The 144,179-nt window shown below is 43.3% G+C and overlaps 2 protein-coding genes across 4 annotated transcripts in view; one reads left to right on the forward strand and one right to left on the reverse strand.

The window, feature by feature from the left end:
• ACTR2 (actin related protein 2) overlaps positions 1 to 5,145 on the forward strand; it is a 23,581-nt gene extending 18,436 nt beyond the window's left edge. For all 3 annotated transcript variants that reach the window (XM_041404218.1, XM_041404219.1, XM_041404221.1), the window contains 3 exons: positions 336 to 481; positions 871 to 1,003; positions 2,107 to 5,145. In XM_041404218.1, the coding sequence (XP_041260152.1) occupies positions 336 to 481; positions 871 to 1,003; positions 2,107 to 2,277 (450 nt within the window). In that variant the 3' untranslated portion in view covers positions 2,278 to 5,145. The remainder of the gene's footprint in view (positions 1 to 335; positions 482 to 870; positions 1,004 to 2,106) is intronic.
• Positions 5,146 to 26,581: 21,436 nt separating this feature from the next.
• On the reverse strand, positions 26,582 to 86,171 carry SPRED2 (sprouty related EVH1 domain containing 2). Its single transcript, XM_041404411.1, has 6 exons — positions 86,043 to 86,171; positions 53,084 to 53,261; positions 51,473 to 51,641; positions 48,632 to 48,696; positions 30,461 to 30,610; positions 26,582 to 30,048 (listed from the first exon to the last, which is right to left on the reverse strand). Exons 1-6 carry the CDS (start codon positions 86,087 to 86,089, stop codon positions 29,398 to 29,400), a joined length of 1,260 nt encoding a protein of 419 aa, XP_041260345.1. The 5' UTR covers positions 86,090 to 86,171; the 3' UTR covers positions 26,582 to 29,397.
• Positions 86,172 to 144,179: the final 58,008 nt, after the last annotated feature.

Here is a 144,179-nt window from a genome sequence, read left to right on the forward strand (position 1 = left end):
GAAACTTTGTGATCACAGTTGAAAAAATTTGCAGAAAAGCACAATTCTTACTGTAAGATAATTTTTTAAATTGGTATTAGGAATTGGTATTGCAAGGAAATACTTGGTAGCTCAGTATCGATGTGTCTGGTCCCTGATGTCTCCAAGTGAATTGCAGTGATTAAAGAATTTGTATATTCTTTCAGTACTACTGAATGACTTCTTGCAATGCTGACAATTATCAACAATTTCCTGTGTTAAAACATTTGGGAGCAATGTAGGTCATTTCCTCTTGCTTTTTTTTAGCATTCAAGTGGCTAAAAGTAGTCTTTTCGATGGTGTTGTTTCTTCCCTAGCTCCCAGATGGCAGGATTATCAAAGTTGGTGGAGAACGGTTTGAGGCACCGGAAGCTCTCTTCCAGCCTCACTTAATCAATGTCGAAGGGGTTGGTGTGGCTGAATTGCTGTTCAACACCATCCAGGCTGCTGACATTGACACCAGGTACGAGCAGAACATTTAAAATCCTTGGTCTGGGTGCAGGGGTGATGCAGGAGCTGTCTTCAAAGTAACAACTTTTGCTTTAGACACTAATGTGTGCTCCTGGGAGAAGGGTGTATGCTGGGAATGGGGGTCAGGCTAAACTTTTGGAGCTTAACCAGTTGTCTGGAAACTATTTCAGAAGAATGAGCAAAGATAAAATCTTGAAAGCACAATTTTTTTTTTTATTTCTGCTTTCTGGGAGAGCGTGAGCAAGTCTGCTGAAATTGTGGAGTCTGTCTTTGTGTAGTGACTGCTTTTTGGATTTGTATTTACTCCCCTGTCTGTACAGGTACCTTTACGGGTACAGAGTAAACTGTGCAACACTACAAAGACTATTTTTTTTGGGTCAGGTCTGAATTCTACAAGCACATTGTGCTGTCTGGAGGCTCCACCATGTACCCTGGGCTGCCTTCACGACTGGAGCGGGAACTGAAACAGCTCTACCTGGAACGAGTTCTGAAAGGAGACGTGGAGAAACTCTCGGTGGGTCTGGGGTGGCTGCTGCAGCCGGGGGGCGCAGAGGCTTCCCCCGAGTCCCCGCTAGAGGGAGCCAGGGGGTCAGAAATGGCCGAGGCTGCGGGTGGCGCTCCCCGCGGCCTGCCCCTCCTTCCTCGCACCCTGCCTTTGCTTTGTACATACTTGCCATGAAGTTACCTTCTAGACCCTGCTAGTAGCAGGTAATTCCCGAAGTCTTGGGTAAAATAGGCTGATAAGTACCAGGACACAAATTGTAATGTTGGTTAAAGAAAGCTAAGGCGTTTCTGTGCTTTCAAGTTGTCATTGAGTAAATTTTTTTTTTTTTAAATCTGTGAAAATTATGGTTCATATTACAAGTGAAATACTCAAAAGTGAGAGAGGCTAGAGCTCTAACACACTTTCAGGTGGAGTAAGTTTCCCTTTTCCATTTGTTACTGTGATAAGCAGGCAACAGCCACACGTTACAGAGGTAACAGTGTGTTGTACTGAAAATTCCTTTGAGTGGGGTTTCTAATGGTGAACTGAATTGAACTTCCCTGGTTCTTAATACAGTGTTCTCTGAAGGTCTTCTGTGGAATGACTCAATTGTACAGAATGTTTTACATCTGAGGCAGTATTTCAGTCATAGCTCCATACTCTCTTTGTAGCTCTTAAAGTTAGAGCTTTAGCACTGATGAAGTTAAGGGAATATTAGTCAGTTAAGCTGGTTTAGATTGTGTAAATTGGTATAATTCTAAAATATTTGTGATTTGGTGATCTGGTAACTTCTGATAATTTCAGCCATCAAAGATTAGGAATTATTTCACTTTTAATAGTGTTCCTGAAATGCAAAAATTGGGTCTCTAATTTTCTGTCAGTATTCTGAATCCTGGGTATTTGTTGAAAATACAGTTCTTGGGCAAGTATCAGTAGCTGACTTCCAATGCAGAGTCATTATTCTACTTCAGTTGTGTAAGCTGGAAGCTCACACCCTGTGCTAACACTTCAGTTTTTTAGTTGCATTTTTGTCACTAGACAGTTTCCACTTCATTGTCTGGTGGAAAGCCCAATTTTATTTTGCAAGGCTTTGTTTCAAGAATCCTAGTAACAATTTCTTTTCGTCTTCTCAGAAATTTAAGATCCGAATCGAAGATCCTCCTCGTCGGAAGCACATGGTGTTTCTGGGGGGTGCTGTTCTAGCAGACATCATGAAAGACAAAGACAACTTCTGGATGACCCGACAAGAATACCAAGAAAAGGGAGTGCGTGTGCTGGAGAAGCTTGGTGTGACTGTTCGATAAATCCCAAAGCTTGTTCCCATCACATGTCTAAAGCTTTTTTCTTTCATTGCCAATCTCTGAACTCACTCAGCTACATGCTTTGGAAGGGCCTGTCTGTGGCCTTTTGACCCAAACGTCAGGTTTTGTTCTAGTTTCTTGGGGTAGCTTTTGTTAAATGTTTCTTAATGTGGCTAAATTTGACTATTAAATTTGACCACTTCCCTGCAAACAAAACGGAGCAAGAGCAGCCTGTCTACTTCATTGTTCCCTCCCAGTAGGCAATTGGGTAATTCTGGTAGGCTTTTTCTTCTGGGTTTATTGCTGTAGTCCTGCTAGCTTTTGTCTCTAGTTCACAAAGGGTTGTGTGCCTTTTTTAGCATAAGAAAACCTTTACACAAGAGTTTTTGCTATTGGATCATTGTGGTGGTTATCTTTGCATCTTTATGCCTCTCTCTACATTAAGTTTGGGGTTTCTTTTCTTTCCTGCAACTAGGAATTTTGATTAAACATTGTTAAAAACTAGTTGAAGTAGCTGGAATGACTTTAACACACTGTTTTGATGTAATGTGGTTTCATATGCACTGCTGCCTAAACTGGCTTCTGAGATGGTTCATCCTTCAAGGTGGTGATGGGGCCTTCAGACGGTATTTCTCTAGGTGGGAATGTACAGTTGCCACAAATAGAGAAACACCTGATGTCCTGGCAAGTGTACATTTGTGGCCTTAGGTGTCTTTTTTCTGGAGAGAGGAGACAGGTTTGAGCTGTGTTTCTTTTTTGTTAAGGGACAGATGGGGGGGGGTCAGCCTGACCAAAAAAGCCTCTTTTTATAACTAAATTTTGGTACTGTGTTGTCTCAGCATAGGAACCAAGAATGTTAAATTAGCTACTCTGTAATTGTTGAAGAAACTTAAGATATGCTGAGACAGGAGCCTCTGAACTTATTGAACAGATTTAATACTTTCAGAAGTGCTTGTGAAAATTGTAACTATAAATATTTAAAGCCCCAGAACTAAGTTTTAAAAAGTCTGATGTTTTAAGTGCTTGTATGTACATCAGAAGCACTTCCATTAAACTTTACAAGTATATTAACTTAGTGCCAAGTAGTTACTGCAAATGAATATTTCAATGACCAATGTTTATTGCAGCAAGCAGATATTTATAAACAACCAGTGGCAGTAGGTTATAAAGAATGACTTCTGTTTGTTCCAGTTAAGAATAATATTGGAATACAAGATATTGGTTGGTAAATAGCCACAATTCATTTTATCCAGTCTTGATTTTTGATACTTAACATGGGATGGGGAAGGAAGTGAAAATCAGTGATGAAAATGCTGTTTCCAGAAAGTACATTAAAGCTGTGTTGTTCTAAAAAATAGAAGTTGTCACTAGTAATTATCAGCCACCTTCTTTGAGTATAGTGTTTTTTTTCCTATAGCAGACTGGTAACTATTGTTGCAATAAAATCTGCCTTACATTAAGCATAGCAAAAACTGCTTGCATACAAATGCTAGCTAGACTTAGTTCTCCTTTGCTTTCTGTAGAAATATTATATTACTTCTTACTGGTTTTTGAAGCCTACCATAGCATTTAAGGATAAGGAAGTCAAGATCTGCTCTTGACTTCCAAACCTTGGAATGTATGAGAGATGCTTTCATATACTTGCCATTTGTCTACATCTTTACATTAATAATTGACCCCAGAAACATGGAAATATTAAACTCCCTTGGACTCCTAAAATGTGCTTCCTTTCTAAATTGAGCAGACCGCTTCCTTTGGCTGAGCGAGCCGAAGGGGCAGAAACCATGTCTGCATTTCTTTAATAACAAGACAGTCACTATAGCATTGCTAGTAATGACCATTTAATTATAGGTGGGTGGGGTTTTTTGCAGCTATATTTACTCTTAACTTGAACAATACGAATTTACAGGCATGCCGGTCGTGCCTCAGTGCATGCACTTAAGCAGTTACTAGATTTTTGGGGACATGAATGTAAGGGGTACTCTGAATTCCTGTAGTCTTCTAAACATTTAATACACAAGACTTAAAAATGCTGTGGGCTTGCTTTAGAGCTATGATTTCTCATGTGACTGTCTCTGGGCTTTTCAGACAGTGTTGGGAATCATGGAAATAAACCAAAGAATGACTTAAAAACTTTTTTTAAATGACAATCTGTCATGTGGTTTTTCAAATCTAGACCTTGACCCTGCAACCCCTTTTCTAAACCATCTTCTCCCCTGTCCACTGGCTTCAGTGAGGTATGTGCATGTTTGAGTAAAGGTTTTGGAATTCGGCCCCTTCACTAGAGAACTTCACAGCACCATGAGTAATAAATGTCAGTTGATTGTGCAGAATCTTGGGTTTCCATGGAAACCATGTATATATTAAAAAAAGAAACTAGCATTTTAAATTAACTGTGATCATGGATTCAGAGGAACACATTTGTAATCCAAATACTGAATGGGGTGTTCCAGTTGTGCTCAGTGTGGTTCTCCATGTATGCGTTTGCACACACAAGAGTGTTGTGTGTGTGTTCTCTCAGCTGACAGCTTCAATACTGCTATGAAAGCAATCTGGTTTTAAAGTTTTTTTGAAGACCAAATAACTTGAATTGTATTTGCAAAATGCTTTAGCTCCTTTAAAATTAGAATAGAAGATGCTGCATCAGTTGTAAGTTTTTTGAGAACATCCTATTTTTAATGTTAAGCTGCTTCAAACCCTCCCCTCCCCCAGTGTTCTAGGATGTTAACCAATGTAACACAGATGGCTTTTTATACAGTTCTGAATAATGTTAACACACAACACTGGTTGAGACCATGAATGGAAATAAACATCTATTTAAATTGACAGGTCTTTTCAATACAAAAATAAAATCAGATTTTTTTCAAAGTAGATTATGTTTGCTTTGTTTCCTTTGGGAAATCACAGTTCTGTCAGTTTTTCTCTAACTTAACTTCCATCACAAAACCATCATGAGCTGCTTTTGCTGAGGAAATCTGACATGACAAAATAACACATTGTCTACTGATTACTGTCATACTCCATCCTTTAGCTGATACTCCACTCCCTCCATCCTTTTCTTTAAAAAGAAAAAAAAATCCTTATCCTTGGAGAGGAATCTTTTTCTAGTTCAACCTCCATACTGCAAAATGGGGAGGGCCCTCAACTTGTATTGACCATCAGCCTAGAAGCCATATAATGATGCCCTGTTTAGGAAAAGCCTCCTTGGCATTGTGACTTCATGTGCTATTTCACCTGCATCCCTGATTTTAACTGATAGAAAAAGTGCATGTGGCGTTGACCTTTTGTGTTTAGAAGGACTGGGGTGGATTAGTAACTGGTCCCCCACTCACGGTGCATTTATTTGGCTTTTGAAAAGAACTCAACCAGCTTCTTCCCCCAGCTCATTGCACATGCTGGGCTGGAGGAATGTTCCCCAGGCATCTTGTTCCTGGTAGGATAATGGCTTTGCTTTTCTTAGATGGAGCCACTGTGTGCAGTTTGGCTCTGGATGCATCTGCCTCAGTGGCTGGGTCAAACACTTGTCATCTTAGGGACAGATGCAGATAGACAGGATTTTAATAGGAAAAAAAAAGTAAGGCCACCCTTAACCCTAAATTTGTGTTTCATCACTGTGCATACTTGGGAAAAAATAAATACATCTGGCTGTACCTCTGCTCAGTACTAGTTCATGGTCCCTGCTCCTCCCCTTGCGCTTGTTTTGCCTGACATGGCTTTTGTGTGGAAAGGACTAAATACGGCTCAGTCGACATTTGCTAGTCAACTTTTTCAATAGTGAATTCCTCCCTGTGGGCACTTCAGCTATTTTCCACAAACAAGTGCCATTAGCTGTTCCAAAACTGTGGAAGATCTACTTTCTAGATCTAGTTTGTTGTTTGAAGTGGGGGTTTGGTTTGGTGTGGAGTTTTGAGGGCTTTTTTTTGGGGTTTTTTTTGTCTTTTGTTTTTTTAATCCAAGTATATCTGCTTCTACATTCTAACTAAGAATGGTATTAGAGAAAATGGATTTGGATTTTTTGAGCAAGTATTTCGGCTAAAATTTTGCTTTATTTGAGCCCTGCTATGTCATGCTTGTTCCTTCCTGTTGGGTTGGTTAGTTGTCCTGGTGCTGTAAGCCACTGCAACTTTGCCATTATAGGCCTCAAGAAAAAAAACCCTTCCATGCAGAACAGGCTGCTGATTTTGCTTCTTACCTTCACTGCATTACAACATGAAAATATCTCTTTAATAACATCCTCCATTTAACTTGCTTACCTTCCTGTAAGCTGGTGCTGCAGCCCACTGAACCAACTAACAGCTGCACGAAACAAGATTTCTGTGCACATCTGCTTATTGCCCAAACAGCTGGAGAAGAGCTTCTTGCCTTCTTTGTGCCCCATGCAGAATTCTGTTGTGCTGCTGCTGGAAAAAGGAGAAGTTCAGAGAGGAGAGGCAGCATGGGGCTTTGTTTCTCAATTGGTTTATTTGGTTTTCTTTTAATTTTTTTTTTTTCCTTTTTTTTTTTCCTTTTGAAAGCAGCCTTAACATTGAAGATTAGGGAAACAGTTTCTGTTCTGGGTCATGAGTAGAGCATATTAAGAGTCTTAGCAGATACTTGGGATGGTACTAAGGGCCATCTTCAGCTGCAGAACTCATGTTCCTTCACATATGTTTTTTAAAAAGTTATTATTAAAAAAAACCTCTGTTCCCAAAGCCTAGGAGTAGTAATTAAACTGTAGCTGGAGGAATAATGACAGATATGGGCCCCTTGCCTACATCTTTTAATCTTTGCACCCATCTCCCATCTGGTTTTTGTTTGCCCTAAAGCCTAAGTGGTTTCAAGATCTTCCTCTTGCATGCATGTTCTCACCACGTGCCCATTTTACATCTCGCCAGGCATTTTAACGAATTAATTAATTGCCAGTTGTTGGCCTCAGTGCAAGTAGATCCTGTAAGTCCTGACTACCATCAGGCACTTAGCACAGCAGCACTTCTGGGGGCTACTCCAAATTGAAACCTTTGGGTTGGCCTGGAGCTTTCTGTTCTAAACCACTCTGTGTAACCCTGATTTTGGCTTTGCCTGCCAAAGCAGGAAAAGCAAGGGTGGCATTAAGGACATGAAAGGCGGTATTTCGGGAAGGACCCAACCACATAATATCCCTGGAATATTTTAGGGTTTTCCTGTTGTAGTGGGTATTGGCCTAAATCATGTGGGACAAGCCCAGTTAAGAGCAGGTGGGATTTATGTTAGCACCTGTAATAACTGGTAGATTTGTCCCCTCTAAAGTCTTCTTGTAAGAGACGTATTAGGGCTTCTAATAGCATTACTAGGTAATAACCTGGAACATGAGCCTTTGAAATGTGGTCACTGCTGGAATCCACGTAGTGCCATGTGAGAACAAAGTGCAGTAATGATAATTGCTCATTATCTAATTATACAAGAACTTAGAGCCCCAGAGGGTGAAAACTAATTAAATGGTTATCCACTCTTAAAATGGCAACAAAAAAATGAGGAAAATTCGTTCTTCTGGCTCTTATTCCATTGTTGTCAGCAAAGTCACGTGTTCCTTGAGAAGTGAATGAGACTGTCCAGGATGGACAGAGTTCTCTCCATCCTGCTGCAGGGATTGAGGCAAGAAGCTTAGTTTCAAGACTGTCTGCTTAGTCAAAACTAAGCACCTCAACTTTTAAGCTACAGCTCAAAATGAAGGAGGATTCATTGACCAAGGTTATCCAGGAAGGCAGCTGGTGCTGGCCTTCAGAGCAGTATGGGTCACCTTTTATGTTTGCTTGTGCAGAATTTTAAAGATAAAATAACCAGACCACTTGGTCCCTTGGTGTGGATGTTGTTTTAGGGGCAGGCCTTGGTTTTATCCTATACTGAAGCATGCTTCTTCCCTTCTTCCACCGAGGAAAAGTAGCTGCCTGCCAAAAAAAGTGGTGGCATTTTCCTGTGATTCAAGACCCTGCAGTTTTTGCTCCAGCAGTAGTAGACCTCTGTAAAAACCCTTATCCTGCCAAATACAACAATGATTCGCACTTTAGGCTCTAATTTAACTTTTTCAAGAAGTACCAGACAGCCCCTACCTCACCTTGAGCCTTGTGCCTTCCTTTGGAGCCCTCCTTCCTGCCTCTCAGCATTCATATGCTACTGCTGCCCTGGCAAAACACCAAGCCCCTCACTGCTTAAACCACGGTCCCCCAAATACAAGGGACATGCCAGCCTTTCCAGGGCCAACAGTGCTGACCTGCTGTTCTTGAGGTGCTGGAGTGAGAGGAAGGCAGACAGCAGGCAGGGCTCAGCAGGACCACACACTTCAGCTTCTATCGCAGCGGTGCTCCAGCAAGCAACAGGTGCTGAGCTTCTGTGGGATTTGGAAACGCAGCGTTCCCCTGCCTGTCCTGCCTGTGTAACCCAATACCGTAGGCATTCTCAAAGCACAGTCTGCAGGCTGTAAAACACACCTGCGTGGTCATGGTGCTCCCTGGTAGCTCGCAGCTCACACCTGGGACACAGAGGCAGACACTGGTTTAGAGCTTTGCAGCGAGCTACAAAGCCCAAATATGTACCCCACCAGAAAAGCCCTCTTTAGTGTAACCACCAAACATGAGAAGCAGAATTCTGCCCTTTCCAGAGCCTAGTACTAAAGATTTTAATCTGAAAAGCATAATTTGGATTAGGAATGAAGTTTCAGTGAGTGCAGCAACACCCAGGCAGTTTCTGGGGAGCAGCTGATGCACTCTTGTCCACATTCTCGCAGTTAAAGGGGTGTGTATGTTTTTGGGTTGCCATAGATTGCAGAGCTGTTAGCTGGATGTCTTACATATTCAAACTATCTTTTTCCCTGCTTTCCCAAAAAGCATAGTGCAAGATTCTGCTGTTCAATGCGGGGGGTACTAACTTGGGAGGTAGGTTGGTCCCTTGTAAATCAGAATGCTTGCTATTTCTGGAGGTTTTCTTAAGAAGTAGAGTGGGTCAGAAGGAAGTGACTCCTTATTTTTTTAATTACCCATCCCCCCGACATTGTAACACAGTTGCTGCTTTCAAGAATATGCATGGTCTGTTTTCTTCAGACTATTGGCTCATCTGGTAAAATAATTAGCTGTTAGGCAGACAGAGGGAAAGGATCACATCTGCACAAGACAGGAAGACTGGGACAGTAGAAAGGGGAAAAAAATTCCCTGCTTGAATCACAGCTGCCCACCGTGCATAGTAACAGAGCTTGCCAAGAATATTCAAATTGATTTAGGAAGAAAAGCTGAGGAAACCGTTTAACCCCAGCCTGCTTGGATCTGTGACAGTATCTCCATGGGCTGCTCTGCTTCCAGTTTGGGCTGAAAGAAGGGTTTTCAAGCTGCCTGTTTCCCCAACAAGCCTTCCTGTGTCCCCCTTCCTCTTCTGCAACAGGAACACAAAACACAGGCTCGTTGCTGGGCATGAGGCTGTGAGCTGATTTCCACACCAAGAAAATAACCAAAGGTGGGAACATTTATTTCATATTGATAGGCTTAAGTTGTAACTGGATCATGTGTTTAAAACCTAGAGTAAGGCAAGTTATTTGTGACTAATCTGGGGCAATGGGAGCCTTTTTGCTGCCTGCTGTATACTCTGAATTAGGCTTCTCAACAGAAGTGGTCAGCATGTGCATCATCTGCAAACAACCTCTTCAAGTGTTCGAAGCCAAAATCACTTGCTCAAGAGTTTCTGAGCACAGGACTCCTTTGTAGCTCATTTACAAGCAGTTGAGAGGGTTTTACATCAAAAAATGAGTAGCAATACTTCAGACGTGTGAGTCATACAAATCCCTTTCCCTACTTAAATCAATCTACATCTGTAAGGATATACTCATTTAATGATTAAAAAATGGGGCATTTGGAGAATTTCTTCTCAGAACCTGTTATCTCTGGGATCATCTTTTTCTGCAGGAATCCCAGGTTCACTCCCAGCACTATCTTTGGGATAAATCCACAAAAACCCAATAAAAGTAGAACTTCACAGAATTGTATCCAAATAAAATAAAAGGGCTATAATGCAGGTGTTTCAATACTTGATTTCAGGTGCTGGTACCACCTAAGCTGTGGGTGGGCTTTCCTTGCCAGCTGGAGCAGCCAACTCCAGCATTAAGCCCCTCCAAACCTCTGCTCAGCTGCAACCTCCCCTCTCACAGGAGGCCTTTGGCACATAAGCTTTTTTCCAGTTAAAATACAAGTTCCCTTGGTACCTAAATGTCTGCTGTGAGGTGAATGCAGATCTGTTGAGACCCTGACAGCACTGAGCAGCTATGTGCTGCGTCCGTGCCTAAACCACAACCAGCAAAGCATTCTCCATCTAGCTCGCCTGCGGAGGAGCCAGGCTGGAAGATGTGTGCACAAGATGTTTTTGCATCAGGTCTCTCACAAAAACAGCTGTGGGAGGAAATGGGCCCAGTAGTCAGACCACATTCACCATTAATATTCATTTATGCACAAATACTAACACAATCATAGATGACTTCTAAAGGAATGAGCCTAAATATTTCCAGGAAGAGACAGCTCTCTGTTCTGGACAAATGATTTAGAGGCCACTGAAAGGAAACCCAAACCCCTCTTCCTCTATTTCGTGAGAAGGGCCTCTCTTGCAGAGTTCCTGCCTGTGCATCCTGATGAGGAGGAGACATCTCCTTGTAACAGAGGATGAAGCACCTGGCTGGCTTCAAGGGCCCACAGCTGTGTAACTGTGTCTTCACAGCTCTGATTTGCAGGGCTTGGCAGCTCCTTGCCCATAGCTGACCAGCTCCTAGGGATCCATTACACACACTCCCAAATGCACCAGCATGGAAGTGGTACCTGAGAGCCCCTAGAACTGGAAGCTCCCCCAGGCTTGCATACATTCCCATCTCCAATTGCTCTGCAGCTCCTGCTGGAGAGAGATGATCCTCCCCTCCTGCAGCTCCAAAGCGCTAAGCAGGGGTTGGATATAAATGTGTGTTTCAGGAAGGCTCAGATACAGAAGCGAATCAGGCTGTACCTGTACTCTGGTGGATGTTTTTGAGGGGACACCTTTGCTATAAAAGGAGCAAAGATGAGTAAAACAGAAGAAGGACAAGAGATGACCAGGAACAGAGGGAAGGAAGGTGATGAGATAGATACCACTGGCTTTCTAACCATAATAACACAGTCAAGACCTATGTGACAGAGACACTTGCTGTCCCTTGCTGGTGACCACACATTAATCAAGCACAGCCCAAGGATGCACTACAGAGGATGTAGTTTGTCATCCCTTGTTTTGTGTCGTGTGACAACAGACAATATGCAAATGTGTGGCACTTCTCCCAAGGTTTAGAGTGCAGTGGATCTCATCCCTGGTCAGATCCTCCTGAAGTCGATGAAATAAACCCTGAATGGGATCAGAGGCATTGAACAGAGTTCTAGGGGTACGAGGAAAATTTCCACTTGTTCAGCAGTGCATTTTTTAGCTAAAGTTCTTGATACTTCAGTTACTCCCTGTTGGAACCAGCTATGTCCCAAGGAACACAGTAAAGATGGAAGTTTGGGTTTTCCTCAAGGATGCTGCTCCATTCTGAAGGACAAAGCCTAGAAAACTGCACAAGAGGGAGGAGACACAGAAACGTTCCTCTTCAAGATTTGCTTAAGTTCCCTGCACATACAGAGAAGTTATCAAAGAGTAGGAAGTGTAAACACAGTAACACCAGAAATACAATTTCTTGCAAACCAAATTCCACTGTAAATCAATGTGAAGGAGCAAACACACAAGACCAAATCCAAACCCATGTCATTGCCTCATATAGACAGTTAAGCATCACCTTACACTGATGGTCCATCTGATTTTCAAGATTTGCAAGCACAGAGCGATGCCTGCCAACTTCAAGGGAGATGTTCATGTGCACAACAGGCAGGATGAAGCTTTAAAACCACTGGTAGTTACACTTTTACTGCCAGAAGCAACATTTTAATCTAAGTATTGGCTCCTGACAAAGGCTGTATTCTGAAGCACTCCAACATCTTTGCTCCATCTGAGTAATTGCAAATGCCTGTCTTTAATCTATTTTCAAGAATTGTTGGTGTTTTTTTTTTTTTTTTAAGTACAAAAGAAAATGTTTCTGTGTGTACATTCATGGCAACAGAGCTACACAGAGACATAAACTAGTGGAAGGTCCATATGTTTAGAGAATATCATACGTAATGAGAACTGCTGCATTTTTGTAAAATGTAATGGGACAGATACGCAGCAGCTGTGGGTTACTCAAGAAGCAGCTAATTTAGCAAGCTGAATTCAAGGATATTTCCCAGATCTCTCAAACAATGAATAGCAGTGTTGTTTAAGATTACCATTATGCCTTACATCCTCCTTTGACTGGAAGCAGGGGGAGGAAGGCCCTATCTGTGCTTCTGGGGCAGAAGTACATGATTAGTGCCTAGCTATCATACAAAGTCCCCGGGGAGCAAGGGGGTCTGGACTTGAAGGAAGGAAGGAAATTGTGCAGGATAAACAAAAAAGAGCCTCAGGAAAGCAGTTGAGATGGGCAAGACTTGGTGAAAAATAGAAAAGAGAAATCAAAAAGGAAATATTGAAGGGATTGACTTGAGTTCTAACTAATATTGAATTTTAAACACACTGACTTTAGAAACAGCATTAGAAATTTAGCAGGTTTGTGTTTTTATATGTCTAGGTTTGCTCTAGGGCAAGGTATTACTTATTTCAAGTATACAAATGGAAGTTTTAAAGCTTGATTTCCTCTAGATTTCACTTTCCCAGGGATTTTACTTACCCTTCCCCGTATAAAAAAAGGAAGATACAGACAACCTGGATGGAGTCACAGCTCCATTTCTCTGTTCACTGGGGAGGTGAGGCTGGTATGCTCTGTTCTCCTAAGGTGGCCAGTTTGCCAGCAGCCCAGGTACCCTGCAGCCACCCCAGAGAGTCACAAAGAGGCCCACAGCACAGTCCACTAACCCAGCTGCCCTAAATTCTCACCACAGCTGGAGCCAAGTGCCTCATATTGAAGAGGGGATGCACCAGTGGACCCACTGCAGGTTCTGCTTATTCACATTTTAAAACAGGTTATACACACTGCTTAAAAAAAAAAAAAAAAAGGAAAAATTAAAAATTCTGGCTCCCTACAAGATCTTTATTTTTGTGAGGAAAGTCTCTGCAGTGACAGTGTCAATGGCAATTTGTGGCCACCCTTCTTCAGCTGGGAGACAGAGAGGGAGGATAGGGACTTGCTAATCTGGAATAATTTGTGGGAGGATTTACACATATAAATAAAAGGGACCAGGTCTTCCCCAAATTAAGAGATTACCTAAGTGAATAGACTTTCTAAAGGATTTTCAGATATACTAACTTGGTACTAGTAAACTGCAAAGGACATTGTTGCATTAGATACATTGCATTTATCTGTTCCCTGAATCTGATATCAGAATTATCTCTTGCTGTACTATTGAGATAACCAAAACCTCTGCCTCTCTATAAAAGAAAAATGCTTGATTTCCAAACAAATGGGATGAGCTTACACAACAGAAGTACAAGGAAAATCCACTTCTCCTGGCCAAGCTCATCTCTCTGCTCCACTGGTGGAAAACCTAAGTAAATGCCTAAAGCTCCAAAACTTGATATGAACTCCTGGGGGTAGAGCAGAGGCAGAGGCTCATGCTTAACTAATGGAGTCATTCCCACAAGCCCAGCTTTAGAAATTCATTATAGCAACAGGCTCAAGCCAAACCTTTTGCTTAGTTACACAGAGAAGGAATTGCTCCTGGTGAAATTAATGTTAAAACCACTGAGTGGCATGTAACGTAGCACTGGGCCTCCAAAGTGTTTTATGTCAGAGGAGCACATCTGGAGTCAGCAAAAGGCTATCTTGGGCTAAGGACTTTGCTCTTTGCCATATAAGAGCTACATGTGCAAGTCTGGGTGTAATTCTACTACTAAAACCACAGCTGAAGTAAGATAACACAGCTAAAAGTTTGGGAACTACCTGAAATAAATACATTATTAAGTAGACATATTTTTCTTCTTAAAAGTTTTTGAGCAGACCCTTTATACTTAGTGATACACAAACACCACTGCTCTCCTATCAGAATGCAATTCCCAGAGCAGTTCATTCCTTTGCACAACGACATAAGCCCAGCCCATCAGCAAGAGGAGCTGGAGTTTATTCAGGAGTCCATAGGAAACAGCTGTTGCTTTCAACCCAGCCTCTCCTTTATCTCCTTTATTGTTTATTCATGTCTCAGCTCATACTAGCCACTGTGAGCAGGTCAGGACTCTGCACTCCAAAAAGCTCCTCAGAAGCTGATGGAACTCAGCCCAGTGCCAGTAGGACAGAGGAGCTAGGTTTTGTATTATTCAATTCCCAGGTGGTGACAGAGGTAAATTCCTGACTTCATTAGTTAATAGTGCAGACAACAGTCAGGCCTTTGCCCTGGATTTTTGCAGAGGGGGCAAACGTTCAGTGAGTAGCATGAAAGAAACCAAAGGCAGCAAGCCAAAAATAGACAGTGCCTTTGAATATTTCTCCCCTTCTCTCTGAGTTTGTTGACAATTCCTTTGTACTGCAAAGGATGTTTACTCCCCCTCTCTGCTGTAATGATGTAGCGAGTAGGACTGTGCTTACAACCTGCAAATGTTTATCTGTAAAGACTGTGCTGTGGTGTAATGGCATGCAGAAGTGGTCTAGAGCCCAAATAGACCAGAGTTATTTTCTACAGAGAAACAGGGAGTGGTGACCCCAATACATTTGCCGGAAAATTTGCTACCAGGCAGGGGGAAAGATGGCAGTAATGAGCTCAGTGTGAAGAACTGGAAAATATAAGGCATGGCTCCCACGTCCTCCTTCTAACTGCCTTCATCTGTCTCTGTTTCCCAGTCAAAACGTGGGTGTAATTGTTCAGGCATAGCATGAAGCTTCAAAGACTCACAGTGGATACGGCATAGCGGGAGGACAGCATGATGTCAGCAAGAAGTGAGTTATTCTCCTCAGCAGTGAAAGAATTAGTGAGCTAGAAATCCAGGGATGTCAGGACTTTAGTCCAAACTAGAAAGAACATTTCAGCTCACCAGACTGGCAAGAGACAGAGGAACTACCCTACGTCTCCCCTTGCAGAACAGCTTTCTTGATCACAAACCATCCAGAACTGTATGTATCATTCACTCTTGAAAGCTCTGTAAAACCCAAAACAGTGTCCCCATGGTGAGAGAAATGAGAGTTTGCCACTTGGAAGAGGACAGGAGAGGTGAATGCCTGCTCATGAGCAGACCTCTTTCCATTTAACAGCAGATGACAGTGTCACTTATTTTCACAAACAGCTATTTAACATAAGGAAGCATCATGAACAGAGAACAGCAGATAAGGCATAAATTATACATCTGACTCAAGAATATGGCCCCTACTCGACTTTAAAAGGCAGGCCAGATGTCTTCAGATACTGTCGGCTGTGAGTCGGTGTCGCAAAACCCTTTCAAGCTCAGCTAACTCAAGTCACAATGTGCACTTGATTTGCTTGGCTGAACGGGGAACTTCCCGAGCTGTAAGCAGGATCTACGCACAGCTGAAAATACGGTGGGAATGAGTCAGTTCCTTGGAGCTTGCGTGGGAGGCAAAGACAGAACTGTGGGTGGCTTCAAAGTGTTAAACAGCCTTTTAAATTCAGGCCCAGTTTCTCAGAGGAATAAGGAAACAGAGATATTCACCCAGTTTGGGTTTAGTTCCATGTCTTGGGTCAGCCTTGAGAAAATTGCTCTCTGATAGTAGCAGCCACTTCCCAGGCATGCAGATCCACTTGCTCCCAAAGCCAGTTCAGCTTCAGATGTAATTCTGTGGAGTTTAAGAGCAACCCACTTAGTCCCTCACCCATAGCAAGGCAGCAGCAGCTGACCATTGTCTCTTAGCATCTGCAAGCTGGCTCCAAGGCAAGGCAGAGCCCCACCAACTCCAGATGAGGTGTTTCTCTGTCCCCCTCTGCTCCCTGCATTTCACCCCTTTTGCTTGAGCTGCCTGGGATGATAACTCTTCCAACACAGGCATCTCAGGTACGCAGTCCCTGTGATGACAGAGAGCTACTTCAATCTTTCCAGTTCTGTATTGGCAGGGAGTTTCCCCATCCTGCAGTCTATCATTCCACCTTTGGCGCCAAGAACTTTGGGACGTGGTCCTACCCACAGCTGGTTTGCGCATATAAGGGCAAGGGGATGCTGTGGGTTAAATTGTCTGGTGCATTGGAAATTCAGGCCCCATCCAGTTACCCCTGCCAACTGTTTGCCATTCAGCCTGGTTCTCCTAGAGTGCAACTGGAGTCTGGTCAGCTCTAAAGAGGATTTATTGCTTTTACTGGATCAGGCTCACCCTTCCATTTAAGTGGATTAATGTGGGTTAGCTCCACACAGCATTAGCCAAGTCAACAGAAAGTTCCCTACTACTGGCAATGTTGTTGTTTTTTCTCTGTCACGATGAATTTTTAATGGTCTTTTTGTGCAAGAGCAGCTTTGCAAAATCTTAGACTCCTGCTTTCCAATTTAGATGATTTGGCATGTGAAGAATGCAATGAATATTTAAACCTGTAGTTTGGCGTAGCCTCCACAGAGCAGCTAGAAACCTAGTCCTGGTCTTTTGGGGACTAGCCAGCAAGGATGTAAAACCCCAAGCCTGGAGGAACAGCACAGGGAGCTTGTGAGGTTACATCAATCTTTGGCACTCAACCAAAATCACTCTAACCCTACCATTCTTTAGATTCTTTAAATTAACCTCAGGATTGATATGGAGGAGTTGTACGTGGGTGGAGCTGGGGGTTATTTGATAGATTACTCACACCACTCAGCTGGTCATATTTTATTCACATGAGAGTAGCTGGTGAGGGCTGTTATATACCACTGGAACCAGGGTCCCTAGCGCAGCAGACAATGTGCAACCATGCGGTAACGATCTCTGCCTGGAAGATCTTACAATCAAACCAGATTAGACAGAAGGGTCAAAAAGGAAGGCACCCCTATTTTGCCCTCCCTGTACACATGGGTGAACTAGGGGCTCGCACACACATTCAAGCAGCCACCAATTAAGAGTTTACTGTAACCCCTTTGTACCCAACTTAGCCCACGGCAAAATCAAGGCAAATAAACTCAGCTTTATTGGCTGTAAAAGGGCGCCCGGTTCAGGAGCCACCACCAGAAATCCTCCATCATCCGCTCGAACACACAAGGATAGATGCTGGAATTCAGCCAAGACAATGTGGCTTTCATCTTCTACATGAAAGGGGGCTCCCTCTGACATTTTGAGGTCCACTTTCTTAAGAGCTGTTATGCAAACTTCTGCTCACATGAGCTCAAACAATACGGCAGTGCATACGACCGAAACTTTCAAGGCAAGCAAAGTTTCTGTGTGCTCTGCAATGATGTACGTGGGAACAACCCCATTGGCTGAACAACTCCAGCAGATATCAATTTGCAACCATCAGCCATAAAGGATGGCAGTGGAAATAAATTTCTGATCTCAGTGTCCCCTAAGCTGTGCTTTCAGAAGAGATATTAGCATGGAAATATGCACATTTCTTCAGAAGTCGCTGTTGCTCTCTGACTCTGTGTGGCCTTCTGGAAATCCCTGATCTAAATATTGGCAGTTCTGTACTAATTAACTTGTGAAGCTGTCCTGTAGCCAGTGGCCTTCTTCACACAAAATTATATTTAGAAGGCTCCATAGGCTGGTATGTCATTATCTCAGTGTGTTAATTGATTAAGTCTGGCCTACATACAGTCAGCTGGACTACTCCCTTTTGGGTTGTTATTATTAGCAAGACCCAGACATTTTAAGCCTTTTGGAGCACAGGAATCTCTCTCACACAAGCAGAAGCCCAAAGAAATCTCTTGGAATCACTGGCTTTGCAGTTACAATAATTTAGTTTCATAGATGGAAAAATACTGATATTGATGCACAAGAAAATAGTAAAAAAAGGTGAAAGCAGACTTCAATCTGACAACAAATAAAAATCAGCCACCTACAGTCCTTCAAAGATGCAGCCAACACTCACAGCTGAATTAACAAATTGTGAAGCAGACCTTCTAGCAGCTAGAGTCAAACTGAAAAAACCCAGGGCATTACTTGACACATATCTTTGCTCTGATTGGGAAAACATGTCACTTCCCTCCTAGATATCACTGGTATATGTTAAAACAAGTATTCCACAAGCGATGAAATAAACAGGGCTTGGTTTCTAAAGGACGTGTCTGAGCACGACTGGCTGTTTAAGTGAGAGGTATGGTGTGAAAGCAAAGCTGCTCTTGTGGGGTGGCTGTTTAGTGTCCATCAGGGCATGACTGCCAGCTGAGTTTGTCCACAGGTAAGGCACTCGTAACAAGGGTTTTCCCACACTGTTTGCCCAGTGTCTAATCAGGGACGAGCTCAGCAAGAGTACTAAGCACTCTCTGTTTTGCCCAGATGCCTATTTTTATGAAGCCTGTTGGAAATTAATGTCTTTGAGACCTCAGTTTGGTTTTCCTTGGACATGTGGCTCAAGAAGCATTACTGGAGCAATGGGCAGGACGAGCAGAAGATTAATGGTGCAAATACAAATCTGTAAGAAACCAAGCCAAAGACGAATTTGTGTGTGTCTTTTTACTCCAAGCTGTAATTAAATTCAATGAGACGCAGAGCCTTAGGACCACATCTTAGAGAGCCCTGTACCTACTATTTTCAGTGATCTGTGGCATGGTTTCCAGAGATGCTGCTTCTTGTTGAAGCAATTAAAGTTTATTAAATGACCAAATTAGAAGTCTCACATTGGGATCCAAACACCAACCGGTGAATTTCTGCAGCAGAACAACCAAGTCACTACTATTTGGCTGAACTGCTCAACTGGCCAAGCCTTGTATTAAGCAAAGCAGGTCTTTGTGCTGTTTGTGACTAAGACCAAATAAATGACCCTTAAATGGGTTGTGATGGCAACTTAGGCTGCATAATTTTTCTGTATTTCTTTATAGGTTTTGGGCAAATGCACAGATCTTTGGACGAAGAAATAAAACCCACAGAGTCATTCTGGTATTGTTCTGTGCATTAGCCAGACTCTCAGAAAAATAGCTGCCAATAATTAGTGTCCTAACCCTGTATTTTGGGGGTGATTATACTTTACTAAAGTCAGTGGGAAGTTTGCCATTGACCTCAGTGGGGGTCAATGTTTTACACCTATCAAGCTCATGGGTTTCAGAAAAAATTAAAACATTCAACACCTCTCAGTGCAAAGCCCATTGAGCCTAAATACAGACTTTGCACCTTCCTGTCAGACGCCCCGTTCATCCTAGTTTATGTCCACAGCTACAGCACAGCTGTACTTTGGAAAGTATCTGAGCTCTAGAAAACAAATATAAATCCAATGTCAGCAATCTGACAAACAAACCAACCAATAAATTTCTGTGTTTTCACTACCTGCCTCATACCCTCAATCTGTTTTCGGTCTTTGACATACAGGAGGCTCCAGAGAAACTGTACAACAATAAGAACATAGTATCATCCCAACAATCAGGAAATGATGGTTAGAGGATCCATAAAAGAGGATTAAATCTCTTGCCAGGAGAAGGATTTGGAGGAGAAGACATTGCCATTTGCAAAATAGCTGCCATAGAGCTGCAGGTCCTGAACATTGTCATATTTCAAGGGCAAGCTGTATAAAAAGGTGGCTGGAAAAGACCCTCAAACTGTCATTTTGGCACTAGGAAAACCACCAGAGAAAATATAGAAGAGTTGTTATTTTAGAGAAATCAAATATATTTCAAATAAAAATTTGTTAGGATTAATGAATAAACTTCACATCACTGCTAACATTCAACTGGATTTTTTTTTAAGAGGCACATAAACTCTCCTGATTGAGGGGATAAATTAATGACAAATTGCCTGATGTTGGGAAGAAATTTCCTCTGCTAGCAGATGATTCCAATACAGAGTTTCTTGTATTCTTTCCCTTTGAAGTATCTGGTACAAGCTGTGGTTAGAGACAGGATATCAGCCTGATGAACCCCAAAGACATTTTCTTGTAGCTCAAAGTTCAGATGGTCACAAACAGCAGTTGTTCTGGTTAGAAAAAAGTATCACGCATTTGCTCTAAGTTCAAAAGCTCTCTGCTCAGCACCTGGATTTGCTGCTCTTCATGCCACATCTTTACAACCACTTCCTTCAGGAACTGGCCATAAAAAGTGTTCTGATGGTGACAGCTCTTAAAATGTTATGTATGTGAGTGGGCTTGAAAACACAGTCCCTTCAGAGGTACTTCTTTGTTGCAGGACCTTTTGGTCATGAATGTTAGTACACAGGCATCCATTCAGCCTTTAAAAAAATCTTTGATTGGAATTTCAACCTAATATCAGAAATAATTGCTGCCAGCTGGAAACCCTGCAAGCTGCCAAAAACCGGTGAAAGGTGGCTGAGGGAACCTCCCTGACAATTTGTCACTTTTTAAATAAAAACTGTTTACTCCTCCTACCTATATTTCTTTCATTTTCAACTAAATGTAATGTCCTGGTAATTTGGCATAGGAAAAAAAACCCAGGTGACAAGCTAAGTTTAAAATCAGTGATCCTAGGGTCCCACAAAACCCTTAGCTGTCACTAGGACACTTGTCCCTTTGCAGCAGCAGAAAGTGGTTCCCATTTAAACAACCCTTTTAAGACAGAAGCGGGGAACTGGTGCATAGTGTAGTAGAAGAAATCCCCTTTTACAGATGTAGACTGTCATTGTATCCAGTATCTCTGAGGAGGATGGGGGAAGGAGAATGACGGAATATCCTCAGCTGGAAGGGACCCACAGGGATCACCAAAGTCCAACTCCTGGCCCAACTCCTGTACAGGACACCCCAACAATCACACTATGTGCCTGAGGGTGTTGACCAAATGCTTCTTGAACTGTCAGTCTTTGTGCTGGGATCACTTTCCTGAGGAGCCTGTTCCAGTGCCAAACCACCCTCTGGATGAAGAAACTTTTCTTAATATCCAACCTTCCCTGACACAGCTTCAGGCTGTTCCCTTGGGTCCTGTCCCTGGTCACCAGAGAGAAGAGATCACTGTCTGCCCCTCTTCCCCCCCTGAGGAAGTTGTAACTGCAGTGAGGTCTCCCCTCAGTCTTCTCCAGGTTGATCAAGAAGAGCATGGGAAGTTCACCTCAGAGAGCTGCCAGCGGAGGAGGAGTTTTGGGTGCTGAACCTTAAGATACTGGCATCCAAACCCTTCAAATCCCAGGAGAGAAATCCTGGCTTCACTTTAGTGTATGGGTCTTTGGCCACCAAGTTAAGTGGAATTAGGATTTTACCTCAGGGAACTGGAGAACAGTCTCCAGTTGTCTCCTACCTGTTGCTGGAAGGAGCCCATTTATTCAAAGTCTAGAGAAGCACAAATGCAGAAAATAGCATTGCACTGGGGATGGCTGCTAGAGTTTTGAAATTAAATGGATGTGGTATTTTTGTTACCTCTCTGGCACATTGCAGTGCTTCAAATCTCTCGGCAGAGATCTCTCTGCAAAGACAGGGGTAAGTGTGAGGACTCTGCTCACCCTGCAGCCTGCTCCAGGCCTGTGGCATTTCTGGCCACATGTGGGAAGTACAACTATGTCTCAGCCTTGTGGCAGAAACTGTATTTAAACAGTGGAACTGGCACTGTTGCAAAGGCTGCCTTGCTCTGGCCAAATGGCTTACCACAAACCTCTCCATTTCAGACAGATGAATGAATGCACAGGCTTTCCTGCTTGCCAAAATGCCCCTGGTTTCCCCAGAGCCCAGTCAATGTCCCCTGAGAAATAGCATCACTGACCATCCAGCACGTGACACTTAAGCCACAGCAAAGCAGAAAACTCCTCTGAGCAGAATATATCTCTCTGCTTCATCCTATTGCTATTTTGCTTGCTATTTGGAAGCCTTCTCATTTCTATGGCTGGCTCAACCACTTAATAAGGTTCTGGGGTTTTGCTCTAGATGAGGATGTTCACTGAGATCTATTCATTAAGCAAACAGAGAAATCCTACAGCTATCCCCAAGATATGGGGTCACTGCACAGAAAACCCCATTCATTGTTGCCAAGCCACCAGGGTCAGCCATACAACTGGAGTTTTAGCTGTTTATTTAGTTATTTAAAGGGTGGCTATCACTTAGGCCTTTAGATCATGTTGGTAATTTCAGACTTCTGTTCCAAAAGGATATGTATATACATATACATATATACATTCCCAGTTTGACAGCCTGAGCCATGGTGCTGGTCTGAACGCTCCTCTTGGAGGCACAGACCATCCGCCCTTCCTGGCAGGAATAGATGGAAACTGCTGGGGGCACTCCAGCTTGAACATCAGGCCCCATACCCATACATTACTGTGACAATGGGAGCTCCTTTTAGGTATCTCTCCAAAGAAAAGAAATAAAAAAAGAAGATCGTATTTCTTATGTTTCATATCTAGGATGAACCATATTTCCTGCATCTGCATTCAGTCCTAACTACTATTTCCTTTTTTGTTTTAGCTGTTCAGAGTTTCTGATACAAATTTATTGGGATTTAAATTTTGCAATGTTCAGACTCCTGAACTAAACCAGCAGACTGCTTCTTTTGGCTGCCCACACCAAGATACTCTCTGCTGTAAGTTGTGGCCGGCACTTTTGCAGAATGTGGTTGAAAGTTATACTTTGTAACCTGGCTTTTATCATTGTTCTCAGGAAGTTGTAAAGAGTAAGCACTTTTAAAGTGAAATCACTTGTGTTCAGTTGTTCTGGAATTGGGCTTTTAAAGTTGGAAATTACTCTCTGGGGCACAAGGATGATAATGCTTCAAACTTTAGAAGTGCCTGAGCTTTTAGTTTCTGAATGAGGTCGGAGCTAAATGTAATTTGCATACTGGAAATCTCTGATTTGAAGATAGGGTACATTTGGAAACACACCAGACTTGATACTTCCACGGTCTCACTGTATTGACAAGTTCCCTATCCCAAGGGATAGGGAGTTCTGACAAGTTCTTTTTTACGATGGAAATGTCACATCAAGAGCTCTATCAGTTAATAAGATAACACGGGCACAACACTGAAGTGGGGAAATTAAAATTGTGAAAATCAGCAAAGTGCTTGCTCAAAGCAGTAAGCCTGATAGTAGTCCTGTCAGTTGCCTTAAAACAGATGCCGGCCAATTCAGTAGCTCATCGTGACATAAGCTCAGAAAATGCAAAGAAAGGAATTCCAGTTTATGTGACATTTTCTATATAATTAATAATAATTAAGTAATCTAGATAAGAATTAAGTTTAAGGCTGTGTATGACTTGGCAATGTCTTATCCATCCCGAAGTATGCATTAATTCTCGCTCCCCGAGGCAATGATACTTACTCCTAACATCAGCGACTCCTTGGGCGATTACATGAATTACATTAAGTCTGAAAATCACTTTGTACTTTCCTTGCTACCTCGGAGCATGGAGCTCTGATGGCTCAGGCAGAGAGATGGGATGTGCTACAGTCCTCACAAACCTTTCTCCTTACAACCACCCAGAGCACTGCCGTGAGATCCCGTCTCACATGATGTTAGGCAACAGGCTTAGAATCTAACAGAAGCCAAACCAAAGTCTATCAGCTCTTCCTAAATGAATTTACAAGCAGGGAATGAGATGAATGGCATGGGATGGTTGTGCATTACTGCAGGAAAGCAACTAAAAATATTTGCGGGGATCTAAGTATACGACCCCAAAAATACACACATACTTTCCACCATTTAAATATCTTGTCTCTGGGTGGAAGCCAAACATTTTTCTATTTATTTCCACATATGTCATCAAGATTCTAAGGAATTTAATTGCCTAAATACATCCTGGAAAAGGGCAAGGTGTTAGGAGGATGTTAACTCACCTAACATCGTGTGCTAAAGAAAGGAAAGCATCTCCTTGTTGCTCTCACAGAAAAAGGCTGCCTTTTATTACAAGAAGAAAAGTTCTGTCTGCAGTAACTACTGAGAACACATGCAACGATACCCCTTGTTTCCAAGCATCCTGACAACTACTTCAAATTTGCATTTTTAAGTGGAATTAGCAGAGAAAGAAGATTTACACACCCCTTGCTGGCAGCCTGGTTTGTCCTCCATGCCGCGAGGCTCCTGACAAAGCCCCAACTTCCTGATCAATCTCCAGGATGATAGGAGAAATGACCTTTGGTTGGTCATGAACTTGTGGTCAGGATACTCCACGCCAGACTGTGTCACAAACCCCCCAAATGACTTTATGGAGGTCATTCAAACTCTTGTACTTGTTTTCACAACAGGGTAAGTCTGTTTTGCACACTTAAATTACAAGCTGTCCAAGCAGAGTGAGAAAAGCCTCCTCCCCAGCGATTAAAGGAGGCCGGGTGAACTCCCCTCATGCCCCTGAAAACAATGCCAAACATCTGCACTACTGAGAAATGCTTGTTACCTTTGTCCCTTAAAGAACAGAGCTGCAGGGACCCACACTGGTAGTTACCCCTTGCAGTTACCCTCCACTCACTCTGCCATTCCTGACCTGATGCTGCTTCCATGAGGAGAGGCTTTAGAAGCATTTGTAGGCATCCTGAGGGAGCAGTCAAGAATATCCTCTCCATACCCTCTGACTCCTTAGTTTCATAGGCTACGAGGAGAACAATTCACACAGGTGGAACTGTGTTTGGCTGAAAGCAAGGATGCCTCCCCACGGGAAAAGCCAGGGTGTGAGCTGGGTCAGCACAGCTGCTGCTTAAAAGAGATGCCTGGAGAGCCACTCTGGCCCAGGCAATGGTAGCTGCACACTTGGTGTCAAGTCCCTGCTAGAAAATGCCAAACTGCATTTGTCAGACCCTAAAACTCAGCCTGGGTGAAGATATTATTCTATTTTGTGTTACATTTCCTAGTGAACTAGATTTTTTTTTAAACCATAAAATATTCACCATGTGGTTTCATATGGCAGCAAACTTACAGTATCAGTGTCCTCTCCAATCTCAGTCTCTGATTGCATCCTACCTAAAGGACAATACCTGTCCCAAACAGACAACAAGAGTAAATTTTGCTGCAGAAAGTTAGTTGACATTCATGGTGCCTCCTATCTTGATGACATTTGTGTTTTCCACAGATTCAATGCCCAGATGTAACGTTTTCTTGTTCAGTTTAGAAATCGCCAGGCATAAGCAACACCTTGGATTCATGGATGAAAGCAAGGCTGCAAGAAACATGGTTTTATCCAGGCATTTTGTGGGATAAGCTAAATCCAAATGGCCAGGGAATAGGGTTGGAGTTCTTCTCCATTATTTAAAAGAGTGATGGACTGTGAGCAATACTTTGCAGCTTTGCTGCTGATGGAGCCAAACACCAACACAAACTGAATAATCTTGTGTGCAGAGCCCTGAACACAGCACCTGACCCACGCTGACCATTTCTCATGAGGGCTGCGTGTCTTTTTAAAAAACATACACATACCATCAGTTGTATAATAAATGTACACAGAAATCTTTGCTTATATGAGCAAAGGAGTATGTAAACAAATGAGTAAAAAGTGTGCTCTTTGCTTCCTACATACTGCTTGAAGCAGCTTTGTTGTTCGGCAGCAAAACAACCAGCAGCACATAAAAGAAGAGCAACAGCTTTGTTATCACTTACCTATGGAAAAATAAACCTGGGCTCTGCAGATGTGGTTGGTGTTGGCCTGACCAAGCCGTTGGAAAAAACTTCAGATATACTCACTGGTTTCTCCCTGATTTTCCCCATTGATTGGGGGCAGCCTGGTATCCATTTAAACTGGGTTATTCTCTTTCCATGCTAAACCTCTCTGAGCAGGGATGGCAGTGCCAGGCAGTACCTGAGGCATCTCTCCTTCCCGGTGCCTGCCCTCAGCAGCCGGCACGGCCCTCGCTCGGCAGCCACCTCTGTGGCCTTGCCCTGCTCCCCCCTTCTCCTTGGAGCCCTGCTGAGGTGAAACAAAGTCAAACAGCAACACCCCTGCACCATCTCCAACTCAGCCCAAAGCCGTGTGGGGGTGAGGCCTCAGGAGAGAAGAGCAGGGAGAGCAAGAGGGAGCCTTGGCCGCTGCCATGGCTGCCAGGGCCTACTGGGGCCTGGTGCTGCCAGGCCATGTCCTACCACCAAATGCGCCAAACATCCGGAAAACACCTAAAAACCAGCAGGAAAAAGCCACTCATCCTCGTCCTCCATTGCTGTCTCTGGATGAGAATGGCCCGTGCCCAAGGCTTTAGCAGCCTTTGCCACACAAAATTGTAAAATCAAGCAATTTTTTTCTTTAGAAACCCTGAGCTCTGGAGATGCCCCCATTCTGTTTCCCCCTCAGTCCCCAGCCACCTCAGCAACAATAAACAGCATAATCTTGACAATAAACTGCATCATTTTGATATGATGTATTTGTATTTACACGGTACATTTTAAAGCAATAGCTACACTGATCATACATATTAGAAACAATAAAAAAAGAAGTTAAGAACTAAAATGTACATCATACACTTGTATATATATTTTTTTTTTACACAGAGGTAAAAAGGCTTATAAAAATCAATACAACAGGGTTTTAACTTTTAGTATATAGATACATAATGATGAGGCTTCAGGCACTTTAATTTGTTAACGTGAGCAATAGCTTGGAGAAAAAAAAAAACAAAACCAAAAACCCAAAACCTTTCCACAACAGGAAAAAAAAATGGTTAATGTTTTTGTTACCACAGATACAAAAATAAAATCTGAATAATTTCTCTCAAATGATTGATGTCAGTATTGCAAAGCTGACTGGGAGAATGCTACACACTGTTCAGCAGCAGTGTGGAAATTAAGGAGAAATATTTACAAAAAACCACCCATTTCTATCCTTGTGCCCTTACACCACTGCCATCACGAACCAAATAACGTACGCAGCAAAATCTACAAGTATTACAAAAACCCAAGAGAAGAGGGAGGAAGGAGGAGGAAAAGAAAAAAAAATAAAAAAGAGGGACTTTTTTTAATAACTTTTATTTTCAGACATACAGAAAGGCTTGGAGTATGTCTACTTTACTTAAATAAATAGGGGCACTTCAAGACCGGACAAAAAACTGTAAGATCTTTTTGTAGTGTTGTGCTTTATAGAGAGAAGATCTTACAGATGTTTGTTTACATGAAACAACTTTTGAGAACAGAAATAAAAGGAAAAGGTTGTTTCATTAATTATTTTTTTTTACGAGGCTGGCTTGATGTTTACTAGACACCATTGAGAGATTTGTCAACTGCTATTAGGCACAAAATATTTATATTTAATTCAGCAAACCCAGACACATCACCCAGAGTGTAACACTCCATCCCTTTTCCACTATCATTCAATTTCTTTTTCTCCAACCGAAAAAATCCCCAGTAACTGCTATGAATTAAACCTACCCAACTCTATAGTGTATAATAAGCACATTGCATACTTAATTCATGGTTGACTAAAAAGCTGTGATTAACTCTCAGAGGAACCGTTGGGACATTCCACCAAGAAAGAATGGCAAGCGTTCCTTTTACATTTATTTGGCAAATTAATTCTTAAAAAAAAAAAATCCTCTCTTTTAAGACTGATGTCAATGTGCAATAGAGGGAGGGAAAGGACATGCGCCCACTGGCAATTTACTGCAGAAAGAAATTATGGCAGGAACAGCAGTGCCAGCTTTGACAAGCCAATCCCTAGCTGCCTCAAAGTATTCGGATTGTACTATGCTAGTTAGAGCTCACTGCGCTAAATCTTTTTTTTTATTTTTTAATAAAAATTATTTGGCTATTCCTTGTAATATATTAGAAAAATACTCTTTTTCCAAGCTAATTACAAGCCTTGTACACAAGACAACATGACATTAAAAAAAAATAATAAAAAAAATTAAAGTAATATTAGCCTGCTGTATGCACCTTATGCATCCACTTGATAAACCTGGGTGGTGAACTGGGGAGGGGGAAAGCCAGGCGGACGCCTCAGTCTGGCTCCTGCAAGGACTCACATGCTCCATCCCACACACAGGCTCACAGCAACGTGCTGAGACGTGTGGAAGTATCTGGCAGATTGGGACCGCAGGTCACAGACTGGAAGTAGTAGTTAACATCCTGGCTTTGGATTTTTCAATACCTGCTTGGATTGCTAAATGTTACTACAGTGGACGCGAATGTTCTCATGCTCATGTATACAGAAAACAAACACACATGATTTTCCATATAATCCACCACTTAATGCAGCATTTCCCCAGAATTGCCATAATAGTGCTTTTGACATTGCATTGTTAGTAATTCTTTGCATATCAACAATTTTCCTCATCTGGAACCTTAGTGTTTTATTCACAGATCTCTGTTGCTGTTTAATGAAGAAGTTCCCTTTCTTTTTGGGCAGAGCTCTGAAAACACATTTTTCCAATGTTATTTAGGGAAAAGAGAAAAGCCTAAAATTTACGTTTCCCTTTCAAGTAGTGGTCTGAAATGATTACAGGTAAGAAGGACTATCAGATTCTCAATGGCTATGTGACTATGGTAACTGAGCCTTACTTTCTGTTCACAGAGCTTTAGGAACAGAGAAATAATTTAAGATGTTTGCTGAAGGAAATGACGATGGACCCTAGAAGAGAAACTGCAGCTTAGATGGCTATTTTAGCTTTGGAAAACAGAACAAAAAACCCAAAGAAAACCAGTGACAGAAATACTGTGTTGTGGTACAAGTTTGTTACTAGCACACCTTCTATACACACACAATAGCTTGACGGTAAGTTAAAATATCTTCCAAGTGAGATCTCATTCACTACACCGTCCCATTTCTAGAAATGCCAAAGCTTGCTAACAGGCTGTTGGTACCACACAAGCGGAGGCAAGACAGACACAACCTGGAGATGTTCTACAATCCACCACCATTTAAAGCAGTTCTTCTCTCAAACTCATTTTAAATGAAAAAAAAAAAAAATTTAAACATGTACAAGACAGTCTGTTTTGATTACAGATTAATAATACAAAAGTCTATGCTGTAGGTTAGTTAGTTAGAACAGTTGATGAGCAAATCAATGCAGTGTGAGCCCCAGACGACCCAATGTAAAGTGATCCAAACTGGTGGTTTCTGGATGCTGTCGGGCACAGTGGCTGCATTAAAGTGAGTGACCTCAGTGCTCCAAAACCAACGTGTTCCTTGAACTACAGGAAAAACCTAACACTTTGAATGCATCTGTAGTCATCCAGCAGCTTTGTGTTTTCCACCACAGCACCTGCACATGACCCCACAGTGGTAACAAGCCCGAAGCGGCAAGTAACAGCACATACATGGAGCAATGAAAGACAAGGCGATAAGGGCCATCCACCGGAGGCAAAACATTTCATCACTGGTGTCGCACGAGCAAGGATCTGTATAGTCTCCTTCTGGGTCGGACATACAGTGATAGAGCATAGTGTCTGCGCACCACATACAGCTCACTCGATGGATGCAAGTCTTGACGCGGTCTGGAGCATCCTGGCATTGACCCCGCTTGTTCTCCTCGTGGTTGAACATGTCCCTGCAGTACATGCACCGTGACCTCTCACCATCTTCCTTCCGCCTGGGCTTGAATTTGACAGGTTGAGTCTTTATCACAGCACCCTTGGTATCTTCACCCAGGTCAAAGTCCGAGTTGTCTACGTAAGGATAAGTGTATTCGTGTTTCGAGGCCTCGCTTTTGGCAAAACGTACGTAGGAGTCCATGTCATCAGGATCAAAGTTCTTTCCTCGTGCTGGGGCATGGCGATAATCCTCATACCCAGTCATCCAAATCTTCTCCCGAGGATTGATGCGCACTATCTCCTCATCATCATCTGGAAAGTTGACGTGCCGGTAGGATCGTGGCACTGACTGTGGAAGTAGGAAGGAGATGAAGAGAGAGAAAAGATAAATAAGCTAATTTTGATACTGGTAATCGCTGTCTCCTTGCTTCCTGAAGAGCCAGTACTTAACAACTTTGTCTTTCCTTCTTTATATGCCCTTCACCGTGATCCACCACAGACTTTTTCAGCCTTTGGTTCATGAGGGAGTACAACTGTCACGGTCCTACACCAGCCTGTGTGCACGTGGTACAACATAACATGCTAAACCATAGTGTTACCCACCCTCCCCCTCTTTTTTTAATAACAGGAAGCCATTTAAAACTAATTGAGAAGGAAAGGGGAGAGCAGAAGGAGGGAGCTGTCTCAGGCATGTGGAGGAAAACCAAACAGTGGCAAACTCTGGCAGACACAGAGGTAGTAACACTGGGAAGAAACCTTACTTGTTCTAGATGGTAGTGGTCAGAGCTGTAATGGTCGTGAAGGTGTCCACGAGTGCAAATTCTTCGATGTTCACAGGATGCAGGAGAAGCCAGAGTTCGCACAGGCTGTTCCCTTTTCTGAGAGGAGTTGGAGGAGCTATCTGTAGCGTTCTGTTTTAAATGGAAAGGGGGGGAAAAAAATCATCATACATTCAGCTGTCACAGCACAGGGCATTAAGAGATGTTTTGCCACTCACTGACTTCGCGCACACCTGCAATATTGGCAACACCTGACCGCTGGAGGCTTCATGAAGGTTCACATAAAATACTTGAAAGAGGCAGATCTGTTGCCAGGCCATAAAAGCTGTCACCACACACATGGAAAAATAATATGCCATAGCCTGCCCATGACATATTCACCAACACCACTTGTATTCGCTTGGCATGTTATTTGTTATCCTGAGCATGGCGGGATGATGAGTGCTCACCAGGAGCTACCTCTGGAGAGCAAAGTTAAACCCCGGCAAATGACGCAATCCTGTAGGTCCTGAGGGCTCAGACAGAGCATCTGTGTGCCCAGGCTGTACCCCACCAGTCACCCAGGCTACAAAAACACTGGCAATTTTGTTAACCTTTACACATTCTCCAAACACTCACTGAATTCCAGTTCATCACCAGCTTGAATATCAGCTTTCCTTTAAAAACTTCAGGCTTTTTTTTTCTTGTTTTGTCACTTTTTTGCCACTCACTATTACTGTGCAATGAATGTTACTTGTGTTTTTATACATTCCTGGCTCCCTGTGAGCACTTTCTTTAGGTTAATTAGTTACAGCATTATGCAACAATGATCATGAAAGGGTGAAATATCACACAGTAACATGCTGTTGCCAATACCTACTGCTTATTAACAATCCTATTTATCTTCCCACAGAAACACACAAAGAAGTAATAATGTCAGCCACCATCTCTCCATAGCCCTTCCTTGGTGAAAACAGTTGCCATACAATATTCAGGATTTTGCCCATTAATTCTATTTATAGGTTTTGGGCTTTCTCATATTACCATGAATATCAATGGACAGTTGTTAAATGCACCAGCAAACCAAGAGCAGGAAAAAGAGAGCCTCCATGCACAACAAATAGAACAGCTGTAGCACTGCATGTGCCTGAAACATTGGTGCCTGAAATAAAAGAAATCTCCACCCCACCCCCCTCTCAACTAACAAGATGTGCTGCAGCTACAAGTCCATGGTCCTGATTACCACTGCAGTCAGCTGGGACACAACCTCAAGAGCAGAGAAGAATCGTATCAGCAGTAGAAGAAGACTGGTTTTACCTGAAAAACCTTCTCTCCTTGTCAAGAATGCACTCTCTAAATACTATTTTCCAATGAATCACACCAGACGCATTTCTTGCTCCAAGAATACAAGAACCCTCTTTGTGAATATTTGTTTATTCTGAAAACAACACTCTGAAAGACTCTGTCCAAAGGTGAAAACACCTTGAAGCATTACAACACAAAAACAGATGTTGGTTCTCTTTAACTCTTACAGCACTTTAAAAGCACCGAAGTCCCAACTTTTTTTGTTGAAAGCAAACACACAGTCGTTTGCAGTGTGATGTAAAGCCAGGCTGGGTTATGTGAGAGGTACAACAAGCAGAATGAGTTTTGAATGGCTGACTCCCATTAAGAACAGACTTTTAATACGTGTATTTGTTTTAGTTTTTTTTTTTTTTTTAAACAAGTACACAGAAGCAGATAAATTCTTAACACAGTTAACAACACCTCTAAAGTGGAACCAATACTCAGGCTCTTTTAAAAAAGAGGTTTCATCAGTCTTCATAACTTATTAGACAAAGGCGTTTCAAATCTGGGGTTTAAACCCTTCAAAGCTAATTCTTGTGGACTTAACTTCAGGCCCTATAATATCTAGCACATTTCTGGGGGTGTTAAAAAAAAAAGAGCAGTTTCTACAAATGTTTTGTAATAATGTTAAGCTTAAAGCCTGTTTGAAAACCCCAAGAAGAGTCAGGATTTAGTTACAACAGCCATGCTGGTACTCACACAAGTACCTTTCCTGCAGAGCTGTATGTGGTGCAGACCAAGATGCTGAGCTGTGATTTAAGCTTCTCAGAAAGCCACACGACACATCCCATGGCCCAGGCAGCCCCGGCCTGCTCTCAAAGCTGAACTTCAATTGATACAAAGCAAAAAAGAGGCAGGGCCTTAAAATGGTACCATGGTACCCAGCGGGACCCTTCATCTTTAGTGGATCCACAGCTGAGCCCTGCTGGGACAAGCCTTTTGTGGATACACTCCAAAAACATCATGGGTGTTCATGGTCCAAACAATGCAGCCTGAGGAAACAACCCAGTGGGAGGTCATTGCACATACTGTCCTGCAACTGCCTCCCTGTCCTGGATGAAAATAAAAATCCCACCCAAACTAGATATAACTCCTTGATAATCTCAGCAGGGCAGCTGGGAGCTATAACCAGCCCTCCAAGCGCTGCGCTATTTGCTGCCTCTCTGGGAAGGCAGCATTTCTGCAATAGGCAACTGGAAAAGAGCTTGTAGTGATTTTTATCTTGTCTGATTTGTATCTACCTTTGCTATCCTCCACACCTTCTTCTCCCTTTAGACCCGTCGGGGCAACCGAGCCTCTCCTCCACATGTGTTGACATGGCTACAAAACCTGTTTGCAGCATACCAGAGGCTGCAGTGCTGCTCTTCGCTTTCACCTTATTAAAAATTGCTGCATTTCCACATTCAATGTCCTCAGATTAGATGGGCAGTTTGCCAACACAAATACTTTAAGCACCCAGAAAGGAGAAATCAAGCTATACAAGGCTGGGTCTCTGCTCACTCATTCATAAAGAAGATCATGCTGACTCCTGGTTGGTGACACTAAAGGCACTGGCTGGGTGACACATGCAGTGTCTGCAGTTACCTTGCTGACCATCAGCTGGGATAAGCACTGGTACTTTCCAAACACCTTTATTCCACCAAGGCCCCTCACTAATTCAAACTGACATAGGGGAAGAGTGCTCTTAACACACATGAATGTGTGATCTGAGGACTGAAGAAAACAAAAGAGGTAGAAAATTCCTACCTCCCAAGCAGAAGGTCACCAGTGAACCACACAGGCCCCTCACCTGTGCTGGTGGGCACGCTCATCAACGATGTTAGGAGAGAGATGAACAAGATGATGACACAGTTTCCAGATGAAACTTGTAGTTCACAAGAGTCAAAATGAAAGTTGGCCCTGAAAACCTGCTTAAGAATCTCATGATGCAGAGAGACTTTAACATGCTGGATGCTAAAAAACCCCCGAACATAATTAAACCTAAAGAGTAGCGTGACTTAACACCTTGAACACAGAATGATGCCCTCTGAGCCCGTTATTGCTGGCCAGGAAAGAGGTCTTGGGATTAAAATAGGCAGCTCTGTGACAGTGTCCACTTGGTGGCTCAGTAACAGGTTAAAAAAAAACAGCAGCAACAAAGACAACCGCCGAGGCACTGCACGTACCTGCTGTGCTGCTCCAAGCTGTCTGTGGTGTGGCCCTCCTCCACCCTGTCCCAGTAAGGGTATTTCCACCATGGCAAGCTCACAAAGCCATGGCCAGGACCACAGAGAACATGGGATGGTTTCTCAACAACAGCTAACTAAATAGCCTGGGTCTCTCCAGGCTATTTAGTTAGCTGGGAAAGTGATCATGGAAGGGACCAAGAAGATGAGAAGTCTACTGAATTGTGAATTCCATAGGAATGTGAGCAGGAAGGGATTATTCTTCTAGTATCCTTCAGAAAGTAAGACCACAAGGCATTCACTGGAACAGGCTCAAATAAGGTTCAGGCAGAAGGACGTACTTCTGATGGTGGCCACAGCTATAATGAGGTTCAAGAAGCCAGAGGGATACCCTCAGAAGAAACTAAGTGACGGAGGATTAGAGGCATGATGATGCTTCAGGCCTCTGAAAGTGTACTGTCCTCTCAATATCCTTCCACTGGGACTGAACCTGGAATTGGTGACTGGTGAAATCAGGCATATTCTCAAAGAAAAGGCACACTCATCCTCAGCCAAGTGCCACTAAGAACAAATTATGGTAGGACTTTGTTAGTGAGGGAAGCAGGAGACAACTTCTGTCCCCCATGAGAAGACTGGGACTTGGCTGGGATTACCTACCATCAGCATAGCAGGCAAAATTTTGGGGAGGGTGGTGGAGGGTGGAAACATGAGATGCTTGCTGTAAGTCTTCCAAATACAAACACTCACCTACAGAAATACATCTAGAAAGGACATGGCCTCCAGACACAGGCTATTTCACTGATGGAAAATCAGGTCCCAAACTACTGAGCCTCTGGTCTCTCAGAGAAACACCATCTTCTTTTCAAACCTGTTAAAACCAATCTAGCTCCAGCATTTGGTTTTGAGGGGAAACTACTGAAAACATGCCCAGTAGTCAAAAGAGAGAAAAGAACCCAAGACTAAAAGTTGTTGGAACAGGGAGTCTGATAACAAACTCTTTTTCAACATGCCCTCAAACGCTCAATTACGAGAGATTTGTGCTGCTCATACCAGAAACTTCTGAGTGCTATAGCGATCACAAACTCTTGTGGTTTCACTGCCTGGATAACAAAATCATTAATCACGACCATAAGAGTCATTTTATAAAACCTGCGCAACACATTTCCTGTTGCAAGCGAGCTGGATGTATCTGAGCAAGCACACATACTGCATGTGTGGTATGGCTGCTTAAAGAAACAACACCAGGCTTCTACAGGCAAATGATGGCACTGTGGCAATTTAAAAAAAAAAGAAAAGCATGTCCTTGTTTCCCCCTCAGACTTTCAGAAGTGACTCATTAAATTAAAAAACCCAAGTCATTAGTAAAGAAGATTATGTTAATCATTTACTGCAGTTTATTTCTCATTGAAATGGATTTGTTACACAAGAAGGCTAATCAGATACCTAAGCAATAAGCATAGATGAGCATCTATGAAAAGAACACGAGAAAAAGAAGACTTCTCCTGCTTCTGAACTGGACTGATCACCTTGCCTCTAATGGCTTCACAGAATAGGTTCACTCTGTGTGATGCAACATGCAAGGCTGACTACAAAAAAGAAAGATTCCTGTCAGAATTATGAAGCAATACAACCTGTGGCAGCTTGTCAGAAATTGGATGCCAGAGGGAAATTATGGAATTCTGTCACTTAGAACTTCCAGAAGTGGTCTCTGCCAGCTAAAGGATTTGCAAGTTTGCTGTGAAAAATAATTGTGGGTCAAGCAAGACAAGATTTTTTTTTCCTCTCTAGAATGGTTAATGGTTGCAGGGGGGAACAGATGTATCATGATGTTGCACAATTAGCTTTATAAATAATGGTCCTGAAGGAATCAAAACCCCATGCCAGCCTGGCCTTTGCAAAGCACAAGCCAACCTGCTCTCTATTGCCCCGCTCCACTCCTCCCATCTCCCGCTGCCATGCAAGCCCACACACCACAACACTGGGATCCAAGGGGGCCTCTTGACATGCAGCACAGACAAGCAAAACTTGGTGGGGCTCATGGTCTCACCTTTACCAAAGGCATCCTTCTGCAACAGCCAAAGCTCCCTGCAGCAGCTCCTGGGTTCACCTGCGGAAGCCTGACCATGCTGAACAAGAGCCCAGCACCACCTCATCTTTGAGAAGGCATCCCCACCATTCCCAGGACAAGAAACGCAGCTCTGCTTGGGTTGAGGATGAGCCTGGAAAAGCGACAGCCAGAGAGCTGCATCCTCCCGTGCCATACATAGCCCAACCACCTCTGGCCGAGACCTCTGCAATGGGCTCTCCACCAGCATCCCGAGCCCTTGGTGTGCTCTGCCCAGGTGCAATCCCTCAGGAGCCCTGGCACAATTTCACTTGACCCTTTGCTTTCACTGGGATATGGGGAGGCACAGCTGTGCTATCAGTACGGAAAGGAAGAATGATAAAGCCAGCAAAACAGCGCAGCAAGTGAGTGATACCGAGCTCTGCGCCAGCCTGGGCCTTATCTACAGAGCTGCTGTTTAGGAACGTCACAAAAAGGAAGTCTGAGAGTTATTTCGGATGCATGGCAGAGAAACTTCCACCTTTCCAAAGAAATTAAGATAAAATATAGTCTCCCAGAACTCCCTCAGCTTAATCTTGCCAGACCAGAACAAGTCCTTCCGTTCTCCTCCAGCTTTTTTTATTTTTAAAGCCTAAAGAGGTACAGCACTGCTGACTTTCACAGATAGTGGAACAGCACAATTCCTAAATTTCATCTCAAAAGACCTTTTTCTCTCTATTCAAGACATTTAGAAAAGGGAACAGCTGACATTTTCCATCAACCTCTAACTGCACCCTGTATACTCAAGACAGCCCATTTCAAAGAGACCTTAGATTATCCAAGTATTAAGAAAAAGATTCAGTGTGAAAAATCTTTTAAGATGTGAGACTCCTGTCTCCTAAGCACAAGCTTTTAATTTGTCATGGCAAGACAAAACCATGGAAGAAAATCCTTTTGTCAAATTTCTGTTTGTTTCCCATCACTGAAGACAAGACAGAAATTGTATTGCAGAAAATTGCTTCCACACATTTTGGAAACATTTTGCCACTCTCATCAACTGGGGATGGCTGGAGCTGAATGTAGTTCTGCTCTGCTGAAAGTCTGAAGGAAAAGCTTCATGTTAGATCATATTCCAGTTCTGTTCAAAGACAAATTGGCTGTACACAACCATTACAATAAGCATGGATTCAGACTTGTCCAATACCAGAACAGGAGTAGAATTTCTCAAATGTTTGTTTTCTAGTCATCCCTGAAACAAATACCAATATAAAGTGCAGACAGCTAGCTATTTTTCATTGCTATCTTTTCTTATTTTAAGTTTTTGTGGTTATAGCTTTTAGTGCCATAAAGATGCTGGTGGCTCTGCTGGCTGAAGTCAGCAAAACTTAAGGAACATTTATTAGAATTCAGCACACAAGATCATCTCCATTAAACTCCTGCTCAACCAAACTCTGGCATCATTGGGCAGCTCTGCATGGGCCACAGATGTGGCTTAACAGCTCACTTCAAGAAGTGAAAAGAATATATGAGACTCAAACACGATGAAATGACATGACAAACACTCAGATGTGGTAAGGGGGGGAAACCTCACGGAGATTTTCCTGTTTCACTACTTGCCTCATACAGGGCATCAGACATGTCTGCAAAAGCAGGCATTTGAAGAGATACAAAGAGAAACTTTGTCTGCAGAAGCCAGAGGAGGACTGAAGTAAGTCAGTATCCCATTTTGCTGGGACTCAGATCTGGACCAAAAGCTCTGAGCAGGTCTATTCAGCATTTTCTTTGCAGGCTAATCCTCCCCCTTACTGCACCACTGGGCTAGAGCACTGCTTCGACAGAAAGTCTTTGCATCAGGTACTTATAAGGGAAAACCAGATTGTTTTAAGGGGGAAAAACCCCAAACCACAAGCCCAGCTTCTAGGGCTGCTCCTCCAGGCAGCACAGCAATCCCACAGTACAGTGGTGAGAGCAGGGTGGCTCTGTCTACCCACAAGGTGCTTGTGTCCTCGTCCATGGAGAGCCTCTCCTTACCAGGACTCCCACTCTTTCTTCTTCATTCCTGCAACTCCTCCGTGCTGTGGTCTGATTGGATTTCTCCATGCTAAGACAAGCTATACTGCTTCAACAAGATCTTTTTACTTAAACCTGGAAACTGTTTAAACTAACCAACTGCTTAAAACTATCTAGAGATAAAGGATGGCCTTTCCCTTTTGCAGAGGTTCTGTTAATATGTTTATATCTTGAAAATGACATGCTGGTGTGGACTACAGCATTGTTGGATGCTCCAGCATCCAGCATTTGTGCTTGTACAGCTCTGCAAAGATTAGCAGAACCACTTTCTCTAACAATATTATCCATATTAACACAGCTGTCCTCTGCTAAGGCCAAGAGAATGGCCACCATGGTCTGAACTGCTGAGAGGAGGTGATTGCCACTGCTTCTCTCCTCCCCCAGTGCCATCACCTGCACTGTGGGTATGTGTGGGTGCAGGACCACAGGAATGCAGCCCAAAATCACTTCTGCATCAGCTCCCTGATCTCAGCTGACCATCCATGCGGTGGCACGGAGGTAGAGAGAGCAGAGGTGGGGGAGGCTGGAAGGGGAGCTCCTAATTTTCAGGTGCTGACAGGGAACTTAGCACATCCAACACTGCCAAAAATGTTCCTTTTGCAAGATGGGTAAAGAAATAAAGGAGGAAAGTTCATAAGGGGGTGTTAAACACTGGACAGCTGAGCACAGCTGGGAACAGATGGCTCCACAAAACTCACCATGAATCTCAGCTCTTCTATACAGAAACTTTCAAGGAGAGGGCAGGGAATAATATTAGAGGGGGGGGGAGGGGGGGAGAAAAATACTAAAACAAATTAAATTAGCCAAGCTAGAAGAATTGATGCACCTAAACCATCATTAATGTCTCTGATGCACCTAATCCATCATTAATGTCTTTGCTATGTATGCTGTAGCCTCTAAATCCAGCAGCATTCCTCCTATATAATACAACAGGTTACAAACAGAGGGAGAAAAAACTAAGTTAAATGCAAACTTCCCACAGAAGACTGATATGATATTTTAGGAAGTCAGTTAGGGGTCATTTATTCACACAGTTATGAACATCTACGATATTTTAGCTGGAATTTATCACCAAAATAGAATCCAACAGCTGATGCAAACTTTTAAAATATCCTCTTCATATGCACTGCAAATATGTCAGGCTCTGCTTAAAAATGTAATGGCACTTATTTACTTCTGTCTTTCCTTCTCCTTTTGCAGAAAGTACCAGAGACATAAGAACTGCTTCCTAGAATCACTTCTGATTTAATTTTCATAAAGTATTTACAAGATACAGGGCAAGCAAACCTTTAACAAAACACAGGTGAGGGAAGGAAACACAGCTATTTAGATGCAGTTCTTTATAATGCATTTCTGTACTGGGCAGAGGTCCACTCTGAGACTCTTGTATTCTGTTGTTCATTCCCAGTTACTACCAGACACATCCTGGGGGGTAGAGGGGACACCACCTTACAATATTTTTTCAGTCAGAAAGTTATGGGGTTTCTTTATGAAGCTTTTCTTTTGTTCTTTCTTGCCTTCTTTTTTCTTTCTAGCGGTGAGAAGGGGAATCAGTCAACTTAAAGAAAAATCTTGAAGCCTCATATAAAAGCATGTTTCATTGCTTAGCTTTACCAAACTACTCCTTTTCTTTCCCAAATTCTCCAAAAAAAGAAAGCCCAAGTAAGCAAACAAAGACCCCCAACTCCAATCATTTAAGAGGATCCAAAATTTAAGGACACACTCAAGGCAGCCTCAACTGTTTGTTTTGGGTTTTTCTTTTCTACCTATTACACAAGACGATGGATTCAAATCAGATTTGCCAGTGTTTACACAGCAGGTGGGAATTACAGGCTCCTTCATGAAGAGGAGAGCAACTCATTGGCCCCACAGTTCCCACTCAGCTCCCTTCCTATCACGGCCCAGACGGATGATCCAGCTCAGCACCAGGAGCCAAATGCTTTTCCTCCTGCCAGTGGTGCAGAAAGCTTTGCCTGCTCGCTGCAGACCTGCATCCTTGCGCTCCCACAGGGTTGTGTGCCAGGCAGCCATTGCCTAATCCGTCCTGCTGCAGCACAGGAAATTGTCAGTCGTCGCTCTGCCCCCGGCCAAGGCTGCCTCCTTCCAACAGTGTTTACACCCCGTGCTGCATCCACTCTGTCTGTCACCTTCAAAGGCAGTGCCTGGGGCCAGCCAGGACACCCCAAATCCAGCTGTCCCTGGTGCTTCCTCCTGCCCTGGGACAAGGCATTTTGTTCCAACACAGCAGCCAGTGAGACTGCAGCTTACAAATACAGCTGTCTGCTGAAAGCCACTTCCTCAGGTTGGCTATGCAAGTAATGGAAAAGGCCATTTTCTGCCTCTGTCAAATTTTCAAGCACCCTGAAGCTGAAAGAAAGGCCTATACACTTCAAAGGCTGACTGCATAGCCCAGATTAAAGAGGGAATGTAATGGAAAGCCGCAGTCATATCAACCACGTATTTTTAAGGTAAAAGCATACATTTGGCCATAACACACCCCCATCAACACCGCCTCAGCTATCCTGGCATCTCCTTCCAGTCTCAACTGAAGGATGAACTTCACAGCAGAAACATGAAGGAGGAAAATGCCACAAATCCTAAACCAGACACAAGTGCAAGAACCACCTTACTTGTATCACCAGCGCAGCAGAGGTCTTGCAGAAGGCGATGGATCCAGGGCCAGGGGTATGCAATGAATTTCAAGTGGCACCATGAATGTTGGTGGGGTGGCAGAGGTTTTTTGCCTCCCGCTCAGCCCATCAGCTACAGTTTCCCTTGAGCCAGCACTTCTGCTTTTCCAGCCCTACAGCGAGCTGGCTCCAGGAGCCAAACCACCGGAAAAGTATTCGCTTTCTTTTATAGGGCTAGTTTTTGGTTCACTTCCCTGGGTTGGCTCAGCACAGAGTCAGCTGTGCTAGGAAAAGGGGGATGGAGTAGCCTGTCTCTGCTCTGCTGAGGCTAAAGATGCATCAGTCAAGTTGCATCCCTCAGTTGTGGTTTCATATAGGTGTTAAAATAACTCCTGCAACCCCAATCCCTGCTCCCCCACATCAACTTCACTCTTAGCATAACTGTGCTGCAAAAGCAAGGTGGGGGAACTGAGCTGGCTGAAAAATAACTTGCTTTTCACAGGCATCTTGACTCAAATGATGTCCCCCTTACATAATACCAAAGAAATGCCCTGGGAACCACAGCTGAACAAAAGAAAAAAAAAAAGGAAAAAAAAATTCCTTTCCCCCTCTGTTTTACTGTATGTTATGAAAGGGCAATTTACTCTTCTTGGTTGTATTTTGTTTCTGACACATCTGTGCCTTAAATACACAAATGCACTACAGCATGAATTAAAAGGGAACACGCTCATAAACAGCTTCACACTTTAACTCATCATATAGTTTAAGTACATTACTACACAGCCAAATTATTTTTTCAGAAGACAAACATGCAGCTAGTTGATTGCAAGTGTGAAATGGCACTACAACACACTCTGATCACAAATTCACCAGCTTGAAACTACACCTAGAGAGGCACCAGCCAAGTCACCTTTGTACAAGGAATCCTACAGGCAGGTCTGCTGGTGACCCTTTTTATCTTAAAGGCTCATCCTGCAAGAAAACAACATCTTAAGTAATCTGAAGATTACTTAAATTAATGCAAGTTGGGTTATACATAACAAAAATAACAGAGTACAAAATGTAAAGAGCTGGTACACTGAAATACACCATATCATCACCCAAGCACAGGGAAAGGGTAACATGGGTGTTGAGAAGGAGAGCAGGAGAGGAGGAAAGAATTAGGAAAGAAGGAGAGAAGCAAAATCTCTTTTGAACTGCTGGGGCAAACTGAACACTTAACTGGTGCACAAATTACAACACAAGTTCTGGCAAGATGCAGCTATAAGGAAACTTCCACCACAGCAAAAGATCAAATTTCCGTTTCCTGCAGGATATATCCCAATCCCACTGCACAAGCAACTGTGTTTGTATGTGGGAATGGTACAGAGCCAAAAAATACACTACAAAAAATGGTCTTGAGAGGAAGAATTGTGACAAGAGAAATTGCTTACCCTCAGCAAAGTAGCTCAACACATCCCAGTCATTGCTATAATTAGCTACATGAAAACTACAGAGCAGTGAGCCTTAGAATATCTGATAGCAATGCAGATACTTTTTGTTTAATAATTTGTTCTTATTTGTAATTCACTTAGAGTGAAACAGCACCAAAGCAACGGAAATTCAGTCAATTTGGGAATTGTGTTAAAATGCCAATTTCTTATCTGCAGTAAGAAAAGCATATTTTACCTATCAGAGAGTGACACAAAACCAGAAAAACCCTCATGAGAAATACAATAAAGCAATATATAAATCGTGCAAGACCTTTACTCCCCCTTCTTTCTTTTAAAGGAAGCAAACAAACCTTCAAACTTTCTCCTATCTGCTCCCCTGAGCTCTTCACTTCACTTACATCTTGTGAATCTGTTGTATACACAAGAATAAACACATTTTATGTTCTCTGTACCTCCGCACCACAGTAATTTTTATATATCCTTCTGTCCAAATGACAGGTTATGAAAAAGAGTAAGCAAGGACAATCTATAGGCTGAAGTACATAGTAATTGCCTCTACATTTCTGAAGGACTTAAGGAAAAGAGCAGCTGCCTTTCCAGATGATACCACTGTTTCAGTGACAATAGTATTAAATTATCAGTGAGTACAGCCTGCTTGTATTAGCAGAAAGAGCAAGAAAATAAATGGGTTAATTTCCAGCACCACTTGAAAGAAACAAGAGATCCTGAAAGAAAGGGAGAAATACAACACTAGAAAATAAACCTGACAGCCACAGAAAAAACTTTCCACTTGACCTTCCCTACTGAAAAATCTCTTTCAGCATTGGTATCCATTCCCATTGAGTGATGTGAATTTGTGTGGGCAAAGTTAACCTGAAGGCAGGAAAAAACCCCAAACAGATAAAAAGCAGCTAGCCTTAAAACTGGTGGATAGTCAGGACCTTTTCAGGTTTTTGAGGGAAGGATTTGAGCCTGCTGGTTTTTCTGTGTGTGAATTTCTCTCTTCTTGGCAAGTACTTTTTTTTCCCTTTAAAATCTGAATTAGAATAGCTGTGGTTTACAATGCAAGCCCAGAATGCAGACATCAGAGGATGTGGCTAGCAGCAATGAACCCTTTGGCTGTTCACACAGAGCACAGCTGGCTGCTGGGCAGGAAGAAGAACAGAAGGCAGGCCATCATGTCCTGTCACTGCAACAATCCCCGTGTCGGTCTGCTCAGCCTCACAGAGCAAACAAGGTGGATTTGCTCGAGGTGACAACCCCATCATTCCCACAGAGAGCTCTGTGCCTCCAAAATGCATTTTCCCCTTTGGCTATCCGAGGATGGTATTAGAAAAAACGAAACTGCAAGCTCTTGTGGCTCCTCAATCTCTGAGCACATCTTCTGACTGAAACATATCTAACAACTCAGTTCTACTCTCAGCAACATCATCTTCCACAGAGGGCTGAGAGGGATGAGAGATGCTCCAGCATCCCACAGAACTTACAAATATATTCCAAAATATTTGGACTGGGTTTCTACTGTCCACTTTAAAGAAAAAAACCCACAGTTGTTCTTTAAAAGAACCATCTGAATGTGAAACGACCAAGCCAGTAAGAAAAATTAGATTTAGTGTTTATCTAGCTAATATAAATCTTCTAAATTTTAATAGTGAGGCTGTAACATGCTTGAGGCCCAGATGGGAAATGAAAGTATACAAAAGGTTTCAAGGAAAGGCAGCAGGGATAAATCTGTTTTTTTAATTAGGAAAGCAGAAGAGATGCAAGCGGGACTGTAATGCAAACATCTGCCCCAATAGGCATCGTTCTGGTGAAGAGGAGGCAATTGTGTCTGTCTCTGAAATGACTGTCAGCAGTGTCCAAGCCACGTAACAAACTTCCTAACTCAAACATCCCCAAGCACAGGAATCCGTGTTAGGACAAGAAAAAGGCACAAGAGGCAAAGGGTCGCTCCAAACACACAACTTCGTAGTGAAAACATGAGCCTGAAGGCTTCTGCTGGAAGTCCAGGAAGAAAAGCAGTGACAGCAAGATCTGTCTGCATCACCTTAGTGAAGCAGGAGAGTATTTGTCCCTTCTTGCAGTTGGGGAACCAAGATAAGTAAGTTTTTAGCCAGGAGTCAACAAGAGAAGCAACGGATTGAGTGTGTGCACCTTGAAACGCAATTTTGTTGCTCAATCATGCACCTCTAGATCATGCCTGCTTGATCTGCCACTCTCCAGGTCTCATATTGAAAAAAAAAAAGTGTTTTTAAAAAAAAATTTGTTGATTATATAAAATGCATGTGATTTTAACATGCATATCACACTTAGTAAGGCTGAGTTTTGCTGTGTTCTCCCTTACATTCCCCTTAAAGCTAGAAGAGACTGCAGTCATTTTTAGAGTCACAAATCAGAAAAAACATGGGAGCTGCTGCTCCTCCTGCCAGTGGGTGTCTTCTCTTTAGCACTAAAGCAGGCACAAGGATGCAGATTTATCTGAAAAACACATGAGTGGTGTTTCAGCTGAACTGGTCATAAGGTTTCAGAACAAACACCTCTGCTTTTTCACATGGGATGTTAAAAGAGGCCATTTCAGGCACTCTACAGACTCTGGAAGACATTGACCTTTTTTCCTTGGAATCAATTCATAATTTTAACTTCATGGTCATGTGGGATTATTATCTGTAATTGAAAGTAAAAGTGTAGATTAGGGAAAAAAATTTATAGAGGAACTCAATTATATGGCAAATTCTGTGGCTGAGGAGCTACAGAATACATTCAGTCTGTATGAAACCCTATTTCTGAGACAAACGTTAATTAAAGAAGGCTGAAGATGCAGGCTGGATGGATAAAGACAAACAGAACAATCTCAGCCTGTTGCAAGGAGTGTTTCCCCAGTGGAGACAGAACGGATGGCCAGTCTTACTCAGATTGCATCTCTTGAGAGGACGATTTATAATGTACAAGACAGAAGAAATTTATTTGCTAACATATGGAAAACATTTATGGGCTCTTTGGAGGATCTGAAACTCCAGAAACACAACTACGTATTGTTAAAACTCCTAAATGGAGATTTCGTTTTAGAAATAAGCATTTTTCAACTCCAGGCTGTGACATTTAGCTCTATATACTGTTGTTTCCTGCCTTGTCAGGTATGAATTTCAGAACAGGTTGTTTGCTGTAGGTCTAAGCCACAGGAGAAGTATTAGCTGGCAAAGTCGTGTTTTTAAAGATATAACCCATGCTTCAGAAAGATGGATGGGGAGCCTTTGCCATAGGGATGGGGCAGGATCTTGCTGCCCAAGTTATCATCTCGGCTCTGCAAGTTACAGTCATGGAGGAGACAAGACTACTGACACCAAGTGAACGCTCCCATTCACCTGTCCACCTTCTGATACAAGAGGACAAAAAACGTCCTTCTGATACAAGAAAATGATCCTCCACTAAGCCACGCAAGGTCACAGCCTGCAGGAGAGCTCTGCCTCTAGGGCAGATGTTTTCTGTGCCAGGGAAGTAACCTGCTGGATGCCTGGAAGGGCTGCAGGCTGGCTGAGAATAAACAGAACGGATGATGCACCAGGCGCACACACAAAACCACGCATATCCCACGGAGCCACACTGGAGCTAACAGGAGCAGGGGCTTTATAGAAACCCTATGTCAATCCACAGCCAAGAGCCACGTGGGGGTCAGGGCTTGTATGGAATGAGGGGGGTTGTTCTACAGCTGGGAGCATTATGTTGGTGCAAACATCTGTGCACGATGAAGTCGGGGTGGCCGGCCACAAAGCAGCCTCAGAAATGTGAAGTTTTAGACCCGTTGTGCTTCAACAGATTGAAACATCTTCAAGAAGAGCAGGACCTAGGGCCAAATATTTGAGGCAGCAGTGCAGCAGCAATGGCTGAGATTTTCAGAGATGGGTAAATGACTGATTAAATGACTCAATCATGCAGATACTTTTGAAAATTCTGCCGCACGCAGTTAAGTTTATTCATGCATGTGTGGGAGAGGGGGAGGATTGTGAAGATTTTAATAACTACCTTAGGAAATAAAAAAGAACAAATGTACTTTCTCTTTAAAACAGAGAAAAAACCCCAACCAAACCCAAAAAATCCACTGCTGTGGCTGAAGAAGAGTTTACAGAAAGCTGCAGAGAAGTTTTGTGTGGAAGGATGACCAAATGGACTATGATACACAAGTCAAAAATACGTGCAAAGAAAGAATGGAACAGAAGGGTAAAAATAAAACATTTCACAGCCCTATCAATTTCTTCCAGTTTTAAACTGCTCTATGCTTCAGTATGTTATTTCTGGCTTATGCAGTCTTCATACTTTACCATAACCTACCAGATAAATAGGAAGTTGAGAGCTTTGAAGAACTTAAGGACTGCAGGAAAAGGAAAGACTTCATCCCAGAAAAACAAAGACATTTTGGGGAAGGAGATGTCCCCAAAACCTTATTCTTGAAGTATGACAACACATCTGCCCTAGTGTGCCATCCTGACAAATAGCACCATGCGAAGTCCCACTGCCAGTGAGGTCCCTCTTACACTCTGGAGATCACAAAACCCTGCAGAGAGCACTGCCAGGCAGGACACAACTCGTTCCCCAGGTGCCAACAAGATGCCAATGCTGCTGAGGTTTTCCTCCTTGCTAATGCTATTGAGCAACTTGTTCCTCCTCCTCCATCATGAGGAGGAACTCTATCAGGCCTCCTACCCATAAATGTTTGCATGGCAGGGAGACACCTGTCACTTCCCCAGGGTCAAGTTGGTGGGAAAAATCTCCTGCAGTTCTGGCTCTTCATTCTGAATGCAGGAGTTTGATTTTGATGCAGCTGGAGCAGGAGTCATCCAACTTTTTCTATGTAAAACACCGCCTACTTATACTTAAAGGCAACAAACTGGTGGACAGTCAGTCTTCCTCCTTGTAAAAATCTTTCATTGAGTTTAAAAATCAACACTCAGCCACAAGACTGAGCTTGCGGAGAAATTCAGGAGCACTCCCAGGTGCCTGAACATCAGCCAGTAGGATTTTAGCAAAAATATATTCTCCTGTTTCCACAGGCCACTTGTCATTGCTTAAACATTGAATATTCCAATATGTAACCCAGTGAGATCTGGGTCACACCCATCCAAGGCACATTTTGACAGTCATCCGCTTTCTGATGAGCACAGAAGAGCCACACACACATCAAGAGTGACTGTCCACCCCCAGCAGAGCACAGCTCATCCAGGGGATTTGGGAACAAAGCAGTACATATTGGTAAAAGGCTCTGGCTCCACTGGTGCCTCCCCCGCCTGTCCCATCCCAGTGCCTATAAATCACTTCTGGCAGGTAGTTGGGAAGCAGCTGCTAATGATAGTTTTGCTGCAGAGTGCAGGAAGTCACCTTTTAACCCTGCCTGCTGTTGTTTGTCTCCCTGAGCGTGACAAAAGGACAGATGTGGACAACATGCCGGCCCCTGGGAAGATCCGGTCAAAACTCAGCAGGGAATCTGATGTGGTCCCATGCTGGCAAAGCATCACCCTTAAAAAACACCTTTTGGCTTTGGATGCTTCCCAGGACTAATTTTCAAGCAGCTTGATGCTTGTACTGATTTTTTCCTCCTTCACCCTAAAAATCCAATGAAGTATCCCAAAGACAATTCTGAGTTTGCTGTTGCTGCACTGAGGATATCCAACCTTCCCCCTTCCTGCCATCCAGGCCCCACAGGACACGGAGGGCATTTGTAAATTAACCAATAGGTGCCCATGGGGGTTGAATTAAGGTGAGCAAATAACTTTATTAACAAAGAAGTATACAATGTGAGCAACTTATTTCCAGCCCATGGAATAGCACTAATCAGAGTCACATCTTCACCTGACCAGTTTTTTTTTTTTTTAGTTTTTAACTTTCCTTTTGAAGCTAGTAGCTTTAGTTTCAGCAAAAACCCATAATACATTTTAGACAACACCACAAATCAACTGACAACAGCTCACTCCTGTTTAAGTCACTGCTGCTTAGACAGATGCCACACTACTGTGCCTTCTTCCACCTGAAGAACACCAGCCTGAACTTTCTACATGCCATGCACAGGTGAAACACCTTTAAAGTTTGCTTGTTTACAACTGTGATCCAAAACCTTATTTCCTTGAGTATGTACCTGAGTAGCAGACCCCTTGCTAACTACCTGAGTCTGCAGGAAGTTTCTCAAGGACAGAGAGGAGTATTAGCAGGTGTGTGCAGCACCTCTGTGTAAGCCAAAAGAAATTCAAAGGCGATTATTTCTTCACTTCTAGCCCCTGACATCACCTGTTCTGACATGCTTTTCAGGTGGCGACAGGGGGCCAACAGGAGGCCTCACATTCTGTAGAGGATATACATCCATCAAATAAAACACACCCAGTGTCCAAACATGATGGTGGCTGAATGCCAGCCCTGAGGCATAAAAAGAGAAACCCTTTCTAACCTGACCATGTAAACCTGAGCATAAAAGAGAAGAAGCTTAGGTGACATGTACTCACAGTGAAAACATCATCGTCGCCGACCTCGGCCTCGTTGTGAAGGGTGGACGAGGAAGTTGTAGATCCTAGAAAAAATCAAACCAACAGCTTTATAAACACATTACATTTCCATGAAACTTTTTTTTTCTTGAGGCTGTTAAACATTTGGATTTTCACAGGTTTCTGTGCTGTAGATGCACGAAAGAGTGGCTCAAATTAGGGAAGAACAACCCATCTGCTGGTAGCTAGGTTAGAGAGGTAAAATCTGAAAAAGTATTTCTTGAAATGCAACTGTGTGACTGCCAATGCTAATTAACAATGATAAAAATAGCAGTTACCATTTCCAATTACAGAAGACTAATTTCTGAAGAATGGTAAAGCTATGTACTAATCAGTGCTCCAGGCTGATTCTCAGCTGTCAAGAAATCACATATGAGTTTTTCTTCACTTACTCCCTAAATGGGGGGGGGAGAAGAGAAATAACCTATAATTTAAAATAAAATGAACCTCACTTTGACATTGAAGAGTTAGATTGGATTTTTTTCCCTTTTAATTTTGGAAGTTTTTATATACTCTAAAGATCTTCTCTATTATCACTCGCTTCTCAAAGAATCACCTTGCCCCACGTAAACTAAGTACCTGAAAGGAGCTGATATGTGTAAAACCATAGACAAGAGAAAAATACTGGGGTGCAATTTTCATTAGGCACATTAGGCAATCTTCTGGAAAAGTAGGGAAACATATCAAAAAACTTTCCTCACCCTGCAGAAGGCGTTCCTGCAGAACTGCTTGGGGGTTTGGTGAGCAACCAGACCACAGAATGGCCTCAGGGTAGGGGGTGCTCACCACTCCTGGCCTTGACACCAAATTTATGCTGAACCTAAAAAGGAGTGACTCCTCTGCCTATACCCAATCAAGATCCCAGACCCCCTTCCTGGCTGGCTTCATCTACCCTAAGGCTGCCAACGAGGGGGGGTACAGGCAGAGGATCTGCTGGGGGGAGAACCCTCAAGTCAAATGTCTGTTTCTTTGATGGAAGCCCACTGCTAGACTGAATTAAGCCCACATCACATCCCTGACCAACACAGTACAACGGCTGGTACCACCTTCATTCTGGAAATTTGTTAAAATAACGTGTTTTATATAATGCTATTGGCACCAGCCTTGGCTTCTCTCAGTTGCATCATCACGAAGATGTGCAGAGCTAAGTGTGAAAGCCCACTTAAAACACTGAGTAATGTGGAAACATTTGTGCCATTTGCTACATTAGCTTTAAAATTTAAAAAAAGCTGAAGTTCCATGGAGCTGCACAGGGTTCTTGTACCTGTGCCCCAAACTTCTGACGCTACAGGGAATTAACTACTGGTTAAATATTCACAATAAAGCAGTGATATCATGATGTGAAGTTCTGAATGCACACTTAGTTGTGCTTAATACTACCTGCTGAATTTGATCAAGTACGTGAACAAAAAATGACTGATAAATTAAATCTCCTGCCCAACACTGTGTGTGCATGAACAAGTTATTGTTTTTCATTCAGAAAGCCTTATTTGGAAGTTAATGGGGAACACATTCATGAGGATAAGCCTGTACTGTTAATGGGATAAATATAGATTTGCTGATTTTGAAGTATCTGAGATACAGCAGAACTTGATTTTAAATACCTCCACTGTAAAACGGATCAAGAAGACCAAAACAAGAGTTGCCAAGTACTGGCATCTTCAAAATACTACTCAATACATTTGAGTTATTATCTCCTTGAAACTTTACACAATCCCATGCCACTTACATAAATCATCCCTTTTATAACTCAAAAAGCTTCACAGTTTTAACAAGAAGAAAGAAGCAAGTCTACCTGTAACTTCTCGATGTTAATGGCACAGAAAAAAGCAAATTTCTGAGAACATCCTTCCTCTAACTGATGAGGTATTTACCAGCAAGGAGCCCTGGGGGATTAATTCCCTTCCAGTATCTCCCATGTTCATGTTAAAGCAAGGACAGGCTATCCAGAACATGAAGCTGTCTTATGGAGCTAATGTCCTCAAAAAGAATACACATCTGTACATACACGTGAGTTAATATCCTCAGAAAATGTACCATCTGTATATAAAAATATCCTGGTCACACTGAAAGAGAAGGCAAAAGACTTTGGACTACTAAGTCCCTATATAAAGTAGTATGGTTAAAAAAAAATTCCAGAAAAAATGCAAGAAGAATCAAATTTCATTAAAATAAAGTACAATTGAATTATAGCCGTATTGTGATTGCCTGATGCAACGAAATGTGAAAAGAAAAAATTTATGACAACTTCAAAGCACAGACAATTCAAATGCATTTTTTACAGAATTAAAAAAACAACACCCCGAAACACAACAAAGGTCTTCAAGAACTACCATTCAACTAAGAGGGTGCAGACAAAACAAATTACTGCAAAATAAAACCAAAACCAAACTAAGTTTTATTCAACTCCAGGCAGAAATTTAACAAAGACTCAGTAAGACGAGATTTGACTGCAAATAAAGAGCCTGGGCTGTTTGAGTTGCCATCACTAGTGTGAAACCCAAGCCTATCAAAAAAAGCAGTAACAACAAACTTGATGATAAATAACCGGGAGAAGTCTGGACAGACAGGATTGAAAAATACTTGACTGAAACACCTTATCTTCTCTAAGGGATGAGAAAACTCAATTCCTAAAAGCTGGGGCTTGCTCACTGTAGGATAAGAGCCCCAGCTGCACTTAGACACACGCATAAGAGACCTCCAAGCCCAAGAGCTGATTTTAAACATTTCCCTCTTCCCAGCTCCCTGACTCAAACCCCGTGCCCACTCTTCCAAAGGTGCAAGTGTCCACCCCCATGCTACCTTCAATGAGGTCCTCGATGGCTTTCCTCACACCTCTGTCGAAGGCTCGAGCGTCAGCAGGGCTTTGAAAAGTGAGCCCGAACTTTCTGTTGTCAACTTTCCAGTGGTGGAAGGTGGGGTTTGCCTTTGTGTACACCAGGTCCTTCTTCACAAAGCACTCCAGCACCACCTGGGAGGGCGTGAGCCCCAAAAGAGGAGCAAAGTCACTTTTCCTACCCCAAGGACACAGCCAGCATCGTCTCAGGCTGGACCCAAAAAGCAAGCCAAGTCATGCCTCACATAGGGGAACATCTTTCCCTACCAAATCATGACTAATAAACACCAGACGCGGTAATTGTTCTCAAAACCATTGCACATTCATCTTTTGCTTGTGCTTTGAGTAGGCACTCACTCCCTACGCCAGGAGCATGTTTTGGACCCAGTGTGGCACAGGTTAAGCTAGCGGGGGGCTCAGGAGGAAGGAGAACCTCTTCCCTCAGCAATTTTACTCAGCTCACTCCTTACGCCAGGAGCATGTTTTGGACCAGTGTGGCACAGGTTAAGCTAGCAGGGGGCTCAGGAGGAAGGAGAACCTCTTCCCTCAGCAATTTTACTCAACAGCAATTTTATCCACCAGCAGCATATTTAGGAGGTGCTGCAGCACTCCCCTCACTGTTTTTAAATTGTTCACCCCCAGCCAGACACTCATGTCAAGTTCTGCTGTGCCAAAAACCATCTCCAGAGTGATGCTCAGGGACAACAGGAACGGCTTGTCATCTCTTACTCTACCCCTCAAAACCATAAGCATGGCTTCCAAATAATGTCAAAAAAGCATCCTAAGCAAAACAACATTGCAAAAGACAAACCATAACTGAAACAGCTTTAAAACACCAGTATTTTTGAAAGCAAGATCATTTCTGACTCAAATAATGCATTTTTTAAGCCTGTGGAGGAAGTGCTGCTTTTAAGCTGGCCCCTGTCTTCACAGGAGTGCATTTCAGAAGAATCAAATACATAAAAACAAGATAATAAATGGTAACATTTCAAGTGGCCCCTGGAAATCAGGAAAGGGCTTTATTAATTTGATTTGTGCAGGGATACAAGAGAGCTCCTTTTTAGATAAACAGCTACCAGGAGAAACCGAGTGTGTCAATTCATAAGAGACAACTTGTCTTCATATTCTCACTCAGCTTGTTCAAACCTTGAACAGCACGCAGCATAAATAATTCATGGCCCTTTTAAAAGGCTTGCACTGCATTACTCAGTACAATGTGACTGGCTTCATGGGCTCTTTACACTTCAATTCACTTCTCACTTACCCCCGCACTAGGTCTAAGAAAAAAAAAAGAAAAAACCATAGGCCCTCTTTCATTCAAAGGGGATCTTTGCACGTGGATGTCAAAAATTTACCTGCTCCTCCCAGGTGGCCTAACACCAGCCTAGGTAGCAAAAGATGGCAACTCTAGATGAGGATTGGGTTTGTTTTGTCCAATCCAGTATTATTTCCACATGCCTGTTTTTTTATATATTTAAAAAAAGAAAAAACCAAAACTTGCACAAGAATACAATAGCAATAGATTTGGAATAATTCTCATTATAAGAACAGACAAAAGTTGAATTAGGATCTATTACCAGTTTGTCTTTCTGCCTTTCACCATGGATTAGAAATCCACTTCTTCCATTGCCCTCCGGGTACGTGACCTTGCAGACGCCAACTCTACTGAGACCGCCTCCTTCTTGCGGCAACCATCCCCCACTGGAGTCATCTCGGGTCATAACCACAGCTTTGACTCGCACAATATAGCTGTCACTGCAATGGCAACAAAACAAAAACAGAACCTTTTGTCAGCATCACAGTCGCATCGCAGCAGTTTTTCTTGAGGGTGGTATTTAGACGGCGCTGCGCTGACCCCAATGGAGAGTTTCTGCCCGGGACGGAAGACCACCTCTGTCATGGATGGCCTGGAACACTCCTGGAACGCTCCAGCCATCGCAGGAAAGAGACACACCAAACCTCAAGGAATGAACCCGCCAGGTTTCCAGATGTCAACACACAGATCAAACAACCTGTGGTCCCTGACACTCTCTGCCTCCTGCAGCTAGGGACAGGGACCAAGAGAGTGGGGTGACCCAGGCCCAAGGCCAACTCCCACACTGGGGCAGATCTCCAAAGTGCTGGAAGAACTCATGGAGCTCAAATAACCCATGAACAAAATGTTTCAAGGTTTCTGTGATCAAATTTGTGAAGTGGGCTTTGGAAGATGGCACTCAAATTCCTCCACACCTGTGACAGTTTTATGGGGAAACCCCCACAAAAGTGGCTCCAGGTGGTACCTCAGATGAAAGGAGATAGGAATCGGCTCAGCTCAGGTCATCAGGACCATACCAGGCCCCTAGGACAGTCTCACCAGCATTTCACAGGGCTTTGAAAGGCAGAGCCTCCTAACCTCACAAGAAACTATGTTGGAAGCACCTAAGATCTGGGGATAATCCAGACGGCCACTACAAAGGTTTAGAAGGGCCCCCACAGCGGGAGACTCCAGGCCTCCCCTGTACCCTTTCCACAAAGCAGCTACTCCATCATCCACTGGGGACATCACCAAGGTCATTTAGAAGCAGAAAAACCACTAGAGAACGTAAGCAAAAGCCACACACCTTGCACAGAACATGCAACAGACTGCAAGCTAAGACGGGCTGTCCCCAGCACAGAACTGCTGGGAAATACCCAAAGGAGCTTTCCTGTCCTCGTGCTGCAGCTGCGCCACTGCCGCCCGTTGTGCGCTGGACATCGATCAGCACAGGGATGCTGAGGCCAGCGCCCACGGCTGTGACGCCCTCACAGGAAGGTCACCACGGTGGGCTTGGATGGCAGCCACGCACAACCACGGTGCTGTCAGCTGCAGAGGCACCCAAAGGGGCCACAAAGCTGCTGCAGGACACTCAAAGCTGGGAACATCAACAGGGATGTGCCCATGGGCGGTCCATCTCCAGGCCACCACGTGACCTCACCAGGAGAAGGAAAATAACACACAGATGTTTCCAAGAGGCAGCCTTTCAAAACGACAGGTATTGTCCTTTATGGAGAGAAATTCCTCCCTGTATCCAGATATTTTCCCAGTATGGGAAACGTACAGCACGACAAGCAGTAGTAGCTTTCTTCATCCTGCACCAGGTAAAACTGCCTCATTTTCAGACTATTTTTGCAGCAGTTCAGGTTCTAACACTTAAACTCCAAGCCCCCCTTTCTCTAACACAACCAGATCTAAGCATCCAAGCAGCTTCACGGATCCTACCTGCAAGTAGTTTCAGGACGAACCAAGGGAAGCAGTGAGCATCTTCAGGGACCAGCTTATCTCTTCTGATCTCACAAAACACATGCTGCAATTTTCTTTTCACAGCCTTTATTATATGGGTATGCCAACCTTCTCACTGGACCTACCAATGACAGCAGTGCAAAGATGACAGAAATTCATCCCCTGCTGTCCTGAGTACTTTGCAATAGCTGATAAAAAGCTTTCCAATCTGATACACAACCATAGCTGACACACACAAGATATTCACAGAATTGAGAAACTATGTTTTTAAGCATATTTTTGCTTGAGTCCTTATAGCAGCTTCCTGGTACAGTAAACAGGGCAAGAGTGTCTATAAATGGAACCAGTTACCTTTTTATTTTTTAATGAAAACCTGTTTCTAGATTTTACAGTGGCAACTTTAATCTCCTGACTTCCTGATACTCAGAAATAAGCAAAATACTTGAGCTAATTTCCTACTGTGCAAAAATTGAGCTGCTTCCATCCAAGACAGTTTTTGTTTTCTTCTTGTACCTTTCCCATATGGTCTATAAGGATTAACAATTAGCAGATTAAGTACAAAGAAACCCAACATTTCTACATCTTTCTACTATTCCCCAAGGATCCTTTCTGGACTTATTTTTAGCTCTCTTCTGAAGTCAGAGCCGCTCAGTACGACCTTCCCTCCTATCCTCCCACAAAAGTCATCTACAGAAACTGCTGCTTCTCCTTCCACACTTGAAAATTGCCAGTAGCATTATAGCTTCCTGCAGGATTTACCATTCACTTTTATGGCAGCACTTGGAGCCTTCGGCTGTCCCAAAAGTAATGTTGCCTTCAGTTACTTCGCTCCAGAAATTGTCCATTTAAAGGAAAATTAAGCAAAAAGCAGCTACTCAGTACTTTGTGATTCTTGACAGTTATTCACACATTTCCATCACCTCTCAGTGAATTCTCTAGGCTCATAACTACATCTGAGTATTACTGGATACCTACACGAGAAATTTAGGTGCCATGACTATCCCTGCCCACTATAATGACAATCTGGTGGGGCACAGAGCCACATGGTTTTTCCTCTTCATATCCACATTTATCCATAACCTATGGCACTCACAAACTCTGCCACCACATGCCGAGATAGCACCATTTAAACTGTGTTCTTCCCATCCTGAAGACCAACCTCCTCAAATATAATAAGCCAGAAAATCTAGTTTCCATCCCCCTACCCCTGCAAGATGACCTCTGCTCCCCTATTAGACAAGAGCCTTGTCCAGCAGAAGGGTTCACCTTTGGCAGGGCAGGCAGAGCTCTGGCTCCATTAACATAATCCCTTGGCACATTTTCCTGCAGGATCAGAAGTCACCAGTGATGCTGGGCTCCCTGCAGAGCCCCATCCCCACTTTTGCTCTGCTCCATCCACAGCCACGTTTTCCAAAGCACATCCTCTGCTAAGGGACTTGGAAATAAAAAAGATACAAGGAAAGTAGGTAGTTAACAGTTCTGAGGGCTTGACATCTTGGTCTAATCACTGGATTAGGACTCAGAAGCTGCACGTTGAATTTTCAAGGCTACACACAGCTTCCTCCAGTCTTCTATGTCTAAATCCTGCCTGCTGTTTCCATCCACAAGCCTAGAATAGGCAATGCTTCTTTCCCTTATGTCAGTGTTGATAAATACTTGGGAGGTACTCAAATATTTCAGTTCCATATAAGGATCTTGCTTCCTTAGTGTAAAAGCTGTTTATTTTCTTTGCTATTTCATTTTACGCGACTGCATCAAGTCTCTGGCTGATTCCAAATATTCCAAATCCTGAGGAGCAAAGGAGCAATCTGCAAATCCCATGTGCGTGCCACTGATGAAACCTTGGTGCACTGGAGTAGCAGAACAACCACATTCACTTGAATCCATCTGCATTTTTATCATGATAACTGCAATTTGATTCTTTCATAAGAAATGGTTAATGAAGTACATGAAAATATTTGGTCCATTACAATTAATGAGGTACTGATAGCTAAAAATGAAACAATTAGAGAAAATCCCACAGTAGCCTTAGTTCCCCTTGTTTTATTGGATCCTTGAAACTTTTCAGACTGCTCTAATTGTTGGGTTTATGGCCTCTGCACTATGCATTTCATGCAAACTATTCTTAATTATGCTCTTAAATGCTATCGTAACTCTACAGATTTGTCCTCAACAGCCTTAAAAGCTTGGGAAGAAAGTATCTGAAGGGATTACCCAGCTGCATGGCAGCCAGCCAGCATGTTCCAGGCTGCTCCAGGTTGTCTGCCTGCCCCACCCTGAGTAAAAGAAAAGAAACAGAACAAACTTGGGGAGTAAAGGTAGCGCCGAAAAGCACGTGTTGTTTTTATTGGAAGGAAAAGAGAACTCTTTAAAAATTATAGCTCGTGGGTACGCATATATATCTATAAAAGTAAAATACAGTGTGTGCATGTATAATTGCTCTTCCGGAGGACACAGAATTTTCCTAAACAAGAAGTGACTGAATCAGACCTCTGTCATCACTGAACCCTGGTTTCAGTATCTACAGTTCAACTCACAAAGCATTTGCGTGTCTAAGAGACAGGTGACACTTGAGGCTGATAGAAGTGCTGTCTCCCACCATGTACATATGGGGCTGCCATCATCCTGTGCTCTCAGACAAAAGCCATGAATCACCTCCAGAAACACTAATGGGGGACAAAGCCATGAGCCCCTTGTGTGCCCAGTGAGGGCTTATGGCTGCAATCCTGCATCCAGGAGTAAACAACAAACAATTCACTCCTTAGTTAAGGATCAATTTCAGCACTGTCTTTGTAAAAGGAGGGTCAAAGTAGACAACTCCCTTCCACCAGCTGCTCTTCTTTTCCAATTTGCTTCCAAAGCAGCAACTGCAGATACCATCAGAGATGTCTAAAAATCCCAAGGAGGAAGGAAAATATAGTCCAACCCACTACATTTACTACTTTTTTTTTTTTGAGTCACATTCAGTATCTAAAACACTTCCCAGACACCTTCCATAATTCAGTAATATTCTTCCCTCTAGCCAAGTTACTTGACCAAAATACAAGACTATAAACTTAGACAATATTGCAGCCATAAGGCACTTTGATATTTTCCTCCCTTTCCAACTCTACAGCTTACAAGGCTAGGAGAGATCCAGGTCTCAGAAAAAAAGGGTATTTGCCCATAACAGGTTTCAACACTACGGACTACAGTCTTTTAATCCATGCACTGACATTTCCAGATCCCAGGTTTCAGGGAAGAGCCTTAAAGGACAGCAGAGGCTGCTAATGCAACAGCAGCAGAGGTCAGGCAGTTCAGCTGAACCAGGCACACAAACACAATTTAAACTATTTGGATCCAAACAAATGTAACTCTACAATTACTAGGGAATGACCTGATCTGGATATATTTCACAGTACCAGGTGTTTTCCCTGCCTCAGAAGCTCCAACAGCTGGAGTTAAAGCCATTACATTCTGCCCAGGTGATTGCTGCAAGTTGTATTGTGAGGCTCCTCTCTGCAGTTCATCCCACAGCAGAAAGCAGGGACATTAAAAGCTACTATTTTTGGAGTCCCACTTCCTTGATCTGTTGGTTGGTTCGTGAAGCTTCTTGCAAATGTGACATATCTGCAGATTATGACCAGCATTTTCTTCTTCAAATCCTAACTTAGCAGTTTGTTTGAAAGCAAACGTCTCAGAGTATGCAGCTATAGCAAATTAAGTTGGTATTTCCATACCATTTAGATTTCCAGCAGGTTTGAAACTTTTCCATTAAGTATCAAAACCACTACATATCACCAAGAAAAAAAGACATCTGTGTCTCTCTGGCCAGATCAAATATTAGAATGGAATCTGAAGAAAACCATGAAAAATCTCCCAAAAGTTTTTCTTGCCCTCACCTCTGCATCACACCAGGAACAAAGAATCTCTATACCTGTAACCCAACTCCTGTATAACCAATCTGCAACCTGTATTTTTCTGCAACCACCAGAATAAAAGGGCACCTAAGAAATTTCAGTTTCCACACAGTCAGAGTAAATACAAACAATTCAGTCCCCACATTCCCTGCTCCAGAGATGCTGCCTAGAGCAGCCCCAAAGGCAAAATGAAGAGGGGTCAGGTCTCCACAGCCAGTGCTCAGCAAGCCTGGGTTTGCATCCAGCACTGCGGCGCATCCAAAAAGCCTCCATAGGAAAAACTAATAGCAGTTTTGTCTGGTCTGTTGTTGGTTTTTTTTTTTTCTTTCCCCCCCCAGAAAAAGGACTTCTCAAAAAACCAAGACACCTGCACAACCCAGCCGCCCGCCTCCACATCTCCCTTAAATGCCGAGGCAGTGAGGAACAAAGGAACCCTTTCACCAAAACGTTTGTTCAACATTTAAGGCTGATTTTATTGAGTTTACGAGAAACAGCTCTATCCTAACTAGCTCAAATGGGATTTCATAATTAGTTCAGATCCTTCCAGGAAGTAGATGAAAATTCATTACTGAAATACATACATACATTTTATATATTTTTATATATATATATATATATTTTTTTTTTCAAAAATATACACATTATGTCATTCTATATGGACTAAATCCTTTTTTTTTGGCCAGCATAACATCCTTTCCTGTGCCAGACTTGCTCAGTGATACCCACAAAGTGCTGCACACATGGGCAAAACCTCAAATGAACTGGAAGCAGCTTTTTAGGGAAAAAAGCTGGCTTACAAGCACACTGATAGGCAAGTAAAGATACTGGTGCAGCTCTAGGTCTCTCCCCAGAAATTAGCTTATTACACAAATGATTTTGAATTAAAATGACATTTTAACGGCATTGGAGCAGATTAACTTATGACTTGTGTCTGTATTGAAGCATTTATGTAACATTGCTGAAACTGTGTTAGAGCTATCAAAAGTCATAAATGTTGTTACAAAAATTTGATTTTTTTTCCTAAACAGCAGCCATGACATCACTGGGACACACATACTAATGACAGAACTTTTAATGACCAACCATTCAATGAAATATCTTAAAAAAAATTTCCTTCAAATTTGTTGAATGGGTCACTTTTGCAATAAATGGTTATAGGTGCACATGGTGGTATGCCTTGAAAAGTTAAAAAGGCCAGCATTAATAAATTTGATTAATTTGCCCTGCACCTCACCTGCAGTACAGGCAAGAGTTGCAGCCTAAAGTCCTCCTATTTTCGTGCAAGAGTATGAAATATTAACAAATTACAAGGAAGCTAATTAGCACTATCATTTACAGTAATGAGTAATAAATTGTTGTTGCATGACAGATGGTATTTGTTTTATACCACGTTTAAGATAAGCAAAAATGACATAAAAGTTTAGCCAGCCAAACAGGTAGATTCGTAAGATCTGAATCCTGAATTGATTCCCCCACCTAAAAGAAAAATATCACAACCAAGTTCTACCCTAATTTTTTTCGTAACATAAACTGACCACAAGCATTGCGTTACTGCTATCCTATACAAGCTAATGTACAGCAATACTTCGCAAAAAAAAAAAAAACAAACCAAACTGACAACCACAAAAAATTCATTCCTGCGTTACTGCAATCCTATACAAGCTAATGAACAGCAATACTTTGCAAAAAAAAAAAAACAAACCAAAACTGACAACCACAGAAACTGCATTCCATAAAAATGATTATGTCTGCAGACATATACAGAGTATTCCCGTAAACTCAAAGTTTACAAAGAAAAGAAAAAAATCGCTCACCCAAAGGAAGTTGAATTTTCCCCCACTCTCCTCCATTTTGCTCAGTGGAGACTACAACTATATTTATTCCTCTGTAAACATCCTCAATGACACGTATGTTGTAACTACGAAGAGCAGATAATATTTTGCAAATATTAAAAAAATAAAGTAATTCTGTGACTCAATTCCAGCTGGGTCTGTATCAGAGGAGGGGTGAGGGAGTAAGCAGGATAACTACAGTCTAAATCTAAAGGGGTTTCATCTTTTGCCAGATAAATGAACATAAAAAAGCAAAGAAGACATTCTTGGCTATATCCAAACCAGCACACACATTGGTTTTGTCTTCAGTCTTTTTTTATAAATCCCCTACTCCATCAAATGTCCATGAAGAGGGGCACAAGGGAAGCAGCTTCCCAGGCAGCATCTATTTTTCCTACTGGAATTTAAAGAAAGGGTGAATATTAAACCATTAGTTCTGGAAAAAAAAAAAATGATATGTAACCATAAATGAAAGGCGGTGTTTCACAGAAGAATTCCTACATATTCACTGATAAATTATATGCTGATTTAGACAACATTCAGAAGGGCTGTGGGGGCAGATGGGGGGAGGGCGAAGGAAAAAGAACCCCAGGAGTAAAAAATATGCAATTATACGCAGCCAGAGGACACTTACCTGCTGAGGGATGCCATTTCCTCTGCATTTTAAACCTTTACTGCTCCGTTCGAGCAGCATTGCCACGAGCAGCCTCCCTGTCTGCTGCTCTGGTTACCCCGTGTCCCAGCTGGCTGCTGCCGGGCGGGCAGGCGGCTTCTCCCCATGCGTGATTCAGTCTCCTAGAGGGATGTGCTGCATTGTGCCGGGTGAGTCATCCCAGAGGTATTCTGCACATTACAGCCCCAGCCGGACCATTACTCATTCGCAATATCCTCCCGGCTCGGAAGAGAACATCGACCAAAGATCCCTGTTTCCCCACCCTGGTTATAGACTGGGAAAAAAATAAAATAATTACGATACAACTGCCATAAAGTTATGACGGGGGTGTTTAGCAGCAGCTGATGGGGCAAACACGCTGCTGACAGGCTGCCCAGCACGGCACCCATGCACGCAGGGCTGCAAACAGGTCCAAAGTTAAATGCAGGTGTCATTTCCTCTGATAGCTTGTCAGCATTTTGCTCCCAAAAGCTGCCAACACAGCGCTGGGACCAAGGGTCCAGACAACTCCGAAGGCTTGGAGGAAGCACTCAGCCTTCCCACATGTCTGCCTCCATCACAACTTTTAATGGGGTTTTAAATACTTCCATTGGGCAATGAGTTGGTATCTCTAAGTATCAGCTACAGATCCTCCTATACCCCATCTCTGCTGGCAGCCACACAACTTTAGTGCCAGCAGCGGCATCCCTGCACACGAGCTTTGTTTCAGAGACTGCGTCTCAAACACTCCCTTGCTGCGCAGGAACCTTCACAGCTCCTGGAATCTCTTGCTCAGCCAGGGTGCCGTATATGTCCCCTCAAGTTCTATGATGATCCCTCTCATTAAAGCAGAAATGTTGCTCCATTAGTGCCTCAGCACCAATAAAAAGAATAAAAATTGTGACACTACAGCTCTGAAAGCAGCTTCTAAAAATACCTGCCCAGTTTCTGAACTAATCTGTGCTGATGATTAGGCAGGAGGGGAGAAGAAAGCTAACTAAGTGCTTCCAGGCTCAGCTGCCTCTGTCTGCCTTAAATCCAAATGGTTTTAACCCTGATTTAGGACAAAAATCCCTTTTTCCCCAAGGTAGAGAACAGCGACCGAGGTGATGCTGCCTGCAATCATCCTTCAAAGGAAAGATGCATCCCCACTTTACAGACACTGACAACCTAAAATCACAGGCACTCCTGAAAACTTCGTGTGGACCACGGAAATGTCTCCGCATGGAAATGTTGAGCTAAGGACTAACGAGGCTTGAACCCAGCTTCAGTGAGCAGACACCAGGCCACATGGAGGATGCTGGGACATCAGAGGGGGCTGGACTAGATGGCCTTTAAAGGTCCCTTCCCACCCAAACCATTTTGATTCTATGACATTCCAACATTTGTTCACTGCTTCTCTCTAGCACCCAGTGAGCACGTGTGCAGGTGCAGCTGCATGCACCTATTTGCAGCTTGGCTGGATTTTGTCATGACAATGGAATCAAGCTACAGTTCAAAGTTGTGATGAAGACAACAAGGCAGCATACAAAGTTTGTCACGGTGGTATCAACAGACAGCCGCATTTACTGAATTTCAATATACAACATAAAAATATCTTTCACGGCCAGAGAATAGTCTGTGTTAGTAGAAGTGCATTTGCAAACAATGGGTTAACTCATTAGTCAGAGTATCATGCTATGCAAGTAATTAAAAATAATAGGTGGGGGTTTTTTCAGATTTTAATTGCACATCCCCAGTCCACATCTCATCCTACCCAGATGTGCCAGGATCTGCCACCTCACTTTCCTCTTCACGCTCTGCAGCAACACTGTTTTTACCTTCAAATGCTTAATGCAGCACCCATCAGCTCAATCCTCATCTGTCTCCAGCAAGAACTCAGCACACAAGTCCAAAGCAACATCAGCCAGAAAAATTCAAGAAAGCTGCCTGACACTTTCTGCTGCAAGTCCAGTTTCTAAAGCTTTTCTCCCAAGGGATGGGGGAAGATGAAATTAGCCTTCCTGTGTAAGACAAAACTATCCTTGAATAAGCTGTGTTGTAATCATGTTTTTGAAACAATATCTTGAGCAGTTACCTCTCCCCAAGCTTTCCTGTTTTCTTGCCTTCCTACTGGTCCGCAGGCCATCCTGCCCTGGTCCTCCTAAAAACTCAAGGCTCAGAATGCAGAGCGACTTGGGACCATCAGAAGGTTCTTACACATGAGCAACATCAACAAACAGTTCCAGTATGACTGGAACTACACAGAAAAGCCATGTGCACACTGTACAGGTACCACAACCTCACAGCTGCGGCGGGGCAGCTCTCAGCTGATGGGGCTGGGTTGAACCACCACCTGGGTAATCTCTGCAAAGGCGCTGCTCTGCCCAGGGTCAAGAGCAGGTGGGGACACTGTGTGTGAAAATGCAAGAGAGAAAAAAGTTCTCTTTTACAAATGTTATAGCATGCTCAATCCATAGGGATGGAAATAATGCCCTTGCCTCTTGTCTACATCCAGAAGCTGTTGCATCAGTCAAGAAGAGCCACCAACTCATTCAGCTGGCTTCAAGCCCTGCTCCCAAGGGTTTTCTCCAAAGGGAAGTAGATATCAAGTCACTGGATCAGCATCAACTGAATCACTCACTGGTTGGGTTGCCACCTTTGCACATGTTTGTTAACCTTAAGGTTAAGCTAACAAACCTCAGCTTCAAGACTGGCAATGCTGCTGCCCTTTAAAAAAATTATAATTAAAATAATAATTATTTTTCCCTTAAATACTGCCCAGTCCAGTAGATTGCACATCCAAACATACTAGCTGGGTGCTAGTGAAATATCCTCCAAAGCCTTCTTGCAATTCCTAGTGTGGACCAGTGAGTGACTGTGCCAACACATGAACATATTCCCCATTTCCCAGCAAAATTCATGCTGCTACAGGGTTCTGCTGTCAGAAATCTAAAGTAAACACTGCACCTGGAAAGCCAGCAAGGTGGTGGATCTGTCTTTTGCTGCCTGCCAGCCAATTGCAAGCATAGTTCAAAGAGCTGAGACAGTGGCTGGAGCAAGAGGAGCCCATTTTCACTGTAGCTGCTGGAGTACTTGGGTGAAGAGAATGAAATTCAGTCACCTTGTTAACAGCAGTCATGTCAATGGGCTGAACTTCTGCAGCAAAACATTAACAGAGCACCCGGGACAGGCCCTGGCAGTTGTGAACTGGGCACAAAGATGTCTCAGCACACAATTCCAGTGCAGGGTGAGGTGTCTGCGTATCTGCAGGGCCAGGTCCATTTTGGGAATACTGAAACTTGTCATGCCTCATCCTCTGGGAACACCAGGCAACCTACCTTAACTGTAATATTCAAGATTAACCACAGCAATATTGCCTGAACACTGCTTGCTGTGCCTTGTAAGAGGTAAAGAAGGTGACTTTTCACCAATTTTGTTTAAATTAAAAAATTAACAAAACCCAAAATAGAACAAAAAAACCCAAACAAACAAACAAAAAAACCCAACCAAAAAAACCCCCAATCAAACGCCCTCCAAACAAACAACAAGCCCTAACAAAAGACTTCATACATGATCAGTGTAGTTTTATGCCCAGCACTTGAGAGACACCCACTGCACTTATGCCACCCCTGTTGTCCACAAAGCTTTCTTGAATACTGGGTTCATTAAGCTGTGTCATAGGGAAAAGCAGGAAGTATGGCAAAAATAGGAAAAAAAGGGCATAAAAGTAGATCCTTAGGAAGGACTTCAGACATTTTATGACACGCTTTAGGCTGCTGAACATTACAGGAGCACTGAAATGCTCCTCCCTACGTATCATTACCATGTTTTCCCTATTTTGAATGTCATTCTCATAGATGAATGGACCTTCGTACATATGTATGACAACAAAAAAAATGACCCCAGCATAGATGGGTATTTCCAGCCAGGATCTGGGTGGAGGCCATATGGACTTCATTTTCCTGCAGACAGATCAAAGGAAAGCGCCAAGAGCATCTTACAGGACTCCACATAAACATCCATGACCAGAAAAGAGGTTACACAAATGACATGCAGCGGGTTCCTCCACACCGGAAAAGCCTCATGTGCTTTTCTTCTAATTAAACCCTTCCTCCACAGCTCCTAATTGATACCTGGACAAACAGCTGTAATGTACTCCAGGAAATCTAACCCTGTACTTTGCCTTACTTGTGTGACATGGCCTCAGTCATCACAGGGCACACTGCAAACTTTCATTTTCTTGATAGGAAACTGGTTTAAAAAACAAGCTACTGAAAAACCAAGGCCTTGCTCCTCCCCTTTTTTTTTTTTTTGCCCTTTAATACTTAGATCAAAGTAGAGGTACTTAAGTGTGAGTTTTTAACCACTGCATCAGTGCTTTCCTTTTCTTTAGGATATAGTTTTTTACCATGCGAGTACTCTCAGACTAATTACGCACATCCTAAACCAGATATATAATTTTGTGTCTTCTCCAATTTCTTCCATCTAGATTTCAAAATCATCTTTACTGCTCTCTGAGGGCTGTCACTATCTTCTGGAAAGCCCCATGCCACAACTCAATATCTGATGGTAAATCCACCTGCAGACCAAGAGGCAGACACCAGGTTACAATAATCTGTATCCACCTACATTCCCAAAATCACTGAGACCTCCTGTAAAACCATGCTGACCAGCTCCAGCTTCACAATCTCCAATCTGATGTAAACTGTGCTTCCTGTCAGCCAGCTCCCTGTTTTGCCAGGGACTGACTCAAACTAACTAGCTTAAGTTTTCAAGATCACTCTGCTTCTCTGTCAGTGTTAGTAAAACATTATCTTGCCCTTAAAATGTACCTTGTCCAGCTCTTCTTTTCAGTGCTCTTGCAAACAAGCTGCTGTTTTACAAACTTACAGGAAGATAGTTAACGCTTACGATTCCATTTCATTTTTAGTAATGTGGGAAGTATTTTATTGTTCATTTTATTTATGATAGTTGTCCTCACATTCTGCCTCCTTGAGAGCACAGAAAAAACACAAGGCAGGCTTCCCCTCCTGTAAAGAGTACTGCAAGTGTCACCAGGTCTGCCTTGGATCAGGACATCCAGCATTAACTATTTTCATAGGACATGCAGTGGCAGGACAAGGGGGAATGGCTTTAAGATGAGAGAAGGCAGGTTTAGGTTAAATATTAAAAATAAATTCTTTATTCAGAGGGTGGTGAGGCACTGGCACAGGCTGCCCAGAGAAGCTGTGGATGCCCCATTCCTGAAGTGTTCAAGGTCAGGTTGCACGGGGCTTTGAGCAACCTGGTCTAGTGGGAGATGCCCGTGCCCATGGCAGGGCTTTGGAACAAGATGAGTTTTAAGATACCTTCCAACCCTAACCACTGTATGGTTCTATGACTCTATTTCTTAGCTTACTGATTTTATTATCTAAGTCCTATGGCAGGCAGAGATTTCTCACCAGTACCTTTGGTTTCCTCTGGCCAACTGTGTGCATCTCCTAACCCCTATTTTGTTCTCCCTGCAGCCAGCTTTCCTGTTTACATCTCTGCTTGTCGCTTCCCTTGCACAGCTGAAGGGCTTTGGAAAAAGGACAAACAAACGAGCGTTTCCTCAAGATGCTGGCAGTTGCGTGCCTCTGCCTCTCTCCCTACCACTGTCCTTCACCTGGTCACAACACTGTCACATGCATTTAATGGCTTGTATTTCCTGTGCTCTGCTTTAACAGGCAGAATCTTTTAAATGCTGAAAGATATGGTGGTGCCAAGTGCCCGCTGAATTGTCCCTGGCAAGAGGGATTTTGCTTGCACCTACACAGCAGAGAAATCAATCAGGGGAATCATCTTGGGGTCATCCTATTTTCTTTTTCTGGCAGGTAAGGATGAGTTGTTCAACGCACAGCATGTTCATGCTCTCACACCAATTCCTTCTGAAAAGGTTCAGTATAGGGACAGCTGGAGTCCCCTGATATATATGAAGAGATCAAAGACTCCCATGGTCTTTCCTTTTAGCAGCAAAGATGGTGAAGCAGCTTCTCATCCTGTACCCATCAGGGTTTTTGGTACACTCACTACTAGCTAGAAGCGGCGATCTCAAATCTTCTGGATTCATTGGGGAATACCACAACATCAGACCAAAAAATCCTGCCAACAGCTTATGCAAGTCTATTAATTTAAATGACCACAGCACTGTTTAAAAGCATCAAAAAATGAAACCTGAAGAGAAGCAACATTATCTCCTTGCAGAAGATCTGTGGGAAGAAAGCATCTATCTTTTATGTTTGGGAAAGCCCCATCTACACCATATATTGTCCATTTCCAATAAATGACTGAAGTATCTACAAGGGAGGAAGAAGATATACCCTGATTTTTTTTTCGTAACTTCACACTGGTTTTTCTCTGTCTCAAGCCGCGTAACAACCACTCTACGCATGTTCAGCAGATGATAATGAAACCGCAAGTGTTTATCTCAATCCAAAATGGCTTAATTTTTTTCCCCTCCCCTTAAACTCGGATTTAACCATGGTTTTAATTCCAAGGATAAAAAGTGTATGCTTACCTTCTTATGCTCCATCTACAAACTTGGGTTTTTTTCCTTAAGGCACTTTCATCCAGCTACAAGTCTGACTTTAGGATTTATCTGTCTCTGCCACTATGTCCACTAATATCTTGGAGCAAAAGAAATTATAGCAAGGAAGAGCCTTGACCTGAAGATGGGTCTCCTCTGTATTTGTGCAAAGGGAGGGCAGCTCTATGCCCAGCACTCCACTGTGATGTTTTGGCTCCCAGAGAAGTCTGCAGCACAAGAGTGATGTGTCAAGACTGCCTGCATGGCCTTCTTTTCCACTAGAAATTAATATTCTGAGAAAACAGCAATGACTTTCTGGCCTCCTAAGGGAGAAGACTCACTGCCCAAAAGCAAGATGAGTACAAACTTTGCTAAACAGTTTGCACCATGATGAGAAATCACAAGTTGACAAGAAAAAAAACCCCAAACCCAAATCAAAGAAAACTCCCCCATGCCTCTCTGAGCGTGATAAAGAGATATTTCCAGTATTAATCTGCAAGGTGGGGCAAAAGCCCACAAGCTGTTCCTTTGTCCAGGGATGCCTTTTTATTAATGTTAGCACCATGAAGAGGCTGCTGCCCAACCTGTGCTTCCTCCAGCACGGGTTGCAGGGACAACAAGGGCTGCAGGTTGTGCAGGGACAGCCCTGGGAGCCACCAGGCCAATGCTGAGAAAATGCTGTGGATACGAACACAGCCCAGTGCATTCTGCCATGGAAAGCCCAGGCCATGGCAGAACGAGCTCTGACCTACAGGCCCAGCTCCAGCAGATTCAGTGATGGAGTCAGATGACGACAGCTCCTTTCGAAATAGAAAGCTGAGGGGGAAAGTCAGTTACTCATCCAATTCCAGTGCTCTCCCTTGGAAATGCATGGATGACACATACCATCAATTTTGAGAGGGGAGAAATCACATTTCTCCTGTCTTCACCCTGTCCAGATGTGCTTGGGCTGCAATGAGTGCAGTGAGGACTTGGGAGTTAAGTCCCCATCCAACACACACACATATGCATGAGGAATATAGAAGGAATATATTTGCACATTTAATGCATGTACTTACAAACAGTGTTGAGATTAGGTAGAAGTTACAAAAGTTATTAGTGTAGCAGCTGAAAAGATTGTTTCCATCCTATTGTAACAAGGCAATGCAAAATCTGGAAGTGGAAAACAGCTGACTAATGGCCAATTGCTCACCTTGCTAAAGGATTAGGTGGAAATCTGTGGCTGTCTCAAGAGAAAGCCTAGGATATAGCAGCATTCCTCTTCTGGAATTCCAACTAACATTCAGATAGGAGTCCTCCAGATGCATTCACAACCAAGTAAATGAAGTTTAGCTAGAACAATGCTTCGCCAAAACTAACACAAGGACAGTGACCTCTGGAATTTGGTGCTACTTGCAGATGTCCTAAAGGTTGCCATCAATGAAGTCATAGAGAAGGTACTTTAACCCTTGGCAGTGATTCATCCAGGTATTTTTCTAGTAAAAAGCCTTATTACTGAGGGGAGAGCGTCCTATTATTTGCAGGAAAATTCAGAGGCGAACAAACAGATACTAATTTGTTAAAAAGACAGATAAACATGTACAGGAAACACTTCTATGAAGGTCCTGATCCTCTGAAGATTAACAATCTACAGTACTGGAGACAAAACCATGACACTGAGGAAACAAGTGAACTATAAAAACAGGAAGAAGTGGAAGTTTATTTTTTAATGTTATTTTGAGGGAATATTTGTTTTTCTGAAGCTTAAGATACCAGCAAAAGCCTCCATCTGCAGGTCATACTATTCTCTATACAAAAGCAGCTGCAGCAAGTTTCCTCACCCAGGTCCCCAGAGCTGTCAGATGGGGAGGCCATCCTGCACATTACAGACCTGCTGTTTCCCTAACCAACACTGTTGTTCAGTTTTCACCTCATCTAAAGCCATTATGAATTGATGCGTAGACAATACTCTGTAGCTGACACCAATAAATCAAGTTATTTTGATGTTGCATTTCCCCCACAGCCACAGGGCTAGGCGTTCCCTCCAGATATGTAGTTTGGTACATTTACTGTAACAATATAAAGGTAGTACTTGTTGGAAATGAAGGGCTTTGCCACAAACAGAAAAGTTTTTCTGGACTCTCCTGCCTTAAGTTTGCATTCAAATGAAAATAAAACCATCACTGCTGTGAATGACAAGGATGCAGCTGGGGCCAACCACCACTTCGGCACCAACCTGGTGGCACAACTATTTTCAGACCATCACAAGTCACCAAAGCTGAACAGACTCCATCACTTTGTCTGGAGGCACCAAACTTTGCTTCAGGCTCAGAAACATCTTGTGTTCACTGATGGTGGCATCACAAGGAGCCCTCAGACTTCTGTTCTATTATACATAACTTATCCTCCTTAAATGAGTCAGGCTGAGGCACAGCACTGCCCAGGGGTCTTCTGCTGTTAAAGGATGTGGGGAGAGTAGGAGACAGGGACCCCCACATCAATTTATCTTCACTCAGGATCTTTTTGAAGCAACTTCTCCATCTTTTTCTTGCAAAAGCCTGCAAGAAATCTAGATAATTCCCACTGCAACCAATGCCGTGAACATGTACTCAATGCCAACCAAAGAGCAGAATTCAAATCTGTCTGCAGAATTCCCAGAGCACAGAAAGCTATCAATGCAGAAAATAAGTTCAACTTAACCTGAAAAAAAAGGTTTAAATATTTATGCTCCTAATATGTCCTCATCACTTCACTCTTCAGTACCATTTATAGCTGAGTTATTTTTGTCCACTGAAAGTCATCCCTTTGAACTAGGGCATTCACTGTTTAGGAAACACAATTAAATTTCCACGTTAGTTAGTGGATGTTAGTTAACTAGCAGGGGGAAAATTATCTACATTAAGAAAATGCAAGTGCAACACCATCAGCCATGCCTTCCACTTGGCTTTGACCTCTACCACAACTGCAATAATGATGTAGATGTTATTGGTACGATTATTGCACACAAACTTGTAAGTATCTGTATACTGGATCAAATATTAAGCAGTTGCTCTTTGTCTGACACACACTACACCAAGCCACATGCCTTCTGCATTTGTATTAAGAACAACAGTGACTGCCTGTAACACTACGGTCATCAGTGGGTACCCACCTTTTGCCAATTCACATTTCCTTTCCACAGGATTACTTCTGTTCAAACGCTGATGAACTGCTGCGAATTCAATAGACCAGTTTTTACTTTTGCTACCTTCTGGGTTTGTCTGCCCCATGTGTGCTCATGTACCAGGGTTTTATGGGACCAAATGTTCTACACCTCCTGTTAAGTACTGGTATTGGTAATTAAACAACTCACATCAGTTACAAGCAGAAATTGGAATAGTAATAATAACAATAACAGACAGAGCTCATAAGCACTAGCTTCTAGGAAATCGCTATCAGAAACACTGCTGAAGTTCATGCTCTCTGGCTAATTAAGTACTTGAGGTGGAGGTAAGGATCTGCACCCATACACAGTGCTTACCAAGGCTTCCTGTGCTTTCCACCCCGATATATCACCCAGAGAAGTAACTTCCAACTCTGAAATGACACCCAGATATCCTGACTTCACCCCTTCTTTGCTCCAGATGAAGGAAAATAAGCTACCAAAAAGCCCTGTGCAATGTTTCCACAAAAGTACCAAACTTTGACTCCTGCCATTGAGACAGATCATCAGTAGAGAGTCAACGAGCAAACTATTTTGCTAGTTTTGCTCCACTGTCTGCCAATACCCAAGAGCTACTTTCAGAAGTCACGGACTGGCTCTTCAAGTCTTTTTCTTCAAAGCACATAAAAACAGTATGAAGTAACAGCAAAGCACAATAAAATGGTGGGTGCCTCATCTGGCTTCTGAGCTCTAGCAGCTCTGGTGACAGGACACAGTGTCCAGGACAGTTGTAAACCAGATGATGCTGAAAGCGCTGGACTTTTGTTCTGGGACATCTCATGGCTTCTTCACCTTGCATGGTCCTGGCTGCATGGGGCATTTTTGCCTTACCCATTAATCAATCAGTGTTTGAGGTCCATCAGTACTTGGCATGCCAATGACATGAGAAATAAAATCACAATAGCAACAAAAAGAATAATAAAATTCAAGCAGCTTCAAAAATCTTCATGGCACTTACAGACTCTGGACTCTCCTGCCAACCAAGGTAGCGATGGGGAAGGCTGAGCTCTGGTGCCAGGGACCCCAGATACCCATCATGCCTATAACGACCAGCTGTTGCCAGTATGGAGGATGGTACAGACACTATTTCAAAATTGCCACTCCTGGATAGCGCTTGGGACTTCCTCTGCCAAGCATGTGGCATTGCAAGCTCCAGGAGGCTCCTCACTTGCTTTCCTGAAATGCTGCTGTGGAATGGGCACAGAGGGCTTTGATGATCCCAGAGGTGCTCACACTGTCTCCAAACAGCTGGTTTTACTAACTTTAACCTGCACCCATGGGCTGCTGAAGGCGCTACATCCCATTTAGATTTGCAGGGATAAAATTAAGCTTTTCCTTTGATAGGGAGTGATTTTTGCACGGTGCCACAATGCTTGTTCAGGCAAGCTTTCTATTCACCTGGGGCAAGCATACTCTTCAAGCTTAATTAGATCATATCCCTGGCTAAAAAAACTTAATAGTTAATTGAAACTTCATGCCAACCTATGGTCTGCTCTGCATGTCTCTCATGCCTCGTGTAATAGAAGTCCAAGGGTGGGAGAGCAGCGTGGGGTGGGGAGAATGTTTAATTTTAGCCAAAAGGAAGAACGGAGTCAGCACACTGCCTAGCTAAAGAAATAAACAAAAAAATAAAAATCCACTCTGCCACAATCCCCCTCCATGATGTGGACTGACTAGTACATGCATATGACCCATAAAGCAGAGGAGTGCTTGATGGCAAGAAGTGTTCACAAAACTGGAGATACAACTATGGACAACACAAGCCAAGAGTGCTGTGCTATGCAACATGGGGGGACAGCCTGCACAAGCCTTGGAGATGCCAGCAAGGCACTCTCAAAAAAACTAAGGCTTATCAAGCAGAGGGGAAGTTAGCACATACAAAAGAAAGTATCTTTTTTAAGCACAGAAGAGTTTAGTATATTTAACATTTTAATTAGCTCATGAATGACAAAACCACAGTGCTGCAAAAGAAGTTCCTGTATTTAAAATGTTCCAAAATAAAATTAATACACAGGGACTGGATTTCAGCCTTTTAAGTCTTTCTTTCTTTCTCCCATATTTAAGATCTAGTTTTCAGAATAAGTTACATATAAGATAACAAGAACATATACAAGCTGTAAACAAGCACAAACCTTTCAACCGTTCTTTATTCAATTAACTGAAGAAACTCATTCATGTTCTCTGTGACACAGTATCTTCCTACAAGCCACACTTTGCCCTCCCTGCAGTCATGTTTCTTCCTGGGATTCAAAGATTTCCCTTTGGTGTCAAGGGAGTTTCTAAATTCCTTTTATGAATTATACAGCAAGAGATACCTGAAACAGGTTCTCAGCCAAGGACAATCCCATTGAAGCCATCCAAGGAAAGCCCTCCTTGGTTTTCTGCCATCTCACTAACTGAGGGATCTCTAAGGACAGCTCTGGCAATTTACAGGTACAACTGCCCTTGACCTTATATAATACATCTTTGAGAAAAAGATGACAAGCTTCCTAAGTTTTCTGCTGTTCAGAATTTTAAGCAAAACATCAAATCAGCAAAACATCCCAAAGGGGTTACTTCTTTCATTGATCAACACTTATCAAGTGTCTTGAAATACATGACATAACAGGAAAATTTACCTATGGATTAAAAAAAACCAAATTCAACAAGTTGCTCTGCGTTTTTTGTCCTTGCTTCACGAGATCTTGAGGAGAAGTTCAGGCGCCAGACAGTTCTGTCCCAACTCAACACCAGTTCTGTAAAACACAGCACGGTTTCCCTTCCCTGTTTGCTTTGCACTGTGGACTTCCACGCCCCACGTCCCTGCTCTGCAACCACCGCCATCCGTCATGCTTCAGCTGCCTCTCCCTGGCTATTTACTTAGGGCTGGGTACAGCCAGGAATTCCTCTGTGTAACAAAATGTACAAATGTGCTTTTATGTGGGGCATTTCGGTGCTGGAGAGTGCTCTTAAGGAGTTCCCCCTTTCTGTCCTGAGGAGCTGGCTTTACTCACAAGTTCAGGGAGCAGCAGAAGTTTCTTGCTGACAAAAGTCACGTGTGGAAGCAGAGGAAAGGGGCTCAACATTTATTCCATCCATCTAAGGAAATGAGAGCTTAAAAGAGTGCAGAATCCAGAAAATAAGATATGATAAGGCTTAACAGGTAAGGAAATAGCCGTGTGCTCTATATCTGGCAAGGAATGCACCCCTCAACAATAAGCCAAGGAAGACTCACTGTCTAACAGTGGAAGACACCATCTGCAGACACAAAGAAGGTTCACTTCTGGTCTAAGAAAAATAGTCACTGCCTCCTTGTGCCCTCTCTAGCAAAGGATGATCCAACTAGCCCAAATTCACATCATGGCAGTTAATAAAACCATGAGCTGAAATTAATCAGTACAGAAAAATTTGTATTTTTTCTGCTGACCTACCACAAATTAAGATAAATTTCTCTGCCATTCCATTCTTGCCTCCTCTCCCCACAGCTCTCATTATACACAGGGATGTTTACTTCAATATCCACTGTAAAATAAATCTAGTGCTAACTACACTCAGAAGTAACATCAGTAGCTACCTACCAAGTATTTTTAATGCATGCTAAGATTTGGAGAGCCACTTTCATATAAAGATGAGAGAGGATGTGAAGGATCTGCCTTTGATGTTCAGTTCTCAACTGAAGGAGAGTTAATATTGACCATTTCAAGAGACAACCTCTTCCAAATGTAGGCATGTTCTCTGCAACCAGCAGCAGCAGCTTTCAGCTAGCTCACTGGAGCCCGTTACTGAGCTCTGTACAGCATAATTCACAACAAATAGCTTATCTTATATATTGTGTCTAACTGTTCCACAGACAAATGGTAGGAGACAACAGATCCAGATGCCTCTCGCAAAGCAGCTGGGTTTTCCAACCCTGGCTTACAGGGCAGGGGTTTCCTTATACTGGACAAAGGCAGCACCTGGCTGCTTTAAACACCCACATCGTGAATAGCCAGGGCTCACACCTTGTGACCCAAGGTGAATGATGACCTGAACAATGTCCAACCAGGGATGCTCATTTTCAGTCCCACCTCTGCCATTCGTACTCCAAGGACTGAAATTAGAGCAATTATTTTCTTCTTAAAATATGTAGAGAAGCAAACACTATTTGCAGCTGACTATGTTCAGGAGGGTACTAGACTCATATAGAACCACAAAACCTGTTAAATGGTCTTGTGAGAAATGAATTCTCCCCTTCCTGCAGCAGATAGCAAGCAAAATAGGGAAACAGTCTAATAATATTTAATTGCTTTTTTCCTTTATATGAAATTTGTACAAAAGGTATGCCTTTAAAATCTCAACACTTAAGTGCTGAAAAAAATGATGTGTTTTCTCCTCTGCATCACCTTACCCCAAATCAACACAGAAACCTTAGTTACATTCACAACCCAAATAGAACGGATTAGCAGAATCACTCTGTGATTTTATTGCTTCAATCACTGCAGAATGTGGAGTGCATTTGGCCAACAGAGGCAAACCCAAAAGCAGCAAAGCGCTCTCCTGCTCACTGCTATTCCCCTCTGGTTTTGTTCAAGTCAGCGCTGAGAAAGCAAATTAAGCTTCCACTCTCAGCTCCTATAATGGCACGAGATATGCAGCACTGAGTCCAGAAGTTTATATATTTTCTCTTTAAAACATGAATGGGAAAGTGTACACAAACACTCTTCTTTCCCCATCCCTTCCTTCCCATAAGAAGGGCTGTTTATTTTTTATTTGACCTTATGAAAGGTTGGGGAAGCTATTCCACCAATACTCTGATAAAGGTTGCCCACGCTTCCTTAGGGATATAGCCAAGGGAAGGAGGAAATAAAAAAAAAACACCACCCAAACACCCCCACCAGCAACAAAGCTGCTACATGTATTATTTAATGACTTTTGTATAGAACACCAAATTTTATCCACTAATTAATCCAGTCTACAGCTCACCCAGAGCTTTTCTGAACTAGAAAACACAGAGGACACGGATGTACAAGCACTAAGCACTGCAGAACTTCAGTGCACCATAGCCAAACCAAGATAAAACTGCCTCAGATGGGGGTTTTTTGTGTTTCAATTTATGGATCTCCAGGACTACCATTTCTAAAATAGCCCATGTGGCTACTAACTCTAGGGAACAATTGTTTTTGCTCATGGGGATTTGGAATGAAGAGGGGCTTTTCTGCATGCACTGGAAATTTATTTCAGGACTCTTGCTTAAAGGCACACATGCAGAACCAAACCAAATGAATGGTTGGTGGCAGACTTTGTTAAGCTGTAATTTTTTTCATTCATAGGCTGTGATTTTGAAGGGCTCCTCAACTGCTCACTGGGGGAGGATCAGCACAGCTGAAGTCACTGGCACACCAACCACTATCTCCACATCCAAAAACTGGGAGACCCTGGCTAGATCCTGGCCTCGGCACACAGTTATTGCTAGGACACAATAAAAAGCCTGGGATAGAGGCAAGACTTTTAATGTGCAAGCAGAGGAGAAAAGCTAGGTAAAAACATCACAGTAAGTGAGGCACACATATTTTAACATCATCCAGCCCAGCATCATGCAAGATGGCCATGGCAATCCCAGGATGAATAAAACTCTTTTGGAGTTCAATCGAAGGCATCAAAATAAGCCTATTTCTGTCTCCCCTTTATCTGCTGTCTGCTAAGCATTTCTACATATACCACATTCCTATAATCATGACTTTGAGGTGGGAGAAGATCACCCTCCCCTATGTACTCATCAAGCCAAACAGATAAAATCCCTCATCTTCCTCCTGACTGCCTATCCACACAACTCTGCATTTGTAAGGATATTAACCAAAAATGGTCACCTATCCAGAGAGAAAAAACCTGGGAAGGTTTAGGACTTCTGGGTAAGGGCGACACAGACTTTAGTAACTGATATTAGCACAAACATGATGAACAGCTAAAAAAAGAAGAAAGGTTGATATTTATAATAGAACTTGTTTTAGGAACTACTGTAAAAAGGCACATCACTGACCTGATAAGATCTTCTGAATCAGTGGAGTTTATGTATACATAGGCACAAGGGGAAAAGGTTTATTTGGACTTTAAGGTTCTTCCTGTAGGATGCAGTGTTTATAAAGGGTATTTCTAGAACTTCCTGACTGCATTTGTGAGATCGTGCTCTCTGTGTGCCTCCAGTTCCCTCTCCACACCAGCCTGCCCCTCTCCTATCAATATCCCTTTAATTTTTTCATTTTATTTATTGTTTTTAACCAATCTGGTTAACTCTGCATTTCACTTCCTTCAAATAACAAGCAGCGGCTCATCTCCAGCACTGTTTAGTAATTTTCCAGCCATTCAATACACTCATGAAGTATTACTCTAACAAAATGCCAAATACTTGCACAGAAAAGAAAGAAGGAAATTTTTCCCTTAAGCAGCTCTAATGGCTTAATTGTACTGCAGCCTTTTATTCTTGCTTTTAAACACAGAAAACAAGCTCTGCACTCTCTTTTTCTTCTAGTTCAACTAAACACCAAGTGCCTTTTTAAAAACACAAGGTCATTCAAGCAATGCAAGTATGAGAATTACTGTTTTATAAAACTCTGTACCACTTCCTAACCCTTTTTATCTTTACAGCCACCAAACTCCATACATACAGTAACAACATGTAAAGCAACGCCGGGCTGCAACCAGTTTAACACCTCCCATGCCAGGTTTCAGTCAAGGATGAATCACACTGGCAGCATTATAAATCTCTAGTAATAAAGTTTTTGCTGCAATTTCACCAGTATTTAAAATAAAAAAGCCCACCACTGAAGTATCAGTGCCTTTTCCATAATTTCTAAACACAGATACTTTAAATACATGGAGCATAACAAGCTCCTGAAATACAGAGATTTACACTGAAGTCTAACAGAGGTGTCTGCACCCTGGCCCTCCATTGCCACCAAAGCAAGCAGGGCTTTTAATACAACTTCAAAAATGAAAATAAAAACTTTAAAACTAAATCAGTGCTAAGGAATCAGACAACTTGGTTTTTAGGAAATGTGATCATGTAATCATGGCTGCATTGTTGAAATTGTGGAGAAAATTGGAGAAAGCAGGTCTAGATCTGGCCCCCACCTTCAGCAACATGCTCTTCCATGCAGCTCTTTCACAGCCAATCTGCTAGCAGAGGAGGGTGAATTTCTCAGCTCATCAACATCATCAAGACCCACCGCATGGGGTACCTAAAGCAAAATCAGGTATTCATCACCCCACTGAACAACTGGACTTCTGACCTCAAACCCTCACCCACACAGTACAGACAAACGATGGAGTGGTGCAAAGATCCAAGCATCACAGGAATCACACAAATAAATGAAACAAAAGTAAGTAATTGAACAAAAACTAAGCTACACATCTGTAAACCTCCGAACATGCTTTAAATTAACCCAGGTAATATTTTCATATCTCTACACAGTTTTTGAGAACGAGACAATTTGTAAATAATTGCAACTCCAGAACCAGATCCCCACAGCAGTACTGACTGTACTCGCCAGTTCTACTGATGCCTTTCAGCAGCTCTTTTATGGCACCCCTTGGATCACTGGAAAACAAAAGAAATAGCTCTCCAGTACTAGAACCTGGATACTTTTCCCCTTCACAGCCCTCCAGGTTTTACAAAGATGGATGTGGTGATGGGCTGCCCAGAACGCCGACTGCTACCAAGGTATGATCCCAGCTATTCACCCGCCCCCCACCTCGTTCTGTCCCAACTTGAGGCAAAGCACACGCTTCCCTCTGCGCTGCAACTTGAAGCATTAGTTAGCAACCTTCTCTCAGCTCCAGGGCATACCTTTCCACTTGTAAAACCAGGTGAACAGCCAGCATGCCTTCCAAGCACTTGGAAGCCCAGGTGGGAGTGTTTGGACATGTCAGCGAAGAAATGCAGCGAGGGGAGGTAAACTGAGTTCTCTGCTTTTAGTGAGGGGGGTCAACATGGTGGGTATTTTTTTGGACAGCATCCACCTCAAAACAGGGACCTGCTCAAGGTGCTGTGGATTAGGAGTCATTACAGAAAAAGAAGTGCTGCCAATATTCAAAGGGAGAAAGCCAGACAGAAAGGAAACACTTCTTTCACCTCATGTATGTCCCCCATAAAAATGCTTTCCACCACTAGTATGGGAATTAATAAATAAATAAAAAGCATAAATGATCTAGAGATTCAAACAAAAAAGCTAAATTACAAAGGTGTGCTTTAGCTCAGATACTAATTGCTTCTAGTGGCATCAACTAACTCTAAACATGGACTTAATTCCTGTAAAACCACATCATTTAAGAAATGTCTTTCTGCAGGTGAGGGGAGGACCAGCAAGGAGCTGGTAGGTGAACTGTGGTGCTGCAACAGGCTCCAGTGTTTAGGGAAGAAGCTTTGTGATTTCCCACAGTGTTTTGAAACTCTGACTGCTGTACAAATGCCTTCAGTGTGTTTCAAGTACTGCAATGGAAACTAATCGTGCTCTCAACTACTCAGACGGGCAAGCAGTGTTCTACATTTTAATGTACAGGAGGGAAGCAGCCACTTCTAGCTAGCAAGAAAAGAAGTAATGGGACTATCCAAACCGGATGTATGTATAATGCAGTTAAAAAAACCAACAACCTAAGTGTTTCCAGACCTCCTCGGGACTTGAGTGCATGTGCAGAACATGCTCCTGTCCTTGCATGGCAGCGCAGGTCCCTACAAGCCGGAAGATGTGTTTCCCATACACAGGATCAAAAGATGCTATCAGGTTTTACAGCACATCTCCCAGTGCGGGTCTGGCAAAGAGCAGCAGCAGAGGTGGAGCAGTGACCAGCTCAACCCTCCTATTAAGAAGGACAGGGAAGCGGTTACTCTCAACAAGAGACAAACACTTCTGTTCCTAGGGAGAGATGTACACAGGTAAGGACTCCTAATGTTACTTGTGAAAGCCCGTTTAGCCTTCAAATAGTTGACTGAAGATACTAATTCTGGCTTGGATTTTTCCTCATTTCTGTAGTACCTAGGACAAAAAGCTCTAGCTAGCAAGGAAACAAGCTTCATCACCACTGCAGTCTTCAGGACATGGAATGCTTTTGTCCTTGCCAGACATTGCTGTCAAAGTCTGCACTTTGGGCAACTCTGCAATCCCACATTTGGAAACACCACAGACTGGGAAATCAACTTCTATCGTTAGGAAGTCCCTTAAAACCCCCTTCCCATGCCTGCCAGTAAGAAGCTTCCTTCCTAGCTGGAATAGCCATCAGCAGTACTCAGCTGATAGACTCAAGATCTCTCTGATTACACGTAGGAGTTGGGAACAAAGGGGAGGGGGGGTGATGGGGACACAACAAGTCTCCAAAACATAGTCCCTGAAGCGCAAGTTGCAAGCAAAGAAAGTCAAACAATAAAGTTATTCAAAGAGTGTAAGAACAAGCAGGCTAGAGACAAAACCAGTACTTTGGGTTAAAACTCTCTTTAGACCTACTGCAACAGGTAGAACCTGCTGGCAGAAAGGTCTCCAACAGCCCTGAAAGCAGGTTTTATAATAGTGCTTTTGATAAAACACGTTACTTTAAGGTGAAGTATCTCTTTCTACTGCATGGGGTAGACAGTGCTTTACTCCACTGGGTGCATGTTATAAGGATGACCTTCCCCTGATGTGAGGAGTAAATACTGCCATGAGGGTTTGCCTGCAGCATGAGTCGTAGAAGTCCTGCTTCCAGACAAGAGCGTCACATGAAGGAATAGAAATAAAATCGCTAAGAAGCAAAACAATACCCTCGAGAGTGTGGAGAAAAGGAAATGGAGACAGAAAATGAGAAGGAGTGAAGACATCCTCCTGGACTTTGAGATGATGTCCACCTGCCCCCACAACACTTGTCTGACATCAAGCTGGAGCAGAAAAAAGAGGTTTGGGAACATTTGCAGGTACCAAGACGGATGGTGATAAACCTCCTGGAACTGTTGTGCTGGTGGGCAGAAGTGCAGTAGTAGTGCATTGCTTTGCTGTTCTTGCTGCATCAGCAGGGCTTGCCCCTCATCCCAGCTCCATCCTGCAGCCCCATGGCCTCTACTGATCCAGCAGCGGTTTTCCCTGCCTTGCAAGGAACCAAATCCTGAGAAACCACATGGGCAAACCCAGCCTTTGCTCCCAACAGCTGATAAAAAAACCCAAGGTGAGGGTCAGACGCAGAGAGAAGGCAGCCAGCACAGCCCAGATGCATTTCTCTGCAGCTTGAGAGGGTCAGGTTTACAGCACTGAGCAAGCACCAGAAAAATAAATGATTAAAGGAAATTTGACAAGGAAAGGGGGTGGATGTGGGTAGAGAAACAGGAAGGAAGGAAAACTCAGAAGATCTTGGCAGAAAACCAATAGGTAAGAAAAGAAACAACAACAACAAAAAAATCATTATAAACCATCAGCTGTGTTTACCCATGGCCAAAGTGGAAAGAAATGGCCAGTGCAAGCAAGATGCTGGGAAATGCTGCCCTGCTCTGCTTGCTGCCAGGCTTGGAGCAGACCTCTCTTTCCGGTGCTGGGATTCATGTGACAGCAGCTTCTTGCTTGCTTTTGGTAGTCTACAGAAATGGGGACCTGCTGCAGTTCCTATCTCCTGTCAATCAACTCCACAGTCTATCTGTGCCTTTTTTAGTCAACTGACCTTTTCTATTTTACTTCTTTTTTAAATTCAACACTGCTTTAGAAGCCCAAGTCCTACAAAAATCAAATGCTCCACTTAGCAAACAGGGCATATATCAAAAACACAGTCTCCAGAGCTGCACTTTTAGTTTCACTGATCTCTGTGCCCTCTCCACCCCTGCACAGCTCTTGCAAGAAAGATCACCTTGTGCTGTTACAAAGGGGAAAAAAAAAGGAAAAACAAAAAAGCCACATTTTTCAATGAATTTGTTGTAGGGAGCAGCTCCTATGTCCATTCTGCTGGAGGGAAGGAAACTGAATTTATCGATTCCTCAAGTATGCCAGATGGTGTAAGAAAGAAAAATGAGGGATTGAAACCAATAGTCAAGTTGTGTCTCATTCCTGAGCTCCTATTTTCCAGCCTGGTTCCGAAGAAGGAGGACAACTACCATCATCTCCCTGCAATTTGGTGGCCGACAGGAAACAATTTTGTGGTTTAAATCCAGCTAACAGCAAACCAAGCCCATGTTAAGAGCGAGCCTTGCCACACAACGCACTTTTGTTTGCAGCCTCAGGATTTAATTAAACAGGTAGATAAAACCTACCTTTTAACCCACGCTCCAGGGTGTGCCTCAGTGAGATAAAAAAACAGGCTGCAAAAACAGGTCAAAGATGATTCCAGTGCTGGTGCAGCATCCCACCGCACTCCTCAAGGAGGGGAGCTGCACCAAAAAGCCTCACTTTCTGGCCCAAAGGCAGGTTGGTTTGGTTTCTCCTTTTCAGTGCTGCATCTGGGTTATCCATGGGCTGCACGGGGCCACAGCAGGGTCTGATGTGCTGAGAAATTAAAAATCCAGCTCCCTTCCTCTTGTGGCAACCCTCTTGCCTTCCAGTTGTCTGACCCAACAGCCTCTCCATACATCTTCCACCTACAACTTCTTTTCAAGGCATTTCCAAAACAGAAGTAGAAATATTAGAAAGGACAAATCCCTTCATTTTTTCCCTCCTCTTCTTCATCTGACAGATCTATTATTCCCTTATAAACAACAACTTCTCCCAGAGACTGAACAAAGCAGCTACTTACATGTCACATTTTAAACAGGCATGTTTTCAGGCCAAGAAATAAACAGTTATATTTTGGCAATCCTTCATTTCCTGTCCTATTTGCAAGCGATAATGTCATAACACAGTGTGTCCCATGCCTTCCTCCCTGGCTGAAACTTGCAGCAAAATAATTTAGCTGAATGAGCTGCCTTTAATACCTACAGAAAAATCATCAGAATGGGGCATAAATGTAGTGAAAATGAACGGGGGGGCAAATAATTTTTTTTATCACAAAGGGCAAACTGCAATACTGATGGATTCAGTATTCAAAGCAAACATTGCTGGTGTCTGCTCAGACGTGGAGGGAAATGAGATTTTCGGATGGGCAAAAGAACCAGCAAGAGCAAGTTAAGTCTAATTTTCTTTCCTGAGACTGGAAAAACACATCGTTGTGATCTCACACCACACTGTGCTGTCCCGGACACCACCACAGCAACCCTGCACATATGCCACTTAACCCAGCTTGTTAAAAACCTCCGGGGGACCAGTCCCACTTGCAAACACTTGGCAGGAGCGCTCCCAGCTCACTGGAATAGATCAGGCGTGTGCTGGAGCAGCAGGGACACTCCCGGGACACAGCCCGGCCAGGACATCGCGGCTCCATCCCAAGCAGTGCAAGGCTGCGGACCAACACTTCCTCGTTCTCTGACCTTTTCCATTTAATTACTTCCTGTGACTTTCTTGGAACCATGCATCGGAACGAGCAGGCGGCAGCCTCCGGGCATAACCGAATCACTGTAAGGGTTCAGCTCCATTCTCCTCCTCACAGGCGGAAAAGCCATGGGCAGCCCATCCAGAATGGCTTCGCAGAGGGTCACCCACAGCTGCCCATCTGCTGGGTGCGGCGCTGCCCGAAATCCCCCCAGCGCCGCAGCCTCTGATTTATGACCTGGCATCCCATTCTGCCCCCAGCCTGCAACGTGCGAGGCAGCACGGGCTGAGCCGGGGCAAGGAGGGAAGCAGAAATAAAGGCTGAGATGCAGAAAGAGGCGCTCGCTAGGCAATGACAAACTGACCTCTAAGTATCGATCCGGAATGGTGCAGTTCAGAAGGGACCGATGAGTTTCCAGCATCCTAAGTCCTGCTTGTTTCCCTTCTCGCTTTTGTAAATTGCCTCAAAGCTCTAAGTGTAATTGAGCTGTTCTCAAGAAACTACTAAAAAAGAGAGGCAAAAAGAAGGGGGGGACACCCTTGTTATTTACTTGAAGAGGGTTATTTTAAAAGGCATCCTGACAGTGGTCCCTTTTTTGTAATCTGGCTGTTAACATTTGCTCACAGTGCACTCAGTGAAACAAGAATAGCTATGCAAATTAAAGCCAGATATCTAGGGCAAATAGCGCGCTATACTACCATTGTTCTGACAGCTTGAGAAAACTTATCAGGAGAGCCTGTCCTTATTTCTTTTAACACCATATATATTGGAGGAAAAAAAAAATCAAATCACTTCACCCACCACTGAAATGAAAAAACAACCCATGAGTCACCGACTTCAGCAACGCTATCAATCAATGCAAGGCTGGAAGCGAGGAGCTTACAGAGGAAACCATGGCTTACCTAAAACACCTCGCCGTGCCCTACAAAGCCAAGGCCTGCACCAAACCCTGACAGCCCAGCCCCGGCCTCCAGGAGACCAACCTGGGATGTGCACTGAGGTAAGGACCACGAGGCATCACTGACCCTGAAAGTCAACACATCCAGACCCAAACAAAAAAGCTTTCAGTGGCCCAGGAATGGGTTGGGTACCAGCTCCCAACCTCCAAGGGACCAAAGCATACAGTGCTGCTGGCTTGACAGGTGACCCCAGGAGAGGTGGCATTATCCAAGAGCTCCCACACACATGAAAACCATTAGCTGAAGCCTCTGTCAGCATGGCAGTGCAGCAGCACATGGAAGAATTCACTCCCAAAACAAACTGCAGCCTACAGTCAGGTGAAAAAAATCCCCCACCTAGCCATCAGAGCCAAGAGCTCGGTGTTTTACACCAGCATTCACCTCTGCACCGAGCCCTGCAGGAAAACACGTTTGGAGCAGTATCTTGCCTCAAGATGAAGGTTGGTGAGCGCCAGATTTTTGTCCACTGAATCAGGTTAGGTTTGACCCCGTGTTCTCAAACCCAGAGACAGGGACCCACTTATCTTCTTCTTGTCCAATTTACAAAATTTTTAAAAAACCCCAAACAAATCAAATGAAGAACCAGATTTTTTATTGGAGATGAGTTGGCCACATTTTTCCAGCCTGTCAGGTCATGGCAATCTGCATGCAACTACCTCTTTTTTGGTTTTGTTTTTTTTGCTTGTTTTGGCTTCTTTTCTTTTTTTTTTTTTTGTTGTTGTTGTTGTTGCAAGAACCTTACCAACTTCAAAATAACCACTATTTTAGAAGCTACATATAAACGCATATTTATAGTCTCTTCATTAAGAGCTGCCAAAATAACAATTCCTCTCAACACACACATCTGGGGCAGAAGCCATTTCCTTCACCACTCACATTTCTCCAGTAAATCACCCTAAAATATGTTTACCATGATGAAGGTGCAAGTGTGGCACATGCCACCGATTATGACTTTTTCGGACCTCAAAACTGAGCCAGAAAGTTGCACAATTTTGACGCTGCTTTATAAGCCCTGCAAGGAGTCGTTTTAAAGCACGGTACATCCTATGGCGCTTGGCACCAACCCAGTCCTGCACGCCAGTGAGTCATTCCTCTTGACTGTCAAAACCCCGGAGGAGATAGCCAGGAACAGCCCTTGGGCCAGCACGGCGTGAAAGAGCCCTTCCTGCCATTCCGCTGCAGTAGCTTTAGCTTTTATTTTGGGGAAGAAAGCATTAAAAAAGGCAATAGGGCACCGTCGGGCATTTTGAAAGTCTCGGTGCGGCCTCTCGGGGGGTTCATTATCGGGGAGGCGGCGGCGGGGGTGGGCGGCGGGGGGTGACGGTGAATGGGGAGGCCGCCGGTGACCGGGTTTATGAATGCGGCGTCATGTGACGGCGGCGGCGGCCGCCCTCCTATTCACAAAACGGCGGCGGCCGGGGCGGGGATCCGCGACGTCGTGTGTCCCCCCCCAGCTCCGCTTCCCGACTCCCCCAGGCCCGGGGCTGCGCGGCGGGGGCGCGCACCGCTCCCCCCTCCCATCCCCGCCGCTTCCGCCTCCGACCGGCTGCGCCCCCTCCCTGCGGTGCCCCGGGGCCCCGCACCCCGGCGGGGCCGCGCCGCCCTCCCGGGGGGTTTTATGAATGAAAGGGCCGTATGCAAATGAGCGCGGCCCGGGGGGAGCGCGAAATGGCGGATGCGCGGGCGGGCGGCGCGCACACGAACGCGCGTGTCCGCGTCCCTCTGTCCGCCCGCGGCCGGTCCGTCTGTCCCTCAGTGCACGGGGTATGGGGATGAGCGACCCGCACCGGTTCCCGCCGGGGCAACAAAGACTGTCCCCTGTTCGTGCCTCCCACCCGCCCGCCGCCCCCGGCCCCGCTCACTCGTCAGGGTAGGCTTCCTCGGTCATCTTCTCCCCGTCTAGGCTCATCCCTCGCCGCGGGCGGCCGGGCTGCGCCTCCGCATCTTCCCGAGCTTCACATGGCGAGGGAGGCCGCGCCGCGGCGGGCCGGGGCTGGCGGCCCTCGAGCCAACGGGGCCGGGTTCAGCCTCACCCGGCACCGCTTAGCCCTGCGCACCCGGACCCAGCAAGACCTGGCTCAGCCCTGCCAGGCCGCGCTTAAAATTCACAGAATCGATTAGGATGGAAAAGTCCTCTGAGATCATCGTGTCCAACCTATGACCGAGCACCGGGTCAGTCAGACCGTGACACTGCGTGCCACGTCCAGCCTTCCCTGAAACACCTCTGGGGGCAGTGACTCCACCACATCCCCGGGCAGCCCATTCCAATGTCAAACCACCCTGCCTGTGAAGAAACTCCTCCTAATGTCCAACCTGAAACTCTCCTGGTGCACCATAAGAGTGTGTCTTCTTGTCCTGTCAGTGGCTGACTTGCAGCAGAGGCCAACCCCAGCCTTGCCAGATGCTCCTTTCAGGTAGTTGTAGAGAGTGATAAAGTCACTCCTGAGCCCCCTTTTCTCAGGCTAAACAACTCCATCTCCCTCAGCCACTCCTCATGAGACTGGTGCTCCAGACCCTTCATCAACTTGGTTGCCCTTTTCTGGACATCTTGGCTCACCTCAACCTGACTTCTCCCAGCCTGGTTGGGTTCAGCCCAGCCTGGCTCAGTTTGGCTCAGTTTGTCCCAGGGCAGCCTGGCTTAGTGCAGCTCCTCATAGTGGCTGATGAAACCCATAGGAAGCGTTTTCACCGTGATGCCGTGTGCCCAGTTAGTGGTCTGGCAGCTGGTCAGTAGAAGAAGCCCAGGGGACTAATGTCCCGAGGTTCAGGTGTTATTTTCTCATCCTTGTGTTCTTCCCACCCCACTTTGCCCTCTATGAAAGGTCTAATCACCCCCTGGAGCCACATTCAGAATTGCTGTGGGGTGTATGCTGGCATGCTGGTAACATTGTACAGCTTTTCTCATAGGTCAGTTCAAATGTTTTTTGCTGCAATGAACAATGCCATAACTGTAAACACTACCAGCTTGTGTTGTGTTCATAGCTACACCATGACATCTGCCCTCAGGACTTGCTTGGTCCACAGAGGAGGGGTAACAGGAGCTGACTATGGAAAAGATAGTTTGGCCCATGAAGTTAAGTAACTAGCTTTGAGTTTTTGGTTTTGCTTCCCTCATCAGGTCTTCTGTGTTTGGGCAATCCTGGGAGAAGAAATGTGTCTGTACCACCTAAACACATCACCTTGCCCTCCAGCTTTTGCAGGCCCCTCCACTGCAGCATCCCTTTCCCACGGTGCATAGGAAGATGTGCCATCTCTGCTCTCACTACTTTCTGTCTCATTATGGCTGCAGTTCCTAAAGGAGTCACATACTGATTTAACTTTCAAGTCAGTCTATGGGATTTAGTCTTGAAGGGGCCTTCAGATTTTGGTGTGGAAATTGTGTTTCTGCTCTGCTGGGTTTCAGTTTCTAAGTCTTGTAAATTTTCTTTTCAGGAACAGAAGTGGAAACTCAGAGAGAAACCTGTGGACTGCTAGTAATGAGATGGAGGCAAGAGCTGATGAAAGCTTTGAAGTCTTCTCCTCAGGGAGAAGCAGCATGTCCTTTGGAGGTGGTACCAGAATCTGCAGCTTTGTGGCACAATATTACACTAACGTTCCTGTCACTGCTAGAGGTTTGGCCATCACACCAGATAATGTGTGAGAGTACAAGCCTGCTGCCTTCCCTTTGTCAGACTGTGGGTGCTCTTTTGGGTGGCAATGCTACCTATCCCCTCCACCCCCTTCCCACCCTTTCCTTTGCAAAGCCCAGTTTGTCACCCCCTTGGCTGTGCTAATGCATCCCCCACTGAGGAGTGACACTGCTGGATCTGCTAAATGGTCCCAGCTAATAATACCCCCCAATATCTCTTTTTTTTGGAAAGTAAAGTTATTCAAGGATCCAGCTTGCAGAATGGCATGATAAACATCTTGGCAAAGCTGAGCTGGCAGCAAAAGGAAGTGTCAGGGCAGGAGTAAGCGGTTGGGGGCAAGGAAATGGCAGGAACGTCTTCAGCTGCTGTACAATAAAAGACCAGATGTAATGATTTGACACAGTTCCACCCATCCTATGTCTTTCCCCCCCCCACCCCCCCAAAGGATGCTGAGATTGCATAGACTTCTAACAACCTCAAAAATCTTTCATGCCAAAAATTTCTGTGATTAGCAGGAACATTGATGTGCCTGAAGTGGGGAGTGTGGCATTTAGCAGTTGGTTACTACAGAAGCAGAATATGGGGAGAGTTATAGCCCTGTGAAAAACCCAGGGCACTATCATGTAATTAAAAGGCCATTATAATGGTTATACCTCTGAGGTGGACTGGGTATTAATCACTGTCTGATTAATACTTGAGAGCTTGTCTATGTGATCTGGGTGTATTTTTATGTGCTTATGTTGTGTGTGCACATATTTACCCCTATGGTAAGAAGCAAATGTGTCTGAGGCTTGGAAGCTGAAGTTTTACTTGATCTAGCTTCTTGAGTCATTTCCTGTGGATTTGCAAGATCTCTTATTTGATCTCTGCTTTCACTGTCCTGCCGGTTTGCAAGCTGCTAAGCGATTTATTCTCTTAATGATTTCTCTCCCTCACTGCGCAACCCTCTTACAATTACTTTCACTGAAGTATTGGATTTATTTTTCTAATATTCAGGTCACTGTGCCGGTTCTTGTAAGTAGTGTGTTGGAGCTGACTGACTTTTCTGAATGAAAAGGCTCTCTCTCAGAGGTGTGATTTCTGTTTGTGCGTTGCGTTGTTTGTACACAGAGCTTCTGCTCAGACACAGAGTAGCGCTTCCCTGTGATGCGATCGTTAAGGTACCTAGAATTAATTAGCCTTTGGTGGCAGAGCTTCAAGGCAGCAGCTCCTGCATACTAACGATTTGCCTGCTATGACTGTCCTGTGTTTTATATTCAAAAGAAACATTTATTTTGCAGAGTTATACTTTAGCTGTTGCAGAGAACCTTGTTTCTGCTTGGATTGGAATAAACTTCCCTGGGTGCTGTTACCCCTTTAGCTAGCACTTATTTAGGGTGAGAACCACTGGAATTTGAAGTGTCAAAGTTTAGGATGGTATTTACTGCAGGCTTGCAATGTAGCCTCCTGCCTTCACTTACTCTCACTTGTAAAGCCTTTCAGCCTTTGAGCTGAAATCTTCCACACTGTTGATTTAGGAACCTAATTATGAATGTTGGTACCCTGTTGACTGTGCTGAATTCAATGATTTTTCCACTGACTCACTTGGTGACTTTGAATGAGTGAGGAGTGGAAGTCAGCAGTCCTGAATCATGCCATCCTCCAGACAATTACCCCCCTCCCCAATAATTCTTTCGAGCAGCAATCATATTTTAAAAGCAATGATTACATCTGTATTTTTCCCCATCATAATTGCTCAGAATTTAAGAGCTACAAAAACAATCTGCAACATTTGAAGTCAGAGTAAAGTCTTTCAGGGCTGACACTTTTTGGGAGGTCACAGAGTTTGGAAATACAGAGGTTTTTTTCATCAGGAGTGGGATTTTAGCATGTGGTTTGGAGAATTGTTGGGATCCTTTTTGGGCACCTGCCAGGGGAAGAGGATGTGGGGAGCTCCTTGCAGTCTTCCCAGGATGTCCTTTTGGAGGCTGGTAAGATCAGAGCAGGCGGACAGAACGGACCCTTGCTGCCAGATGAGCTGACTATGCCACTTCTCCATTTTTCTCCATTTTACAGGTTTTTGTAAACCTGTATTTTACTAGGACAGAAAGTTGAGGCGATCTCTGCGCCGTTGCCTGTATGGCTTTTCTGGACACCATGGGATCAACTTGGGAAACAGCAGCAAATGTGCTGAGGGCTGGGAAGACATTGACCAGTGCACACAGTGAAGCATGAGTCATGCCTATAGGACAAATCTGGTGTCATTCGTAGCTGTGTTCCTCAAACCTCATGCTCTCCTTCATCCTCTCTCAAAACAAAAGCAAAGTTTATTGAAATAGGGAGATGGTGAGGAAAAGCAGTATTTTCAAAACCCTTGCTTTCCTACTGGGCACTCTGTTGCCCTCTTAATATTCAGCAGTAAGTGATTTATAGCCCCCCTGACATGGTGGTTTGGTGTTTCCTTTGTGTGCATAACTTCCTTTTGATATAAAGGGATGATAACAAACCTAAATTGTAGTCTCACAAGCACATGACACTTTGTCTTTGTGGTGCAGATAGCAGGAAGATGCTCTAATCTTGAGTTCAACACTTCAGCCTACCCACCCCCAAATTCCACCCTGGTGAGAGGGTGGTATTAGCAGGTTTAGTGACACAGCAGTGTTGGTGGGGGTGATTCTTTCACACACAGTGGTGCAGGATGATGGTTTTGGGAGTGCAGCTAGAGTCAAGTCCCTGGCATGGACTCAACAAGAGATGGGTGCACCGCTGCTTCTTGAAGTTTTTCGCATACCTTTTTGTGCTGAATGCTTGGAAAGAAAAACTGCTACAAAACCTTCACTTTCTGCTGCCAGTTCTGCAGTGGTGCTTTGCTCCTGTGCGTTCCTGACTCAGCATGCCCTGGCCCATCAAACTGAAAAATAAGTGTGCAGGAACTTTGCAAGTGTCACTGCAACCTCAGGACTAGTCCTAAAGCCAGGCTACTTTTGGTATGAGGGTAGGGCTGCTCTTCTCTCAAGATGCCTTTCCACCCTTGAGAGGTTTCTGCATTTTTGATACAGCTGTTTCCTCATGAGAACTGAACAAACAGATGCCAAATAATCTGGTTTTACTTCAGGGAGCACAAAAGTGGATGGATCTTAGAAAAACACTGGAGTTGTGCACACCTTTTCCTCCCCTCCTTGGGGGTCATTTGAATCAGGTTTGAACCTTTAAGTGTATTTCAGAAAGCTGCCTTCTGATAGCCAAACTTCACTTGGGTGTTCGTCCATTTTCTCACAGCTATTGTGAGACCATCCCCTCTGAACACCCACGTTCCCTTTATTGCAAAGCTCTTTGATCAGCCTCAGCAGGTGACATGACAAACAGTTGACTGACTACTTTGGCAAAACCAGTTTTTGTGGCTTGACCTCCTTTTCACACACGGTGTCTTGCTGTGAGTACAGGGTCCTATTCAGTGTCTGAGTGGTTATAATTGCTGGTTTACCCAGTCTAGACCTGGTTGTGGGAGAAACCCCCACACAGGTATCAATCAGAAAAGGCTTCTGGAGTTAAATTAAGCATTTGAAATATGGAAATGCTGACATGGCTGGGTGAGATGTTTGATGGTACACAGGGGAAATGAGTTGTATATACCTTGCCCGTATCCTCATTTACTCAGCCCTTGGCTTCAGGGCTGCTCAGTGACACTGACCCACTCAGTCCTTTGCAGAGGCTTGGCCATATTTAATTTCAAAGGGTGCCAGTCCACCCTCTTCTTCAGGCAGATATTTTCCCTTGTGTCAACATCCTCATAACAACTCCAGCTAGGCAAATATAGCACATGCCTTATGAGTGTCCTGGAAGGACTCAGAGGTGGAGAGTTAGAGCTAAAGAAGACTCATGGTTAACCCCATGCACCACTGAATAGCTTTGGGATAAGTCGCAACACATGATGAGGAAGCTGGGAGGAGAGTTTAATGGTCCTGCAGAGAACACCTCCTTAGACAGCCACCCTCCAAGATGTTCCCAAGGATTCCCATGGAAAATAATCTTATGCTCCTTTTATGTTCTGGTAATCACACACATATTATGCTTCCCTGCCAGTTCTAAAGAGAGAAGTGATTAGTCACTTCACACAAAATCCTTTGGGGACTGTACATATACTCCAGTACGGATGCCAGCTCCATCTAGAAGGGAATGAAGACTCACAGCTCTGCTCTTTGTGTGGTTGTTAACAGAAGCTGCTATTTGCAGGTACTGGATGCAAGGCCTTCCAGGTGCCCACTGCCAGCTGCATCCCCAGCAGTGTTTGCTGCCAGGCTTAACAAAGCCCAGAAATGCAAGCCCAGCTTATGAGAGCTACATATCTACAAGACCAAAAGCACAAGCTTGATCCTGCTCACAGAGCTCCCTTGTTTAAGACAGTAGACTCTCCAGTCTCTTAAAGGAAAAAAAGAAGGGCTCGTTATTGCTGGGTGCCTGTTCTGACCTTAAAAGCTGAAAGTGAAAACAATCCCAGATATGGGTCATGCTGAAGTGGCAGCTGAAGGGCTTTTTTTGTTCCTTCTGCAGTTAATGCCGTCGTGCTAAAATTGCACACGGGTGGGAGTGGGGGTTAATTTAAGGTTTAGTGTGACCAAGAAGAATTATTTAGAAAATAGCAAACGGACAGCATTCTGAAAAATAAGCTTCCCTTCCCTAACCAGGAGTACTTGACTTAAGCTGAAGAAACTGTGAAGGAAACCTCCATATCCACGGCAGGTAAACATTTGCCTTTGATTCTGTTTTTCTCTTCAAGTCTAGAAACCCCAGCATTTACACTTAAATGGATGTGCTGTAAGCTATGTTTAGGAAGAGAATTTCATCCCCTCCTGCACGTACTTTTACACATGATAATTATTTGACTGTAGCTTTACAAAGTATGGCTGGAGGGATGGTTTGAAAGGGAGGAGTTACATGGCACTGATGATAACTGCTTGATTCAGCCCCACTGAAGGCAGCGGCAGCAGGATCAGACAATCCAGAAGAGATATTTTATTTTTAAATAGCCATTGTGGACCTTCAGTGACTTATGGTAAATTCCTGCCTTCTGATTTCATGCACTGGAGAACGCACATGTATGCTGGAACCATGCATGTCTTCAGAGTCGTGTGTTCAGTGTGGATATGAATCTCTGCATTTTGTCACCATTAAAAAAACCCCCAAAAACTAACAGAGAGCTAGAGAGTGTATGAAGATGACATTTTGGTGAATGATGGTATTTTTTTAACACTATCAGTTTTGTCTTCATCAAACATATCACAGAGTCTGGGCTTTTCCTTTATCTTTTACATTCTGCTTCTTCTCACCCACTTGATCTGCTCCTTCCATACAACTGGAGTTGTAGTCCAAAATTCATGGAGGGATGAAAGGACTGCTCTGTAACCACATGGTCTGGATGCAATACCTTGACATAACTGCTTCTCTTTGTGCCAAAGACATTACCACACTACCAGTATTTAATTTGTTGCCACACAAAATGCTCTGGATAGCTGTGACATTGAAACACTTCCTATAAGTTGGTTCCTGCTCAGCTCTAAAGAGATTTGGGTCTTCTCTTTTGACGTTTTTTTAGTTTAAAAAAGTACAAAGGTGAAAGCTCTCGCACAAGGATTGATCAAAATATTGTGAGATGGCAGTCTAAATTTTGGCCTCTCTCTGGCTTGCAGGCACAGCGGGACAAGTCTTTGTTTTCTTGAAAGAAACAGGGATGGCTGTCTTTAAAATCCTGTGAGGGCAGAAAGCAGAGATGATTTCCACCTTCCTGTGGCAAGGTCAATTCTATCCCCTCTGCAGATGGACCTACTCTAGGAACAGGATGGGCAAGGCACCTTTTGAGAAAGGTCACCAGAGCCTGTTGCCCTGGGCTTTCTAGGGAATGCAAGCAGTGGTAAGGGCTTCATGCCACTACCATTTAGCTGTCACCAATATCACAGGCAGAGCTTTCTTTAACCATAGTGTCTCCTATTGCAGGAAGCTGTGGAAACTCTGCAGTAACTTTGCTGACAAAGAGTTACCCCAAAAAGGGCTTTTTTTTTTAACAATGGCACTTTATTATACAGTATTTTCTTTTATTGATTTTTCAAATATTAGGGTGGAGATAATCACTAAGAAACATGAGATCTTGAAAAAAAATTAAAATACGATAAATTATATATTGGGAGTTTTGATTTAGTTAGAGTATCTGTGTAGTCATGTCTGATCTTATATGCTAATTTTCACTTGTGTCCTTCACAGTCATTTGTACAGGTGGAGGAGAGTGTTGATCTTCCATTACAGCAGAAGGAACTACAGCCCAAGGAGATACCTGGGTGTCAGGAAGAGGACTTGAACTCAAGAACATTTGGGAGTCATTTAAGACAGGAAGACAACATCCACTTGAGTTTAATTCCCTGTTCTTGTTTGTGTGTGTCTAGTTGCTTGGCTGTGAGTGGTGCATAAATCACCCAAGACCCTCCATTCCTCTGTAACTTACTGTTGGAAAGGACAGAAATAAATTCTAAGATATTTGTGAGACATACCAGAGTAACTCCAAACTTAGAAGAATTTTGGAGCAAAGTTAAATGCTTCAAGCCTAAATAGCACACTGCTAATTCTCTCCTTATAGTTTATATCATCATGGATTAAAATGAAATGCTGCTGTGAAGGTGCCCCATCAAACAGAACATGGTTGTTGTTGTTTGCCTTGTGTGGCCTGAGTAAAAGTGCTCAACTGTGCATTTCCGCCCTAGGAAAATCCTTTATGCCCTGATTTCCAAGTTCAAAAATAACTCTCTACAGATGAAACACGTTTTTCACCCTTTAAAGTAGTGTTTTCACCTACAAATACTTGCTGCCTAAACAAGAGCCCTTTCCTTTGCACTTGTGCCAACATGCAACTTGGATAAAGAACTAAACTTAGATTCATAGTTATAATGCTTCCACTGACTTTTTTGGTTTTTTAATAATGACTGTAAGACATGTGCCGTCTCTCTCCTGAATTTTAATCTTTCTAATGAAGGTGTGTTTGAAGAAGGCACACCCTTCAGAAGATGTTTTGTGGTATCGTCTTTGTGCCTTTAGTGTTGAGGACCAGCTGCCTTTTCAATTTTAAATGCACTTTTCAGGGTCTTACATCACAGAGGCCTAAATTAAAACACACTTACCATAAAAGAGGTGCAGCACATGCATTCATCCTGGAAATTGCACTGCGACATGAAAGATATCCAAACCCTACATGTAATTTTGAAGATGAGCAAGCCTTGGCCTTTTAGATGTCCCACGTGAGGGAAGCGCACCCACGTCCCGCAAAATTGTAAGCTTCTGAATCATGGAAGTTGGATCTTAAAGCCTCTAATTCCCAATGAATTAGAGATATTTGACGATGTGTGTGGTTGTGAAAATTAAGCCCAGTGCTGGATTGGGGGTGGCCGACTGCCTGGTGGATGTGACCCTGTGCAGGAACCCTTGTGGTCCAACACCCAGCGTGAGCCAGGACTCAGCTGCAGAACTCAGTGATGGGCAGCTCTCAGTTTCTGCCTCCAAGGTCATCCTCCACATGTTACTCAGACTCAGGGATCAGGATCTGGTGACTCTCCATGGCATGAAAATTTTGCTTAGTGGTTTGCAGGCTGAGAAGGGCTGGTCATGCCTTGCGTAGAGAATTATCTGATTAGCTCTAGATGTCTTTCTCCTAATCAAGGTTATTGGAGAAATTTTTTTCTTTTCTAGTATGGTGGTATACACCAGGAGTAAGACCACTGCACCTTTATTTTTGATGTATATACCATGGTGAGAGCAGCAGCTGATCTTTAACTTCACTCCCTGCAGCTATGGAAACCTTGCCTTGTGCACTCCTGCAGAAACAGAGACCTCCTTTTGGGGTTCATGGGTTTAATGCCAAATTCTCTCTCCATATACATGGCTCCCAGGAACCCAACAGTAGCTTGAGAGAGCCATCAGCTTCATTAGCCTGTGGGTATACAGAGGGAACCCCCAATTTCAGCCTGAGTGAGGCTTTCCTTCCTGCCTCTATTCAGTGTCAGTTTCACTTGCAACTGTTCAGAAGAAAAAGTTTTTTGCAATCTCTTTCAAGTATCAGATACTGGCATGCCGTGGTTGGAGAGTATCCTGGGCTAACTTGGGAGGGCAAGGCTCTCCCGTATCTAAACATTGCAGTAAATGTTACTCAGCCTCCTGTGGGGTTACTGGGCTCGACAGAAATGTCCTAGCCAAGGTCACAAGGAAGAGGAAATATGGGAATATACGCCATCAGAAGACACTGTCTCCCTTGACATTTTTGTCTGTAAAACAATGGCTTACAGAGTGTTTTTAACTGAAAGGTGTTGTTTGCCTCTTTCCTTTTCATTTTTTGACTTTTGTTTCCTGTAGGAGGGTCTCTGGAATTCCTTAATGTTGTCGAGTCCTAGGGATTTTTTTTTTCCTCTTTTAGCTGTGCTACATCTCCCAGGTTGGCAGCAATGCAGACTCTGGAATTCCTTAATGTTGTCATCGAGTCCTAGGGATTTTTTTTCCCTCTTTTAGCTGTGCTACATCTCCCAGGTTGGCAGCAATGCAGAATTGCTGAGGGAAGACATTTGTGTTTAAACTGGAAGTCATGAATACAAGAGCTTCTCCTCCCAAAGGAAATGTTTTTACTTCCATGTCCCCAGTCTTACATCTTTGCTTTCTACTCAGGTATTTTCACTTGAGACTTTCCAGTTTCCTTGAAATTTTGATTTACTCTCTTGCTGAGTCTGTGGAACAAGATATTAAATCCATCTTACATGGAAAAAAATTAAAGAAAGAACAATAAAACCCTAATTGAAACATTTTGCTGAAAAATGTCACAGCATAGTGATTTTTGAAACAAAAGCCAAATAAATACTTTTTGCTTTTCTAAACTAGGAAAAGAAATGCATGTGTATACCCGTTCAGTTGGAGTGGAATTGGAAAATTGTCTCATATGCAGTGCCAACTTCAGGAAAAGGAGAGCCTGGCTTTGTCTTCTTATGTGTATTTGTGTGTCTTTGTTATCAAAATTTAGCAGTCAGTCTTGGGAAGTTTTATTGTGATGTTGAGGAGAAGGCTGCAATTCCAGGCACTAAGGTAGCTCCTTTGGAAAGGCTGAAATGTGGCTGCCTGTTCCTAGGTACCCATGAACTTCTGTAAAACCACAGGGACTCTGCACCCCACTTCTTTTTAACTCAGAACAACCAGATGTCCAAGGCCCAGGTCCATTCTGAGGTCCTTTTTTTTTTTCCTGGATATGTTTTTTCCCAGCAAGCCCTTCTTCATCTGCAGTGATCTGATCTTCTTCCACATCGAGAAGACAGGAGTCTCCCATGCAGAATTGTGCCTCACACACCTCACCACCCTTCCCAACTCGTCCTCCCTTCACTGCTCCTTTTTCTTTAGAGTCATCATCCAACTAAGAGCTTTCTAACTTCAGTGCATTTATACCCCTGCTCTCCCAGATCTCAAGGGATAAGTTCCCTGTCAGTCCTACCCAGAGGGATCATTCTTGTGTGTGCAGTGACTTTAGGGTACATCATGCAGAACCTCAGTCCAGGATTCCCTGGCCAAAACTGAGACACCACGTTCCCTTACACCATGTGAAAATGAAAGTAAGCTTGGCCACAGCAAAACCACAGAGCAGTGGAAAAGCCACCAGTGTTGGTGGAGATGGTGTAAAGCATCCAAACCTTTACTTCAGATTTTTAAGGGGTGCAAAATACATGGATGTGTCTGTCAGCAAGACTTCCAGAAGGACAAAATGTCACTGGGATCCCCACTACGAAAAGCTGCCGTAAGGTCGGTGACACAGGATTTCCGCAAGCTGGTGCTTATCTTGCAGACAAATCTCCTGGGGGGTGAAAAGTCAGACACACACACACACAGGTACAGTGAGCACAGCTGTCTGTTGTGGGGCTATAAGGAACTGCCGGAAACCCATGGAGGAAGATGCAAAAAAACCCCAAAAATGTAAAGGGGAAAGGCAGGAGGGAAGAAGCTGTTTTTCTCAAAGCTTGGCTGCCCGTGCAAGCAGAGTAACATCACAAAAGAGACACTTGGTTAGGCAGGTTTAGACCATGAAATCCTTTTGGAGTTCTGTAGATGGTGAAGTAGAGGGAAAGAAACTTTGCTGCACACCTGTGTAGTGGTTAACGTGATGTTTTCAGGACAGCTCACCCATGAGTAGGCACAGCAGCTTCCTGTACTGATAAAGCTCATGCTCTGGAGTTAGGCAAACTGAGCCATGGGAGCAAATCAACTCACCAAAGCCACACAGTAAATGTGACAGAGATGGAAAGATTAAATAGGAACAGATTGCCTTTACCCTACCTGCTTCACACACTCATGTGAAGACAGAATCTGCATTGAGCATTTTAGAGGCTCTTGAAATTCTGAAGTCAGGTGGCCTGGATAATACTGACTCACTTCTTATGTAGTAGTTAAGGATGGAGTAAAATGGGGTACTCGAGGGCTCAGTTTGGCCCAAAAGAGCAAAGGTTTGTTGCTTGCTCCATATCTGCGTGTCAGGAAGGCACAAAGCAGAGAACAAAACCTCTGAAAGACCTGGGGAAATAATAGCTGCTTCAGCTCAGGGGCTGAGCTGGAAAATGGAGAGTAAAAGAACTAGATTGCATTAAAGCAAAATAAATGGTAATTTTTCCTTTTTTTTTTTTTTTCCCCCTACTTGTTTTTCTTGGGGGAAATGGGAAAAAAACCCCAGTGTGTTATTTTGGGTCAGCCCAAATTGCATTTTGAATGTAACATTTTGTTTTGAGGTCAGTTACCCCTCTTGTTTCTCACACTTTCTTTTATTTCATGTCTCTTTTGAGTGGAAAATGCCACTTTAAAATAGCAAATCAGAGGGTTGTGTTTAAGAGGCAGTGAAATAGAATGCTGTGGCATTTTCAAAACAATTTCTTTCAAGAAATGCAGATATGTATTTATTTCCTCCATAAATTTTTGGGTGCAGTTGAAAATGTTTGCCATGTTTCATTCATTTTGGAAACTCCAAAATTGCATGGTTTGGGTTTTCCTTTTTTTCCCTAGGTATTTTAGTTTGTGGTTTTTTTTTTTTTTTTTTTTAGGCCTTATTCGATTCCTGCTGAAGGAATTGCTTCTGCAGAAACAACAAAAGGGAGATGTGTAACCTGAGGAAAGGGAGATTTCAGGGAACAGGACAGGGCTTACAACAGTACCTGGGGCAGAGGCCAGTGTATGGCTGAAGCATGACCAGCGGTCTTATTTCCCAGCAAAGCTACAAGCTATTGAAGAAACAGCAGTGAGGAAAGATTTGAGGCAACAGGGGATGTACAGCTTTACTTACAGTGTTCAGTTTTAAGTGGCTGTGCCACTGGAGGGCTGATTTTCCATCAGCAAGATCACTGTCACAAGCCTTGCATCCCGGTTTTTCTCAGTTTGCTGGCAGGCCCTAGGGAGGCAGGTGTGTTGGGTCATGGCAGGGGACCAGTTTTATTCTTGTGCACCCCATCCCCTCTGGGGGATCTGCAGGGCTCTCTCCTTTGGTTGGGTTTGCCCTGTTAGGGCTACGGAGAGAGGGAGGTGCTCTTGAAGCTGCTACCTCTCTACTCTAGATCTGGGCTTGCTTGCTCTCCAGCAGGCTCGGGGTGTATGGGGGAGCAAAATGCCTTGTGCTCACTCCAGATAAGAGAGGTGATGCTGATAGGGCTGAGGGAAACAACCCAAGCAACTGACTGAAGCAGAACGTGGTTTGCAGCATGAGTGTTTGCCTGACTTGTCAGCACTGTGAGGCAGGGGCAGGTGGGAGCTGGTCTAGGGGTACCCCCCTGCACTATGATGCCCTAGAGCTTCTCTTTCCAGCCATAACATCCACTGTGGAGGCAGTAGCCCTTTAAAACCAGATGTAGGGTAACTGGCAGCTTAGGTGACAGGCATTTCCTTCCCAACCAATGCTGTGTGCTTTGACTAGCAGGGGAATTCAGACATTCTGAATTCAAGCCATTTTAAGTTAGAAACCCCTTTTTCTGATTTTCCCAGAGCTGGCCAGCTGTGGCCTTCTGTGTTTGCTGCATCATGAGATGCTTTGTAATGAAGTGGTGGGGTCTCAGCAGGCTTTGTTCTGTCACTGGAACAATGGAGCACAGACTTTCTTTATATCCTGGAGGGCATCAAATAATAAGAACAAGAAAAGTTGTCCAGCTGTGCTTCAGCTGGACTACTTTTCTCTTTTAATTTTTTCAGTCAGTCTTAGTAGACAGTGTGGTTGTCTGACTCACTTGTCTTCTGAGGAGGATACTTAAAATGTAAATAGAAAACTTGTTTTAAGAAATGACATGTGCCTAGCATGAAGAAGTAAGAATTACCCCTGCTGGAATAACCTTCCTTTCATTGGGATTATATTAAGGATGAATTTGGTCTGCTCCTTGGCAGCTCTGTGCACAAGCTGGCCGTTGTTATTAAAATCTAGAAACTAACCTTAGTCACCTCAGGTGATTTGCACTTGAAAAGATCACACAGACTGGTAAATTTGGGAAGGATACATAAAGAACTAGCAACACAAACTGCCTTCTGGCCGGTGAGGGCTGGGGTTACTCAGATTTCTTGGCAGTGCTGGGCTATTCACTAATTCAGTTTAACCCCCTACAAAGTCCATGTAGAGGTGAAGAATTGCAAGCAAAATTCACTGACTGGTCCCCCAGCTCAGAAAACTGCCTGGAGGTGGCTGTCATGGCTCAAGGTGTCCCGGAGAAGGAAGCGAAATCATCCGGCTCCCTGGCCAGTAGGAGACGTGCCTGTGGCGGATGTTTGCTGCTCACAGCCTCTCTCCAGTTCCTTGTCACAGAAAGGTGAAAATGGATAAAATGGACACAACAAGTGGCTTAAAGAGCAGATTTTGACAACAGCAGGTCAAGGGACCTGCGGGGCCTGGTGGGAGTGACTTGAGCAGCACAGCTGCAGCTGGAGGAGGATGTGCAGCTCCATCCCTATCCTCCCGCTGGGAAAGGGCTGCTTGGGAAGCAAAGCGCAGCTCAGCAGGGACCTGGGAAAAAGGGGGCTACGGAACAATTTGCCTGCATCTATTGAAGCAAAGCAAGCAGGCGGCATGGAGAACAACTCATATGCTATGTCCATCATACTTGCTGTCATTTTTTTTTTGTTGTTTTTTCTTCGTTGTTGAAACCACTACAGAGAGCAGCACATTTCCAGGAGCCTGGCTCCAGCAAGCAAACTTCCCTGTGGCTTCCTGCCGGCTTGGGGAGGATTCGTGGCTGGGATGCTTTACCTCTTCTCTGCCAACTCAACTGGAGCCATGTCTCAAGATGGTTCTTTGATACCCTGTACAAAGGATTGCTCCTTATGGTGTTTTTGTCATGAAATAATATGTTTCTGCATAGTTCAATCTGATTAAAATACAAAGAATTAGGATGGGGGACTGGATATGTGCAAAGTAGTATTTATGTATCTGTTTCTTTTGTTAATAGATAGGCCTGCCAGTCCCACAAAAACTTAAGCATGCACTTAGTGTTCCCAGTGGCTAATCCCATGAAAGTCTACTCCCAGTGTGTATTCAAGCACACACGTACATCTGCATAAGGCACGGACTGCACGGCCCTAACCCTGATGTGCTGACTTAGAGCTGTCAGTTGTGAATGTTCCCATGTCTGGAGCATATCCTGAGACTAAGGGATGCCTGAACCCTCACTGTCTGGATCTACAAGGTGTTAAGGAGGACTTGGAAAATGGAGGGCTGGAACGGATAGGCAAGAAGTTACATTTAACGATGTGAAATAATGGTAGAAGCCAGGCACAGGATCATTAAATAATGGATTTGGTTGTTCATTATTTACTTCAGCCATTCCTCTGCCTCTGTGAAATGCTGACTCCTGTCCTGTCTATCTAAAAATGACACAGTTGCCATCACTTTTTCCAAATAGACATTTTTGTTTAATATTTTCAAAGCAGGTCTGACAAATCCACAAGTATCAATGTTAGGCAGAAGAAGAGAAAGCTCAGAGATAATGCAGTATGTGCATATAGTAAGGCATGCACCTTATCACTCAGTAAAATTGGTGAATTACTATCAGCGCCACAACAGTGTTCTCAATTGCTGCAAGAACTTGCCATCTTTGATACAAGACCACCAGAATTTTGGTCTGCAATCTGATAAAAAGCCAACTGTACTAAAGCAGCAAAGAGATTAAAAGCAAAACAAACAAAGGAAATGGAGGAGAAAAACTCCAACAAATTAAAAACTGCAAACTAGAATGTGTGTACAACACATTTTATACTAAAACCCCTCACAATATATTCCAGTATTGTTTTGATAGCAGATCCATTGCTCATGTGAGACTGGAGTGACACCAGTCTGTAGGTATTGCTGTGCAATTCTGGGATCTCTGGAGCACTGGTGATTGTGACTTGTTCCTTCTTACAAGGACCCTGTGGGCTTGGATACTTGGGAAGATGTGCTGGGTTTGATTTTCAGCGTAACCTGAAGCAAAAGTCAGCTTGAGGCTGCCAGATTGTGCCTGGTTTCAGATCAAACCTCTGAGAAAGTAGTGAATTGAGTAGGGTTTCCACTCAAAACCATAAATCGGTCTTGATATGCTTGAAACTTTGCCCAGATTTTTTTTTTTTCTTTTTCTTTTTCCCAAACTTGGCCTGTATTCTAGCTTTGTAACAAAACCTAAAACAAACATCTCTGGGTTTCGGGTTTAGTTGTGAAAGTTTAACACAGAAACCATTTTCCTCCAGGGGGAAGGGGGATGCTGCCCTGTGTGCTAAGGCTAAGTTTCATTTTTTATTCTTTTGAGAGTGACAGTGACAGCTTGTATTTTCTACCTTGAAAGCAGTTGGAGAAGAGGCTTTGGCTCAACCTCTGATCTGAAGGACAGAACAGAGAATGGTGACCATCATGTCCCTGCTTGGATCTCCAGCCTGGTTTTCCCATTCTTGGTAGCAACAGGGAATACATTAATGCAGAGAAACCCTGCTGTCTGTCTGTGATGCTACTTAACTCAGACCAGAGCAGCTCTGAATCAAGGTCAGCATTTGATAGCATGGAGGCCAAAGATAGCAGGAGGACAGATTTTTGCCTGGCACATGGTAAGATCAACAACTGGGAACCATGCCACCACAAGAGAAGGAACTGTCAGAAATTGCAACTTCCAGCTCATGCCGAATTCCTGTCTCACTGGGAGTGAGGCTTGTTGTGTAAGAAAGCAAGATAGCATCCATTAATTGCTGGCAGCATTTGTCTTTTTGAGAGATAGAAGCTTCTGATTCCTCTTGTGTTTCTCCCAGCAAGCTGTGCCTCACTTTTTGTAAAAGAAGACCAAGCTGGCATTGCTCCCCTTGCTCTGGTCGGACTCCAGCATTTTCCTGTTAGTCTAGTGCATCGTGTGGTGTGAAACAGGGCTTTTTAAAGTTGTTTTTGAGTCCAGATTACTAATGTCTACAAGGTCAAAGACTACAGGGGTAACCATTCACCACGCTAGAGAAGTTGCTGCTGAGCACAGATACTCTGTGTGGTCCTCACAGCTTTTGATCCAGTGGCGTGAATGCCAACACCAGAGTCCTTTCGGTGTGCGTGGCTATAATCACAGGAAGCTCATTCATTACGCAAGTCCTGAAGATATGGAAGTCTTGCTAATCAGCTGGGATGGGAGGGGTAAATTAATCATTTCCTTTTACACTTGTTGATAGAGCAATTCATTCTGTCATGAGAAAATTTGGTAGTGGGGGAAAGTTTCAGTAAACTGTGAGTAAAACCTGAGATTTCAATCAGATGTTGTGGTCCAGCTTTGCTGCTGCTTTTGTCTTTAATCTTACTTTCCCTGCCTCCTCACAGCAGGGTCTTTTCCAGGATTAAGCCACACTTCCCAGAGCTGTCCTTTTGAGTTAACTGGGACAGGGAATGGATTGAGGACCTAGGGAAGTGCACCTACTGTCCCCACTCAAGGGAGCAGATGAGATCCTGGAGAAAAATGCCTAAGGCAGTACAGCCACTGTTATCTCCAGCTGTTAGCAGCAAGAGCAGATTAGGGACCCCCAATGCTTTCCTCAGAAAGTAGGAAAGGAGTGTCCAGAGCAGTTGGGACAAATTCTTTCTGCCTCTGCCTGTCCCATTGGGCCCTGCTGAGCTTTCTTTACTAGCTGCTACAGAAGAATCTAAAATAACACTCCTTTGGCTGCTGCCCTGGTTCTCTTCATGAAATGGGGGAAGTAGTGTGCATCTTCAGTACTCTGTGTCCTTCTCCTGGCAGTGCCTGACTTCTGCAGTGATATTTTAGCCTCTCCAGAGGCAGCTGCTGAAATATTGTTGAGCATAGCATTGGAAAATAAGGAAAACTGAAGCTGGGGGTTTTTTGTTTGTTTTGGTTTGTTATGGTTTGGGTTTTTTGCTATATCAGGCTTTAAGCTGTTAGTTCTAACAATAACATTTCAAATCACAGTTCAGTAATGCCACTATGTATTTCAGGGATTTTGATGTCATGGTGGTTTTAGATGCTCATCTAGGTCCTACCAATATTGGCGGGGTATGTACACAAAGGGCCTTCATATGATGCCACAGCACCTGAGATCTGCATCCAGGGATCATTAACAAAATGTTACATGTCAAATCCATTCAAACATCCTACACATCCTAAACATCCTATCTAGATACAGCAATTGTGATACAAAGTAAACAGTACCTTTGCATGGTTGTTGTGTTAGAAGAACTTGCTGCTTATTTTGCCTGATTTCTCACCTGTCTGCTGCAATCTCCTTGTGCTAAATGCACACCTCTGTAAAGCTCCTTACAGTGGCTCTTTGGTAGGGTGGGACTGGATGTTATTTAAATTGGCAGGGGGGAAAAATAATTAATGTTTCCTGTGATCACAGAATCACCTTTCATTTGCACCAGTGGGAGATAAAACTTGTTAGTTAATTGGAAGGGCTGAATCCCCAAGGGAAGCGGATGCCATTGGATTTAGAGGATGAAGTGAAGAAGGAACTGTGTGCTACAGGAGATTTTAGTTTGCCAGGCTTGTATGAGTGTGGCTGCATGTTCTATTTACAAAACACAGCTCTTTTTGGTATTTTTAAGTTAGTACAGATGTGAAATGGTCTCTTTTAGACCTTTTCTCCTCAAAGAAGCAATGGTGCTTTATCTATATTGAGGCAGTGAAAATATTATATGCTACCAACCCAGCTGTGCACCATGGTAGTTTATGGAGCTGACAAAAGGGTTTTAAGTTAATCCCACTGATTTTGGAGTGCTCTGATACAGAGCTGACCTCTAGCTTCATGTTGATGACAGGCAGCAGACACTGGCACCCTCAAAGGAACCTGGTACTTAGGTATCTTTGAGCTGATCTAAGTGCTCCTTCTCACTCAGGTTGTACTGGTATGGTGCTTTGGGTATTTACAGCTAAAGCTGTCATTGGGCAAAACATCACCCTGGTCTTGCACAGACCTCGCCAAATCAAGTAGTACCAGCTGGACCGAGCTTGAAGTGAAATGATGAAATGCTAGCTACATGAAAATACCTGTGGGTTGGGTGTCAGTAGCTGCTGGAACCTATTGCTGGAAGGCAGTAGCCAACAGCTGCTCCTTCAACATTCAGAAGACCAAACTTGTATTGATTGTGACAAATTTGTTGGTTTCTGCTCTTGCTTTAGTTTCTCAATGCAGCTTCTGCTCTTCAGCTCCTGCCCTCTTCCTAAGAAGCTCATGTCATAAAGACAGACGCTGCTCTGGCTTTCAGCTATGCAATTTTGGCCCCAAAATGAAGTGATTCTTTGCTGCTGTAATTGTACCTATGGAACATTATTACTGACAAAATGTTGTAGTTCAGCCTTCCCTACCTCCTCATGGCACTGCCACGCAAATCACTGTGTTAGTAAAACAAATGGCAAAGTTATGGAAGAGAGCTTGAGCTGTGCACCCCTGTTCTGCCCTGAACTGTGACTATTCTGCTCCTCCCTTTGTGCCAGTCTTCAGCATTTTGGGATCCTTCAGTTGAAAGTACTGAGCCAAGGTCTTGATAAAAATGAAACCCAAAGTGAAAAAGAAAAAACTAAATCCACACACTCACAAAAAGGAGATTTTTGGACTGGTCAGAAGAGAGTGGAAGAATGGAATCTAGTACAAGGGATAGAATGCAGAGTGAAAACGGGATGTTCAGTGAGAATGGAAATGGGATAAGAAAAAAAAAACAAACCAAAAACAACAGGAAGGAAGAAGAGGAGAGAACACTGAACTGTTATTTAAGCCCATCACTGCATGTAATCTCACTTTCTTCCTGTAGCCCAAGTCTCAAAGCAGGAGACCTGTCCTCTGCCTTGTATCTTTGGCAGAAATCTTTGCCATTTTTTTGTAAATGGGTTTGGTAGCAGCAGCAACAGACGCAGCAGCAACAGCCACAGCACCCGCCAATGTGCAGAACCTGGGATGCACGTGGCAATTCAGGACCCCCTGCTCTGGATACTGGGATGAAGCCGTTGGCCTCAGCTTACTAAGCACTGTTGCTGGACACACACATGTACAATGGCCTGGGAAGAAGCAAGCAGTAAGCTCTGAGACAGGGAGGAAGTGAGTTGAAATGAATGTAAGAAGCACTGTTTTCAGGCTGCAAGACATGTAATGACTAATCTGAACAAAAGCTCTCTATCCCAGCAAGGTGTTAATTATATGTCTTGTCTTTCTGGATATGTGTGAACAGGGTCTCTTTGCCCACTGGGAACAATGGCTATAATTATTATTTAGTGGGAAGGAGAGGAAGCCCAGTTGCCCTTAATTCACAGGATCAAATGAAGGCCAATAAAGTGTATGTACACGTGGCCTGCACTCTGTGGCTTAGTGTAACCTACAGAGTTTGCCAGTGTAATTCTAGGGTGTGGAAAGAAACGAACTCGCCCACTGCTGGCAAGGTGCTGGTGTAGACAGAGCTGTGCTGACAGATGAGTGTTTCTGACAGTTTAGCATGTCTGGGTATGTTGGTGGCGTTGCTGTAGGCTGAAATTCCCTTTGGTGGCACAGGCCATGTCTCTGTTAGGGGATTCAGCCCACACCCCTCCACAGCAGTAGTACAGGCAAGGACAGTTTCACTTATTTTGTTGTTGTTAGTGCACGATACCTCCTAGTCCAGGACAACGTTTTTCATGTGTTGGTTTGCTGATGTTCTAGATGTATTATGGGGTACAGCACATGTTTTGAACAGTAGAGCTCTGTGTTTCAGGCTCTGGCTAGGGAATGAAGTCTCTGAGGCTGAAGCAGGAAAGCATTTATGCCAGAAAGTGATGCAGAACTGCTCAGGAGGGGGGCAGGGGGCTGCACCATGAGGCTCTTGTAGAGAGAGAGGACAGCTCACTTGAATATGTGTAAAGACACTCTCTGTCCTATCACTCCAGAGCCAAATTAGAAAATAAGTCTTGAAAGTCACCATAAAACTGTCCAGGTAGGGCCTGATACTGCTCTGTTTCAAGCAGTATCGTTCAATTCTTCAGTATAGGACATCTTCTCTGCAGAAGAATTCTGTGCACAAAGCTGCCCAGCTCTGCTCCCTGCCACAAACCCTGGATGCTGCTCATCACCTCTTCAGCAGACTCTTGCTGTAGTGAATCTTCTGGCTTGCTCATTTGCTCCTTCACTTTGAGAAACAGAGGATTTTCCCCCTCCCGGCTGAGCACACAAAGTGTGGACCATTTTGTCAACAGCCATGCTGGCTCTGATTTCAAGAGCTGACTGTCATCAAGCATCAGTGTCACCAGGGATCTTTCTGCTAGGTATGGTCCAGAAAACTGCTTGGACTGATCTTGCTAATGACTTATGTGCAGCTGTAGAAGAACATGGAAACCTTCTCTGCCAGAATGCTAGAGGAATTTCTAGGTTTAACACTCCATGGAGTATCCTGAACTTTGAATGTGAATAAAAAAGTGACTTCTGGTAAATGTGATTAATTTTATTAGGAAGGAAAAGGTAAGAAAGTTAGCATTAAATTTATTTAAAAGTAAAATAAGTGTTGTCTGGAAAAAAGCACAAAGATCTCATTATGGATAACTTAAACAACCACAGATAACGAAAATGTGAGAGTGCAAACATAAAGCACAGATCTTTCTACTACCTCCTCAAAGCGTAAGGACTGGGAAAAAAGGTGTTTTAGCCAAAGTTTCTTTCCCTCTGCTAAAAGCATGCTTTTCCTGAAGAGATGCCATGCATAAAGAAGAAATCATGCTAAAGGCATAATTTTGTTTTCCAAGTCAATGTTTCATTTACCTCCTCTTAGAATATACTTTTCTTTGCTTATAATCTTGGCATGGCTGTACATATTTTCTATTCTCTTCAGGGGTGGTTTGCTTTGTTGTCATAGCAATGCCTTCTAACTCCTGCACTCACCACTTTCTTTTCAGGTTCCTGCAGGCTGCAACCAGTCCCTCATTGTGATGATCACATCTCCTAACAGCTTTAACACCTCTTTTTTTATCTCCTAACTATAGGCACATTCAGAAGCACGATTCCAAAGAATTCTGGACCAAACAGGTTTTCAGCTTGAAATTGGAAAAAAAAAAAAAAAGGCAATAACATTGTTTGTATCTGTTTGGGGTTTTCATTGTTCTGATGATGATCTAATATTTCAACATTTTTATTCATTCATCTTCTTAGTTTTTCTTGGATGTGAGCTATAATTGCCTTGGTGATCTAGCTATTGGAGATGAGATGCACCAGGCTGGAGAGGTCCTGGTTGACTGGAAGCTGGCTAATGTTGTCCCAGTTTTCAAAAAGTGCAGTTAAGATGACCTTGGAAATTGTAAGCCTGTCAGACTCACTTCAGTGACTAGTAAATTATGGAGAAGATTATTGAGAGAAGTATTGAAAAGCACCTGAAGGAAAAGACAGTCACTGGTGACAGCCAGCACAGCTTCAAGTCCTGCTTATCAAACCTGATTTCCACCCAACTGATCAAGAGAAGCCAGTTGATGTTATGCTTTTGCATTTCAGTAAAGCTTTTGATACTGTCTGTCATGGGATCCTGAGCATTGGAACAGGCTCCCTGGGGAAGGGGTCACAGCACTGACCCTGCCTGAGTTCCAGAAGCATTTGGATGATTCTCTCAGGCATGTGGTGTGATTCTTGGGACTGTCCTGTGCAGGGCAAGGAGTTGAAATTTGATGATCCTTGTGGGTCCCTTCCAACTCAGGATATTCTGTGATTCTGTGATTTTGTGATCAGTGTGGCTTTAGGACTGTTTTTCCCTAGCTTGTGATCACAGTGACAATGTGAAGCTGGGACCAGGCCAGCTCAAACAAAATTGTCCCCTTTTCTTGTGCAGTCTTGCTCAACATCTTTCCTTATGCAGAGCTCCATTTTTAAAGACCCATCTCTTCCCCTTGTGTCCAGCTGGACCCTGAGCAGCTAGTGAGGCAAAGCCTGGCAGTCAGTCACTGCTGAGCCAGGCAAGAAAGAGTTAAAGGTACAGGAGTGAGGGAGACTGGATGAATTCTTTAAACTCCCTCCCTTCATCCAGAACATTCATTTACTATGAAGCAGATATTAGGGTATTGCTGGACATGGCAAAGTGGGATGGGGTAAAAAGACAAGTCTGCACTCAATCTTTGTGCCCAGCTTTGCTGTGGGCTTCTCTGTCCTTGAACAAGTCAGTCCCTCCATCCTGCATATTAGCACACCTCAGGCATAAGAGAAAACACTTTCTACATGTTCAGGTGGGAGGGAAAAATCTTTCCAAGCCCATCTAGGCTTAGGTGCCACATGGGAGGGATGGTAGCAGATACTATGTATAGAGAGCACAGACTTTCCTTGTCATTTCTGCCCTTCATGGGAGACCAGAGCAGGGAGGTCTGTGGGTTTGAAGGTCCTGCTCAGCAGCTGCCCTGAACTAAGGCAGGCGTGCTACTGTGAGCAGCACACCTCTATTTAAGTTGAAGTCTGACATCCTTGTGTTACACCTCCAGTGTGTTGTGCAGCTGCTGGTTTTATATGTATATGGGAAACACTTTCAACAGGATGGGGTGATTCCACCATCTTCCACTGCGCAGCTCTCCCTCACTTTCTTGATGTGTATCTGCAAGGATACACGAGGGTTCCAAAGAAGCTGTCTAAAGGAGCCATAGCATATATTCTCACCCCCAAATACTTTCTTGAGACAGATTATTACAGGCTTGTATTTCCACCCTCACCACACAAAATACAAATCACAGAACAGAGAAGGCTCCTGCTCCAAAGAGCTTTGCACAGTGGCTGTGTGAGGTTGCTGGCTAATACTTTGTTGCTGTTGGAATTAGTTTCAATATGAATCAATACCATTTTTTTTTTTTTAGTGCAGTAGGCACATATGCTATACAATTGAGAGCAATTTTAAAGGAACTTGTGCTTTAATGAAACTCCTCTCCCGTTTTGGTTCCAGAGACTTCCAATGATCAGGAAGGATCACTGGTTTTTTGCTGTCTTTGTAAACATTGCATTCAGTTTGCATTGTCGTTGTTGTTGTTTTTAAATCAAAGATGTTAGGTTTTTTATTTTTTAATTTTTTCCCAAAGTAGGAATATTTATCTTTGAACCCTCCAACAGCTTTGGAATGCAGCCTCCACACAGACTTTAATAGCAAAACCCACTTCTTCTGACTCAGGGACCATTTGATGAAATGTCTAGAGAAGCAAAAAGTAGCAACAAAAAAAGCTTTACACAGATGCTTCCCTGTGACTAACAGAACGTCCACCCAAAGCAGAACGAGTATAAGTACGTTTGTCATATGTGGGTGTATTTTTCCCATACATTCATTTTTAAAGTTATGCAGTAGAGCACTATAAAATTATAGTTTTACAAATAAGCATTATTTGACCGTCACTGGGCTGAGCTGATGACTCACTCTGTGACCTCCATGCAAGTCATTTGATTTTCTTGTTCCTCAGTAAAACTATGTGGGAAACAGGCTGAAAAAAAGAAAAAAAAGACAAACCCAGAAGGCATTCCTGACAATATGTTCCCTACCTAAGCTTTGTTTGTTGACTGGAAACACAACATTTGAAATAAGAACTTTACAGCTGCTGGCTTGGTGTCTGTGACCAGCCCTGTAGGAATTGTGGGTGGCCGATGTCTCTGAAAAGCATGCTCTAAATACGGGTTGTGGTGTCTGACCTATCCCAAAACATTAGCAGTAGAAGACTTAAAGGCAGCTGCCAATATCATTATTGTGTCCCACCAATCTCATTATAGTGTCCCATTGTGGTGTGAGCTGGGTCTTTTACCAACATAAATGTACTGTCTCCAGATGTACTGGGAAACACTGGGCTTACAATACAGAGCTTACAGGCTTTAATGTGTCTGTCCACATCTCAGTCTTCGTGGTTTACCTTCCAGTATTGGATACTAATTTGACCTGAAAGTTACATATTTGCACATAAACACCTTCTATAAACACTTGAAAAAAATAAAATAGTCTCATTATGTCTAGAAAGCAGCATAATTGTTTAGTGTTTCCAAGGCCCAAACCATTAATCAATCCAATCTGTGCAGTATTATCAGCATTTTGAACACTTCCTTGCTGTTTAAAAGTTTTGGGGTGAATCTCGAACTACGAGATTGATCTGGTTTCAAAGAAAGACCTCATGCTTGCTGGCTAAATCTGGATGCCTTGTCTGGATTTTCCTTTAAAGCATATCTAGGTCAGGTTTTTGAAGTCTTCTTTGGAGAGGATGGCAAGAAGGAGAAAATAACTTTCTTTAATGACACTGGGGACCACATGCAATCTCCTGGTTCCAGGACCTGGGGCTTAAAGGGTGAGGCTTGGAAAGGCCTGTTGATTTTGCCTCTCTCTTTGTTTTACATATGTTTCTAGTTTATTTTCCTGATGCTATTCATTGCTTTTTCCTCAGTTTCCACCTAAGGGGCCATGATCTATTTTAAAGAGGACACAGCAGTTATCTTAAAAAGAAATCTCATTAACTTTATTTTGACTCCTTTCTGGTTGCCAGTTATGTGAACCCCTCCTCCCAACCTGCTGTCTAGTGTAATTGCTGCCTTGGAACAGCAATATTAAGCTCTCCATACATATAAAGGGACTTACGAGGTGTCAACTCTGAAGCATCTATACCATACCTTGCAGGCACAAGCTTATTTCAGAGCTGACTCATGACTGACAAACCAAATCTACTGGATTTAAGTGCCACAGCCAAAGAAATAATTGCCCTTGTTAATTTGGATTGCCTGTCCATCAAGCGCTGGCAGGGTTGGAGAGTTGGTCTTGCTCCTCTGTATCTTTAGGCCAAGTTCAAGCTCTGTCATTTGGATGATGTATCTGCCAAGGGTAGGACAACGATACCGAGTGAGCAAAGCCAGCATTTCCCTTTGCAGCTGTCTTGCTAGCAGGATTATCTTGCCAGCCCCTGATGCTGTAGTTGTCCTGTTCCTTGCTCATTGTGGTCAGCTGCCTGGGACAAGACAGGGATGTAGGATGTGGGATGTGGGAGATCTACAAAAGGATCTGCATGATGGACAAACCTGCCAAGCAATGGAGCCATGAAGCAATAGTGAAATCAGACCCAGGAGGGTGACTCCTCTCTGTTCTGAGGATGTAAGTCGCTGAAGCTGAGTCACAGTCCCAGCCATTTGAAAGGATGTGGGGCTGGAATGAAATATAGCAACAATTAACAAAAGCAAAATCTACTAAATAAGAGCTTCCTCCATTTAATTTTCCTTATGGATGTAACTGATTCATCACTCTAGCAGTCCTGGCTCCCACCCAGGATGCAAAGGGCATAATATAGGTTGTCTGGAGGCAGTGGCTATGAATGATAAGGAAGACTTCTTGTATGTATCCTACCCAAATTACTTATGTAGAAGAGCGAAATGTATCACGGGGAAAGAATCATGCCTGTTTGGATTGCTGTGCTATTTGAAGGTGGCTATTACCAAGTGGGTAGTATCAGTCACTGTGAGTAGCTGTTCTGGGAGCAGATGATGCAGTGAAAGCTGCTTCCTATGCATCTTTATCCCATGCCTCTGTACACACAACCCTTTAAATACAGCTTCCTGCAGTGACTTGCACAGCCCCACAGCACCTTCTGTTCCTTCATCATATGAGTCCCACCTGCTTCCCTGTGCCACAGTGCCAGCTGGCCAGGCAGCAGACGCTGGCAGTGGGAGAGCTCCAGTAACCAGTGTGGAGGCTGGCTGGTGTGTGCTTGCTACTGGGTCACCCCATCAGCCAAACGGGTGACTCTGGAGTTACAGAGCCTTTCCTGAAACAAGGGCAATCATTTGGGTGTCTCTTCTCAGCTCGGTTCTGATTCTCATTAGGCTTCGTGAGGTTGCAAAGATATTATTTTCCTCCCTCTCTGCCAAATTTAGCTGGAATTGGCCAACAGGTTTAAAAGCATTTGAATGGAGGAGGAGGGTGGGAAAGGAGAAGAAAACAGACAGAAGGATCACATAAGCCTCATTTCAGCAGGCTAAGAAAAAATAGAGTTTAGCTTCTAGTTATTACATGTTTTTGATTTGTCTTCAATACTTGAATGCAAAGAGAGATGATTTTTATCCAAACCAGTAAATAAACAGCTGTCATCACTACTTGAGGGATGGTTTTTCTGGTTACCTGTGAGTGAAAGGAAGAAGGAAAAAATCTTGATGCTTATATATTTGGAAGTGGAAAGTGGAGGAGTAGAAAAGATTATGAGCAAACAGAGGGGGCAATGGTGATCACATACAGTGAAAATAATTTTCACCATGGTAACAAAAAATAAGCTCCCCTAAGGATGCACTTGGACCAACAGAACCAATGTAAGCAAAGATAGCACTGAAGTATGTCTTGTTTAGAACATAATTCATGGCACCTTCAATGAAATTCTTAATGAAGTATGATATTTTCCCCTTAAAAATCACCTTTTGAAGATGGAAGCTGTTAAACTCTTTTAATCTTCACTTCCAATGTTTGCCAGCAAAATCTGATCCAGGAAGTCAATTAGAAAGAATTCTCCTGTGTGCCAGGTTTAATTATCTCGTTGTGCATTAAATCACTATGCAACTCTACTCTTTAACTTCCTGCACTGAGTTTAGGATTGTTAAACCTTATTTTACAGAGGTATCAAACAAATATTGGAACATACAAAGCCAGTATCATTGTGTCTGTCTTGTAAGGGATTGGAGATTCATGGATTTAAATAGATCCTTAGAGAAAACTTCTCCCCATCAGCAGTTATGATTTGCTGGTGAATTCAATCATGTGTAAGCAGAATCTTTGCTTGTATCTTGTGTGGAAGAAGCTACTCATGAAAAAAAGAGTGATTCTAAACCCTAGAGTCTGTGTCTTCCTATTCTAAGCCAGCTGTCTAAAAGGAAATGGTCAAAGTCTTGTCAACCATTAAGAAAGAATTTGTTTACCAGATGTTCATAATAATCCTGTGAGTATAAAAAAAAATAGAGAAATATGACTCCTTACTAAGGACCAGGGCTTGCCACTCCTGTTTCATTGACATCAGCAAGACTCCTCATGTCACAGAGGGCAAATATTTTTGTGAGAGCAGATTCCTGCTCTGAACCCTCCTATGTCATTTACATACATGCCATCATTTCAGGATTGCTCAGAGGCTGCTGTGGGCGATCTCTTTCTTCCCATCTCCCGCACACTAATGGTCACGTGTGTGTAAGCTCTCAGTCTCAGAACCAGAATACCAGCGTGTGTGGTCTGGGCTGGATCTAGATGTTATGTGTGGCTGGGACAGGAGACATCCTCCAGGATCACCAAAACATCTTTAGAGAAAGGTTAGTGGTACATTTGAAAAGGGAATGGCTTCCCTTCCATTTCCCTTCCATTCAGTTTGGGAAGCCACTGGAGAGTGACAGCCTAGAAGGACACTCATTCTTTTCTCCACCCAGTTGGATCTATGGAAAGATAATACTGCTGATAGTTTAATGGAGCTGTCAATTAAAGGGTTTCAAGGAACATCCACTGACTGAGCTCAGCCCACTTATTCAGACTGCTTGGGCTGGGCTGATTGTGCCTGAAGGCAGCACTTAGATAAGGTGATCCCACCTAGAGAGCTGGGAAGCTGATAAACCTCTAGCAGATGGGAGCTGACAAGTAAGTGGGAGTGGACACATCTCCCAGAAGAGCAGCTGTTGCCTTCCCAGCCAGGTCTTTTAGTCCTGGCTTGCAACTGTCATCCAAGGGTCAATTGAAAAGGAGCAGGGGCTGCTGAGCCTTGCAAGAGATCTGTTCTAGGATGAAATGTTTGCATTATCAGTTGGTTAGAACATGGTGCCAACAATGCCAGGGTCACGGGTTTGATGTCCTTATGGACCATTCACTTAAGAGTTTGATTTGGTGATCCTTCTGGGTCCTTTCCAACTCAAAATATTTTGTGATTTCTGTGATATAGTCACTTTTGGAGGGTTGCTTGGCCCATATGGGGGGATTCAGTAAAGATAGTAGCTTTACCTAGAGTCACCATAAGATGCTGTTGCAGGAGCAGCAGCAACAGGAAACATCCTGCTAGCAACAGGAAACATCAGGAATCCTCTTAGGCTGCTGGATTTGGGAGTTTTTCACTGCAGAGAAGACACAGTGCAAAATAAGTAGGGCTGAAGGATACTGGTGTAGGAATAGAGCAGAAAGATCTGGCTGTAGAGGTGATGAGGTGTTCCCCACAGCTCAGTCCTGGGGCCAGTCCTGTGTACTTAGTATCTTTATAGACAACCTGACAGGAGGCTCTAGCAAGGTGGGGGATGGCCTCTTCTCCCGCCTAACAAGTAACAGGATGAGAGGAGATGGCCTCAAGTTGCCCCAGTGGAGGTTTAGGCTGGATATTAGGAAAAATTTCTTCACTGAAAAGGTCACCAAAAAGGTTTTACAGGTTACCCAAGGATGTAGCAAAGTCACCATCCCTGGGAGTATTGTAGATGTGACACTTGGGGTCATGCTTTAGTGGTGGACTTTACACTATTAATGGTTTGACTTGATGACCTCAGAGGTCTTTTCCAACCTAAACGACTCTATGATTCCATGAGGTCGTGGATCTGCGGGGCGCAGAAGAGACCGCCGCCTCCTCCTCAGCTATGGCCGGCCGTGGCCCTCCAGCTGCTCCGCGACATGGCGGTCGCCATCCTGCGGCGCCTTCCCGCGTCAGCCGCCGGCAGGCGGGACCCAGCAGCTCCCGGGAGACCACGGAGAGCCGGCCCCCACTGCTCTCGGCTCCCCCCGTTCTCGACTCTCTGCTCTCGGACCTCTCGGCTCTCGTTTGAGGCGCGGTGACGGCCCCGGCCCCGCGGGGGTCTCCGCCGGCCCCGGCCCGGCCCTGCCTGAGGGGAGGGCGACACCTTGTGGCGTGTGGCGCGGCCGTCGGGGCGGCCCCGGCTCGGGCCGAGGGCTGAGGGCCCGGCCGCCATCGTGGCTCCCCCCTCGCCCCACCTCTGACTGGGGGTTTCCTGCGGTAACTCCCCGCAGGTATCTCTGAGCCACTGGTAGAAATCACACAGCTGCAAGGTTGATAGAGACCTTCAAGGTCATCAAGTCCAACCATCAACGCAGCACCACCATAATCGCCACTAAACTGTATGCCTGAGTGCCACTTCTGGGTGCCTCTTGAACATTTCCAGAGACGGTGACTCCAGCACCTCCCCAGGCAGCTTATTCAAATGCCAAATCACTCTTCCAGTGAATTTTCCCCCCCTAATACCTAATTTGACCCTCTCCTGGCATAATTTAAGGCCATTTCTTCTCATCTTGAGAAATAGCAGAAGAGTTGAACCCCCACCTCACTAGAGTCTCCCTTCAGGGAGTTGTAGAGGGGGTTAAGGTAACCCCTGAGCCTCCTTTTTTCCAGGCTAAACGAACCCTGTTCCTTCAGAAGATCCTTTTTTTTTTTTTTTTTTTTTTTTTTTTTTTTCCCAGATCCTTCACCAGGTCCTTTGCCCTTTGATGATTTCTTTCCAGCACCTCAATGTCCCTCCTGAATTGAGGGGCCCAGAACTGGACGCAGGGCTTGACACGTGGCCTTACCAGTGCCAAGTACTGCAGGGCAATCACAGCCCTGGTCCTGCTGGTCACACTATTACCGATACAGCTCAGGATGCTCTCAGCCTTCTTGGCCACCTGAGCACATTTCTGGCTCATATTCAGCCACTTGTCAAACAGCACCCCCAAGTCCCTTTCTCCTGAGCAGCTCTCAATCTGCTCTTTCCCCAGCCTGTCTCACTGGGTGGGGTTGTTGCAGCCCAAATGCAGGGCCCGGCATGTGGCCTTGTTGAAGCTCATCCAGCCGTTCTCAGCCTGTAGAGCCTTCCAGCTCATCCAGCCTCTGTAGAGCCTTCCTGTCCTCCAGCAGATCAACACTCCCAACCAACATGAATCCTCGGCAAACTTACTGAGGATGCATTCAACCCAAATCATCGACAACAATGTTAAACAGGACCATCCTCAATACTGGCACTGAGGAACAGCAGTACTGAATCCTGGGAGTCATTTCACCCAAGTCTAGTATGAAATCACCTTAGCTTTTCAGGAGGGGGCCCCTGTTACATCTTACTGCCTTTAGCTGGATAAGGGAGAGTGATTTGTGGCTGAGCAACATTAGGTGTTGGTGTATCTGACCAGGTTTCCACATGGATTCTCACAAAGCCACAATGGGAGGCCCATGAGCAAACAAATCAGTTATTGACTGCTGTTCCAGTCGTGTATGTGATAGACGTAAGGCTAAGGGAAACTGGCATGGTCTGAGGATTAAGAAATTTTTTTATATTCCTGTTTCCATTGCTTGGTTGTAAAATGACCTTGGATAAATCCTACCACCATATAAGGTCTTGGCTTTCCCACCTTTAATTTTAATACCACTCCCTTGAAAAGCACTTCAAGACCTTTCAAAGAGAGTAACAGGATTTCTCTTTATTAAATTGTTCCATGGCCTAAGAAGCCTTGTTTGAAAACAACTGTTTCCTACTGGTTTTTAAAGAATTCAAATTAATTAATCAATTGTTTTACAAAGGTGGTTGCTTTTCTTTTTGTTTCAAAATAGTAACATTATTTTCTTTCAAAGGAGGAGTTGGTTTGCTATTTTATATTTTTTCCATTTACTAAGATGGGTAAATAGGAAGATGGCTTATTCTGATATAGGATTGCAGGCAGAGTTTTACTGCCTGTGAATTAATCCTGAACAGAAATATTTTAAACATTTCTGGGTTTTTGTTTTTGTGTATGTAGAAATAGTTGCTTTATGAAGTCTTTTGTATCAGAGTGCAGCCCCATTCCAAACAGCACTTCTTCCTGTGAAATATTATCACTTGCTTTTCCCATCTGTATATTTTTATATAATAAAATGAATGCCTAGGACAAGAGATCTGTCCTGCAAGGTGCTCTAGGCATCAGTACTTCCCACCAAAACCAGTGAAAGCAAGGCTGATGGTCATGGGCAGCCTGCTCTAGGTGACCCTGCTTGAACAGAGGGGTTGGACAAGTTGACCTCCATAGGTCACTTCAGCCATTGTGTGATTCTGTGACACTTCTGACAGTCAGGCCATGGATTTGCTTGCCTTTTCCACTCTGGGGCTGAGAGTGTTAGTCTGGGAGAACATGGCTGTCTTTGTGCTCTCCCCAGGCATGTGACCCTCAGGGGAATTTGAGAATACCTGTGACTGACAGGATGCAAGTCACAAGCTTTGCTCCTGTCTCCTCCTCAAAGAGCCACAGAGTCACACGAGGACTTGACAAAAGTGCTGAGGTCACGTAAGGTGTTCATCTTGTCCGGGCCCCATGGACCATGAGGGAGTCACTGACACAGAATGGATTCATTTGCCTTACAAGGATCAAGGAGATGACATGTGATAAAGTTCCCCAAAGAAGGAACAGTGTAGGAGTGGTGAAAGGAATTTTCTCCTCCATCATCTGTGGAATACAACCTGCTGGCACGTCCTTTGCAGCAGCAGTGGGACTCATGCCTTTGAGTCCTTGCACATTGCGCCCTCCTTTCACATATCTGCCTCACGCTCCCATGACTCAGCCCCCATTAACCCCTGTTTTGTGAGAGAGATTGCTGATCATATGGATCTGTATGGATCTGTAAACCTGCCATCATTCCAGCTGGAAATACGGGTCCAGCTGGGTCTCTGATCTTTAAGGAGACTTGTTCCTTCTGGGTAGTTTATGAGTTTTAATCCATAGATTTGCACGGGGGCTATTTTTGTATTGTGATTGTCACCCTGTGAAAATCCAGGAACATGTTCCAGCCAGGAACATGCCCAAGCCCTCTGAGGTCACACAGAAGAAAGAAAGAAGCAGAGAGGATCACAGAGGTGATGCTCACCATAAGAAAAAAAATTCAAAGCTGCTGATTCATAGAAAGGATCACAGCTGCTCCATGGGAATCCATCTCCACATACTGTGGAATTAGTCTATGAAACTCATTGCTGCTAGACTACATTGAGACCAAAACTTTGCAAGAGACAGAGAGAAGAAATCCTCTTTTTCTGCTTATTTAAGATAACCAGATTCGTAATAGATAATACACAACATGTTTTTTTGAATAAGATACAAAACCTGACGGAATGAAGGTCAAGTCCAAACACAGGGATCGGGAACAGAGTATTGTTTATTTCTAGCATCCTGTATCCTTCTCCAAGATGACTACTATTGTCTGCTTCCCTAGTTGGAAGTAGGTAAGATTTGGTAATAAAGTTCTTAGGTGGGACTGGTGTTTGTTTGTTCCGGTGCCTGCAAAAAGGAGATGGTATTGTCAGTCAATCTGCTAGTTCAGTCCTAAACTTCTCAATAGTTACTGCTAATCATTAACACTGTCAGTAATCAAAGGACTAATGGGTTTGGGGATGGACTCCTTTGCTTTTTGAATGGCTTTCTCTTGCAGCATGGTGCAGCTTCTGGTCAGGTAAGGGTTTGAGTGGAGAAAGTGGGCATTGGAGCATTCACCTTTGTCCTGTGAAACGTTGTGTAGCCAGATGATAATGTGTGAGTGACCCCCAAAACAAGCAGCCTGTGTGTTTATAGTGCTGCATGGTTTGCACTGGAATGAAAACTGCTGTAAAAGCAGTGCTTCCATCATCAGCATGTTTGATAGGGAGATAATGCCTTTTCCTTTTGATAGGGAGCAAGACTTTCTACTCTCCTCATGAGAGGTTTTACTGGTATCCTCCAAGAGGTTATGAGTGCTGCAGTCTGTAGGTCTCTTATTCTCTTCTGCATCCTGTGTTAATAGGAATTTCCAGGGACTCCACTTCACTTTCCAGCTTCAGAAAGTTGTTCTGTTCTCTCCTTTATAGAGAATGAAATGATTTTCCTTAATTGCTCCCAGTCAGTCTGTCTCATTCTTCTTGGGGGTTCTGGATCTATTCCCTTGACAGCTTCTTGCCAGACTGCTGTTTCTGAGAATGCTCCGCCTTCCTTGGGCTGTAGTCTTTTATTCCAACCACTGCTAATCAGTGCATACATATCTGCAGAACATGAAGTAGCTGCTCAACACATTAACTCCTTGGTGACTGGGTAAGTGTGGGGCTGGAACTCAACATTCTGCTCCTTAAAGAATATGAAACCATGGGACTTCCTGTTTTCTTCTGGGTGGTCTCTCTGGAAAGGAAGCACTTTGCTAAAGACTAAAAGAAAACCTGATTTTAAGGAATTGCATGGGGAATATAAATTCCCATAGGAAAGAATAGAACAAAATTTCAGTCTCTAGTCTCAGCTAGTTTGTTATTTTGGGGAAAATTAACTGACTACATGAATAGTCATATCTAGCCTAAAATAGAGCAAAAATAGGAATCCTGCACATGGCTATTCTTCATTCTATCTTATGGGTTTTTTTTTTCTTTGTGCTTAACAGGAAATCTTGAGCCAGTCTAACAAGAGTGGCAGAGCTTAGCTTCATCACTGAGTGCATTTTAAGAAATGTGATTCCCTTAATTCCCAGGGAGGGATGTATGGGGCTGAATTCTGTCCTCAATTTTCTGTAGAAACTATCCCATCCAAAATCCTAGGACATTGTCATAGTACAAGAAGATCTTCAGCTATTTCACACTGGCATTGGTACATCAAGATTTTTTTATGGCAGTTGATGATTAGGGCCACTGTGCTTGGTAATCAGCATCTGACTTGGTTTATTAATTTAATTATTATGATAGCTTTTGGAAGGTGTCCTTAGATCCCTTAAGTATTTCATGTTTTTCTCCCCAGTGCAATTGTATATCCTCATGTTTTTTCTTTTCCTCTTGACTTTTGGTTTTCTGAGTGATACAAAAGTTCCACTGCCAAAAAAAACCCAAGAAAGATGAGGCTTATTTTCCCCATTCTTTGATCTCTAATGAATTTGAGTCAGTAAATAATATCTGCTAGCAATTCTTGAGTGTATCACATCTCTCAGGAAAACACACTGAAACTTTATAACAATTTAAGGAGAAAAGCATGCTGAAATTAGCCTTCTAATTGTCTGTATTTGACCAGGAAATATGACCTAAAATTTATTTATATTTTAGCAAAACCAAATTGGTGGCTTTTCAGATCCTAAAGAAAAAGAGATAATACAGAGAATAATAGGAAGAAGACACTTGAGCTATTTTTGTAGCTGTCTGTGTGTTTATAGACAGAACTATCCAGATGATACTGATCCATACTGATGTGTGACTGTTAAGATGGAAACAGAAGGCCTTCTTTCATCAGGGGGAAAAACAAGGATAATTTCCACAAACCCTGATACTGTGGAGAGAAGAAATTTTCAGGATCCAGAGACTTTGGGGTGGTAATGTTTAGTGATTAGGCAGAGTGAAAAACTCTCAAAAGATACTGCAGGACGTCCCATATAAGGGCATCTCAACATCTTTGCTCAGTTGTTTACAACTGATTTTGTAACAATGTGTATATAGGGAAAAGAATAAAAAGATTGGGTATTGGGCCCTGGGGAAGGTGTTTTGTTTGTATATATGTATATCAACTCACAAATGCATGCACACACACATCCATATGCTTACTGACATATGAATGGACACGCTTATGAAAGAAAGTTGGCATTCTCAAACTGCCAAGAAAGAAGTTTGGCACCATAACTGATGGAAATGGAGTGTCTTGGGCCAGGATCGGTAAAAAGTGCCTAAAGAGCATGTTAGAGTTGGATTTCTGTGCCTGTGTGTAATACCAAGATTTTATTTGCCTACATATTTTGGTAATTTAAAAGAATGCTGGGTACCTACATCCTTTGAGCTGTAGAAAATAACTGTATTTTCCCCTGTCCCAGAAAATCTGCCATTGAATCCAGGTGCAAGAGCAGTAGAGGAAGCCTTGCACTCTTAATACCCAGGCTGGGTTGTTTTGTTCTTCTTTGCCCTTAGCAGGGAAAGTTGAGTGAATCTCATAGGAATGGCAGAGACCAGCTGGCTACGACTGATTGTCGTGGTTTGTCTTGCCAACTCTTGGTATGAATTCAGGAAAGGGAACTGCCCTGTTGGCTCTGGAGCTCAAGGGTGGCACAAAAATGATCCAACAACCTCCATGAGCTCTTAGTTCCTTATCATGCTACTCAAGGAACTTGCTGTTTCTGCCTAAGTGAGACTTGCAGCTTTAGGAGGAATAATCCTGTATATCTTGGCAACAGCTCTGACTTCCCCCGAGGTCTTAGTTATACAAGACCCTGTTGCTTCACACACAGCATTGTCTGTGCCTGTGGAACAGTGTCAGGGCTTGAGCGGTCTCTGGGCTGCGGTCACTAGATGGCAACATGATCACACACAGAGACACGTTTCCTGTTCCCTTCCTTGCAAGACACACTTTCTTGTGGAAGGACCGAGGACCGGAAGATTGCATTCAACTTCCTTGACGCCTCAAAGCTTTCTAAGATGGCAGTCATTGAGTACAGCCTTAGAGAAGAGGTGCTGTGTCAGACGCAGCATCTGCAAGTTACTTCATATTGCTAAATTCTCAGCGTCTTCAAAGGGTCTTATCATCTGCCTTTAGAGAGTTGTAGTGAAAAAAAAATCAATTTTATTTTCCTTGGTGATTCTTAACACAGTGTTGTTAAAACATGATTTTCAACTTTCTGTTTAAGTCTATTAAGTCTGCATGTCTGTTTGCACAGGAGTGCATTTATAAAGCAATTTTTACCTTGTGCCTAGATATTTAGAAGATCAGCCCCTCTGGGTATCAAGGATTCAGGTTTTCTTGTAGGCTGTTGATACCGCATTGCTGAATTCTAGCTTAACTCCGTGGAAAGGGGGACAGCATCCCTTGCACATCTCATTTTCATTTGCAAGTCTGCTTTTCTCCCAGAGTTGGAGCATCCTGTTTGCTGGAGGAGCTGCAGTCTCAAGTCCTTCTAAGGGAATGTTATGAGTTAGCAATGGCCATTGCTGGTGGAAGAAGTATGAAATACACAGACTGACACAAAACTGCCATCACAATTATGCAAAGGTTTCTACAACAGCAAAAATTTTTCATCTGCATTAATCTTGTTCCTGTCCTTTTCCAAGCTGTGGGTCAGCATATTTAACAACTGCAATGTTCAGAGGTAATGAAATTAATACATTGAGGCTACTGGGATAACTCATGTCTTTTTACATGATTAGCATTATTTCTTTGGCTGAAGGCATTGGTGCCTCTGTTTTAAGATGTGTCAGAATATTTATCAATTTTTTGGAGGACCACATACCTTGTAAATACTCTTAGACATGTCTCCACTTTCCAAAATAATCATCAAGGGAATGAACATTCATTAGCTCTGTGTTTACAGTAAGTGGATCACAAAATGTTGGCAGGGCCTAGACATTTGTGTGCCAGCTGACTTGGAAACTTTTGGTGGCTGAACCTTTCAGAATGATTGAAATTAATGGGAAATGATTTCAGGGGCAGGACTCCTGTCTGGGTCTGTTATCAGCTGTAGAAGCAGTATCGTGCAAAGGTGAATTAGTCAACAAATACAGATAAATTCTCTGTGCCAATATGCTGCCAGCAATCTGAACTATTTTGTAAAGAAAAATGTTATCTTTATTGTGCAATAAACACAGTGTTTTCTCTCTGCTAAGCTGTTTACCTGAGACCTTTCTGCACCTTCTGTGTCAGACAAACTTGTCTGCCTGGCCTTCAGTGGATACTGTAGGTACAAAACAGTTACTGCTGTCAAACTTAAGCAGGTGCATTATTCCAGGTATGTGAGAAATCTTGCAAGCCAACATTTCCTGGTGCACTGGCCTCAACCAAAGGCATCATCTTCATGTGCAGCCTTACAGAAAGGCTCTTTGCTGGGGAAAGACCCCCACAGATCCCCAGCCATCTCACTCGCTCTCTTCCAGCGATGCATTCATCCTCAACTGAGACTTCTGCCACAGCTACTGAGAAACACAAGGGAGCAGGAGGAAACATAAGGGCATGTGAAGTCGTGAAATGCCAAGTCTGCCTTCTTCCTTCCAGAAGGATTTCTTACTTCAGTGTTGCTGGAGTCGTGGATTCATTCAAATACTGTAGTTTTCTTGCTCTCCTGACCAGCGTCCTCTGTTTCACCTTAGAAATTGTTTCCTATGCCAGCCATTCTTTGGGAGGAAAAACTACCACCTGTAATCCAGCTGCTATAGCTAGTCAATATACTATTATTGCCCGTTCAAGTTATTTGATCTTTTTTTCTTCTGACATCTTCACTCTGATCCACCTTATTTTTCACTCCAGTTAACAATAATAGGAATTAGTAATGGAGAAATGAGCTCTTTACCCCTTATACTTTCTTGTGCCTCCCAGGCACAATACAAACTTGGTAATTCAGTTGAAACCTTGTGCAGGAGGACAGAGTTAAAACCTGATTCAGAAGTCCCCAATTTTATTTTACTTTATTTTTTAACATTTCATTATAGCTCTGTATGAGTATATGCCTGATAGAAAGAGTAAATGCACAGAACCAGATTTTCCTTGGAGGGCTCTATTCTGCACGAGGTGTTAAACAGCTGCACAACCACAATATCTGCCTGGAGAAATCCCACTGCAATAAATGGAATTACCTGGGTGGTGTAAATAAGAGCAGATTCTAGCCTCAAGGCTACTTGCAGTTATTTTGATTTTTATTGCTGGCCAACAGATGAATACTCTTTCCCACAACAGCCTGCCAATAAAATAGCACTGTTGTTATGATTCTGGTGTTTTCCTGTCTTAATTAATTGAAATTGTTATTAAAATTCAGTGGTCATCCAGACAATGCCAAAGTATTTGGGAAACTTTTTTACCTCATTTTAATTGTTGTCAGTGCTGTCCAAGGTATATGCTGTAAATGGAGAAAAAAGTGTGATACCTTTTGTTCCACTCTCAAACTGACAAAGCTTGCCTCATGCTCTAAATAATAATTTTTAAAAATCATGGCTATTTATTCATATAATGTACGGGTCTCAGAATTCATCATGTGTGCTGGTGAGGCCTTCTCTTACAGGAAATGGTAACATGTCATCTCTATTTGCTAATTCATCTCTTTTTAGCTGGATTCAAAGCCTGATGACTCTCAGCTGTAAGGAAGTGTCTCTGTGACACAAGCTCAATATTTCTGGGTGTTGCATTTATTAGAGGAAATGCTCACTAGACAGAAAAAATGACTGCAGGAGCTTTTCCAAGTATCTTAGGGGAAAATCTTCAGTATTTTGTGTATTTATTCAGAAGAACACAAAAACCCATTGATTTTTGTTATTCTCTTTTGGTATCAGGTACATGCAGTGTACAGTGTGAAGGAGAGATACATGTATTTTAAAGCTGAATGTCCAGGGATAGTTTAGATTGTGCTGATTTTGGTGATACGAAAACAGAGGAACATCCTGGCCCCAAATGGGCTTGTTTCAGAAATGTGAGCAGAAAGAAAATTGGCCAGAGGTTTCAGCTGGCTTTTCTTAACCTGTACTTCAGTGTTTGCATGCTTAGGTGTCTTTCCATTAAAACAGCAGGGATGCTCCAAGGTAAGCTAATTTCAAAATGCTGGAGGCTTTGTATTTTTTGGCAAGTCTGCATTTCATGGATAATAAGCTTTCCCCAGGCTTTCATTTTTTGGCTGTGAAGGTGATTCATCCAAAAGGGAGCCCTGCTAGTAGTGTGTGGAAATCGGCTTCAGAGCTCATTGGCGCTGGGCACTTCAGACAAGCTTTTTGTGTGTGAGGAGCTGATCTGCTTATGGCCTGCACAGCTGCTCCCCACTGCCTGTGCTCATATAAGAAGGGCACAGGTTTGGCGCTGACAGGCAGCAGGGGATGACACTGAAGCTGCTGCCTTGGTTTCCCTGACTGGGGACCTGACAGTTTATCTGTCTTTGCAGTGACTATGTGAAGTTGTTCAGTGTTTGTTAAGCCATGTGGGGAGGCACATTCCAACCCTCTACCAGGCAGAGGAGCATTAAGAGGTTCTCAGTCAGCCTAGGAGTCCTGTGCAGTGTGAGGAGGCTGGGCTATAAAAAGATGTTCAGTTGGAGTGGAGTGGGAGAGCAGTGAGGGTTCTGGAGACTGGGCCCTGTATTTGAGGTGCACTCCTGAGACTACCAGGCAGCAGAAGCTGTTCTCTGAAGGGTGAGCGAACTGTTGTTAATTCCACTGGTTGTGTGGGAGCTGATGGGGATGTGCTTGGTGGTGGGCAGTGGTGGGGCAGAGGAGGACATGGTGGATTTTATACTCTCAGGTACTCCAGGTGAAGCTGTGATGCTTCTTGGGTAGATGAAACTATTTGCAGGATGTTGTCAGAGTTCTGTGAGTGGCTGTCCAGACATGGGGCAAACTGAGCAGAGACATGGAGTGTGTTGGCTCAGATGCAGGAGTGAGAATAGTTGTGTATCTTTCAAGAGAACCTCAATGCCAGAAGTAGTGGCATTGCTGTTAAACAGCTCTTGAGCAGTTAGCTGGAAGAGCTGGTGCCTCTAGAAGTGGGAAAACAGGCAGAGACAGCCTAGTCCTGTACCACTGGGGCTGAAAAGTCTGATTCTGACTGTACTGGATCTGATCTATGTTTATGTACTGTTGCTTTACCTGAGCTATCAGTGATTCCAGTATATGGCTTGGGGTGGGTGTTGTTGCAAGGATTAGGAGGCCTGATGGATCTGAGCCAAATCTGAGTGGTCAGTTTGCTTGCTGTGTGCTCCCTGGCGTATCCCTTATTTTTCATGTTATCTGGAGTTTGCTGCTGCAGGGTTTTTGTTAGGGGAGAAATCCCTGTCCTTTGTTACTCTTGTTATAAATTATACTGTTTATTACAGTATGTAACTATAAAGATATACAATTACACAATCTGTCTTCCTACTTTAAAATAGTAACCCTCCACCATGAAGCTGCTTACAGAAAAATGAACTTTGCATGGCAGATCTTTTCCTAAAGAAAGCTCAATTATTTATAAGATGTGTGTTCTTTTAAAGCTGTCAAGAGCTAGGGTAATATTAAATACATACAAACAATGTGTACTCAATTTGATACTTGGGTGTCTGGTTGTGTGCTGAAGTAACGCTGTGAAATAAACGCGTGGAAAGGCTAATTGACTTTGACATGTTAAACATGTTGGATAAAAGCTGATCAGGGCTGTAGAGAGTTCTGGTAATAGCAGAGGGTAGCATTATGAATAATCAGTCTTGTTTCTAGATAGCAGCTTCATTGTTAGGCAGAATAAATGATTTTGCTCTCAAATATACTGTTGCTGCGCTTTTCTTCATCTCTTTCTCTCTCACACTGATTGAAAGCTCTGGTGAATTTTACTTGATTCCCCCACATGGTAAAAATTTGCAATGGTATGAAAGTTATGAGAGAACAATTCTACTTAAAGGAAAGGTTGAAATGATAAATGAATTAATTGACAGGCAGATGAAAATAAGTCTTCTGGTCATCTGAAAAAATTATCTGCTACAAATACAGCTGTAGAGGCTTTTAGCAAATGCCAGACTAATGTGAAAAAATGTGTTTGGACTAAATTCTTGCAGTTCTACAAACACACAATACTCCAGCGCTTGGATTCCTCTTAGCTGAAGGGTAGAGTGTATTATACTCAGAAAGAGGTTGCCAGAATTTACAGTCCCTTTAGTTTTCATTGCAAGTTTAAGCTCTTGTCCTTCAATCCCGTAGGATCTTCCACGTTCTTGTGAACACCTTCAAAATCATATATACTTGTAGGAGACTTTGAAACCCTGTAATGTTTTTGTATCATCCACTTCTTCCACTGCCTGTTGGTGGCAGTCACATCCTGGGGTCCCAGGTTCTGATTGCTTGAGCAAGGAAGGAATTTCCCAGATGTCATGACCAAGCCAAGAAAGTAAGTTAATCTTGCTTCTGTAACAAGTCCCAACCTGTAACAGGAGCTGGGATGACTGAAGTCTCTAGTCCATAGAGTTGGAGATGGCAAATCTGGAACAGCCTCAGGGAAGAATGTTGGCAGACAGAGGGGAGGCAGGAAGGGAGTTTATACTGGTGTGATTGCTGCTGCTGCAGTTGTTTTAGAAGACATGGTAGTTTTACAGAACCTTTCTACTTCTGCCTTTCTCCCTGGAGAGGGTAAAGTTTTTACTGATCTGTATGATATTGGGATACTGTCTCTACTACAGTTCTGTGCATACTTTGGATAATCCTTGGAGTTTACTTTAACTCTTTGTACAGAAGGTGTTAAAAATATTGTCTCTGTTCCAGCTGAGAAGAAGATAGAAATTTCTTATTTTCTTTCTTTCTTTCTTTCTTTCTTTCTTTCTTTCTTTCTTTCTTTCTTTCTTTCTTTCTTTCTTTCTTTTCTTTCTTCTGTTATTCTGGCTGTTCTCATGTCTGTTTTCTACTGTCTATAAAGTCTGGCTTGTTTATAATTCTGTTTTCCTTATTGTTTGAGAACAAGACTGGACGCAACCAAAATTCCCCATGGCATCCCTGGAGACATCCTCCCTGCTCTGTGCTTGTAATCCTTTGTTTATGGTGTTTCAGCCAATTCTCAATTCAGGATCATGTGACAGTGTTTATATTCAAACTGAATGCAATTAATAAGTGTCAAGACATCATGAAATGCTGTGTGAGTTGTGTGCTAAAAGACAAATGTTCTATATCTAGGCCTTTCCCTTCAGGCACTAATTAGATAATATATGTTTGAAAGGGTTGAGTCTGTCAGTCAAGCCATAGATCTGTAAATCCATGTTGAAATTCATATGGCAACACTCATCAAAACACTTAAATCTGTTCTTAAGTTTTTTCAGTGTTCAATCAAGTACATAAGCATGTGCTTAAGATTTGGGTCTCCAGGCAGACCCATAGAGATTAATGAGGGAAATGTTTCTCATCTCTATCCACCAGATCTCAGTCTTGCTACCAGGAAAACGGAAGCCTTCATTTACCAAGAGCAGAGTAATTCTGAATTTGAAACCTTAATAGATATTTAGTTCCTACTTAAAGCATTGGAGTTTTTGAAAAGAGTGCTTAGGAATGCAGTTGCTTTCCTGTCTTCTAGATGGAGTTAAGGTCCTTTATGGCAAGTAATAGAACTCATCAACAAAACCTTATCAGTGTCTCCATTTCACATCCAGGACTATTTGTTTCAGTCTTTTCCATTGGCCCCTTAATAGTTCATTTTGAAGTCAGTGTGGTCTTTATTAAATTATAGTATATGGCCTTTTCATTCCCCTGAGCTGGAAAATAAGAAGCTATAAGACATAGCATGGCCTGTGTCACTCAAACTTCTGACACTGCAAATTTGCAGAGGACTTCTCAGTTCCCAGAAGAATTTGGGCATTTACCTAGGAGCAAAGTTTCAAAGGACCTTTGAATATTGCCTGTATGGCAAGGAAGGAACAGCCTTGAGGCACTTAAGAGCAAACCTATCTCTTCTAGGGGTAATTAGGCCTGATGCTGCTCCTGGCTGGCTTGGATAGGCAGTCTCTGACATGGTGGGCAGTTTGGCAGGGGTGCCCAGAACATCCTGCTCTTTTGTAGAAGCTGCCCTTTCATTGTTCACAGAACAGTGTCTTCCTGGCTATAACTGCCACCATCTCACTTATATGTTTTTTTTTTTTTGCCGGAAACCTCTTCCTCCAAAAAACTGCAGGCTATAAACAACCAACATTTTTCAGGAAGGAAAGAGTAAGAAGAAGTGAAATAGGTCCAAACAGTGTGAGATAAATTTAGCTGTTCTAGAGGACCAAAATGGAAATGAGAGCTTGACTGGGACAAAAACTAAGGTTTCCACTTGAGTCAACCAACCACAACTCCTGAATAAAATTAAGCTCCAAGTCCTGAGCGGTTCTGGGAACTGGTATTAAGAATACCAGTTTGAACATGGTGACCCACATCTGGAACAGCTGTAATGCTATAAGCTATGCTTATAGAATTATAACACAACCGCTCTGAAATCTTACCACCTGTTCTGTCAGGACTCACATGTTTCTCTAAAAAGCAGAATTAATTCATTTAAAGGCAGAGGCTACTACTTTGCCTGCCAACACAGCCTAGGCTACTGTTGGAATGAGGCTACAGGAATTTGCTTCTGCTTTCCACTCCCAAAGGGTATTGGAGACCAAAAAATTTGTAATGGGTAGAACTGAAAGCATGTTTCAGATCTTCTTGGTAGTCCTATCCAGGGACTGTCTGTACTGCCCTGGGGTGCTGGCATTATAGTCCTGAAAGAATGGATAGTTTAAAGCCTGAGGGAGAGCAAGCTTGTGTCTTCCAGAAGTCTTTTACTAAAAACTCCAAGAGGAAAATGTATTTGTGTGATACAGTACTATGTTGTGACCAAGTGCTGCATGAGAGTTCAAGAAGCCATCAAGTGAGTACAAAATGTAGTTATGAAACAAGAAGACCAAGTCCATAGCCATCATTTCAGAATGAGATTACAGAGAGGTCTGAGTTAGATTTCAGTGACCTCTAACACAAATTCATGGTAAGTCAGCGGTGACTGGTGGTGTAAAATCTGGTGGGTGATTTCACTTCTTGCTTCCTTAGCTAGCTGTTGTGTCCTGATGTGAGGCAGCCGAGTTTCACCCAAGGCATATTTTAGTCAAGGTAAGCCTTTCTGAGAGCTCTCAGCAAGTTCTTCAGTATATACTTGGCTTTGTGGTGTCTGCTAGTGCCCCAGCATGCTCAAAAGGGATGTTGTTTTGTTCAGTTGAGTGCTGTTAGCAACAGGGCTGGAGGCCAAACTACCAAAACCCTTATGGCTGGGAAATAGGCAGTCAACTGGCAAAGGCCTATGAATACGTGCAATTTTTAGCATTGGTTGATTCTGCTCAGTTTGGAGGCAGGCCCGTCTCATGTGATGGTGAGTAACTCAATACGATTTTCTGGCAAGTGGCAACTCGATGCCAGCATTATGAATAATCCAGGGCAAAGCAAGGTCAAGTGTTCAGGTAACACAGGTGTTCTTAAATAATCCATGGACCATAAGTAGCTTTTGTGATTTCTCACCTTCTTCCCCTCCCTCTGTTTTTCTGTTGTGTTCATACAAGATCTCCCAGCTTCCAGGCCTAAGTCCTGGAAACTGAAAGCAGCCTTCTTGATCATGCACAAGTGAACTGTCAAAATGGATTGGAGGCCACCATTCTATCAAAAACACACTGGGAAAGATCATAGGGTCAGGGCTTAACACTTGATCTGAAAAGGTAGACTGACTGTTGAGGTGATGCATGCAAGGAAGAAAACCCTTATTTTGTGTCCTCGACATTGAATTTCAAGATCAGTTTTTAGAAGGATTTATGTTTTCCTTCTGCAAAACCTCTGGTCCATGGTGGTCTGCCTTGGTCTCCTGAGCCTTCCCATGTCTTCACATTCTTGTCTCAACATGTGTTTGGGCTAATTCTATCATTTAGCAAAAATCAGGATTTGGGCAAAATGAGAGACTGTAAAGTTGTCTGTGGGAACACGGGCTGAATGACAGCCAGAGAGATGTTTCTGCTTCTTTCTTGCTTGTTTTTAATGGGCTCAGCCTTTATAGAGCCCATCAGACCCTAAATTACTGAGTTCTGAGAAGTAAGTGTTGATTTGGGCTGAATTGCATTGGGAAATAGAGCTGCTGTACAGCAGAGAAGCTGGGACAGAAAAAGAGAGGTTGGTTCTTGATTTGAACAAATTCTTGGAATCCAAAATTTGCAGGACTTTTCTGTTCCATAGGGAAAAGTGGAAAGTGTGAAACTTCCATTTGTTCCTTAGGTGAGTTAAGGGCTTACTGTGCATATTCTTCCTTTTTCTCTTCATCTTCTTCCCCTTCCTCTGTCCCTTACTTCTGTGCTATCTCATGAGTCAGAGTGGGTGTATCACATGTAATTAGTCTACATTGCTGTTCATGTTGGGGCAGCTACCTTACACAACTGTCTTTCATCAAGAAAAATCTGCCAACTGAACGACCTGCATCACATTGCCAGGTGACCTATTCCACTTCAGAGGCTGCTGTGCAGTTTGATGCTTGTTGGATTAGGAAGTGTGACCACAGTAATTAGCGGGAAGTCTCTGGATCTGGATGCAGCACATTAAATGCAGTCTGGCCTTTGGAAAAATCTGACCTTGCTAAATGAGAGTGGGCAGGCTGGGTTGGGGTACAGAGATGAGATGGGCAGGAGAGGATGTGAGAGAGATGAATTTAATGTCACAGAGCTTGTCACAAGCTAAGGCTGGACATGCTTTTTTCAGAGGTTGCAAAAAGAATTGCTTGCAGCTATGTGACAGAGAAAGGTATGAGTTAAAACAGATTGACTTTCCTCCTCCAGCACACACGTGCTCCTTAAATACCAGGGGAGTACAAAGGGAGAAAGTCTTTAAAAAAAGATTTGTTCTATAGACTGCAAAGATGTGTGATTACTAGCAGTCGTACAATTTATGGCAGGCAAATGTGCATGTGGGGCTTTTATGATGTGCAAGTAAAGCAAGAAGATAGAGGGAAGGAAAAGGCATACTCTCCAAATGCCCATTTTTTCAATCAACAAATGTTGCCTTAGAGGCAAAAGCTTGGGTGTTTCTTTTCCCTTGGTGTTCTCTGTGCTTGTATTAGTCACACCCATTTAATTTTGGCATAATTCATGCACTTTTTGAAACTTGGCAAGAGTAGGGATGTTATGGCCAACAGTCAGTCTTGCTTCAGGAGTTTCTATGAATATGAATGCCTGAAGTTCACATAAGCTTACTCTGTTACCATAGCAACAGATTTGTTGTGAAATCCTTGTATTTTAAAGGCTAGATCCTATAAATTAACTTAATCTTCACTAGGATGTGTGATGCTAGTGATTTGTACATGTATTGTTTTCAGTGAAGTTGCAAATATTAGGGGAATGGGCAAATTCAAGGATTTAATGACATTGGATTTAATCACAAACAATTCCAGCACTTAAGATCAAAGTAGACTAGTTTTGTGTGCCATCCAGAGAGGGGCTGAGTGCCCCCAGCTCAAGCAGAGTTCAGAAAGAGTTGAAGGTTCTGAATAACACAACTCAAGGTGCTGCAGAATGGTGCCTTACATATAAATAGTGCAGTCCCTGCTGAGCATCCGACACCTACAGGGATGTGTTCAGTTGTAAAACAACACGATAGGAAGTGTAAGAAGTGTCTCACAGAAGCACAAGAGTAAAACCTGCTGGCCTTTTTATTTTTAATTTTTTATTTTTTTTGGGAATATTAAAATATGCTTTAGCTTTTCTGCTTGCTCAGGGATGTTTGAGTCTCAGATGACAATGAGCCCTGTCCAGGCAAACCCCTGCACTGCAGTCCATATGTTCTGTGTGGAAACAGGGGTCATTGCAGGTTCAGGGTCTTACTGTGTCTTCATGAAAGGCCATCAAATACACATAACAAACTAGCTTGGGAGTGGAGAGGAAGTAGGAGCTATTTTTTTTTTTTTAATTCCTGCTGTTTTCTTTCAGTGGACTAATCATGGTGTAACGTAACTGTAATAGTTAACCACCCCAACACCCACCCCTCTCCCCCTACTCCCCATCCCCCACAAATGGGCTTTCCAGATAGGCGGGATCCTTTTTGAAGAGATAGTGAAGCCCAGTTTCTGTTTGTAACTCCGTAAGCCTCCCAGTGTTTGCAATTTTTGAAGTAAATGGAACCCTCCACAGTGTGTAAGGTTAAACTTGTGTTCCAGCCTCTTTTGAATCCAGGTCCAGGAACAACTTTAACACCAAGCACCTAAGAAGGGAAAGAAATGTCAAATTAATGGCTTTTCTTACTCTTTGACTTGGGTGCCTCTGGTATTTCAGGGGCTTAGAAGTTTATGGGATGCTGGGTCATTCCCATTCTGCTAACAGGAGTGTGCCAGGGAAGGGGTCAAGACTCTGCAGGCCAAATGACCTTACAGCAGTAGTTTAAGGGGATAGTTCTCATTATGGAAGTGAGCTGACTTGCAAAACTATATTTTTATACCAAGCTGGCTTTGGTTAGACCAGTACATAAAAGTATCTGAAACACAAAACTTTGATTTTGTGGTTACAGTCTTTAAATATTTAAAAACTACTAAAATACTTCTAAGATTTGTTTCATCTTTACTTAAAAACTGCTCCCCAATTCATGTCAAGCTTCACTTTTTATGCTGATTTTGCAATAAAGGATAAAATAAAGCTGTGAGATTTTGAAGTGGGAAAAAGAGGGTGCTGATGGCAAGAGGATAGGCTTAAGAGTCTCTGAAAACTTTTTTTTTAAAATACATTTTTGCTGAAGCTTGTGCAATAACTATGTGCAATAAGCAATGTGCAGTCTTGCCAAATAAATTATCTGATTTCCCTTTTAGAGTACAAAATGAACTTATTGGCAAATTCAACAGCAGTCCAATTTACCAATGACATTTTTTAAATGATAGAATGGTGGGTTGGAATAATTTGTCTTTTGTGAGAATTGCAGCTTTTCTTATAATAAAGAATGGATATGAACTATGTTTTAAGGACAATCACAAGCTTTCTAAGAACAAGATGGGCACCTGATAATTAAAGAAATACATTAATGAAGTAAAGTATGTGCAATTCTTAATTCATACAAACAAAGGCTCCCGAGCAGTTTCTCAGGGCACATTTGGAGCTAGAAAGGGAAATTACAGGTGAGTCACCATTGCTGATAGTTTTTCTTGTCATCTCTGAGATCAGTGAATATGTATGACTATACTGCAGAGCTACAGTGTACTGCAGAGCTCAGAGGTACACACGTCTTGCTGGAGTCACCCTGTGACTCTCTTCCCTGCTGTCCATCTCCTGTCTTGTTAAAGTGTGACCCATCACCTGACTCAGTTATACTTCCTGGGATTAGTGAGTATCAGATTCACTTATCACCCTGCAACTGCCTGTGGGGTCTGTTCTACTGTACTAGCTCCAGACTGCTTTTTTTACATCTTTCCAATGGAAAAAATATCATAGAATTATAGAATCATAATCATGGAATGGTTAGGTTTGGGAGGGACCTTAAAGAATATCTCATTCCAACCCAACTGCCATGGACAGGGATACTTTCCACCAGACCAGGTTGCTCAGAGCTCCATCCAGCCTGGCCTTGAACATGTCCTGGGAGGGGTCATCCATAACTTCTCTGGGCAACTTGTTCCAGTGCCTCACCACTCTCATAAAGTGATGACTAAAGAATTTCTTCCTAATATCTACACTTACTCTCAGTTTTATGCCGTTTTGCCTTGTCCTGTCACTACAGGCTCTTTTAAATAGTTTCCCTCCATCTTTCTTGTGGACTCCCTTCAGGTATTGGAAGGCCACATTTGGGTCACTCCAAAGCCAGAACAGCCACTTTTCCAGCCTGGAAATTCCAATTCCAATTCCAATTCCAATTCTCTTAGCCTTTCTTCATAGCAGAGTTTCTCCATCCCTATAATCATCTTGGTGTCCTGCTCTGGACTGTTTCCAACAGGTCCATGCCCTTCCTGTGCTGGGGATCCCAGATATGAGTGAGGCACTGCAGGTGGGGGCTCACCAGAGTGAAGCAGGAGCAGCAGAATTCCCCCTCACCTGCTGCCCACACTGCCTTGGATGCAGCCCAGGGCACATTTGGCTTTCTGGGCTGTCAGTGCACATGGCCGGGGCATATCCAGCCTCCTGTCCACCAGCACCCCCAAGTCCTTCTTCCCAAGGCCACTTTCCATCTGTCCAGCCCCCAGCCTGGGCTGATACCGGGGGCTGCCCTCACCTGGGTACAACACCTTGCACTTGGTCTTACTGCATCTCATGTGATTCCAGTGGGCCCAGTTCTCAAGTTTGTCCAGCTCCCTCTGGTCATCACCACTCAGCTTGGAGTGCACTTGATCCCTTTGTCCCTGTCATTAATGGAGATATTGGTCCCAATATGGACCCCTGAGAGACACCACTTGTGACTGACGTCCATCAGGACTCCGAGACATTGACCCTCTCTATGTGAACATCCAACCATTTACTTATCGATCCAACAGTCCACTCATCAAATCCACCTCTCTCCAATTTAGAATGAAAGGTGCTGTGTGAGACTGTGTCAAGGGCTTTACCAAAATCCAGATAAATGACAGCTTTTCAATAAATGGATAAATGGTTCCCTTGTCCATTGATGTAGTCACTTCATCATAGAAGGCCACTGGGTTGGTCAGGCAAGACTTGCCCGTGGTGAAGCCGTTCTAGCTGTTCTGAATCACCTCCCTGTTCTCCATGTGCCTTAGCAGGGTTTCTCAGAGGATCTGTTCCATGGTCTTCCCAGGCACAGAGGTGAGGCTGACAGGTTGGTTTTTCCCAGGGTCCTCCAGGGTCCTCCTTTTTAAAGATAGGTACAATATTCCCCTTTTCCAATCACCAAGGATTTTGCCTGTCTGCCATGGCATTTCAAATATCATGGAGAGTGGCTTGGCAGCTACACCAGTCAATTCCTTCAAGACTCTGGAACACATCTCATCAGGTTCCACCAGCCCAATGATATTTCCTTCCTTTTCTGTTTATGTGCAGTGACTCTGTGCAGGAGACAGTTCTCAGCCAAAAACATCCTAGAGAATGCCAGAAAGATGGACACAATGAGAGGATTTCAGCATTGCTCTTATGTAGGTGGTGTCCAATTGCTGTGTTCTTGGTGCACAAATGAAACTGGAGCTCAAGCGGAGTGTAATATAGAAGGTCTTATGCAAGCTTGTCTTTAGTCTGCCTGGTATGTAGCTACCTGCCTCTGGGTGCAGGAAGAAGGCATACACTGAAACTCAGAGATGCATCCCAAGCCATCCTTAGCCGTGTTTACTGCTTGTGAGAGCACGCTGAGAGCTATTCCTCACCGTGCTTCCAGAGCAGGAGCATTTGCTGCTTTGAGTGTGTACTTGAACCCTTTGCTAAGGTAGACTGTTCCACATTATGGTGTGTTGGTTAGGTTTTCACACACACAGAAACTGTGGGCTTTCCAAGGTGGGAATAATGGTCTTCCCTTGAAATGTCTTGCTGGGCAGCCTGACCACACCCCCTCAAAGATTTCATATGAGACTTCTGTCTCCCTTAAAGGAAACAAACACAATGAGGCTTCAGTACAATGACAAATTACTATCAGGATCAGGAGGCAGGCAATGCTCTGCATATTATAGTGTGGTGTAAATAGCTCTACTGGCTCCTATCTCTGGCTTATTTTGACATTTTCTGGCAAAGCAACAGGGCGTTGCTCCTCCTTCCCCCCCTTTCGCATTATTTGTTTTGTATGTTTAATTGGCAAATTGGAGCAAGTGTGGAAGCTTGGATGGTTGTTTTGCCCAGAGCTTGGCTTTCTAACAAACATCTGGCCCCAGGTCTGGAGCTGGAGATAGTTTGTTCTGGACACTTAAAGGAAATCCATACTTTGCAAGTGGTCCATTGAATGTCATGATGATGCTCTGCAGAAGTTCAGTTCTAATGAGGTTTGTATGCCTGCAAACAACATGAACAACAGAAAGCAGTTTGGAATTGTCTTTTTTTTTTTTTTTTTTTTTTCTTTCCAGTTTGGGATGCTGAGGTCGTCTCTTATTCTAACTTAATTTCTTAAGCACAGAGATATCTTGTCTTCACTCACTCCTGTGGATGACCAGGGAAGTAATATCTGTTTAAGGTTCTTGTTAGATTTAGCTTATTCATTTCTTTTTATTTTGGGACAGAGAAAAATCCATAGGAAGTGGAGTGGACTGTAGTACTAGAAAAAGTACTGCTGGCTCACCTGTTTATGATGCTATGTCTATAAAGAATAATATTATACAGGACTTGCTGTTACTGGGCTTCTGGTATTAACTCTCAGTGTACCTCATTATCCTCTGAGAGAGAGATGAAAAGGCCTCCCTAATGTTTGCAAAAATGAAAAAGTTGAGGAGTAAGAGGTACCATATTCCCCTTGTGCTGCTGTCTTTCCAAGCAAGATGGGGCAGAGAACAAGGAGTAACTGAAAATAAGTGATCAGGAGCAAATGGACTGTGAACACAATGCCCATAATTAGTGAGACAAGTTGTTTCTTCTTTTCACATGACTGTTATTGCTAATGAGAAGAGCTGTTTTCACCACTTCTTGAATTGCAAGTTTTAGGGGGAATAGCAGCTAGAAAGTACTAATCATTGCCCAAAGGGAGAGAGAGATTGTCTCAGGTGGTATCGGCTTGTTTTCTTTCTGAATTCAGACTTCCTGAATTGAATTCTGGGCTTACAGTGCTGGGACAGAAAAGATGTGCAAGGGAAACAGTCAGCAGCTGAAGTAGCATAGCCAGGAGTCAGCTCCCTGTACCTGGTCTCTAAACACTGGGAGGACATCGCTGCAGGAGTCATGGAGTGAGGTGTGTCACCTGTTCCGATTCCAGGTAGAGTCGCTGACATTCCCAGTTAAGAAATGTGCTGTCCCAGGTGTCCCTTTGCAAGGTATGGAGTTGTGCTGCCTGAAGGAGTTTCCCCTCTCAGCTTCCCACCAGTCTGATGCCTGTGGGCACAATGATAGGGGTCTAACTCCCTTCCCTTCCCTTCCCTTCCCTTCCCTTCCCTTCCCTTCCCTTCTGCTGCCTGAAGTGTATGTGTGGTTACTACCTGAACTGGTGTAAGTCCAAGCAAGCCCACTTAAATTTAGTCTTTACTGTTAAGTGATTATTAAAAGGCTCATCCCTCTAATTTGGGTCATTTTTTACTAGGGCTTGCTGTTGGATTATTTAGCCTGACTTGCTTAGAATAGAACTTGACTGTGGCATGACCTGCTCACTCTTACTGTCTTCTGTCAGAGGTAGAAGGGTGGGCAGTAACGGTGTTCAGCCTTCTGTGATCAGAAGAGGGTATATGAAAGCAGTAGCAGTTATATCCATTGCTCCTCTATAAATGTGTCAGCATTAAAGGTGTGTGTAGGTTTTACTTTTGTTAATTTATGAAATAAAGCCCACATCTAAAGAAATTAACACAAAGGGTGTCAAACGGGTTTGGGAATAATACATTAAATCATGTTGTCTGACCAGTGGTAAATATGCATGTACAAGCACTTAGTCCCTGAGCTGTACTTGGAACACAGCTAATTTCTGTTGTTGATAGTGAATCTAATTCAGATGAGTTGAAGTCCTGCCTCAGACTCTGTATCTGTGCATGTGTAATTACCACAGCCAAGCTGATGCTTAAGGTCTGGAAAGTGTGTCTGATGTCTGAGACTCACTCATCATACAAAAAAATTGTGAAAAATCTGTGGCAGGCAAGCTATCTTTTTGCTATACTTATTAGCAAATATTAAGTCCTCAGTCCTAATGGATACTGATTGGTATTATTGGAGCTTGGAGACAGCACTTTGGAATTCTGGTTACTTTTCTCCTGGAAGCATAGAGAACCATGGCCATCAAAACCATCTAGTCCCTGGTGCATTTTGCAGAATGATATACTTCTGATCCTTGTGGAATGTTTCACCATGCAAGGAGACAAGTCCTGTTGACAACTCTCCCCCAGCCTATCCAATAATGCAGAAACCTGTTTCTAATCTGGAAGGACTGCTGAAAGAGTTCCTCTCATGGGATTTCAAATTTCCTCTTTGCCCAAGAGCAGAATCCCTTAAAATTCTTCACTGGTGAAACCTCAGCCACAGTATGAGTAGAGAACTTTATCACTTGGAAATATGATGCTGGATAAATCCATCTTGACCAGGTAAGGAGTGGCATGTGCTGCCATGTTCTGCATACAACTTCCCAAAACAGCACTTAAAATTCTTTACAGCCTCAAAAGCACTTTGCAAGCATTGACTAAACCTGGAAGTGCTCCCTCCTGCTGTGAGATACTAAAGTAGGTGGTGTAATTCCACACATAAAACAAGGAAGATGACCTTCATATAGTTAAGTGAGTTAACTCCAGGCCACACAATGCAGATAGAAACCTTGGTTCTTGCTTCTGTGTTTAACCACACCCTTAAAACTGGTATTTCAGCCTGCAGCTTGAAGCATGTCAGGACTGCAGGTGAGAGACCATGGCTGCAGGGAAAGTCAAAGTTCTACAGGGGCCAGTTTGTAATGAAAAAGCCAGTCACAGTCCCATTAAATACCATCATGTCCTGGTTAGATCACAGGAAGTCAAGTTCTTCAGCCAAGCCTGCGTCCATGACTGATTTGAAGAAGCAAAAGCCTACTGTATCCTGCTATATAATAAGCCTCCAGCTGGACTCTAATTAGGCAAATGCTATTACATATCAGCCCAGAAATTTGGGCTCAGTGTGGATTCAGTTCTTTTCCCATAGAAGCTGGATGAAGTGACATCTCTGGTTTCAGGCTGGCTCAATGTCTTTGTCTTTTGGGGCTGAATTGCATTTTCAGTCATTAGAAAAACCCTTTTGATTGAATTTTTGCAGTGACACTATTTCTTTCTGTAATCAGTGTAAAATATAAGAGAAAACAAAACAACTTTGGCTCCTGATTAATTTTTTTCCCCCCAGAGAATGGAGGAATCTGGGCACATCAGCTGCCTGGCCTGGAAGCAGCTGGCGGGTTTTCAAATACACGGATGTCTTTCCAGTTTTCGAAGAAGCTGTGTGTGGGTTGGAAGGAGAGCAGACTGCTTCTGACTGATAGATGAGCTTCGGAAATTCTCCTCTTGTTTTTAGATATTTTTAAATATTTGGAGAACAATATTAAAATAAATGACTGACAAAATGATGATTACTCTTTTCAGTATTTCCGTGGTTGCACAATAAGGACAGCACATGAAGAAAGAGCTGAAAGTTACATTATCATTGTAGGAGCAGCAAAAGTGTCAACATTGATTTAAGAACAAAGTCACACAGATGATTTTATTTGTTCCTGATCCTCCTCTGCGATACTTCAGTCTGTTTACACAGTGTTACCCAGACTGACATTTCCTATGTGTGTCCAAATTAGTTTAATTTAAAATTGCAATGCATATTGAAGAGAGAATTACAGCTCATGTGCAGTAATCTTCCAGAAATTCACCATTGCTACTGATTAGCTTTTATTAACACTACAAACTACTGAATTCAGACAGAATGTTATTTCAGATCACATTAAACTGATGATGAGTGCAACATTTCTATTGTATGGAGCTGACACAGATCCAGTGGAAAAATTATTCCCTGAGAGGTACAGATGGATTTTTCAGCAAATCAGAAGACAAAATGCATTTGTTTTAAACTCAGTATTCTAGACCAAGAAAATACTCTGAACTGTGTCACACTGTCTTTTAAAAAAGGTATGTTTCCAAAATCAGGGGGGAAAAGTATTCTGGATGATAAATAAATCCTTTCAGCTTCAAAGAGTCCACTGTGGTAAGGATGAATGAAAACACAGAGTTTAGGAATATGAGGAAAGTGGTTTAAGTAACAAGACTGAATAGCAAAGCCCATCAAAGCCATTAAGGCATAAACCAACAGATTTTAAAAAGTGAGAGTTGAAGATTATTTAGCATGGTGTGGAGGCTTTGCAGAACCCATTTCAAATGAGGATGGAACAAAAGAATGAGCAATTGCAGCTTTAGGGGAGATTTATTTCAGTGGAAGGGAAAACACTTGCTCTCTGATACCAATTAACCAACAAGAGGACAGCGTCACAAGCCCCTGATATTAAAAATGTAAATCCCAAGCCCAAGGGTGCCTGAAATGCAGGTCATACAATTTGAGGAGAGAATGCATAAAGAGATAAAGAGTCTCATATTCAGACCACATCGGCTGTCTGATTATCTCCTTGCCTTCTGCCTATTCTGCTGGTTTCCAGTAGGAGAGTGTCAGCAGAGAGGCACAGGAGGCTCCATGGATGAACCAGGATCACCTTGGGAAGTGGGTTGAAGTTGATCAACTGTGTGTCACAAAGGTTAGGAAAACAGAAGATTAAAACCTGATATGGTGCTGGGAGGCAAACAGGTGAGGGAGAAGCAACATAAAGGAACTGTTGCACAGTTTTTGCACCCTGCGACCCTGGGGCTTTTTGTGGTGCTTTAAATCAGTGGTTCCCAACAGAGGGCATGACAGGAGTCTTTTGGATGAATTTACCTAATCTCACAAGGGGTCACAAAATCAGCTGAGACCGTGACATCCCGAAGTAGGGTTTTAGGGTGCCATGAGCAGCATGGGAATCCTGCTGCAGGTGTGCAGTTTGAAACTGAAAGGACTGCATGAGCCAGATGGAGCACAAGGATTCTGGCTGGGAAACTTTGGACCAGCTGCTTGCCATGATCAAGGGAACTGTGGACTCAAGTGGAACAGCTGAAAACTAATTATCTTTATTAGTACTGATGCAGTAAAGGGCCCAAGTTGTCCCCTGAGGATCTGCCTGAGCTGAAAACCTGGATCTGGAATCTCACAGGCCTTAGGCTTGATCCCAAGAATCAGAACAGGCTATTTTGATAATACCAAGTCATTTCCATGCTGTCAGGGCAAGAGGTGGGCACTGATAGGTAGATCAACTGAGGTTCTAGCACTAGGAGAATCATATCCTTGTTGCTCCAGGTCACCTGGGTTTAATATTAAAGGTAAAAGGCTTTCAGTGTAGTTTCTGTGGTTGATAGAAACAATCTGATAGTAGAGAAGAAGAGGCAATATTGCAAACTCCAGAATATGGCCTCAAACACAAGACTCTAATGCAATAAAAGAACCTTGGATCATGGAAATACTATTTTTAATGACTGTAGGTGTTTCTTCATTGTATTAAGTAGACATGTTGCTACAAGATTGGGCTGCCTTTGATTTATGGCAAAGAGATTGTGATAGGAATTAAATGAAAACTCATAGGAAAATGAATCTAAATAAGAATAATTGAGGAGATTCATGGTTCATTTGCACTTATATTCATCATACCTATTGTCTGAAGAAATACACTTACTTAAAGCCAAGTGACAGATTATAATTTACTAACTTTGTAATCATGACATCACTGTATTGTCTATTCCATAGTCACAAATGTTAAGCCTGAGCAGTTATTTTTGCAAAATACTATTACAGAGTTATAAATGTCATTAAACAATAGACTGAGGTAGTGCCTTGTAACTTCAATCTCTGGATTAAGAAAATTACATGGAATGAAAGTATTCTATTTAAAACCAAAACCTTGGCACTGTCTTTTCCATAACTGTTATGCAGTAAGTAATTTAATTTGCATCTATTTTATACTTGTTCTGAATTCTAATATATAAATTCTATTTTTTTCTTTAAATTTAAAAGCTCTTCTTCTTCACTTTTTGAGGAGTATAATCTGAAGGCCAATACTGCTTTTCCTTGGAAGATGGTAGAAGTGGATGTACACAGCTGCTGGGCAATGTGAAATTTGTAAGAGCAGAAGCTGTAGTGGAAGAGGAAGATACTTTGTATCAGAAAGCCTGTCTGAAAAGACTGCGTTGGGTTATAATAATTGTCTTCACCTTTCAAGGAAAAAAAAGAAAAAAAAAAGGACGTTTTTACATTTTTGCAGAGCCTATAGCAATTTAATTTATAGGAACAACATTTTTGCTGCTCTTGGACTTCGAGCAGATTCCATTCCATATTCTAAGAAACCATGTGAAAGCTCACCAGAACTGGGATCTCCCCTGTGTGAATCACACCTCTCTCCCATCGAAAGTCATTCTCTGCATGTGCATTAGCAGTGCATCTCAAGGACACCTTGACCATGACAGAAACTGAAGCAGGCAGCTCAGTGAGCAGTTCAAGCAGGTTTGTTAGAAGAAAATCAGCCCTGTTTCCTACATCCTCCCCAGCGTGATGGTGAGATGACAAAGCCTTGAGTGGCAGATCAAGTGTTTCACGCTCTCTGTTTAAAGCCAGTAGTTTGCCTTTCTTTCCTGGAAGTGCTTCTCCTTCAGGAGCATTTGAGGCGTTTGTACATGCAGCTGGCAGCTCGGGTTATTCTCCACAGTGGCCACTAGAGAGAGCGAGTGGCCAAGGAAATGTTTTGCTTAAGCACTGCGAAATGTTTCTGAGTTGAAAAGAACACAGCCACCCCCCCCCCCCCCCCCGGAACAGCCTATCGAGCACCGTTAGATGGTCTGTCCATTTTTACATCTTTTCTCTTTCTTAATGCAGAAGTGTGGCTTGGATCCTTCATCTTACATAGCTAAATCTTCCAATTTCAATGATGGAAGTTAAG

This window comes from Onychostruthus taczanowskii, unplaced genomic scaffold, assembly GCF_017590055.1.
Source record: "Onychostruthus taczanowskii isolate IOZ18803 unplaced genomic scaffold, ASM1759005v1 scaffold21, whole genome shotgun sequence".
NCBI lineage: Eukaryota > Metazoa > Chordata > Aves > Passeriformes > Passeridae > Onychostruthus > Onychostruthus taczanowskii.

What these genes read in the sequence shown, in the direction of transcription:
- SPRED2 (XM_041404411.1), bottom strand. Translation starts at nt 86,089, where the DNA reads ATGAGCCTAGACGGGGAGAAGATGACCGAGGAAGCCTACCCTGACGA. An exon ending in CATCGAGGACCTCATTGAAG is followed by an intron (nt 48,697 to 51,472) that starts GTAGCATGGGGG and finishes GATTTTTTCTAG; the next exon opens with GATCTACAACTTCCTCGTCC. An exon ending in ACCACTACCATCTAGAACAA is followed by an intron (nt 30,049 to 30,460) that starts GTAAGGTTTCTT and finishes CTACTTCCACAG; the next exon opens with TCAGTGCCACGATCCTACCG.